This window comes from Convolutriloba macropyga, chromosome 9, assembly GCF_964194025.1.
Source record: "Convolutriloba macropyga chromosome 9, txConMacr16.3, whole genome shotgun sequence".
Classification (NCBI taxonomy): Eukaryota; Metazoa; Xenacoelomorpha; order Acoela; family Convolutidae; genus Convolutriloba; species Convolutriloba macropyga.
In genome coordinates this window covers 29,874,260-30,018,438 of record NC_134476.1, presented here as the reverse complement: position 1 = coordinate 30,018,438, position 144,179 = coordinate 29,874,260, and the positions used below count along the sequence as shown (strand labels likewise).

Genomic DNA, 144,179 nt, shown 5'->3' with positions numbered 1-144,179 from the left:
TATACGGCCTCCTGGAACATCTACAGCAAGACGAAAGTTGTTGAGTCTTTCAAAAGTTGTTTTTAACATAAAATTATCTGACAAATTGAGGGGGAACAACCTGAATATTTTTCAGAACTAAGCTTAACTTACCTCAAAAGCACCTTAAATTTTTATTTTTATTTTTAAGCTAAACTTACCTTAACTACAATTTATTAACTTAAAAATTTAGGTTAAAATGAAGATGTTTTTACGGGATACTTCAGGTATTTTTCAGGTATTTTTACCTTCGTTTTATCAGTTTTTAATGGTAAGTTCCGGTAATTTTACCCTAAATGTTCAGGTGTGTCTTCAGGTAACTTTAGGGTATGCCCATGTAACAGTTCAGGTGGTGCCCCCTTAATTTTCAGGTAATTTTCAGGTAAGTTTAAGGTAAGATAAGGTAAGTTTAGGTAAGGGAAAATTAACTGAACGATTCAGGTAAGTTAAGGTGTTTTTTCAGGTAAATTTACCTGAACTTTATTTGTTATGCACCAATCCCCCGTGTAGTCATTTGCAACAATGTCATAGTTGGGCAAAATTGGTTACTGTTCAAAAACTCTTCTGTACTTCTGTCTTCCATTTGTCCTGTACGGTCTCTGCATGGCCAGTTTACAAAACTTGATTATATTTTTTTAATCAGCCTGTTGCTCCGCAGTAACAATTGTGCAATTAGTTTGTCTCTTTTTTATAAAAGCGTTTCTTAATTTCTAACTCATTTTTCACACATTATCGTAGCTTTGAATGTTAATAACAAAACACAACTTGTCATTTCCTTACTGTTATGTTGGAGTAAGCAAATTTTGTGAATTATGCTTAACATGAGTTGAACTTCCACTAATATCCTGTCTCAAAAACTTCAGTGTTTTTTCTACTTGTTCATTAAAAAATTTGTCTGTTTTTCTGACTTCCCCTTTTCCACAACTCATTTTAGTCAGAAACTCTCAACGACTAACATTAGTCAGTGTTCATTTCTAGTCCATTTGATATCATATCACTATAATCAACCATTACTGCCACCTGCCAAGAGTTGTAGTTGAAAATTTTGTAAGGGGCATTAGCATTATAAAAAAATGTTACCTTTCCGCAAAATTGACATCTTATACTTATTTTTTATTTTTTTTCGTATTTTTGTTTCATTTGAACAAAAAAGTTGAATCCATTTGTTGAATGAATAATTTGTAGGAATAAATAACTTTTTCAGACGTTTCACTGTTTTTGTCATGTTTTGTTCTTTGTAGAGAAGAATCCTGGCGTCTCTATTTAACAAAATCATCAATTAAATATTTCCTCTGCAATTTTTCCTTCTAAACAAAAATTAAATTGCTGTTTTCGAAATATATGTTTAAATCTCATTAAAATTTGATGGGAGTTAAAAATAGTTGCACCTGGCTAAATAAATTCGCAGCCAGTAGTGATAGTGTGGTTGTCATTACAACCATCTTCATAAAATTAAAATTTGCGGCGACAGTTCAATTTATAAACAAACTAAATTTTAAAAACTTTTTAACAGGAACTAACTTTTTAAAAAGATTTTTGTTATCAAAATTTTGTTTCGTTATTTCTTCAACATGCTTTATTTCTTTATCTCTCTAAGCTAATGGCATAATGTATTCCAAGGATTAAAATTTATTCTCATAAACGATCGAGTATTCTGGCCCATCCAATTTTTTTTTCATAAAATTTTTTAGCCCATCCAATCTTGCTTCTGATCAAACTAAATCAAAAACATGTAGGTCTCATGATAAGATTTTCTTTCTCGTCATCAGAGAATATATCTAAGTGATTTTTTTTTTGCATGAAGCAAGTTTTGACTCCAAAGTTTCTTTGCTTGTTGTTCCGACCCCCACTTTAATGGAGAGGGAGGAACTATATAATCAAATGGGTTTTTTTGTTCAGAGAATTTTGGCCGATCAATTTATTCTTTGCAAAGAAATGTGAGTAGTATCAATAAAAAGCACTTGTATCCTAGATTACGGAATTTAAAAAAATTTTTTGATTTCATTTTTCACAGGGAGTTATCGAGGTTTAAGTTTTGTGAATATTTAACAGTTTTTTTCACATTTTCAATAATTTTTGCTAAAATTTGGCACAATTTTTGCTAATTTTATTTGAAATAAGCTAAAATTTTAAATGGTACGGTGTTATTCTTACCGTTAGAAACAGACGAACGTTGCTGAATTGTTTCATTTGAGTTTCTTTGGCTAGAAACTTCGATGAAATTTTCAAAATTTAGACTTTTATCATCAAAAATTTCACAAAATGTGCTTTTTGGTCAAATTTGTTCACATTTGTTTTATTTGAAGACCTAGAAACTTCTAACACAATCTCTCTAAATTCCGAAAGAGCTAGATGAAACTCGGCGTCTTTTAAAAGTCTTTCTGAATTGAAACATTTAAAGCATTTCACTCAATGATTAGTCTATTTCGCAAATATTTGGATTACTTGCCCGGTTTTTTGGGCACTCGGCAAATTCAGGGATAGGTTTGTTATTATCATGGAGTTTTACAATCAGAAGTATTTTAAACTTAATTTTGGTGCTGCTTTTCTGTCAAAATATTTTGTTTTTGTTTTTGTATGTTAATTAGTGACAATTGATTATTCACGGCTCCAATAATGACAGCTGCCATTTACATAAAAATGAAGTTGAATTCAGATATAGTTTGTTTTCGGAGAACCTAAAAGATGCTATGGCTTTGAAGAAGAGTTTTAGTAAACTTTAACTAAAATCTTTCGTTTTGCATTCAACTGTTTCTCTTTTGCACTTTTTGCACTCTGATTACTAAGTCTAACCATTCAAAGATCCAAATGGCTTCCTCAGGAGGTGTAAAAGAACCTCTACCATACTTTCGGTTATTACCTATTGTCTCCTATGTCGTTGATTCTATTTATTTTAATGAAATTTCAATAACTTTTTTTAACTTGAAAACTTTTCTATTTTATTTTTGTCAACTTTCCGCTTATTCTCAGCAAATACAGGTAAATTTTTTTTTCATATAAACACAAACTAATTTTAAAACCGATTGTTTTAAAAGAACGGTTTCTTGGCTGTGGTACTACGAGTTTTCATACAAGTTTTGTGATTTTTGAGCATAATTGCCCAGTTTCGACGTTGCTTTTGTTTCTTTGGTGAGCTGTCACATTACTTAAGAATCTTACAGGAAAAGTTTACAAAAAATTTGTAACTGAACAGATTTATTGTTTTCATAATTTATGGTTTTAAGGGCTACGACACCGTTCTCTTGGTGAATTTGGTAAATTTATTAATTTTTGCAATTGACTTTAAGTAAATTTTTGTGTATGCCAATTATTGTGTATTTAAACGCCTCAGTGGCCAACTATTGATACAGAAATTAACTTAATAACTGATATCGATATATAACTAATGGTTTCATTGAATTTCAATTTAAATTGTTTCAAAAAACTGCAAAAGTATTCTTCAACTTATTCTTTTTTGTTCAGGTTTGCTTTTTTTTCGTATTTTTACAATGCTGTATCTTTCTCGTAACTTAGCCATATTCATGAAAGGACAGACAAAGATTGTTTGTTGGTTAAAAATTTTGACTGACGTCTTCAGGGCTTAGTCAATTTGTTTCAAAGTTTTGTAAGTTTTGGACGCTTTTCAAATTTTGTGTTTTTTGCCTTCTTGTTAAAAGGGCCGTTTTACAAAAAGATTCTTTGATGATCAAGGGAGGATATAACTTTCTCACGGTTGATATTTAATGGCTTAGACACTATGGCTTCGTAAAGTTATTTGTGAAATTGTTTAGTTCATCGTGTATTTAATGTTATTTTAAAGTCTTATGACTTAGTCTCACAAATAGTTTTCAAATAAGTTGAAAGACAAAAAGCCTGCTTTTTTAGTCGAAAACTTATAGTGGCCATGAATTTTGATTTTTTTTAGAATAAAAGTCAATTGATTTCTGAGATTTGCCAATATTAATTCTGTGAACTAGTAGTTCTGCATCTCTCCAGACAAGTCACATCTCCTATCTAATAGAAATCAATATACGCTTTATTTTCCTCAAATGGTTTTTGTTCTTTTTGCAACCAGTTTTCGCAAAATATTCCTGAGTTTTTCATGTCTTTGCCCAATTCTGTAATTTTTTATATTCTTTTCACAGTATCCCAATAATGGGCGGTCCTCTTGTCTCATTTGAAAAAAAAACGCAAAAAAAATTTCCGTACAATTTCTATATTTTTGCCTGTATTTGTCGTTCATTTTTAGTCGTATAACATATCTTGGATAATGAAAAGTCTCAATTGCTCTCTATTGAGATTGAAAAGAATCTCTCAATGATTTCATTTGACGCATAATGTTTCTAATCAGTTTGACATTAATTCTTTCCGCAAAAAAAACGTTTTTAGTAAACTTTGCCATTTGACTCATTTCTTGTTGACTTGTTACCTAGTCGCATTGAGGAAAAATCCAATATTTTTCTCTTGGGTAGTAGAGGTTAATGTTTTTTTGTATAAGTTTTATCTGATGCCATTTCATCTTGATTATTAGTGGTTTTCAAAAAATTGACAACGAGTTTTGGTGGTAATTAATATTTTGAATTATCTGATTTTTATTGCCGTCTATTCTGGTAGTCATATTGTGGTGGTCACAGGTCTCATAGGCCCTATAAGGTAAATTAATTTTTTCATTTTGTAGTTTTTTGAACGTTATCTTGGTATGTTATTTTTTAATCTGTTCCTCATTTGTTAGACAATTAAGTGAAAAATGTAGATGAGCGGGTCGGAAATTTATGTGCGAACGCAAATTACCGAGCCTAATATGGGCCTTATTCTCCTGTTCAATTAAAGCAGCCGGCAAATTGTAACAGTGATTTTTGTGAACAGGACCGGCGATTAAGAGAATATTTCTCGTCCTCTTAGCGGGATTCAGTTTCTTGATAAAGAGTTAATAAAAGTATTGAATGCTTTGAGCCACTTTTTTGAGAAATTACAATGCACATTTTTGTAAGTATAGGCCTACAGATAATTGATATTTTGGATCTTTTCCGTTTGTGCCCACCGGTAAGTTATGCACCCCTAGTTATTTAGTACGTGTCCTTACATTAAAAAAACTTTGTGTGAAAATATTGCACGTCCGTCTGGGTTGTGCAAATAACATGAACCATTAAACGCGGTGGAGGAGCACAAACGAAATGATCCAAACGTTTATAGAACTTTGATTATTTCAGCCCCTCTTTGGAAATCTGTGTTTTGTTTGTTTCTTTTGCGAAGTTTATTAACTCAAGTGTTGTTAGCGTTAAGCTTGCTAAGGCAATTCTGGAATTTTCTCGCACAAAGTGTTTCTGACTAATTTGCAGTTTTTCCTCAGAGTTTTTGATTTGTTATTGTTTGTTGAAAGCTCGACTATATTCTGCAAACAAAACTTTGCATCACTACATCATTGATCTATAAAAAATTATTAGAGGTCAGGCATGGCTTTTTGGGGTACAGAACGGTTTACTGGTTCTCAGTCTGAAATCCTTTTATATTTCTAAACTGCCTGCTTCCTAATTCCTAGCTATTTTTTGAGCACTTCATGTGATATGGAAATTAAAAATTTTGCTAATTTGATATTGCATTGCTGGCGGACAAGTTAAATTTAATCAATGTATGATGAGGATTGTATTTCCTAAATCCGTAAAGGAATTCGTGTTGTACTGCGGAACTGTATCTTTGGTCAATTTAACCACGTTTGAATATTTTTAGTCAGCTTAGGCAATTGAGGTGCGATTGCTACCTCTAAAAGATTGATTTAGAAATTTACTTCTGAAACTGGGTATTCGCAACGGGAATGACTGTTTTGCTTTCTGAGCTTACTTTTGAAAAGCAGTTTTCCAATTTTGAATTGCAACTGTATATGAGGAACACAAATAACAAAATGAAAAGAAATTATACAAATTTAGTTAAATTAATCTAAAAGAAATCATAAGGTGATCGCGCAGAAGAATGGAAGTTAGATTTGCTTATAAACGTGAATGAACAGTTTCCTGTCTAGAGCATGAATAAACTGGAGACTGAAAAAATGATGATTGAATGAAATGAAGATCAAGGAAATTGAACTCATTAATTAGGTTTAAAACTAAAGACGGTAATGGTTATTTTTAGAATAAATATGACATTTCCAGTCTGTATGACATTTCCCCCTGTTGAGAGAAGTAATGAAGATTATAATTTAAAAAATCAGAAATTAATAAATATTCACCCGTTAAATATTAATAAAATGTTAATGTTTTAAATGAGTTTTGAAATCATTTTATTCTGAGTTATCTGATTATTGCTCGGTTTCCAGAGCAGTCATTTCTCTTCCGGTTGGAATTTTTGCGATTTGGATCAACCGTCCAACGTTTGTTTGGGTTTCTAGGAGATCTTGTCCCGTTGAACTTCCAGTCAGAGATATGCAGCTCAGTCGAATAACCGTGTGTTTCTTGATTGTCCTGGATTGTCTGAGTTTGTTGGTGGGACTCGTCGTTTACTCCGTCTGACTGATGATGTTTCCGAATCAAACGTGTCACTGTTTCGCAGTGTGCTTTCTTTTTTCCGAGAATAGGGGTTAATAGCGGCGCGGATGGTCCTGACGAAGATGTTTGAGTCGGTGGGGCTGCGATTGTTTGAATTGGGCTAAATTGAATAATTTGTGTGAGGTACGGTCTCTTTTAAAAGGCTTCATCTTTTTGTGGTTTCTTTTATAGATACGCTTTTTGAGGGCGCTTGCCACGCTACTTGTTCTTGAAATGCAATATAAACCCGAACAAAATCACACTGACATCATCAGACTGTTTAGTGCTGCCAAGATCCTTTCTGAGCAGATCCTTTTTCTTATTTCGAATCTTTTGTTCAAGCGTTTTCTCATTTCTTTTTGGTGGCCTTCTATCAGCGTATTGAGCAAGATCAGTATATTTTTCATGTTTAGTCCCAAATTTTGCAATATCTGAGTTAAGTACCCTCACTTTTGGTTTGTTAGGCTCTTTGATGACGCTTGTTGATGGATTAATTTTGAGGACGGTACTTCTTGGTGTCAAAATCTCGTACAGTACATCCAAATTTTTCTTCTGTCTGTTGGCAGCAGGAATCTTGCAAGCTATTTTGACTTGGACGCTTCTTTCGCAAAAGTGGAACGTGCCGCGAAATTCCCTCTGAGCATATTAATCTAGTTTACTCATCTTTCATTGCTGTTCGTGGGCTCCAGAATTCGCAGCGCAAATGACTCTTTCAATCTGCACATTGGAGCACATCCGAGTGTCGGCCTGGAGGTCCCTTGACTATATTCGGCCTGGGATTATATCTTCGTCTAAAGAATATTTATCTGTTTTTTTAATTAATATTTTTAATATTTAATTTAGTTGTTATACTAAATGCTGGTGTATTGCACCCTCTGCCAAAATGTGCCTCAAATGGTATTATTCAACTTGTTTACTGTTTAGTTATTCTTAATTTGTGAATAATTGCATGTATTGCATGTTGTAAAATATTTTTTTTTAATGTGCTTTCATACATGATAATTGTCGTTCTAAATTTTGAATGAGGCGTTCGACAAGACCTATTGTTCTATAATTGTGTGCAGGAGAATATATTGGTTCAATATTATTTTCTGATAAGAGTTCTACAAATTGTTTGCCTGTAAAGCATCTAGCTTGGTACCGCGTGATTATATGTGTATGTATTTAGAAACTTAATTACGTTTGGCTGGAAGCATTATTTACTATTTCAATTGCAGGATATTTGACGTATCTATCAATGCCTGTTAAGAAATATTGTTCTGTTCTTCTTTCATTAGTAAAAGGACCGCAAAAATCTGTTTGTAATTCGTCATTCGGTTCAACGCAATTAGGTAATGGTGACCATTTGTTAGGCGGAATCACTAGTTTTATGTTATTACCATTATCCTTGCAACCATTGCACTCAATAGTTTTTGGTGGTCTGTCGCGATGAATATATGGCCACCATATATTCTGGGCGAGCGACAGCACAGCGAAGCTCCCTGGGTGGGTTGAATGGATATCTTCTAACTCAGCATCCTTTTTTGCTTTTGGGACTGCTATTCAGTCGTCTTTACAGAGGCACCCTTGCTTTACTCTTATGTCATGCCAGTATGAATGTTTATAAGAACTGATATTCTTCAGCCTCCCCTCTTCGTTTCTGAGAACACAATCTCTCACTTCTTTTAGGATAGCATCCTTCCCCTTGGGTGGCCAAGAGTTTTTTTGCTTAAAAATATATCAATCGTCTCTGAGAGTCTGAGGTCGTCAGCTGCGTCCAGTGCTCTTGGAGATGGACCCGTTTCCGTTCTAGAGGATTTGTTGGTGTCTGATGTCGTACTCTTAGGTGAATTATCTGAGAAGATTAACCGGGCTTTTGTTGGTGTGATTTTTGAAGATTTTCCTCGAGGCATTTTTGAGGTAGAGACAATTGCCTTAATATCAGTGAACTTGTTTTTGAAGAAATTTAGGGCACAAAGCGAAGTATTTTTGGGTGCTCGATATTTTTTGGAGCTCGATATAGATGGATTTTTTGACTTTCGCGCCTAATTTAGATAATTTATAGTGATTATTTGATTTGGTATCAAATATGGGATTTATTGAAATATATTGTTCAGATTGTTCACAATTTTACTGCCTGACTTTTGCAAAGTATTTTTTTAATGGAATTTGAATCTTTTAAGGGCAGGCTCTTTGGTGTAAACTGTGATTTACAATGTGCGGAGGGTATATGTGACGCGATAGGCGTTTTTGAGTCAGTATTAATGAGTTTATGTGATAGTGTAAATTGCGATGCAATTGACAGTGAAATATTAGAATGTGGCAAATGTGATGGAATTAAGTTGCTATTCAATTATAGTTTTCTGTTTTTTGATATGGATGTTTGACGTGCAAATGGCTTGATCGGTTTTGAATTCGGTGAATTTGTCTGTAAAATGCTATGTAGTTTGTGTAACGTTAATGATTTATTTTTGTGGGCGCCACTTCAAAACAGCTACAAAAACCATCAGATAGCAAGAAATAACGTTTGACACTGAAAAAATTTAGAATTTGTCAAAACTCAAAAACGGTCAAAACTGAAAACTTTTACAAGTTGGGACTGAAAATCTGTACACCCCTCGATTTTTGGAAGGCAAAACCCGAGCAACCGAGGTTATGGCACACTGTTAGGGTTACCTCTAAGCTACTCATGGACCCAACGAACGTTATTGCATCAGACCCACATGTGTGACTATTAGCACTTATATGGTGCAAAATTGGCATTCATAGGCGATAGGCATTCACAGCCACGTAATAACCATCCGTGCTTATGTCAACAAAAAAATATTGCAAAAATTTGACATTTACTATGTAGACAATGACCTAATTCATTTTCTTGATCAACCTCGATGATGTTATAAATTATAAATATTTGATTATTTACTTTATCCCTATTGTTTGATTAGTGAAACTGTATTGTATTTATAGCCATTAGAAACTGTTATACAGAGCAGTTGGCTCTCAGATTAACTAAAATTTGATTCTTTAACAACTTTACTTTTTCTAAGTTTTGATAGATCTTAAGATCTTGCGAGTTTTAAGTTAGTTGAGCTTACTTAACGAGAAGTTAGCAACAATACTAGCTACTGGCTGAAGCCTTTCAAACTTCAGCACGAGATTGAACATAGATTATCACTTAGGATTTTCTTAACTTCAATCAACAAAATTAAAGTTACAGTCCTTTAATACGTCCAAGCGACTAATTATTTCTGCGAGATTGTTAGTCAATCGAACTCTGTGAAGAACCAGGCCGGCGTAAAACTCGAGAACCAGGCTGTGATATATCGGTTCCGCTGAGAATCTTGAGCAGCCGCAACATTTTATCCGCCGACCCAGACATCAACAACAACACGAACAGCAACGAATCTTCGATTCAATTTGGTGGACCAGAACGAAATCTCCGCGATGGCCAGCAAAAGTCCCAGTAGACACTGGAAAACAGTTGATTGGAAGACGAGTGGTCAACTGAAAACACTAGAGAAAGAGCAAGCTGACCTACTCAAATTGTTCTCCAGATGCGTGACCGAGCTAGAAGGTTACCTGACACAAAACAAAACAATGACTGCCGAAAGTGCATATCGTGGCTTCTTCGAGACGTACGACTACTTAGAAGCCAACAGAAAGCAGCAAAGTTTACTATTGAAGCCAAAGTACTTAGAAGCTTTCGACAGCGACACCAAGCGTATGCTAGAAGAAAAGAGCAAAGTTTTGAGATCGGTAGTTGAGAAAGTGCCATTTCTCCGAGACATAGAAATGTTCCGCACAGATTTCAGTGGTTATTGTGAAGACACATTTCGAGCATACAAAACAGTGAAAGCTGCTCACCCAATTTTCAGTGAACTAACAAATTTGGAGAATAGGTGGAAAACAGAAATTTCAAGCGACTCCGAAAAACAGACATTGTGTAATCAGGTGGAACGGTTAGTAGAAAAGCTAGATGAAATTTACGCAGAATCGATTCAAAAGATAAAGCAAGAATATCTCTCTCGAGAGCTTGTGGACTTCAGCAATATAAGAAGTCACTATCGAGACCTGATCAAGCAGTACAGGCTTAGCAAGGATTGCGGAAATCAAACCTCATTAGTGCCATTCACATCGGCTGTTGACAAAGACACAAATGAAACTGTAATTGATACAAGAAATAGAGCGATAGAAAACACCGAAGGAAACGTGGAGGTCATTTCCAGGCATTCTGCTACACATGGAAGCAGAATACAACCCAGTATCGCCAACTCGCGATCATCGAGAAGGCGACAGATAGATGAAATGGAGCTCGAAAACCTAAAAGCTAAGACAGAAACAGAGCAACGACTGCGAGAGCGGCAGTTGGAGTTAGAGCAGGAGCGTGAAGAAATAGAACTTCGTCGCCAGCAAGAAGAATTACGATTACAACAGTAAGAACAACAACAACAAGAACAGGAGTTACGTCTAAAGATGCAACAACAAGAAGACGAACTGCGTCTTCGACAGCATGCGCGAGTCCTTGAAAACGAAAGAAGGAAAGCAGAGGCCGAATAACAACAAAGACGCCTGCAACTTGAGCTGACCAAAGGGAGCTCAATGGCATCTGGATCAGTGGCAAATGAGATAGAAAGTGTTGGATCAAGACCCAATCATGAAAGAACAGCCAGGAGGGCAGAATCAGTGGCTCAACAGTCTTTCCCTAGACGGCCACTATCTCCAAACGTTGTTATTGACCCTCCAACGAATGTCACACCGGACAGAGTTGACAAAAGTTTCAGCATCTACCCGAAAACAACCCCGCTGTTCCAACCGGGTGAATGACTTTCTCAACGCAACTGCCAGAACCAAGCGTTCTCAAGAAACCAGAAATCCGTGAACTAATTAGAGTAACGGACCAGCACCGCCGTTGACAAGGACGCCGTTTCAGCAGAAGGGAACGTCAACCAGAAACAGGAGTCGGAGTCCCATTAAGAACCCTCGAAACAGGTCTGCCGAGAGTAGAAACAGGAGCACAATGAATCACACCACTCCCCATGTTGTTGTTGTTCATCAGAAGCAAATCCGCGATACGGAAAAGATGCAATACCTGAAGACAAATCTAACGGGTCAAGCAAAAGCAGCAATATTGGGAACGGGATTCAGCTCACAATCATACTATCTTGCTTGGGATATACTCTGTGAGAAGAATGGCAGATCAGATCTTATAGTCAACGCTCAATTCAAGAAGATACATACTCTTCCTCCGATTCGACACGACGGTTCTACGAGCATCGTCAAATTTGCAAATTTGGTTACAAATGTGGTGAACACCTTGACTCAACTTGGATACACATTCTACCTAGAATCAGAAGGAGGGCTAAGTTCAACAACGAGAAAACTTTCTCCGCAACTGAGAGAACAGTGGTTGCAGTATATGCAAGATCTTCGACTACTGAAAGGCAACCTGATTGTTTTCAAAGAATGGCTTGCCTCCAAAGCAGTAATGCATGAGAACTTGTTAGGACAGACAAACTCGTCGTTTGACCGAAACAAATTTCAAAGCCGTGATAAACCGGAGACGAGTACCTTTGCTTCAAACGCTGAAGAGTCAAGCAAACCCAAGAATTTCAAATGTACCTTCAAAGACGGACAACATCCCAATTGGACGTGCTAAAAATTCAAATCAATGACAGTAAATGAACGACGAGAGCATATCCAGAGGTTCTGACTGTGTTTCAATTGTTTGAGACCAGGTCACATGTCAAGGGACTGCAAAATCAGGACATTTAGTGTACCCCGCTGTGGAAGGCGACACAACAGAGTGTTGCACACTGACTTAGCGAAGCAGGATAATACAAAGAACGTCTCAGATGCTACAACGGCAGTAGCAACTAACATCACCCAAGGAGGAATCCCAGTGGTGCTAATCAAGCTGAAAAAGAGAGACTTAAGCCTAAATGTACTAGCAATGTGTGATTCAGGATCCTCGATTTCAGTTGTAGACAAGTCAGTGGTGTTCAAATTTCAACTTCAAGGCAAAAAAGCGTCTTTATCAGTAGCAGGGATCCATGGCTCACAAGATGTCAAGACTGAAATAGTGCCGATAGCTGTTTCAGCGTATGAGAAGTCTCTGCCGTTGACAACAGTGAAGTTCTGTGTGCACACAAAATTGAAGTTGGGTGACCAGATTGTGGAGCTGCAAGAACTGAAAGACAGTTACCCACATCTGAGGAACTTGCCAAATCAGAGCTACAATCTAAACGACGTTCAACTGATTCCTGGACAAAATTGTTACGACATTCATCACCCTTTTGAACTCAAGAAGTCAGAAAACAGAGCTGCACCATGGGCAGTGAAATCAAAGATCGGCTGGGCCTTAGGTGGTCCGCTACTAGCGAAGCAGGAAGTAACTCTTGCCACAACAGCAACATCAATTGCAGATGACAAACTAGCAAACCTGTTGAATAAGTGTTGAGATATCGAGTTCTATGCTTCAAACTGCGGTCACCGGTCATTCGAAAGAAGAACAAAAAGCAATCAAGACGTTGGAGCAAACAACGCTGTTCAACGGTGAAAGATATGAAGTAGGACTTCTGTGGCGAGAGGACGAAGTGAAGTTACCGTACAACATCTACTCTGCAATGGGGCAACTCAAGTCCCTAGAACGGCGCCTGCAGAAAGACGAAACGCTAAAAAAAAGCGGTACCAAGAAACCATTGAAACCGATGTCAATGCTGTTACGTTCGGAAAGTTGATCAAGATGAACTGAATGAAACAAAAGACAAACTGCAGTGGTATTTACCGCATCATCCCGTCTGAACCCGCACAAACCCGTAAAAGTCAGAAGAGTGTGCAACGCAGCAACAAAGTACCAAGATGTAGCCCTGAACGACAAACTTCTATCTGGACCAGACCTGCTGCAGAGTCTGGTCAAGACCTGCTGCAGAGTCTGTTGCAATCGGAATCATTTTTCGCTTCCGAGAACACCAAATAGCTTTATCAGCCGACATAGAAGCAATGTTTCTTCAAGTTGCTGTCTCAACCGACGACAGCCGATGTTTACGATTTCTCTGAAGAGAAGATCCAGAGCGGAGAATAGAAGTCTATGAGTATACAAGCCTCGTTTTTGGGGCGCAAAACTCGCCGAATTGTGCAAATTACGCTTTGCACCAAGTGGCGAAAGATAATGCATTCAACGACGAAAGTCTCGTCAGAACGGTTCAGTGAAAATTCTACATGGACGACTTCCTAAAGTCAGTCAGAACCCTTCAAGAAGCAATCGAAATCTACCAGAAAGTCAGAGACATCCTCATCACAGCTCGAATCAATTTATTTGACGAAATGGATAAAAAGTGACGATGAAGTCAAGTCACAGATCCCAGAGACAGACAGGTCAACGAAAGTTGTGAAAACACTCGAAGCAGAACCACAATCATCTTCAATCCTAGGACTCAACTGGAATGTGGACACAGACACTCTCATTGGAACTGAGCAAGAAGTTCCAGCAAAATTAACTCAGATAATTGTCCTATCCTTTGTCCCAGCATATGTTCACCCTTCACAATAAGAATGCGGTTCCCACTCAAAAGCATTTGGGCAGCAATGGGATAACCATGGGACAAGAAGTTGTCAGTAGAACACTCAAAACTATTCAGTGACTAGTGCTCTGAGTTGAGAGAAATAAAGACAATGTCAATAAATCGACTTTATTTCGAAAATGGTTGTTCAAACCTCAGACTTCACATTTTCACAGACGCGTCACAAGAAGCAATGTGCATCGTGGCATATCTTCAAGACGAAGCAAAGTTAAGACTCACCTACGTGATAGGGAAATGCCGTGTGGCACCCATCAGACATATGACAATACCGAAGTTAGAACTTCAAGCTGCAGTCTACGGAGTTCGTCTCAGAAAGCAGATACTCAATAAACAAGATGTCAAAATTGACAAAATCTATCATTGGACAAGCAGTGCACAAGAAACAACAAGTGTTCGTTGCGAACAGAGCAGCGGAAATACTGGAAAACTCATCGATGGATCAATGGAGACACGTCAAAGGTGTCGAAAACCCTGCCGACGTCGGAACCCGAGGATTGTCCATCGAAGGCCTCAAGGAGCCCGTATGGTTAAACGGGCCGGCATGGCTCCAGTCAGATGAAGAAAAGTGGCCAAAGCCTTGGTGCCAATTGAACGAACTCGAACCAGAGCAAGTTATGAGTACTGTAGCAACAGAAACAAAACTAGACCAACTATTTGACTGGAGACGATACAGTATCTTCAACCGAATCAGAAATTTCATTACCTACTGCATGAGTTTCAAAACGAAGCAGAAAAGATTCCTCAACGCAGACGAAATTCATCAAGCAGAGCAAATACTGTTTCGATTTGATCAAACTGAAAGCTTCCCGAATGTTTCAAAGTCGATAGCAAACAGCAAAGAAGTCTCCAAAACATTAAACATTGCCAAATTGTCACCCTTCATAGAGGATGATGGAACAATTAGAGTGAAAGAACGACTGAAGCATTCAAACCTTGATTACAATGCAAAACACCCAATATTGTTAACAGCAAAACATCCAGTTGTAGAACTTCTGTTGGAGAATGCACATCGAGACAACCTACATGAGGGCACAGAATATGTGAGAAACATGCTTCAACAATAGTACTGGATCATTAGATTAAGAAACGCTTTAAGGAAAATCAAGTCGAGTTGTATCATATGCAGACACAGAAATGCCAACCCAATTCACCCACCGATGGCAGATCTACCCAGAGAACGGCTTGATGAACATGTCTTCCCCTTCACCCATACCGAGTCGACTACCTCGGACCCTTTGATTTGAAATTCCTACGACGTACCTTGAAGAGATGGTGCTGCCTCTTCACTTGCCTGACAACGAGAGCAGTACATATCGATGTCACACAGTCATTGGACACCGAGTCATGTCTAGCTGCTGTGACAAGATTTATTGAAAGACGTGGCTACCCAAAAACCATAATCAGCGACCACGGAAAAAATTTCGTTGGAGCAGCCAACGAGCTGAAAGCATTCATGAACGAGTGGGACAAAGATAAGATTGAGAGTGATTTAGCACAGGAAAAGATTTTTTGAAAATTCAATCCTCCCGGAGCTCCTCACTTTGGTGGAATCTGGGAAAGACAGGTTCAAAGTTGCAAGAAAGTCATGATTGTAACCTTGGACAACCGAAGCCTCACTAACGAGGTACTCAGAACCACATTGTGTCCTGTGGAACAAACTCTCAACGCAAGACCCCTGACAGCAGTAAGTGACGACCCTGAAGATTTGACAGCGCTCACAACAAATCATTTCTTGCTAGGACGAGAGAACGCGAGTGCACCATTCATGCCATCCGGTGAACGCTACCTCAACCTGTGAAAATCATTCAAAACGGCTCAAGCTTATGCCGACATGATGCGGAAAAGATGGACTCGCGAATATCCTCCACAATGGAACCGGAGATCGAAGTGGTCAAAAGAACATGTGCGAAACCATAAAGAAGGTGAGTAAATGTGGCTAGTAGATGACTCTGTGAAACGCTGTGAATACAAATTGGGACGAATCGTTGAGATCTTCACTGGCAACGACGGAGTTGTGAGATCAGCGAGAGTCAAAATGGCACATGGAGAGCTAAACCGGCCAGTCGTGAAGTTAGCGCGATTATTTTACTATGGTGTTTCCGAGATCAAAAGCAGGGCCGGCGATGTTGGCGCCACTTCAAATCAGCTAAAAAAAGCCATCAGATAGCAAAAAATAACGTTTGAAACTGAAAAAATAGGAATTTGTCAAAACTCAAAAATGGTCAAAACTGAAAATTTTTACAAGTTGGGACCGAAAATCTGTACACCCCCCGATTTTTGGAAGGCAAAACCTGAGCAGCCCGAGGTTATGGCAAACGGTTAGGGTTACCTCTAAACTACTCATGGACTCAACGAATGTTATTGCATCAGACCCAAAAGTGTGGCTATTAGCACTTATATGGTGCAAAATTGGCATTTTTCGATATTTTGTTATTTCTTGTTAAATTTCTTAAGTTGTTTTTTTTATGATACTCTAGGTGACCATTTAAGGTCAGATACCGTACATTCGAGTCATTCACAGCCACGTAATAACCAACCGTGCTTATGTCAACAAAAGTAAATATTGCAGTAATTTGACATTTACTATGTAAACAATGACATAAATCATTTTCTTGATTAACCAATCAGAAACAAGTAGCGATGATGTTATAAATGATAAACATTTAATTATTTACTTTAACCCAATTGTTTGACTAGTGAAACTGTATTGTATTTAGAACCATTAGAAACTGTTATACAGAGCAGTTGGCTCTCAGATTGACTAAAATTTGATTCTTTTACAACTTTAGTCTTTTTTGCTAAGTTTTGCTAGATCTTACGATCTTGCGAGTTTTAAGTTAGTTGAGCTGACTTGACGAGAAGTTAGCAACAAAACTAGCTACTGGCTGAAGCCTTACAAACTTCAGCCCGAGATTGAACATAGATTATCACTTAGGATTTTCTTAATTTCAATCAACAAAATTAAAGTTACAGGCCTTTAATACGTCCAAGCGACTAATTATATTTGCAAGATTGTTAGTCAATCGAACCCCGCGAAAAACCAGGCCGGCGTACAACTCGAGAACCAGGCTGTGATATATCGGTTCCGCTGAGATTCCAGAGCAGCCGCAACAATTTTCAATAACGTGTTTGAAAGAATCGCGGATTTTGGATATAGTTGCCACAACAAAATGTTCGTCGTATGATGAAACTTTATTTGCTTTTGCAAAAAGATTTCGAGATATGTAGTCTGCATGACCCATTTTTGCTCCTGACATGTGTTTTATGGCCAAATTGTAAGGAAGTAGTTTGTCAATCCATTGGGAATGTCGACTATTGTAGGATTAATTACAACGATGTTCTTTGAGTACTGATATTGATGCTCTGTGACCTGTAATTACAGTAAAATTTTTACCGTAGAGTTAATACTTAAAATATTCAATTGATCAGACAACTACCAATAGTTCCAATTCTTTAAAGCTGTATCTTTCTGCTGTGAGATTGAGAAAACGTGACGCAAAGGCGATAGGTTTCCATTTGTCTGGAGTGTTTTGTTCGAGTGCTGCACCAATTCCGGAACGTGAAGCGTTGCATTTCACTAGGCCAGCTTGTATGGGATTATAGTGCCAATTTTCAGTACTTTGTGCTACTTTATCTTTAATTATATTGAAATGTTTAGTATAAATTTTTATATAAACATATTAATGTAGTGTACTGATCCAGGGAATGATCTTAGACGTTTAAGTGTAGTTGGTGGTGGTATTGTTAGTATAGCTGCAGCTTTGCTTTCAAGTGGCGAGATACCTGTTTGCGTAAGTTCATAGCCAAGCCATTCGATTTCCGTTTTAGCAATATGGCATTTTTGGAGATTGACGCGCAATTTATCATTCAATTTTTTGAGGCATATTAACGTAATTAGTGTGGTCGGATTCTAATCCGGCAGTAACCATTATGATGTCGTCTAAGAAACAAAAAGTGTTTTGAAGACCTACAAGTGTTTAGTCCATTGCTTTTTGAATTTCAGCTGGCATGCCATTGAGGCCGTAAATTCCGGTTTTCAATCTAAGTGTACCTGAAGATTCACAAGAAATGACATTAAAATTACAATAACTTGCAGTGCCTTTATGTAATTGTAATTGACTTTATGAACATTTAGGGTCTGTAGTTGAAAAGTATGCTTATTGACCGTTTTCTGCGCTTGTGAGGTGTGGTCAAATTCAATCTATTAACATTTCTTGGTTGGACATTTGATGTTTAACTTTATCAACTGATTTCCTGAGGACTTTGGAAACTAATGCTACTTTTATAGATTGATCTTTCTTTAATGTAATAAATATGGGTGAAATGAATTTTTTGACTGAACAACTAGATAGATTTTCAATATTTCCGTCATTTTGTAGTCGTTCTAATTCAGCAGAAACTTTAGGTTGTAGATTAATGAGAACGCAACGACCTCTTTGGCGCGTTGCTGTAAAATTTCATGAAATTTTGATTTAACGATATGTGTATTTGATAAACCAATTTGTGAAACAAGACCTGGAAATTGCGACGCGATAGGTTGTCTTACTTTGCATGTAGAGTTATCAATATTAAAATGCGTTTACCCTTTTTGCTCGTCGTTGTTCCACTGCCAAGCCAAGACTTTTGTCAAAATCTCTTCAGATGATGATTTTGTGGCCATCCTCTACTACTGTAAGGCTAGAATTCTCACAGATCCAGTCGTTGTAGACATCTGTGATTGCAATCTTGCCGAAGATCTTGATCGGTTCGTTTGAAAATGTGAGGTCTTTCGCACCTGCAGTTTGAAAATGTGTTTGTTGAGGTCTTTCGCACCTGCAGAAACAGTTCAAAGAGCTATTGTGGTAGTCTATAGGAAGCTGCCAGAATCAATCATTGAATTTGAGGTGATTTTTCCAAACTGAACATTTGCATTGATGGGTTCAAGTTGGTTTGCCATATCACTGGAGATAGCTGCGACATAGCTGTCAGAATCGCTGTCGTAGTTTGCATCATATACTTGCGGATTCTGCGTCATCACTTTTGGTAATTGTTTTGTCAATCTGATTGACGTTTTTTGATGAGGCTGTGACTTATGAGCTTGCGTTTTTTTAGGTTGGGTTTCCGACACTTCGTAGCAAAGTGGTTTAAAATTTCGCAGTTGTTGCATAACTTCCTTTTGTGGACATATTTGGCGATGGTTGTGGGTCCAACGTTGACCACAAATTTCAGAGGTGCTAGTGTATTGATAATTTGGCGGAACAAATGGATAGCAGATGAAATTTGGTCTTTGTTGTTCGTAGTTTGTGTTGCGGATACGACCTTGGAACTTCAATACTATGTTCACTGATTGAGCATACGTGTTGAAATTCCAAAGTGTGTTTACCGATTGTTCTATGAGTCTTCCATAGATTTTCTCCGCACATTCTGCTTTTTGCTGTTTCCATGAAAAAAAAACAAAGCGGTCTTAGGTTATGTTTCGGGGTTTTTTGAAGGATTCATCCATTATGCGCCAAAGTTCTTTCATCGGCTCTTTTCCAAAGAAGAAATGCGGGTGTTTGCTTTTGAAGATCCTGCAGCTTTCCACTCCGATGCAGAGATATAGAAAAGAAGTCGCCTTTTGGTAGCAAATGTCCCAAGGTTTATCGCCACACAAATTGTCAACCTTTCTGCATCTGTTTTGCCACGTCACATTTAGTTGCTGATTGCAAATGTTTTTTATCGCGTTTGGTTGCTTTAGTGTGGTTTTCCACTGGTTCCACATAAACACGATCGTGTGGGTACGTGGCTCCTGTGGGTGGTCCATTGAGAAAAAATTCTAATTGTATCCACTCTTGTGCCAACAATGCTAGATTCCATCGCTGTGCCCATTTCTCCCACAAGAGGGGTCGCATGATGGTTTTGTTCTCCCAGAAAGCATTGATATGCAGGGGAGTTTTTCTTGATTCAGTTGCCGCCATTTGCTCGGCCAATTTGTACTGCTGAACTGTACCTTTGGTCAATTGAGCCACGATTGATTACTTTTAGTCATATTACGCAATTGCGGTGCGATTGCTAACCTTTCAAGATTGATTTAGAATTTTACTTCTGAAATTGGGCATTCGCTACGCGAATGACTACTTTGCTCTCTGAGCTTACTTTTGAAAAGCAGTTTGCTAATTTTAAATTGCGACTGATTATGAGGAACACAAATGACAGGATGAAATGAAATGATACAAATTAAGCTAAAAGGATTTTAAAAGAAACCATAAGTTCATCACGCAGAAGAAAGGAAGTTTGATTTGTTTATAAATGTGTATAGACATTTTGCTGTCTAGAATCTGAATAAATTGGAGATTGCAACAATGATGATCAAAAGAAATGAAGATCAAGGAAATTGAACTAATTAACTGCCCTTGAAGATAAAGTAATTAGGTTTAAAACTAAATACGGTAATGGATATTTTCAAAACAAATATCTAGACCGTATGACAGTTCGTTTTAAAAATGTTCACAAAGGAAATTTTTCCATTTGGTCTCGCATTGACACGTTACAGGAATAGGCAAAATTCTAATAATGGTGTCACCTAAGGTTTTAAAGGTTTTTTGGAAACAATTTCTGTTTGATACTTTCATAAATTACGAAGAGCTTGCAGATGATCACCAATTGAAAGTTTGACTATCTGGAGTGACCAAAATGGGATTTGTAGTGGTCCATCTGGTTTGTTTGTTTTTTCTAAAATATCAATAGATTAAAGTATTTGTACTTATTGATTGCATGGGACGAAATATCTTTTTCAGTGAGGACCAGTTCCTGAATAAGGCTTGCTAATCCGGAATCAGGAACAATTTCTTCAAACTTGTATTCAATATTTTTGATGTGGCTTTGTTGTTCAATGCAAAGGAATTATCATCTCTGTATACATAGCCAATAAAAAACTTATTTACATTTTAATTTCTTTCATGAACCTCCATTCATTTTTAGCCGTTGAAATTTCCTCATTTAACCATTTTTTTCCAAATTATAGCACTCTGAACGTAGATTCCTCATTTGTTTCATTTCTATTTGGTATAACTTGTCTCTCGACTGATCCATTGTTTTTGTCTGGATAATTAGAATTTGGAGTTCAATTATTTGACCATTGAAATACGAAACAAACAAAAAACGATTAAAAATTTTCAAATTTTGAAAAATCTTGTAATTTGGTTTCAGAAACTTTGTTTGCATACGACTTCTATGAACTCGGACTGACGTCAAGTGAATAGAAGTTTGTCAAAAATTGGAATAGAAAACTAGAAACAAGACCGAACAAATGTAGGATCCAAAACTCAAGCTAATTGTTAAACTTCCCAGCAAATTTAGCAAAGCTTTAACAAGAAAAGCCAGCTTCAATCTATTGAAACTTAAAGGCCTCTGGATTTCATTTTTTGAGCTTGCGAAAACACAACAGCATGGAAAATAGGACTTTGCATTACGTTTGCACAAAAAAACTTAAGGACAAGTTATAATATACAATCCAGAAAACTCAACAACGTTTTTGAAAAATGGTTGCCAAATGATTATTCCAATTGATACGTCTAACTTCCAAACAAAAAATTAAACTAAACTGTAATTAGAAAGAAGACCGACAAAACCAAAAAAGAGATTGATCGTAGAATTCTGACATTCATATATTCTATGTGGTGAAAATCAAGGACGACAAGATGAAATTGGACAAAAAGATGACAGTTTTTTTCCTGAACTTCCTGCGGCCACAGAAGACACAAATGATACAGAACAAATAAATGGTTAGAACTTAAGCCTAAAATACAAAATAACGCCTAATACAACAGAAAATCTCGTTGAATTCTTGAAAGCAATCTTTTTGTCTGGCACAAAAAACTAAATGAAGAAACTTTAACAAATTTTTTTGACTAACTGCAATCAAAGAAAGGTAAGGAAAGAGGGAGGGAGAAAGAAAAAAAACAATTTTTCACAAGTGATTAAAAATACTATACAAATGAAAAAAAAACCATGATGCTCTTGTGCTCCAGAAAGAGGAAAAACTCAAAATAATTCAAAACTGCTATGTCAACTATAAATTTGTAAAGGTGTGATGTCTTCAGAAATTTCCTGATAGACGCAACAAACTCCCAAAACTGTAGACCGACAGAAATATTTTTTGTTAGAATTTTTGCGAACCTTGAGTAAACGCATTTTTTAAAATCGTCCGTGTTGTTTCATATGATACATGCGTGTGCAAGTTTGGAGCCGGAGGGGTTGTTGCGTAGAAACGTCTTTGGTATTGGCTCGAGAAGAAGTACGGCTTTTAACTCCATTATATGAAAAGTTGAAACAATTTTGTTTATATAAATAGTATATAACCGTAAATTTTTTAAGAAAAAACTTTTGATAGCATGGAAAACAAATATAGCACAACCATACCAAAGTTTTAAAAAAAAGAATTGTACCGGGCTGAGCGTGGCACAAGAAAAGTCTAAAAAAATTATGCAAAAAAATTCTTTTAAGCATAAAAACCGCTCTAAAAATTTTTCACAGTTCGATTCTGTTTCGATTCGATTTCTAGAAAAATTGATTTATTTCATAAAATCGGCAGACTTCAATATCGTAAAACATTGCAATTTGACACTAATATTATTCAAAAATTTCAGTAGGTGTAATTTAAGCAGTTTTTGAATAGTTTCCTGCAATCCATTATTGGTTATCCCCTGAGTAGCCGGGATTCAAACGCTCAAGCTTCTTTATATGAATTTGTGTAAAAAACTAATTGAAATTTTTGCATCTGCATTTATTTTTCACCAGCTAAATTGATATGGGTACACTTATTTGTCTCCTTGCGGACAAAAACGAAGTTCCTTATTCAAAATTACTTCTGTAAAAAGTTTCCGGGATAATTGAGTTGAAAGTGAGTAAAAAACAAAGTGAGATTTGCAAAACATGACTTTCTGATATACGACGGCTACTGGTTGCGTCTTGTTATAACTAAGGTCCAAATACAGCTGGCCAGAAGGCGCAAAAGTTTTGATTGAGGAGATACTCTCGCTTTTGAAACCAGGTAGTTTGCATTAGAAAACAATAGAACCATTGATCAAATATTTTGGGTAAGGTCTTTAATGTCATGACGACTAAAAAAGTCACAACTGCAGATGTTTCGAAATTTTGACAAACAAATATGATACATGAATAAAACAAATATGACAAACATTTTATAATTTTTGAACCAACTCAATTCTTTTCTATAATTAATTGCATAATTTATTGAAAAAGAAATTCAAAAGCTTTGAGTTAAAACAGGATTTCAGGTCAGGTAGAGAAAACTTAAATATTTTGACTAATGTCAGACAAATTCGAAAAGGACATTCAGCAATTTTAAAAAGGAGAACAACTAAGTTATAAAATTCCATTTTAATGGACGATAAACAAAAACATAGCCCAAACACACGAATTGACACTAACCAGAGGAAACTGCGATCTAACACAGACACAAATATGAATCCCACCTTCGAACAAAGAAAGATAATTATAAAAAAAAACTCAACAGAATAAGGCAAAACTGACAAATTTTAAGATTTTGACAAGCACTTGCTCCTTATAAAATATTAATTTAAAACTCGTCATAACGGTCAAAAACGATTAATAAGTACACGCAAAAATTTTTGCGGTTACTAAAATAAATTAAAGGTAAACAGAAACATTTAAAAACAAATCTTGATTAATAGAAAAATAGTAAACTAGTAACCGTTGATGTTGCTCTCTTGAAAGCTTAAAATTGTTATCAAAAGACGATTGAATTGTAAAATATACAACTGGCAAAAAATTGCGTAAAACTCGTCATACCCTAAGATACATTGCTTCTCAATTAATTATTTTACAGTTGTATTGCCCTTAAAACCCTAAATTTTGCGTTTCAATCAATACCTAATAATCTCTTGTAGCAAAAAAAAACTTTGTTGGCCACTATAAGAGAGATCTAGAGGCCAGAATAATAGCAATTTTATCTACAGGCAGAATTTATAAAATTTACTAGTTTTCATTGTAAATGACTTCAAAATATTCACTATTTAACTTATTACCTAAACCCACTCAACATCTGCAAGAAGTATTTCAGGAACGTGTTTTTACGGTTAAAAAATGCAAGAAATTTAAAGCAGTGAAACAAATCCAACGGCTAATAAAATTTTTGTGTTCAACTGTTCTTAAGTACTCCCCACAATTGACAATTATTTTTTGCAAGGAATCAATAATAATGGCAAACGTCAAGTACAGTTAAATTTATCAAAAATCATCAGCAAAAAGAGCAAAATTGAAAAGAACAACGAAAAAATTGTTGATTAAAAAAAGAACAACAAAAAGAAACAAAAATTGTTGATCCTCTTTCTCCATCAATTCAGGCCTTTACAATTGTTTTCGACACCGTCTACTCTAAGCTTAACCATATCACTCACGTAGAAACAACTTTGCTATAAAAGCATTATCTATTTAACTGCTTCAAATGTGCAAAGAACTACAAAATTCAGTCAAGACACTTACCAAAAGTTAGACCGGAACAATAGTGAACTTTTTACAAGGATATATTTTTAAAAAGAGCCTGCTCTGGTCTAGTTTTTTACATCGACAACGGTCGCCAGTATTAAATCAAAACAAAAATGTGTAGAACAAAAAACAACGATGGTCAGAGATGGAAAGTGTTTTTATTGGATTTTTTTGTTGTTATCTTTAGAAGCATCCAGCCACAGTTACTAACACAAGGCGGCGTAGTAACAAAAAGCCAAATCATCGACTAAAAGTTTTATAATTGAAATTGACACGTTCATAAAATTTATATACTATTTTTATTGTTCCACTGCACATACCATCTTGTTTGGAGAACGAAAAAGCTGATAATTTAGTTCCCTACATTTCTTTCAAAAGGTAAAAAAAAATACAAACAATTGCTTACATATGACACAAAGACGGATACTTTGAAGCCCACTTTCTCTAAAAGTTCATTTCAGTTTCTTCAAAAGTTCATATGTGTTCATCTGAGTTTATTACCCAGTCCTGATAACTACTTTGCGTAAATTGAATGTAAAAATGACATTTCTTGCCAGATCCAACAAAGTGCTTCTACTCAGCCTAACTATAAACTTATGCACCCGAGTATTTGAAATAAGGGGCAAACATTTCTCAGCAATATGATTAAAATAATTGTTTTTATAGACCTGTAAAACGGAATGGATCAGAATATCCATTACCGTATTAGTTCCTATTAAAATTTCATCATTTCTAAGGACAGTTGATTTGGTTCAGTTTGTCATTTATCATTTGATGGTCATTTTAGGTTGTTCAGTTAGTACACAAGAAACTGTTTGCTCATACTCATAAACAAATTCTGATTTCCTCTTTCATGTGTGAATAAACCAATAATTTTGTTAACTTCCCCTTGATTTAATTTTATTTCATTTCTAGTATCACTCTTCTCATTTGCATCTCTAGAAATCAGTTGCAATTTAATTTAGTCAACTGCTTTTCAAAAGTAAGCTCCAAGTAGAACAAGGTATTCTCATTGCGAATACCCAATTAGCAAATTGGAAATAAATCAATACATTCTAAACTCGGCAATCGCATCGCAATTGCCAATTCAGTTGGTAAAACCACAATTGTGGCTCAATTGGCTAATAATATAGTCAGTGAGCATAACCTGGCGCAGTCAGCAGCTGATTCTCGCAAAACCCTCTCCATATCGGCGCTTTGTGGGAGAAGCCCACCATCACAAAACCCATTTCGTGGGACAAATGGACGCAACAGTGGAAGCTGGCTTTGTTGGCGAAAGAGGCGATACAATTGGAAACATTGTCAACGGTCCACCTGCAGCAGTCACGTACCCATCTGAAACATTATATGAAGAACCTGTGGAGAATCATACTCAAGCAAATGAACGTGATAGAAAGAAACCACAATCAACAGCTAAAGGTGACGTGGCAAAAAAACATGCAAGAAAATTGAGGAAATTGGTATTTTGTGCAGTGATAAACCTTAGGAACATTATGAACAAAAAGCTCAAAAAGCGCATCTCTCCTTTATCATTTTATCTATGCATTGGAACAGAAGGCCGCCAAATTTTCAAAAGCGAACATCCTCACTTCATAATCGAAAAAGAGTCGTTGAAAGAACTTTGGCGTGTGATGGAGATTCATTCACAAAAACTAAAAACATAACCTACGATTCCTTCGTGTTCTTCTTATCTAAACAACATAAAGGAGAAACGGTAGAGAGTTTCTATGGACGACTCATAGAACAAGCAGAAAATTGTAGCCTGGAAGATGAAGAAACCACATTAATTCTGGACACTTTCATTTTCAAATTTTTAGAACATGAGACCCAAAAAGAACTTCCTAAAGAGACAGTGTCACCAACAAAAGCTCTTGAAATTGCAATCCACATGGATATGGTGGCTCAAAACCAACAAAAAAATGTTAACCAAAACCTGAACACCAACGAACAATCAGTAAATATTGTCAACAATTTTCAAGGACGCAATCGCAACACGAATTACCAATAGCAACGAAAAGACTTCACTCGATACCCAAATTTTCTTCAAAACTACCAATACGCAAGCATTTGTGCTAACTGTGGACAGCGTTTGGGCCATAATCATCGTCCAATTTGTCCCGCAAATAGAAAAAATGCAATAGCTGTGGAATTTTGGGACATTTGGCTAAAAAATGTCGAAAACCTAAGAAATCACAGGCACAAACGTAAAAACCTCAGCAAACAATTGTTAATCAAATCGACCCACTCACCACTAAAAGTGATCATGAGGAATCTGTTAACTATATAAATAGTTATCAGCAACTCTATAATCAAGTCTACCACTCCAACTACGATAGCGACTCTGACGACTATGGGGCAGCTATTTCCAGTGATGCTGAAAATCAACTTAAACGGCTCAAAGCAAACATTCAGTACGGAAAAATTCTGGCAAATTCAATGATTGAGGCCGGCAGTGTATGCAGAATCATCACAAGGACTCTGCATAAAAAAATTCTCAAAAATGCCCCAGCTGCACGATGGATTACCACAAAACAGGACAAAGATCTCAAAACATTTTCTAACAAACCGATAAAAGTTCTGGGAAAAACTACAACCACAATCATCTATAATGATTGGTTTTGCGAGTATGCTTGCCTAACAGTCGTGGAAGACGGACAAAAACTCCTCATTGAGAGACATCTTTTCAACAGTCTCGGACTGGCAGTGGTGCAACAAGCAAAAACGGGTAAATGCGATAAAAATATTGATATTGCCACATGTAAGAAACAACAGACAATGACGTCGAAATTTCCTCATGTGGTCTCAAGAATTGGAATATCAGAGAAACATGTAGTGAAATCAGAAAAAGTTTCATTAAAAGTTTACAAAAAAGCATCAAAAAGGTCGTCGCGCTCCCATTAACCTCCAACCTCGAGTTACAGTTAAGCTAGATCATCTGCAAAAAAGGAAACACTGAAACGTTATCTAGCTGTCCTGCGATCACATTAAATTGCCGACAGTAATCACAGTATAGAATGATCAATCTATAAAATTAGCATTGGATTCTAAAGTTCTAAACAAATCAATTCATAAAAATTAATACCAAACGCCCATCATTGATATGTTAATAGACTCAATATCACAACACCTTACAAACGCACAAAACGGCCAACAAGCATAGATCTTAAACAATCCTACACCGAGATACAGCAAAACACTGTAATTTTAACATCATTTGTGGAGAATCCACAGTCAACTATAGATTTAAAACCGGATTTTACGGTCTCACAGATATGCCAGCTGATTTTCAAAAAGCAATGGAATAAACACTTGTAGGTCTCCAAAACACCTGTTTACCTTGTTTCCTTGATGCTAATATTATTGTTAGCACGGGATCAGAATCTGATTACATTAGTTTTGTCACCAAATGTCTTGATAAAACTAGATGATGATAATTTGAGAAGTAATCTTCAAAAAGGCCAGTTCGCTAAAACGGAAGTCGAATGATTCGGTTATAATTTTACCCAAACTTGTACATCACCACTTGAAAATAAAACCGCAGCGATAGCAATATCACCAACATCAACATTAAAACGCTTGAGATCCTTTCTCGTATCAGTACACAACATTAGTAAAATCATACTGAATCTAGCTAAACTTTGCCACCCTATTCGACCACTTCTTAAAAAATCTAACAAATTTCTCTTGACTGAAACACAAAACAAACATTTTAATAAAATAAAAGAAAAAGTTGCTGCAAACACTGAAAATCGTAATTTTAATCCCAAATTAAAAGTTCGAGTAAAGTGCGATGCATCCTATTTGGGACTGGTTGCAGCACTTGAACAGAGCACGTGTGACGGATGGAAACCGATAGCATTTGCATCACGATTTCTCAACTCTACAGAAGAACGATATATTGTCATCGAACTAGAACTACTGGGAATTGATTGGTCAATTGGCTACTTCAAATACTATCTCTGCGGAAAGGACTTCACTGCAATAGCAGACCACCGAGCTGGACCATCAATCCTCAAAGATCATCGATCAAATAAATCAAATAGTAGCCAAATTTCTTGATGGATTGACCGTCTACTCCCGTATAACTTCACAATTGAACACATACCTGGAGCAAAAAGTGGTCCTTTTAGATTATATTTCTAGAAATTCATTCGACAAAGCTTACAAAAATTCATCTTATGATAAACATTTTGTAGTAGCAACAATATCTGAAATTCGGAGTTCTTTAAAAAACCTCATTAAACATAAACCACGGACATTGCAAAATTTGGATAGCATTCAAAAGTTAAATTCACCCTTACAGCAGTCAAGTAGGTCATTTGCACCAAAAACACCTAATTTAGTTAATTTAGTTCCTGACAATACACAAATTCAGATTAAAGCAATTGCACCATTGTCACCACCACTAAATACTTTGTTACCAATTGTATCTCCATTGACACAACCAAATAGACCTTTTAATCCCCAATTAAAAACGCCAATCGCGTCGCAATTACCACTTATAAATCCTAAACCACAATTTGCAATAGATTAGCTACCCTTGCATAAATCACAATTCAGCCCAATGAAGCCCATATTTGATACCAACTCAATCACCACAAATTTTTTAAACTAGGCGCGAAAATATAAATTTCCAACTATAAATACAACCAACTCAATATTACCTCGCTTTTTGCCCAAAGCCACTATAGTATTCAATTCTCAAAAAATAGTTCAATCAACGCCATTTCAACCATTCCACAAGGTAAATCCAACAAGTCGAAATCCACTAAGGCCCGAGTCACCTTTTCGGATAACTCAACCTCTAATACAACACTCGAAACGAACACCTCCTCTAATACAACACCATCTACTAGAGCAGTGGATACCGCGGATGACCTCAGAATGACAGATATACTCAATCGAATTTTCAATGAAAAAACTACTGGCAATCCCATCTCAAAAAGAGGCCATCCTAAAGGAGGTACGAGATTGCGTCATTCGCAATGATGAGGAACAATTAAAGGATATGAGCCCATATATCCACTCTTATTGGCGGGACATGATCAAGCGAATATAGCAATCCCAGAGGTAATCAAAGATGCTGTACTGGAGGATATTCACTCCACACATCCCCGGAGTTTCGCCATGCTTTCGCTGGCCTAAAATATCTGGTGGCCATATATCCACCGAGATATACTGGCGAAGGCCGGTGAGTGCAAAGCCTGCACCGAAATCGGTACGAACTTAAAATCAGTTATACCGCATAGCAAATGGTCACCCTTATCTAATTGCATTGAACCGAATGACCAAATCCAAATAGACTTTGGTGGACGTATCGTTAATGAAAAAGGAATAGAACAATATTCCTTAACAAGTATTGATCGCTACTCAAAATACCCCACTGTAGAATTATTGAATAACGCCTCTAGTACAAATGTAATTAGGTTCCTAAGTATATGTAATACGTATATATATATATATATATATATATATATATATAAATATATATATATATATATATATATATATATATATATATATGTATATATATATATATATATATATATATATATGAATATATATACATATATATATATATATATATATATATATATATAAATATATATATATTTATATATAATCATGGAACGCCAAGAAAAACTAGATTGATCAAACTAGATGTTTAAAAGGCAAAAAGTTTAAGACATTTTGTATTCAAAATAACATTGAACCTATATATGCAACTGCAAACGATCATAGAGCAATAGGCCTAGTTGAACGTCTTATCCTAACCGAAGAACGACAACTATGCAGCATGAAAGCACATCTAAATGCTGTTATAAAATTTATTTGATCGATGTTCTTTAAGTATTGATAATAGGGTTCGATGATCCGTGAGTACTGTGAAATCTGTACCAAAAAGGTAGTATTTGAAGTAATCAAAAGACAACACAATTCCCTACAACTCTAACTCATTTACACTGTAGCGTTCTTCTTCTTTGTTGAAGAAACGAGGAGCGAACACAATGGCTTGCTATCATTCTGGAAATTTTCGTTTGAGTGCAGCACCAGGTCCCGAGCGTGAAGCATCGCACTTTACTCTAACATCTAATTTAAAATTGTAGTGACCATTTTCGGTACTTTGGGTATTTTTTCTTGAACTATGTTAAAGTTTGTTGTGTGTTTCAGTCAATATGATTTTATTGGATTTTTTCAGTACTGCTCTTAATGGGAGACAAAGTTGTGCCAAATTTGGTTTGAATTTGCTAACAAAAAATACTGAACCGAGAATGATCTTAATCGTTTAAAAGTGTTTGGGGGCAGAATTTTTAAAGAACAGCTGCTGTTTTGCTTTTGAGTGGTGAAATACCTGTCTTAGTAAATTTGTATCTAAGCCATTCAATTTCTGACCGACCGAAAAGACATCTTTCTAAGTTGATGCGCAAATTCTCCTCGTTTAACTTTTTAAACACCTGATAACGTAATTAACTTGATGGGACTCTGATCCGGTACTAACCATTATAATATTGTTTAAGAAGCAGTATGTATTTTAAAGGTCTAAAAGTGTGTAGTCCATTGCTTTTTGAAAATATTCTGCCATGTCAGTGAGGCTGTAGAAACCAGTTTTATATCTGTATGTATCTGTTGATTCACCACAAACAAACTCGAAATTAAAATGTTTTTGCTGTATCTTTCAGTAGTTGTAATTGACTGTATGCATAATTGAGATCGCTAGTTGAAATATTTGCATGTTGGCCGTTCTGTTTATCTGTTAAATGCTGTGAAATGGAATCAATTAACCATTCTATGTTAGTCATTTAATATTTATTTTTATGAATTGATTTGTTTAGGACTTTAGAATCTAGTGCTAGCTTCATTGATTTTTCTTTCTTTACTGTAATCACGATAAGTGAAATGAAATGTCCGTCAGAACAACTTATCATTTTATTTTAATATGGATCTCCTTTCATAATCTGTCAAAATCAGCAGTAACGCTAGATTATAAATTAATCGGAATGCGACAACCTTTTAGGTGCTTTAATTTGAACTTTTGATGAAATTTTGATTTAACAATAAGTGTATTTGATAATGCAATTCTTGAAACTAATTCATAAATTATGACGTGATAGCCTGTTTTTGTTTGGATGTAGAATTATCTATATTATTCCGAGGCTATTGAAGGGGTCTCATCCTGTGATATTCCTATAACCATAGACATGCATCATCACAAGACCAATCTTTGTATGCGACACATGTAGAAAGTTTTCTTAGAAACTTGATTGGTTTGTTTGAGAAGGTTTTCCAGTCCTTGTCAACTGTTAAAATGATCCATTTAGCTGTTGGGGTAGTCTTTACAGATATTACTGGCTGATCTTTTGGTTAGGATGCTACAGACACTGTCGGAGTCGATCTTTGAGATTGAAAAAATGTTACCAAACTGTATTTTGAAATTAAGTGGTTCAAATTTGTTTGCCGTCTCGATCGAGATAGCTGCAACATAGTTGTCCCAGTCACTATCATAGATTGAGTCGTACACTTGTTCGTATAGCTATCCGTAGCTGGTTATGTAGTTCACTGATTCTTTGTCATCAATTTTATCAGGCGTTGATTCAATTTGGTTGACATTATTTTCTGGTGGTGGTGACGTTTCGGACTGTGATTTTTTGGGTTTTCTGCACATCTTTGCAAAATGGTTTGAAATTCCACAGTTATTGCAATTTTCACCTTTTGCATAGAAATTTTGTCAATGGTTGTTGGTCCAACGTTGTCCGCAACTGCGGCAGCTACTACTGATTTGCGTTTGATTTAAGGAACTTGCAGTTGTAAAGGCAATTGCTATTGTAGTTCTGCATTTGTTGTTGAAAGTTTGTGGTGCGATTACGGTATTGATAGTTGTGTACTATATTTAATGACTGACTGTTGCTATTGCTCAGTTTTTAGTTGATTTTTTTCTGCTGATTTGAGCTCGCATCTCCATATGAAATGCTATTTCCTATGCTTTGGTTGGTGTTACTGTTTCCTTAAGTAGTTGCTTTTGCGTCTAATATCCTAGCATGTTCAGTGTGAACGTGTCGCGTTTGACTGTAGCCACCTCCACCGCCCAGACGCCAAATTTCAGCTTGATCAATGAGTCTTCCGTAGAAACTCTCGATAGATTCCCCTTTCTAATGTTTTCAGGAAAAAAGGCGAATCTATCGTATGTAATGTTACAGGTTTTTAAAAATACATGGCATGACTTTCCAGAATTCTTTCACTGGTTTCTTTTCAATAAGAACATATGTTGCTTACTTTTGAAAATTCTACAACGTTCTGTCGCAATGCAGAGGTAGAGGAGAGAGGTAGTCTTTTGGTCACAGACACCCCTTGGTTTTTCCCCTCAATGGATGCGGATTTCATCCATTTTCTCGCATCCGTTCTGCCAAGTCACTTTAATTTGTTGATTTCGGTCCCTTTCCGTTGCTTGAGTTCGGTTTTCAACTAGCGCCTCATATACGGCTTCTGGTGGGCAGAGAACTCCTGAAGGTGATCCTCCGGAACACCAGAAGAATTTCGAGTTCTATTCCCTCTTTCGCTAGAAGGGCGAGTTTCCTATGCTGAGTCCAGTTCTCCCAAGAAAGAGGAGTTGTTATCGTTGCCTTTTCCCAGACAGCATCTATGTGAAGAAGGGTTTTTCTTTCATCAACTGCTGACTACGCCATGTTGAACTGCCTAGTTTTACACATGATCCAATTGCACTGCATCTGACCTTTATTCTTTAGAGGTAGATTGCAACGCGTTTGCTAGTTTACTTATGTGAGACTTCGAGTTTTACTTTTAGTATCGGGAGTTCGCACCGCGATTGACTATTTGAGTTTCTTTGCTCACTTTTGAAGAGCAATTTGCAAATTGAATTACAACTGAAAGTTTGCAGTACAATTGAGGGAGTGAAAGAAATTTTGCAGTTTTAATCACAACAGGAAAATACGGTGATCACCTAATCACGCAAAGCGACAGAACAACATAAAATTTTTTATACTGCTAACAGAGTTTCCGGTCTAATACTTGAACAAAGTTAAGATCAAATCAAATTTTTCATGTAAATTAATTTAAAGGTAAAATTAACTAAATACTGCAATAATTAAATGGAATTGAACTAAAGACGGTTATTATTTTTGATAACAATATTCTGTCCGTTTGATAACCATATTCCACATTTTCTGTTATGTGGAAAAAGAGAATTTAACACTGAGGAATATGATAAAATTTGTCACCACGTTTCTGGATTAAACATGTGATCTTAATTTTGGTTAATTAAATTTATCAATTAAGCGTTTATTTAGCTGGAGCGGCACTATTCAGAGCTAGTTGTAATTGCCAGATTCAAAGCTAGTTGTAATTGACGCCCAATTACGATTTTTGAATTTCGGATAATTAAGTATTTTTTTTTCTATTAGCCGTGGGAAATTTCTGAAATTAATTGAAGAAGCCAAGCACCATCTCTCAATGGCATATTCTATTGCCTCGACTGGGTTCTCAAATTGGGAGTACAGTTGTCTCTTTACCAACCCGCCTGTTTATTTTTTAGGGAAATGTAGCCAAAAGGTAAATTCCCTAAACTAAAACTAAATTAAAAAACGATACCGCTCTGGGTGCTAACTAACATTTTTCTATGATATGTATGAAACGGCATTAACTAAGTCGTAATTTCGAGGAGTTTTTAAGAAAAAAATCAGTTATACATGAAAACTTTTGATTATGACTTATCTAGAGAAACTAATTGCTACAAACAAAGAAAGTTTTCTAAATAAGTCTTGTCTCAAGTGATTAGTTGCTTTTCATTGCAGGTCCTCCTTTAATCGACGTTTTGAAGACTTATTCATGTTTCCATTTTGTGGCCTCAAAACGGTTTCTTGACTGGCTGAAAAGTTTGGACCCAATGCTTGATGTGCCGGGTGAGCTGGCTAAAATTGCTGGTAGAATTGCTGGGATGCCAGATCCAGCTCTTCATTGATTTCCTGACACGTAAAAATCTCAGACTCCTCTCTTTGTTTGTCTGTTGATAGCCTGTTGCTGAAACACCATGAATTTCCGGCAACAGGACTAGAACAACAGACTAGAAAATATTCTGGTTTAAACAACGTTAATAGTTGAAGATCACTTTTATTACATAATAACAATAATAAAAATAAATTGTTCTCAGATACTGTAAATACAATTTTTTTATCTAAATGTATCTGAAAGGACACCAAAAAGGCATTAAGCCTGTCAAGTGCTGCCTAAGAGAAAATTGTTTCTTTATGGGTTGTACGATTTTCTTTACCTGTACGATTCTTTACTGTACGATTCTTTGAATTCCTCGTTGTCACAAATATAATTATCTTTCAGATCATGAAGTAAATGCAGCAATTGTTTGGATTTACAGTGTACAATATTTAAGACAAGGCTGACATCCCATTTCACTAAAACATTAAACAGTTGGCGTAAGCGCCACTTAAGAATTTTGCATTCTTGCGTAGTGCCTTTTGACGTATTTTTGATTGTTTTGATTCTTTTTGAATGATTAGTAATAACACCTATTTCATCTTTGGATATGACATCATTTAACTCTGTGTTATGTTGTTCATTTCTTATAGTTTTACTCAGACATTTCATCAGTTCATAAACATGCAATTCACGTATTGATAGTAAACGATGCTTTTGTCTTATGTTGTTGATTGAGTTAAACTTTTTAACACCAAGAGTATTCTCCACACCAGTATTTGTATTTTTTTATGTGCCAAGAGATCTGTTTTATTAGCAGAGCCGTAAACCAGAACTCCATATTGAAAAACAGGTTGTATGTAGAAAGGGTATAAATGCAGCATTTATTTACGTAAGTCATAAATAAATGCAGCATTTAATTATGACTTACGAACAGTCTGAAAATCGTAGCGGTTGAATGTTGCCGAAATTTATTTTTTGAACAAACTTAACATGTTCTTTAAAAGTTAGGTTCATATTAATATGCAATCCCAAATACTTGACTTATTGTACATAGGCAATAGTCACACCGTTAAAAGAAAAGTTGGCCCTATTAGTTAACAATGGAGAGCTTGGGGTTAACAAGTACGTTTTTTGTTGATTTGCCGTTAGTTTATTTTCACCAAGCCACTTCTCAATTTTGGTTAGTTTTTGTTGTACACAAAAAATGTTTTTGTTATCGTAACTACAATGCAAACAGGTTTCGTCAGGAAAAAGAGTGACCTTAAGAGTATGCCAGACTTTCGGCATGTCATTTATTTACAAAAGGAACAAAAAGGGTCCTAAAACTGAGCCTTGTGGAATCCCAGTTTATTGCTAAAACTCTAGACCTTAGGCTGTTATGTAGCACAAAATGTTTTCGGTCAGTAAGGTAGGAAGTAATTAATTCCAGAACATGACCCCTAAGACCATAAATTCACACTTTTTTAACAACAGGTTGTGATCTACGGTATCAAAGGCCTTTTTTAGATCCAAAAACGCCCAACAGGTTTTTGTACTAGTGATTTTGTCTGACCTCAAGCTATCAATCACAATTGCTATAGCGTCCACTGTATTTCTTTTATTACGAAAGCCAAACTGTTTATCTGTAAAGACGCTGTTTTTGTCCAGAAAGTCTACTATTCTCGACATAAGAATTTTTTCAAAAATTTTGCCTACAGTAGGTAGTAAGGAAATAGGTCTAAATATAGAACAAACGCTCTTGTCTCCGGACTTGTGTATAGGAACAACTTTGGCTGTTTTCAAACAGTTTTGGTAAATGAAGTCTGCAATTGATCGGTTTATTAAGTCAGTCAAAAGGGGTGCTATGGTGCATTTTACTGCTTTAAGGAATTTGTTGCTGATTCAGTACTGATCTTCAGTGATTTTGTTTGATAATTTTTGAATAATAGACTCTATTTACTTTTCATTAGTGCCGAGAAGTAACATAGTTGCTTGTACTTTGTCAATAAGGAGAAATTTGGACTAGAGTTAAACTTACTGTTTAAGTCAGATGCTATCGCGCTGAGGAAAGTATTGAGCACTTCACAATTTGGGCTAAGGTCATTCTCATTGAGTCTTGCAGCTGAGGGTTTCAAACTTTTCATTGTTTTGTAAAAGTTTTTACTCCCTTGTTCTTCCTTGCAGGAGAGATATACATCAAAATATTCCTTTTAGACTGTCTTATAACTGCTTTGGCCTTGTTTCGCTGCTGCTTGAACTTTAACCAATTTTATTGTGTTTTACAGTGAATGTATTCCTGATAGAGCTTTTTCTTGCGCTGACATTCTTCTTTAACCTTATTATCCACCCAACATTTTTTCGGTCTCTTAGTTGACTTTTTTGTTTCTTTCGGAACATATTATTTCAAAACTTGAATCTCAAAAAGCAAGAATCTCAAAAAACTTTGTGAAAGCTACCTCAATGGTTCCATACGTAAGAATTTTAGCAATCTTTACTAATTCATGTTGTAAAACAAATTTCATATTTAACAGTTTGTTCATTTTTTAGTTTTTTCCAACACCTATAGCGGCATCTTTCGTTATCGTCGATGTTGCACATCTCAATCTGTGTATCACAAAGTACAGTGAAATGATCTTTTATAGCCGTTTCTACAATGGAAACTGTCACGTCATGATTAGCAAAGCAAAGGTCTATTGATGTGCCTCCACCTCTACATGTTCTGGTTATTGATTCCGAGTTCAAACTTTCTAACTCAAAGAGTCTCAACGTGCCTTTAAGCTTTTCGGATGCACTACTCCTACGAAGCAAGTCTATATTGAAGTCTCCACAAACCAAGTGTTTCTGACCCAAGGGTATGTTTAATTTGAGTATGTTTTCTGTCAGCTGGTTCGACAGAAAATCACATTTTGTAGGAGGCGGTTTGTACACAACTGTTAAAAATGTGACCTGATGCAATAAAATTGTAAGAATCTGCAATTCATTCAGCTCAAGCCTTGCAACCACTTTACAGGCAAGATTTTCCCTAACGTAAAAAGCAACACCCCTGCCTCTTTTCTCCCTGTTAGCGACTACCAAATTTTGATAGTTTTTGAAAGAAAAAAAATCATGAGTGGGACTTTTTGAAAGCCAAGTTTTAGTAAGTGCTATTACTTCGGGTTCTGATGTCTCGGCTAGGAAAGCTTCAAGTTCAGAAAAGTTCTTAGTAATCGATCGAATATTCTGCAGAAGTAATTGCATTAGTATACTGATTGCATTGCAACCTCATTCATCTGGTCTTAAGAACACACGCAATGAGAAAAGCAGCTCATAAAATTTTGCAAGTTCTTGAATTTTTGTTTTCACCACGTTTTCCTTTTCCCGCTTTTTTGGATTTATCACGCGGTTTTCACGATGTGCTAATAAGGAAGGTCATCGTAAATGTTATAATTATGTACAGAATCTAAAAATGTCCGCGGAAATCACAGACACTTAGTTTCTTACACTTATGGTTAAGCAGTAGCGAGAATCACAACTACTTTTAATTTTAATCCTAGTAAGAGTCCGCCAAAATCACAGACACTAGGTTACTGAAACTTATGACTAAGCAGTCGCGGAAATCACAACTACTTAAATATAAAATCTACTAAGAATCCGCGGAAATCACAGATTCTTTGTTGTTTTCATACATAATTTCGTAGTCGCGAATATCACAACTAATCTTTTTATATGTAAAAATCTTATAGGAGCGTCCGCGGAAATCACAGACACCTGACTGCCAACGAAACGAGTGGCGACTTTTTTTTTAATTACAAAAAAATTTCTCCGCAATCCGAATTTATTAAAAAAGGCAAAAAGAAGAAAAGAAAAAATGTTCGTAATCCGCAAATGCTGACTAAAAAAACTTTTTAAAGAAAGTACTACAAGACGAATAAAATGAACACCCTCCAACCCCCTTGAATACCTGAAGCTTAACACGACAAAAAAGTCTAAAAAACACCAACGTGTAATTTGCTCTTAGTTTTACGTAATACACATAACAAAATTCAAACAATCTTGTCCGTTTGATTGAGTTTCTTTCTATAGACTTTTACTTTGTCTTTTTCTGGTCCGGCGTTAGATCCGACTTCTCAGTATCGCGATCTCTCTTTTGCCCAACATTAGATCCGGTAGCAAATTGCTTGCGCACAACTGGGTTCCTCAGAATGTCAAGACATTGTTTTGATTTTACGGGAACAAATACGTCTTTGCCATCTCTGTGACAAAGTACAGATATCATGCAGTTTCTGGTAGACATCACATAATTTTGCTTATCAGCTTAGAGATTTTTCAAAAATTAATAATTACTGATCACTTTGAATTCAGAGCGATTTATCAGAAATCAAAATTTCTTAAATTATGTATCAAAAGATTAAGTGGTGCATCGAAAGTCGCTTCCTTTCAACTTCATCTTGCTTAAAAAAAACTTTCTTAAAAAAATTGAACAGAACCTTTAAATATTATCGGACCACCTTGCTAAGATAACCTTGCTAGAAATAATTCAATGTATCATTTATGTTAACAGGCAGATAATGGTTGATTTAGAAATTAGATCGTTCTGAAACAATTGAATTCAAACTAAAGTTATGAGCTATTAATAAAGCAGAGGGCCAATACGTCCTCGGATAACCAACAACTAAAATAAACGCGCCAATGAGAAAAATTAGCGGCCCCTCTCAGAGATCAAACAATCCATGACACTGAAATGCTGAACGCCCTGCTCATTTTCCAAGTTTTGACAGACAAATGTGCAAGAGCTGCTAAGAGCACCTAAACAGCTAACACCCCACAAACTGCCCCCAATGCGTCTGATAAGAAAGCAAATTGCACGCACGTTAGAGACCAAACACTACATAGTTTGAATATTTCGGCGATGTAGGCTACTTTTGTTGATTTCAAAGCCTTTCTGAAACCTTAGTAGCTACTTAAATGAACAGTTAAAACTTGCGTAATTGAGGAATATAAAGGACGTCGTGAGTAGAAAATAAAAGCCGCACGCTTTGGAATAACGTAGTTTTTAAAAGCGGAACCTGGGGGACAAATTTAACACCAGATTACAAAAAGGCCGAATTGGCGATTTTGTAGAAGCTGTTGACAAAAAATATGCAATTTTCAAACAATGCTTTTGGCTTAGAAGGTGAAAAATTGCTTCACTTTTACGTGTTTTAAGATACATTTTGTGGAAAACGGCGTGTGGAATAGACCGAATGGTCCGTTTTAAATTGGTAGGGGCGTTATTATGTAATGATGCTCGTAACTTTAGATGAAAGGAAATAGAAACAATAGCGCCATATTAATCAAAAAAGTTGGTCGTTGATATTACTAACAGAACTTCTGCGTAGTTTAGACAACCTAGGTAAAAATTGGGTGACAGTACAGACAGTATAGAGTGTTGCCAATGTTATTGCAACTTTCAAGATGATTCAAAAACCGCCAAAATTGCAACAAAAACTTGACTCTTTTGTCCAACAACGTGAAACTTAGACGTGCTCTTTTAACAAATTAACAAATGATTAGACTAGAGATATGTTTTAAAACATAATTTTGGCGACCATCCGCCTTGATAATAAGGACATAACACCTTCTGAATTAAATTTAATTTTTTTTGAAACAAAGAGGGGGCATGAGCACACCCCAAGACTAATATCCAAGACTACGACAGAGTTTCTTATTGCAGACGAGCCAACCAAAGACGAAGAGTTTTTTTTCAAGGGTTTTCAGACGTCACCCGACCAAGAAGGCCTGACATTTTTTTTGGTTACAAACGTCACCAAGAGATGATCGCCCGAGGTTCCAGACGTCACCTTAGAAGTCCTTTCCCCGGTTAGACGTATCCAAAAAAACGTGATTTTTTTTGCGACAAAAAATCTCAAACACACAAAAATTGTCCCCCAACGAGCTTTTGGTAGATGGTTTATGAAAGAAATAGCCGTGAGCAACTGCAAGTCAGCAATTAACGAAAAAAAACACAAATTGCCCGAAAAAACGATATAGCGTTTTTTGCATCGGAAAAACTCAAAAACAATTTTCTCAATTTGTCGCAAAAAATCTACATGAAAGTAAAATTTTTACTTGAATGGAACACTTCAGTTGGACTTAAAATCAACTTTATTTTGGTTGAACACCGTATGTAAAAGTTTTGCTCAAAAATGAGAAAGTCGCAAAAGTGCTTTTTTGAGCGTCAAAAATCAAAAAACGTTTTTCTAACGTCTTAATGAAAACTTTTTATTAAATCCAAAAAACCCATTGATTAGCCCCCCTAGGTTTGTTGGAAAATAAGCTTCAAAATCAATTTATCGATTTTGCATTTTTGTAAAGAAGCAAATCAATTTTGACAAAATTTGCTTCCTTTACTACAAAAAATCAAAAAACGTTTTTCTAACGTTTTAGGGAAAACCTTTTAATAAATCCAAAAAACCCCTTGATTAGCCCCCTGGGTTTGTTGCAAAATAAACTTCAAAATCAGTTTATCGATTTCGCAATTTTGTAAAGAAGCAACTCAATTTTGACAAAAATTGCTTCTTTGAATCAAAAAATTCAAAAAAACGTTTTCCTAACGTTTTGAATAAAACATTTAATAGTTCCACTGAAACCCATTGATTAGCCCCCCTGGGTTTATTGGAAAATAAGCTTCAAAATCAGTTTATCGATTTCGCAATTTTGTAAAGAAGCAACTCATTTTTGACAAAAATTGCTTCTTTGAATCAAAAAATTCAAAAAACATTTTCCTAACGTTTTGAATAAAACATTTAATAGTTCCACTGAAACCCATTGTTTAGCTCCCCTGGTTTTTTTGGAAAACAGGTCTCAAAATCAGTTGATTGAATATACAAACTTATAAAGAGGCAACTTGAAATTTGCAAATTTGCTTCTTTTACTTAAAAAACTCAAAAAAAAACATTTTTCTAATGTTTATTGGAAATTTTCAGTAGATAACTAGAAAGCGTTCGAAATCGCTCCTTCCGTTTGTTTGAAAATAATCGGAAAATTCATTTCATTTATTTCAAAACTGCAAAGAGGCAACAGAAAAGTGGCAAAATTGTTTCTGTTATATAAAAATCAAAAAACGTTTTTCTAACGTTTTTTTTTCTTATTAAAGAAAAAATCAATCAATTTTCAAAAAAGAGCTATTTTATATACCTCCGCAGTTCATTAAAAAACAAGCTGAAAAACTATATAACCATTCTGCAAAACCAAAAACAACAGACAGAAAATTACTGAAAAGCTTCTGACAAAAAAAACCTGCAAAGAGGTTTGTGTTTTCTTTGATCTTAATTGCATACTACTAGCCGCGAGCCTAGTTAATGGGGTAGTATGCTTTCCTAAAAAAACCCGACATTTACACTTATTTTGTTTTCATTTTGCATACTACTAGCCGCGCATCTAGTTAATTGAGTCGTATACACTGAAAATACCTTCTCAAGAGAAATAAAAGAGAAGATAAGATCTCAAAAAGAAGTAAATCAAAAGCTCTCGAATAATTCCCCACTCAAATTCATTCACGCATATAGTCCCTTTAAGTTGGAAAATTCAAACGTCTCTTCTTTTTTGTCCGCGGTCTCAGAAGTTGCCGAAAGAAGTCCCTTTTCCCCCTTTGGTCTCAGTAGTCACCAACTGAAGAGGAGTGTGTTTCCGTTGGGTCGCAGTAGTCACCAAAGTAAAGATGAGCAATTCATAGGTGGCAGATAAAATCCAGAAAGAAATATAAGCAGTTTAATGGTAGCAGTTGTCCTTAACTTCATAAGAATCGCAAAACAGAATTTCTTGGAAAAGAGCTTCAAAGTAGACCCAGCTTTTAAGCAACCAGTTTTCTCTGCTTGTCTGTAGCTCACGTTGCCTGGTCGGACCGCATTTTAAATTCTAAAAAAAAGTTAACTTATTTTGAAGAAGTATCAATATAGATTTAGTTTGTTTGGTTTTAGGTTTTATTTGTTCCTAAACCTCCACAAAAAAAAAGAAAACACTTCAATAAAATTTTTTCTGGTACTTTGATTGTGATTAAAGGAGAACTAAAATTTACAGGAGAATCGTTGCGAAGTCATATATGTAAAAAAAATTGAAAGCAATTATTTGGTCCTGTTCAACAAATCAACAGTACACACGCGCGAACGCTTAGTTTTTCCTTTTTTTAAGCAAATTTTTAGCTAGATTTAGAACCAAAAAAACACCTTTAGGAGTCCTGTTTTTGTGAAAATTTGCGTTGCTACTTTTGAACGAAAAGAGCTAGGCTGATTAGCCTACAAAAACTTAAGAGGTTTTTAATTTACCAAAAAGTCGTCGCTCCGTAAATTTCGAGCCGTTCTTTACCTTTACTTTAAATACAACAGAACCATTACGAGTTGACTACAGCCGGTTCACAAGATGATAAAAGAAAACAGCCAGAAGTTACAAAACGCTTTGAACAAGTTCAAAATGGCTGAGCTCAACATGAAAGATCAGCTTGATCTCTTACAGACATCCGTTCAGCAGAGAAAAAGCTTCCGCACTCTTTCTTTGTTGTTCAACAAAAACAAGGAGAGCGTTGAAGAGCTGAAGACAAACCTTGACAGCATCATGATGGAAAAAGTAAGCTCCAACAGCATAAATTCAGTCATGAAACGTCAATCGAACTTGATCTCTCGTCTAGAAAAGTTGGAACTAGAAGTCAACAGTCTCGACGATGATGGTCAATTGAGTCAATCATCAACTCGAGTGCGCGATGACATCAGCTGCATCTCACAGTCCTCAAGAAGACAACTCGAGTTGCATCGATTGACACCGGTTTCCCAAAACTCAGAGCAAAACAACATGACAGTAAAGAACCCTGCCAGCGATGTCTCCCCTCCAGTGCCCCCAAGACCGGCGAAACCATCGTTTTTCCTTCCGCAAGGAGAAAATAAACCCAACCTTCTCTCCAAATTCCTTCAGAGCAACAGCCAATTTGCGCAGGATACTAGAGAATTGACTGAAGAACCAGTAAAAAATTTTACGACGGCTGAACACATAAATCAATCAATGTCGTTGTTAGCAGTACCAACACCAGCATCAACCCTATTATCCAGAGCAAACATTCAGGACAGATTTGTCTTGAGTAATCCTCAATCCCCAGTACACAAAGTTGTTCTCAGAGAGCAAGAGAACACTTTCAACCAGTTTGCTTCAATTCAACAACCCTCCATTCCAATGAATCAAACTGCAGTCTTATTTCCTGTTGAATCTATTGATAACCAGCCGGAATTAATTCACTCATCAATTGGAGAATTGAACCAGTTCTCTAGTTCAAAGCTGATCACATTGCCCGAAATGCCAATAAATCAACCAGCAAATGCCACAGTTAGACCAAAAGAAAAGCCTGCTGTTCCCTTAAATAACAAAAGAGAAGATCAAAGCATACAATGTCTTGCAATAGATTTACAAAACTCAATTCAACATAACTGCCCAGTTAACAAAACCAATACATACCAAACATCAAGTTCATGCAATTTGAATGAGCAAATGCTTCAGCGTCAATTTCATTCAGGAAAAGGAACAAATAGAGTGACAAATGAGACCACGCCAAATCCATATTGTTACGAAGACAGTCGACACAATCCCCTACATTTTGACAACAATCAAAGTGCAACTGCTCAAACTGTTTCAAATACTCAATTTTTAGCTGTTCCAATAAGTGAAAACCAGAACAGCGTTAAATTGGCGTCAGCAATGTCGTTACCAACAGTAGCGCAAACAAACGTTTCCCAACAATTTCAGAACCCACTTTACCCAACTGGAGTTCATTTTAGCAATGGAAATCGAACGGAAGAACCAAACAATGGAATTGTTTTCCCCTCCAATACAACACTCAACAACCAAGGTACCAACCTTGTTTGCTGTACATCATCTCAGCCACTTAATTGTCCGCTTACTCCGGAAAATCCCTTTACAAACTACCAAACAGCCATTCTTCCCCCCTTTACTCAATATAATAGCCAACCAAACATTTCGGGAAATTCGAAACAAATTCCAAATTGGTCTTTTTCTGGAAAGCAACTGTTTCAGCCACGAACTGAAATACAAACAGAAACAATCTCGTTTGAAAATAATTTTAATTTACAAACCACAAACAAAAATTCCATTAAACTTCCATCAATAATATCAAATTTCAATGGTAACCCACTGAAATACCATGAGTGGATAAACAATTTTTTCAACCTAGTTCACAATAATACTAGCCTTACGGATACACACCGTATAACATACTTACAGAACTCGGTCGTAGGAAAAGCCAAAGAAAAAATTCAAGCCTACTCGTGTGACCCAGCTTACTACGCGATTGTTTTGAAAGAGCTCATGGATCACTTTGGAGATCCCAGCATTGTTGTGAATGCTTTCATCAATCAACTGGAAGCCTGGCGTCCGAACAATGACTACAACAAACAGAGTTTCGTATCTTTTGCTTCTTTTCTCAAACGATTAGTGCAAGCTTTTGAATATTTAGGCTTCAAAGCCGACTTGCAAAGTTCAACATTGATGAAAAAGGCAAAAGAAAAAATTCCACATAATATTCTGATAAAATGGACGGAGTATACAATAACATCAATTGGAAATCAACCAACCATCTCTGATTTTCAGAAGTGGCTTGAAGTACAGGCCCAAGTATACGACAAAATCAACAGAGAAAATGTTCATAAGCCGTTTAATAATTGGAACACTTTCGGTCACAACAGTAATAGCATTAGCAGAATCAACAACAACAATGATAATAGGAACAGCAATGCTATGAATCAATTTTCTAATACTTCACAAAAAAATTGGAAACCGAATTCATTGCACTCAAGTCGCCCTGCAAACCAGCATGGTCAACCACCCTTTCCTCCGCGTAAAGATGCTGATCAGTCAAACAGGTCTTGCGAGAAATGCAAAGGAGGTCACATACTCGCAACATGCCCTGAATACCAGAAATGTGCGCCAGACCAAAGGTATGACATTGTGAGCAAGAACAATCTTTGCTCGAACTGTTTAAGCAACAAACATTTTAAGCAGTCATGTCCGTCCACAAAACGATGCCAAACATGTAAAGGATTTCACCACACAACTTTGCATGATCCTTCGAAACAAGTTAAGCGGCCCACCGCTGCCTTCTCAACAAGCAATCCCAATCAGCCGACACAAAATCTAGCAAGCCCCCAAACACAGCCATCCTTTCAACAACAAAATCAAAACAAAAGTACTGACACTGTCAGCAGTACAAAGAGCCAGCAGACAAGATACGGTCAATCGTTTTCTGGTAAAAGACAATCACAGCAAAAAAATATTCAACGCGCCCACTTGAGTGCTTCGAATCCGACACAAAACTTCAGTATCAACCGAAATACAATTCCTCCTCCTGAATGGTATGAACAACTACAAATAATACCAGTTTCATTTGTAAACGGAAGTAAAGTGTTTGATACCTACGCCTTGATTGACCCCGGAAGCCAGTTCACCTTCCTGCTGGATAAAGTTACTAGCTTTCTTGAGCTTCCCTGCGAAGCACAAGCATCAACAACTCTGCAGTACCTAAACACTGAACATGAAATGCCACTGTCCAAAATTAGTGAAACAGTGACAGTAACGCCTTATGACAAAATCAGTCAACACTTCAGCATTGCAACAGCCTATAGCACGCCATGTCTCAATGTATCACCCGCTAACGTTCTTGAACTCAATCAATTATGCGACACCCTCAAGGAACTTAGTCACATTTATTTCCCTGACATAGCCAACGGTGCAATAGGCGCCCTTCTTGGTGTCCATACGTTTCCCTTCACATATTCAGTCGAGGTAATCCAAGGTAGCAAAAAGCGTCCATTCGGCGTAAAAACAAAGCTTGGTTGGACTCTCGCTGGAGAGTACGAGCTATCTCCTAAAACAATGAACTCAAACAAGCCCCCTCGCCAACCATTCATTTACCATGTCTGCCGGAAAGACACTGAAGAGGAACCATTGGACGAATAAGTTCAAAGATTCTGGAAAATAGAAGCTGAAGGTACATTACCCGAACAGAATGAAGACAGCTCACTAGACCAATTAGCAGTCCAAACAATGGAAAACTCAATCTGTCACAACGGTAAAAGATATCAGATTGGCCTTCCTTGGAAACCTGTAAAGAAACTCCAGAATAACTATTTCTCAGCAGTCAATCAACTAAAAAGTCTACAAAAACGACTACAAAAAGATCCCGGTCTCAATCAGAAGTACAACCAGACTCTCCAAACAGACTTGGAAAAAAATTTTGTCAAGCCAGTCGAAATGCAAGCACCACCCCCAGAGTCAATATGGTACTTACCTCATCATCCAGTCACTAATCCAAACAAACCCGGAAAAGTGAGAAGAGTTGCCAACGCAGCATCAAAATTCCGCGGTGAATCACTGAACTCAAATCTTCTAACTGGTCCTGATTTGCTAAATAACTTAGTTGGAGTGCTGTTGAGATTCAGAGAACACCCGGTTGCTGTTTTGTCAGACATCGAAGGAATGTTTATGCAGATTGCCGTCAGACAAGAAGACCAGTCTGCTCTTCGTTTCCTTTGGATGATAGACAACTCCATTCGACGATTTCAAATCACTAGATTAATCTTTGGCGCAACATGTTCACCATTTTGCGCAATTTATGTGCTCAATAAATGTGCAGAAGACAACAAAAGTGAATTTCCAGCCGCCTTGAACGCTATTAAACACCACTTTTATATGGATGACTACATTCAGTCCTGCCAACAATTTCAGAAGCCAAAGAAGTCATATCACAGACAACAAGATGCCTGAAAAATGGTGGCTTCAGGTTGACAAAATTTGTTTCGAACCAACCAGATGTACTTGCTGAAATCTCTTCCGACGACAAAGACGAAACAAAAGAGATCATAAGAGTCTTTGGTCAAAAATGGAACATAACAACTGACGATTTTGTCATGTTTCCCCTACAACAATTTCCTAAAGATGCAACAGTGTACACACAAAGGAAAATTTTCATTTTGGTATCTTCAATCTTCGATCCCTTCGGCCTGTTGTCTCCCCTGACAATTAGAATCAAAATGGTTTTGCAGCAGATTTGGAAACTTGGAAGAAAATGGGATGATTTGATACCACATGAACTACACCATATCCTCCAGAAAGTTCTAAACAGCTACTTTGCCATGCCCGAAATCCGAATACCACGAACTGTTCACAATTTCAGTAAAATCACAAGCAGCCAACTTCATATATTTGTGGATGCCTCAATGGCAGCCGTTGCTTACCTCCGTACAACCAATAGTCAAACCACTCCGCCACAAGCATGCTTTCTCATGGGAAAATGCAAAGTTGCTCCCATTAAACAAATAAGTGTGCCAAAAATGGAACTAGAAGCCGCTGTTATAGGAGTGCGCCTTCTACAACTGATCCACAGAGAAATGACAGTGACATTCGACCAAATTTTTCTCTGGTCCGACAGTCAAGTAGTTTTGGACTGGATAGCCTCAAATAAGAAGCAAAACGTTTTTGTTTCAAACAGATTGCGCGAAATTCATAAAAGTTCTTCACTCCAGCAATGGCATCACATCTCAACTTATCTCAATCCCGCCGATCACGGATCTCGCGGTCTTGAGACAAACGAAATTGAGCAGAAATGGTTAGATCCACCCCAATTTCTTTGCCAAAGCGACTCGGCAGTCACGAGAAGTCCAAAGACAATTAAACCTATAGTCGATCCGAGTAAATTCTCAACATGGAACAAACTTCTTCTGACAGTTGCAACAGTTTTCAACCTAATTAATCGTGCAAAGAAAATGCGAACGAACAATCACCAATACACAACTGAAGACATTCAATTATCAAGAAATTATCTCCTGAAATTATCTCAGGACAGTTTTTTCCATTCGACCGTTAATTCCTTACAACGTGGAATCAAACTAGATTCTAAGTGCAAAATACGATGCTTAAATCCGCTGTTGGATGAGGACGGATTACTCAGATCTTGTGGTCGATTGCAGTATGCACCAACACAACTGGATTTGGAAAAACGTCCAATAATTTTGCACGCCAAGGACAAAATTGTTCGTTTGTACTTGGAACATGCCCATCAAATATGTATTCACCAGTCCACAGAACCAACAAAAGCATTCATTCAACAACGTTACCATGTGATTGGCCTTCGGAAAGCGTTAGCAAGCGTACGGTTTCATTGTTTCTTATGTCGACGCTTTGACACGAAAAACATTCAACCAATTATGGCACCATTACCTAGTTTTCATTTTCCAACAACAAAAACACAGTTCCCCTTTGCTAATTCTGGCGTAGATTTCTTTGGACCCTTCTAGATCGAAGATTCCAAAGGCATTTTAGAAAAACATTATGGTCTAATATTTACATGCATGGTGACGCAAGCAGTTCACTTAGAAACGTGTCCAGACCTCAATACAGATACGTTTCTCAATGCCTTCAGAAGATTTTGCAGTCGTCGATGCCAGCCCCAACTTCTCTACAGCGACAACGGGAAAACTTTCGTTGGCGCTTCTGAAGAACTGAAGAAAACTGTTAAAGCCTTGGACAATGACAGAATCTACAAAGCTTTAGCAGTAGCCAATACAACGTGGAAATTCAATCCCCCATACGGCCCTCATTTTGGCGGTGTCTGGGAGCGTTTGATCCAGAGCGCCAAAAGAACGCTCCTCCTCATTCTAGGATCCAGAAGACTCTCTTTTGACACTTTCCTAACAATTATGTTGGAAACAGAATCAATCCTCAACTCCAGACCACTGACTAACGTTGCTGAGCAGCCTGACAAGGAGGAACCTTTGACTCCAAACCACTTTCTTATCCAGCGTCCCTTCAATAGCTTGCCACCCGGACAAATTGGAGACCAGCAACCTGCAAGCTTGAAGACATGGAAAAACACGCAGAAGCTGATGAACCATATATGGCGACGCTTGGTGAAAGAGTATCTGACAACGCTTAGCCGACGGTCGAAATGGTCAAACAGCAACGATCGACCTCTCAAAGTGGACGACATTGTTTGGGTGTTGAAAGACCAAACACCAAGAGGCATTTGGCCACTGAGAAGAGTCACGGAGACAACGCCAGGACGAGATGGAGAAACACGAGTCGTAAAGGTAAAAACGGCTTACGGCACGTTCGTTCGCCCCGTTTCCGGTCTCGCACGCGTTTTTTCTCCGTAGTTTTTTTTTATTTTTCTCGCTCCGGTTTTAGGCAACGTGAGTTACCCCTTTCCCACAAATTGATGTACTGACCATATTGACAACATTTCAGCCTACAGTTTCAGAGCCAATTTCAAAGAAGATGAGAAAAGACTTCAATCAATTGATGCCTCCGAAAACCCTTGATGCCCCCTTTGTGCCCTTGCAGCATGTTGCCAATGTTATTGCAACTTTCAAGATGATTCAAAAACCGCCAAAATTGCAACAAAAACTTGACTCTTTTGTCCAACAACGTGAAACTTAGACGTGCTCTTTTAACAAATTAACAAATGATTAGACTAGAGATATGTTATAAAACATAGAGGAATTTGGACTTAATTTTTGCGCTGTTTTATAGTTGAATTTTTAATTTATTCTTGTTCATTCGATTGCTGACAAAAAATCTTCGAAACGCTGCAATGCATTAAAGTCCAGTATATGTGTTCAAATTGAGTTTTAAAATTTTTGGAGTAGTTAGACGGAAAACGCCTTTCTTTAAAGCTTTTGCATTTAAAGCCACATTAACAACACTAGAAACCACCTCGCAGCATTTGTTTTAATTCCTCAGAACAACCTCAGCACAAAATGAATTATCTCCGGAGACCTAATAAAGCCATCACTATAGTTTAGACCAGTTGATTTACAGATATCTATAATTTTGTTTCCGTTAATATAGAATTACTACGAGCAAAATTGTTTATTAACACTGAATATTACGCCAAATCCAGAAGCAGTGCTGCCTGTTACGTCGACTTTCCAACAAAACTGGCTATAACGTCAACTGTCCAGTAATAGTTTTTTTGAACAGTTGACTTAACGGTCAGTATCTATGAAAATTTTGTTCGTAGAGCAGCTGTATTAACGCATTCATAAATCAAGCAGCTTGTAAATTAAGCCTTTTAGACAACTGACTTTTTAATGGTTTCACTCGGCCTTCAGCGACATTTCCATTCATTAATTACTCAATAAGTCGAAAAGTAGTAGTTTAATGCACATTTAGGTTTCCTAAACTCAAAAGCGAAGAAATTTTTTACAACAACTTTAAGTAGTGATTTGGCACCAAGAGGCACAAATAACTGAGTTGCTTAAAAGTTTAAATAAGGGCAAATTAGTCCAAAAGGAATATGAGAAAAATGTTATAGAAATTGCTGACAGGACCTCACATCGCATTAAACTCACATCGGTTTCTATAAAAAAACGCTTTAAGATTTTTAATTGTTTTGTTTTGCTGACAAAAAACATACTTTGGTACTAGTTTTCGATAAGTTGGTAATATTGTCCACCCTGTAACAAACGTTCATAGAGCTAGTCATTTTGCGGTTTGAAGTACAACTGTAGTTAAAGTATTTTGCGTTTTGAAGGGTTTTTTTGCTAAACTGGGGCTTCGAGTAAACAATGCAAATGAAGCCTTCAAAGAGCTCGCGTTTCATCTAGTTACAAAAACGCTTGCAATGAAAATAATTGAATTGACAAAAATCTATAAAAAATAAACAAACTCTAATTCAGAATTAAATAATTCTAGGATTGAACTGGGAATAGCCAATAAATAAAAGAACTAATTACAAGTTGAATTTTAAAACTACTTGAGGGAAAAGTACATAGAGATAGATTACAGTATATTGCATCTGAAAGAACTGCTTAAAATATACAGAACATGACAGAGGTACTTTTAGCTTGATTGGATACCATCTGGAGGTTGTGGGTTTTGATTTCACTACACCGTAAATCTTAAACCGGAATTTTCAACCAAAGATTGAGCAATATTTTCGAATTAGAATGCGGAATTCATTATTTAGTACAGAGTGATTGCAGTAAATGGTCATTAGTACAAGGCGATTTTATTTAAGAGAAAATCCTGCATTTAATAATCATGCATTTCGTGTGACTTTCTCTGAAGTTTATTTTAACCCTGCATTAAATTTAGTTCATGGCCAGGAATAAAAAACCCATTACCAAAATGGTGCACCTCATATTGAAAGATATTTTCAGATTAGACAGAAAAAAACATTTAAAAAATCTTAGTTCATGGGACAACGCATTACATTGTGATGCTCTCTTTCCTTCATTTTAAGTGTTTTTTATGTCAAATTAGTTTTGTACTCGCTTAAGACAGACAATCATAGTTACTAAAATAAACATCGTGGTTTTGGCGTCCATTTTAAGGGGAGAATCTTTGAAGGGAAATCCCGGTCTCTTGATCATCAAATCTATTTCATCTTAAAATAGAGCGAAGTTGGTCAGCTTCAAATTCGATTTAGGATTTATGGCGTAATATGTAACAAAAAAAACTACGCATAAAAGTGAACGAAATGATTACACCATTAAATACTCCGATATGAACAAATTCAAAATAAAGAACTCAATAATACTGAGTTTAAACAAAAATAGGTTTTAAAAAGCCTACAAATTGTGTAGCTTCAACTTCATTTTGCACCTTTAAAAGCAGTAGCAGTTTTTGACACAAATGACCTGAAAAATTATCACCTTTAAACTTTCATCACAAATCTAATCTAAACAAATTATGCGAGATTGCAATATCCACGATTCAAGGTTACCATCATAGCGTTACAAGGCAGTGATATACTCGGGCAAATAGTTGTAGGCCGGGTTCACGTGTTGTTCAGTGTTTTCCTTCATGGCTTTGTTCCTCTTAGCCCTCTGGAGCAAAATCTCCTTGTTCTCTAAACACTTCTTGTCATTCAGAGGGTACAAAGCAACACATAGTGCATACAACAATACCAAAGCTGCAGGTCCAGGTGCACATAGCCAACGTAACGTCGTATCCACATTTTCATTTTGCTCACCGCATTCGTTTTTATATCCAGCGATTTCCAGGAATATTACAGAGACGCCCAGGCCAATTCCAGCAGCGAATTTATTAAAAAATACAAAGAAGCCGTAAAATATGCTTTCACTGCTCTCGTTGTACTTAACAATGTAGTCGTCAACGACGTCCGGAAGCATGGACCAGGGCATGAAGTATCCAGAACCAAGTCCGAATCCAGCCACGAAGCAGAGACCATAAATTACGAATTGGTTGACGTCTTCTTGGACAAAAAACAGGCTGCCCAGTGCAGGAACAAGAACCACCACTCCTTAACATACAGAGCCTGTCTCAATTGCGGTTTGCGATTTCTTTGATCACCTCTGAGAGTTATTGTAATTTAATCCTACTGCATGTACTTTTACTCAATTCTCGGATTCAATGGTTATTTGGAAGTCTTTTAATGAAATTTTAACAACCTCCATAACACTTAGGCGCACAAGATTCGAATGGATTTGTTTAAATAAAGAAAAATATGTTTTTACAGCACGGTAAAAGTTGGCACGCCAATTCAGTGAACCAGTGAACCATACACAAGCCTTCTAGGATATTTATACTCGCTTTTTTGAAATAACAGCTCCGATTACTGGGATAAAAGTTATTGTGTTGTGATAATGAAACTGACCTAGGAATACGGCGGCCTTTTTGCCCCATTTGAGTAGAACTAACTGCCACAGAGGCACTCCGAGTCCCCCAGTAGCCATGAGAATGATCACTGCATACGTGAACTCCTTTTCCTTTTTCAGGCTATGTTTGAAGTAGATCTATAAACACAAGTAGAACGTGAGTTTAGAAAAACTATCATAACCGACTAACGTCGGAAGAAATGCTCTCGAAAGAATAGTGGGCGCTATAATCTATTGCAGCCTGCTTCAGTCCGAGGGGGGGGGAGGGATTAATTAAATTCACTTCTGTGGGCATCAAATGGCACATTTCAGAGTTTCTATTTTTATTTCGCCTCAAAAGCTGTTATCTTTTTAATGTATTTTAAAAACAAGGAGGCTCGTTAATGTGCGTCGGAACATGATATTCCGACCCCAGCTCATCTACATTTTTGACTTAATTGTCAACCAAATGAAGAGTTAAAAAATAGATATTTGAGTTTAAAAAATGTTACAAAACCTAACTACTAATTGAATTGCATAATGGCATGCCTCATAACAGCGCCCAAAAGAGCTGCCAATAAAAAAGACTACGAAAAAAACAAACAAAAAAATAAGCAAAAACAAAACTTCACGGCAAAAACTCAATATCTAAATTTAAAAGCACCTAGTAACAACGTCAAAATGCAATCAGATAAAACTTTAACTACACAAATTTACTTCTTCCTAACTATGCAGCAGATGGAAATTTTCCTTAATGAGACTAGGTAACAAGTCGACAAAAATAAAAAAAATGAGGCGATCATTGCGATCTGTTATTACCCGCATGTGCCAAAAATAGAGAAAACAAAAAAACACCACTGACAAAACTCTTATGAAAACGCATATTGTCCAACAAACAACACATCAGGTACGTCATAAAATCAATAGACATGTTAATTTTTGAAATTCAAGGAATTGGATGGGACCTCTCAATGATGAGACAAGTTACAATTTATAGAAGTAAATAAAAGAACAACGAAACTGAAAAGTCTTTGAAAATTCTTTGAACAGATCTTTGAAAATGTATTATCATAAACTTTAAGGATAAATATAAACTCACTGCTTGGGGTAACATCATTTAATCAATCTTCAATTAAAAGCTCATGAGACCGGTCAGGATTATACGGCTACCTAAAGAGTAAAAAATGGAAACTGCAAATTAAAAATTGAGCGAAGAAAGAGTCGAAGCCATTAGGAACTGAAGTTTTCAAAAAAACAATTCTATTTTCAATTGATTTTTTAACAGCAGTAGGATTTTTCCTTTTCAACAATATGACATCAAAAAATCAACAAATATAAAAAAATACATTAAAACCACGTAGCATAAACGACATTAAATTCAATAGCTTTCAACGGAAGGCAAAATTAACGCTAAATTATGCCTCCAAGAGACGGCAAGTATATTTGTCATTCATAAGACGACAAATCATCAGTAACACATTACAACAAGTTATTGACTATGAAAACAACAACAAATACAGGCAAAATAAAAAAACTCAGTAGAAAAGTGCGAAGCAATTGTGGATGTCATTCAAACCATGAGCTTTTCTCTGAAAACTTTATCTATGATACATTGAACGTCCACTCTCAGCAAATTGGAACTATCAAAATTAAAATAAGGTAATAAAATTTCTAAAATGAACCAAATTACGAAAAAAGACATCCAAAAATTATGAAAACTCGTGCTTCGAAGTCATAAAACCAATCATCAGAAGAAACAACCGTAATTGGATAAAGTTTCTCTTAAGGAGAAAGGGAATATAACCTGTCTTCACTGAGACTGACTTACAGATCACGAAAGAACAGTTTAATATTGATTAATGTTCAAAAAAGTTTTTCAAAAAATATTTTCAAAGTCTTAGCCAACATTAAATTCAATAGCTTTCAATAGAACTCAAGAAATACGCTCAATTATGCATTGCTGGCAAGACACGGATGTTCCTCATGCATAGGTAATCAACAAGACATCACAACAAGTCTTATGACTATGAAAACAACAACAAATACAGGCCAAAACAATTAAATCCGTAGAAAAGTGCGAAAAGAAAGTGGCACAGCCATTTAAACCATAAGTTTCTCTCCAAAAAATTCATTAATGATCCATTTAACGTCTTTTACAAGCCAACGGCAGCTATCACTATTAGGATAACGCAATAAGATTTCAAAAGGAACCAAAAATACGAAAAAATACAAAAATTTGAAATTTTTTTGAAATCATGTGGCATTGAAGTCAAATAACAAATAGTTAGCATATAAACCCGCTAAACACATTAAAATTGGTTGCATTAAGAAGGAAGTTGGTTCTGTTAGAATTGAGACTGACTTAAAATTCGCGAAATTAGCTAAAGATTGCAAAGAAAAAATATTTTAAAGGTTGTAACAGCCATTATATTCAGTAGCTTTAAACGGAAGTCAATAAATACGCCTAGTTACGCCTCGATGGAAAAAAAGGTGTTTGTCATGTATAGGTAATCAACAAGACATCACAACAAGTCTTATGACGATGAAAACAACAACAATGACAGGCAAAACCAAAAATTAAGTAGAAAAGTGCGAGAAGAAAGTATTGAGACTTTTAAATCACAAAATTTTCTCTGAAAACTTTATATATGATCCATTGCACGTCTTCTCTACGCCAATGGGAGCCATCAATATAAAGATAACGTGCTAAGATTTCAAAAAAACCAATAATACGAAAATATCCAACAATTGAGAATTTTTTTCTTAAACCTTGTGGCATTGAAGTCATATAACCAATAGTTAGAATATAAAACCACTAACCAGATTAATTTTCGTTGCAGTAGGAAGTAAGGGGGTCCTGTCATTACCGAGACTGACTTACAGTTCACGAAAATAGGTAGATGATTAACTAAGGTTAAAAAAAATTTCGGAAATTTATTTTCAAAGACTTAACAGCCATTAGATGTCCACTCAAAGCACTAGATAGGTTCACTTAATACTCATTACGAAACCTATTGCACTTTTGGTCAACGAGTCAACGAATGCCATAGGACTCCGAATACTAAGTAAAACTTCAAAAAGAAAATCAAAATTTCATTTAAAATTACGACAACTGAGAGTCGAATCCAAAAAAACATGAGCGATTCATTGAAAACAAAAATTTTCTTCATTGGGCTTCATTTGACTGTAAATGAGGTTTGTCATTAACGGAACCTCGATATGAAAAGTGACTAGTCTCTAGTTGACATGAAAAAAAACTATGAAAAATTTTCTAAGAAGCTCAAAAAAATTCCGAATTTTCTTGATATAAACTTCCCTATTAGACCAGATCTATTCTTTTTATCGCCTTTCGTCTACTTTGAACACAAAATTGATTTGTTTTGTGGCGTGAAATGTAATTTTGAATAACTATTTTTGTAGGAAAAATCTTATTTTTAAGAAAAATTACACTAAAAGTGAACAAAATCGTGCAAATATCCCGTGTTCAGACAAAATTTCAATCGTCTTTAACACCTCGAAAACAAACGGAATTCAAAAAAATACTTTTTAATTTTGAATTTCACGCTGGATGAGCTTTAATGATACCACTCATATTTCTCTACGATGAATATATCGATCGGCCAAAATTGTCTGAACAAAAAAAAAACATTTGAGTATATAGTTCCTCCCCCAAGTGAGGTCGGAACAAAAATAACGACAGTGATATTGGTTTTTACTTATAAAGATAAAAAGATTAATGCTAAATTGTCTGTGACTTCGTCGCATTTGCAACCTGTTTTATGGATAATAATTCTTCTGAAGTTACGCAAAATCATAAGACCATTTTGAACAATTGTCAGGGGTCATCATTTTTAGCTTGCTATTTCATTATCATCTTTAAAAAGCAAGTTCCGTGTTAGACAAAATGTATTATTGCAGAACTCGTTGCAATAATTTGTTAAATTATAAATGCATCTCATTCGAGCCTAAGAAAAAGGTTGCGCGTTAAACCTTACTTGAAAACAAAGATCTCACTTTTTCTTAGTGACTAGTGCCAAATCGAAAAACTGCTAAAATTCGTGTTACTAAAATAATGATACCCATTCCATTACCTCAAGGAACTATGCAGGATCTTATTACTAAACCCTGGAGGAGGTTACTGGGACCCTGGTGCAGGGAAAGAATAAATTTTTTTTAAAAACCTGCTAAAATTATTGATTTTAAAAAACCATTTCATTGGCACAAGAAACTATGCAGTAACATTCATGCAAACCCTATATGCGGTTCCCTGGCCAGTGAGGAAAAAACACTAAATTTTAAGAATATTTCAAATAAAAAATTGCAACTCTTTAAAAAAATCGCTAAAATTCGTAATATTAAAATCTTGAAACACATTCCCCACAACCACTAAAAACTATGCAGTAACCTTTTAATCATAACCTAGAGGCTGATCGAGCGTAGAGAAACCTGAAAATTGACACAAAATTTTCAAAAATTTGAAAATTGCAAGTTTTATTAAAAAAATGCTAAAAATTGTGATATTAAATTGTTAAAAACCATTTTATGGCCGAATTTTTCCGTGACGTATTGTAAGACCCTAGATGAGGTTTCTTGGCCCCCGGGGCTGGAAAAACTTAAATAATTACAGTAAATGTCAAAAAATTTGAAAATTGCAAGAATTCGTAATAATGAAAAGTTGAACACCATGACGAAATTTTTCCGTAAAGTATTGTCAAGCCCTAGATGAGGTTTCTTGGCCCCTGGTTCTGGAAAAACTGAAATAATGACATTAAATGTCAGAAAATTTGAGAATTGCAACTTTTATCAAAACATTGCTAAAAATTGTGATGTTGAAAATTTGAACACCATTCAATTACCACTAGAAACTATGAAATAATCTATTATTAAACCCAAGAGGAGATTTCTGGACATCAGACGCTGAAAAACTTAAAAAAAATACAAAATTTTTCAAAACTCGAAAAAAAAATGTATAAAATAGTGTAAATTTGCGTGTCCATGTTTGGAGTACCAAAACATATAGCTCTTAAAATGGCCATAAAAAGTAATAATGTCTTCCAAAATACCTTTATCAACTTTTTCACTTCAATTTTAGACTGGTCCAACAAAAAATTCGGAAAATGACGAAAAAAACAGGAAAAATTGCAACCTTGGGGACCTTTTAACCTTAAACTATGGCCTTCCCGGCAGCTTCATCACACTAAGCACTTGAAGGACTACTAAACTCGTCTAACTCTACTGAAACTTGATGCTCGCTGAGCTTTACCTGTCTATCCCGTTTTGAAAGCTCAAAATCATGAAAAAAGTGTGAAAACATCTTACAAAAACTAAAAAAAAAAACATAGCAGGACAAGTCCTGACGTACAATTCCAAGAAATTTCATTGACTAAACAGAAAATTGGGAAAACCAATTAGAAAAAAATCCGATCCAAAAAATCGAAAAAACAGTAAAAATCAAAGTGAAATTGCCGCATGTGAACAAAAAACCACCAGCGAGAAAGCTAATTTTTTGTTCAAACACCGTTTTCTCACTCTACTTTAAATTTAGAGCGAAAAAATTTCACGCCGCAAAACCATTCGCTTTTTCGCTCCACTTCCTGTTTCGGCGTGACCAAAATCACTACTCCAATTTGACTTCAAAAATCATGAAAATGTGTGAACAGATCTTTAAAAAAGACAGCGCCCCAATACAATTCAAATTCTTTGAATTGTAAAAATTCTTTGAATTGTAAAAAGACAGAGCACCAATACAGTCCAATTCTTGGATTGTAAAAAACGAAGATGTCCCCAATAATAGCCGCTATCGCTTCGCGACTATTAATAAGATATTGGAGGATCTAAAATCCAAAAAATCTTATCCAACCATAGACAGTCGCTAATATTTTTGCAATAATCGCAGCTCGTGATCGTACCAAGTGTTCTTGCAAAATTCCGCATTCTTAGTAAGAAAACTTATTAGTGAAAGCCCGCATTGATGCAGTCTCTAGATATTCGACTTACAAGTTCCTGCAAGATAAATAAACATTCCTTGTAGTAACCTCTGATTAAGATTTACGAAACACACCTGGAGATTGCCTTGAACAATTGCGACTGCTAAGTACATGCAGAAGTAGCTGAGCATGAGGAATACGTATGGCTTGTGAGTCATCACTCTCTTAGTTGCTGTCCACACTGGAGTCCCACTTGATGCAAGTCGGATGTCTTTGCGCTCTCTGGTTCCGAAGAATGTCACCACCCCAGACACAAGGACCACTCCTGAACAACCAACAAAATGAACATTTCACCACACTTACACCTTATGACATGAGTCCCAACTCATTGTTTATACATTCAATTTCATGCTTGCTGGATATTTGATGCTCGAAATACGCAGTCAAACCATACACGTGCATCCCTTCAGTTCCTTCCGACTATCCACTTAAATTCGTCTTAGAGATCGAAACCGCGCGTTACCCCATAAGCATTTGACCCTCACTATTTACAAACATTGATGTAAATCATGTGACCGTTTTGATGTTCGCATATTTTAGGAGTTTTTAAGTCAGAAGGTAACTAAGACAGAGCAACACTACTCAGATGGCAACTTTTAGAACGTAATTAAGATACGCTAAACATATCTTAAGATAAAGGGAAATAAGACTGTTCAAGCGCGTTACCAAGGGTATCTATTAGATGATAGAAATCTACTCTATAGTATGGTTGGATGGAATCGACCCTATTCGAGCACCTCACCTACGATAACGAGTGCTGATATGATGTATCGTAACGCTAATTCGTCCTTTGAATCCGCGCAGCTCTCACTGTCCAGAGATCCCCCAGTGATGCCCCCCATTATGCCCACAGCCAGTACCCCAAACATGATCTCGGCCGTCATCCGGAATGCAGTGATGACGTCACGCTCCCTTCGGTTGTTCGTCTGGTACATAATCAGGGCTGAGTATGGCACACTGTAAACTGTGAAGGCCACCTAAAACAAAGTAACATTCCCTCATCCATTCTGTTTTGCCGATATCCCCTGTCCATTACCTAATAACCTGCTGTGCATAATAAACAGGTGCGCCAGGTCACAAATGGCACCAGGCTCACAAATTTCTCAGAAGGCCACTACGCGTTCAATAACTGCTAGGGGTCAAAGCAGGTGCAACTACAGTAAAAACGGACCAGTACTGGATTCGAACCCGCATCTCTTACTTGCAATCCTAGTGTGCTACCCATTTATAACAACTGGTCTTAAGCTCTCGAACTTGGGCAGCTATTATAACCCTTTCTCATGTTCTTTCTTATTCCTCAGGGCCTCTGTTCTCAAGCCAAGTATGAGTTGAACAAGTAGAGCGTCTCGTCAAGCTATGTCAAGCTTATCTTAGGGATAATTTACATTAAGTTGTTCTCTCTCAACCTTCTAGCAATAACTTTAACAATGCTATGTTTCCCCATATCACAATGTTTCTCAAGAAAAAATCTTGATTAAATTTGGATTAAGTTAAGTTAAACATAACCGACTAACGTCGGGCGAATTGCTCTCAAACGACCGGCGAGCGGTTGGCTTTTCAGTAGATAGCCACGGTTTAGTGAGGCTAGTTTTAGCTTAATTGAAGGGGCGTGAGGTGAGGGTAATAGATGATAACATCTTGCCATATAAAAGCATAAGTCCGTCATCAACAAAAGAGTTAAGGAAAGAGAGAGAGAGAGATAGAGTGTGCGAGAGATGAGTGAACGAGAAAGAAGTAACGAAAATCGAACCTACAGAGGAGAAAAATTCCAGATTTCGCAGTGAAAACAATGTTCAAAACCATTTTTTGTCTTTGGAGTACTGTCAGGTAACCCATCTGCAAAACTTAAAAAGTTTCGTTGGTCAGTAATGATCGTTAAACTCAGAAAAGAACAAAAACATTCAAAAATTTTCAAAACAGCAAATTTAAAAAATCTTGCTAAAATTTGTAAAATTAATATCTTCAGAACCATTTGATTGTCTCGAGAGACTATCCAGAATCCCTATTTCAAGCGTTACATAGTTTCTCTGGTTCAAAAAGATCCATAGACTTAGAACACGATAAAAACTTTCCAAAAAAATTGAAAATTAAATTCTAACAAAAAATTACTAAAATTCGGGTCACAATAATATTGATAACCGTTCCATCAACTCAAAAAATTGTGAAGCAGCTTATAATCAAACTTAGGAGGAGGTCCCTGGGGCCCTGGTACCGGAAAAATTCAAGATATTCAAAACCTTGAAAAATTTGTACATATTTTTTTTTAAATGCTTGAATTCGTGATATTAAAATCTTGAAAAACATTGAATTACTTCTAGAAACTATGCAGTAAATTATTATTAAAATCTAGAGGAGGTTCCTTGGCTTTTGAGGCAGGAGGAACCTAAAAAATGAGAAGCATTTTAGAAAAAACTTGAAAAAAATGCAAGTTTTATTTTAAAAAATTGCAAACATTTGTGATGTTAAAATCCTGAAAAAAATTTCATTACATCCTGGGTCTGGAGAAACCTAAAAAAAAATGACACAACTTCAAAAAAACTTGAAAAATATGCAAATGTTTAAAAAATGCTTAAATTCGCGATACAAAAATCTTGAAAAACAATTCATTACATCAAGAAACTATGAAGTGACCTATTATCAAACCCTAGAGGAGGTTCCTTGGCTTCTGAGGCTGGAGGAACCTAAAAAACGAAAATCATTTTCAAAAAACTTCAAAATGCAAATTTTATCAAAAAATTGCAAACATTTGTAATGTTAAAATCCTGAAAAACATTCCATTACATCCTGGGTCTCGAAAAACCTGAATATTGACGAATGTCAAAAAGTTTTTAAAAAATGCTAAAATTCGTGATGTTCAAATGTCGAAAGCCATTCCATTACCAATTGAAACTGTGTAGTAATCTATTAGAAGAGGTTCATTGACAACTAGGGCTGAAAAAAACTCGAAATCTCAAAAAAACTCAATCTCAAAAAACATTTTCAAAAAAATTGAAAAAACTGAAAATTGTATAAATTTGAATACCAAAATTTCTGTTTGGAGTATCAAAACATATAGCTGTTAAATTGGTCATAAAAAGTACTTTAGTCCTGCAAAGGACGTTTTCTCAACTTTAACCAGCCTCAATTTTAGACTGGTGCAACAAAAAATTCGAAAAATGGCGGAAAAAGCACGATAAATTGCAACATTTTGGGCTCAAAAAATGACCTTTTAACATTCAATTATGGCCTTCCCGGTAGCTTCAACACACTAAGTAATTGAAGAACTATTAAACGCGGCTAAGGGCCTATAATGAAACTTAATGCCCGCTGGGCGCTACCTGTTTATCCCGTTCTTAAGGATGAAAAGTCAAATGGTTCAGACGAAAAATCGGTCAAGCGAAAAATCACATAAAAAAAGACCAATAGGACTAATATAATTGCTACAAACTTCATTTGAGAGCAATTAATTATTTTTAAGTTACTTATAGATCAAGTTAATTATCATTTTGGTTTGTTCAATTGCAAAATTTTTTTTTCAGAACCGCAAGCATATTTCGATTCTCGATTGTGTGAAATACTTGAATATGTCAGTTCTAATTTTAATTTTAGTTAATTTCGCGCCGCTCTTCACATAGTGACTTAAGAACAGTCAATGCATGACACAAAAATCCTTTTGAGAACTAAAAAGTCGTGCGAAAGCATTAGACCGAATGATGGAAAATCAAATTGGAAACAACATAGCTAAAAATAGAGTAAAACTAGAGAAAGCAATTTTATCTCTCCAAAATTATTACGATTAGGGATGAACCAATCAGATTCTAGATTTTTTATAGTTCCATCTATGGCATTGGCGACATAATCTGAAACACATTTCGATTGTTGGGCTTTTAATTTATTAACTAGTTTCCCAAAATGCATGCATGCATGTACAGTACCAGCCTGAAGTGCAAATAAAAAATGAACTGAATTAACCAGAATTCCGCCTAGTTATGGTCTGATGGTTACCACTCTCTTCGTATAATCTGAAAGCTTTAAATGTTCAAGAAAGCTATTATGCTCATAATTCGACTCAAGGTAGCTAGCTGCATTCAATTTATCAAAGACATATTGGGTTCTCAAGCCTGCACGAAGTTATGCTGTACCATAAATCATTATAGCAAGACAACAGAGCGCTCAGCGAAATTCACAGTAACCTAAATTTTTCTTATCGATTTCAATTATTTACATTCATATATTTTGTATCCATCAATAAAATAATGTGAAATATTAGTCAGCTTTGAGAGAAAATTTCCCCGTGAAATATAATAACGTAATACAAAATCATGCTTTCTTGAATTTAGAAAATTCAATTACGTTCATGCATAGACTGGTGCAAAAACTTATACTTTTGCACACAAAAATCAGGAACTCGAATAGGAACTGCAGTTCACTCACAATACAAAGCTAACAGTGAGAAACATATAATAGCTGCTTATACTGCCAGATAGCAGAAAAATTCATTTCTGTATTCAATTATACATATTAAGCTAAATTTTGAACTTCTGACAGCACGGAGGAGGCTACGCGCGGGACTAAACATTTTTTTTCAAAAAAATCACGGACGAGTCAATTCAGAAGAAAAAGTACCCAAAAAGATCACATCAAATTTTCCTAAGGTGCTGTATGCTGCTATCAGTTTCCGAACTACTCAAAAACTATACAAACTGAAACAAATCAAAATATCGGATGTTTTTCCCGTACAAAATGTAAGAAAACACGAAATCAAGACGAAATCTAGGGCAATGTACGTTGTGACATTATGGAGTAAAATACTATAAATTGCAGCTGGATGGATATACGGAACTGAGCTATTCCCGATTCGAAATCTCGAAAATTCGAACTAAATGACTTCAAAAGGGACTATCAGATCACTTTCTCATGATCGCATCAGAAAAGGCGGGCTTAAAAAATTACAAAATACGGAAAAAATCCAGACACATTTTAACAAGGCAAGCAGGGTTATTATATGGGTGTTCGGAAGTTTATGCCAGACTAGCTTTTTTGTTGCGTCCATTTCGTAGATCGACATGTTCGCCCCATGAAAAACAAAAAAGTATTCACCAAAAACTCTAAAAACTGAAGTAAAGCGTTTATGAAAATTTTTAGCGAAGAAAAATTAAGGCTTGAAATTTAAAAAAATTTTATGTTTATTTTTATGTATATTTTCTATCTTTTGAGCAACTCTACGCGTCATCTACTTAATATAAACAATAAATAAATAAAATATCTGATCGCTATCTTAGCATTGCTAGAAAGAAATTCTACCAATTTGAAGCAGCCAATTATGGGCTGAATCATAATATACAAAACTCCGCAAAAACATTTTGTCATCAAATATCTCATTGAGGAAACAAGGTGCCTATCATCGACGAATAATAAATCTACGGTTGAAAATGATTCCAAAGACCTGAAGGCACGCTCAATTTCCATGAAAAAAATCTACGAACATTTTCAAATTTTAGTTATTAAATGGGAAAATGTGCCTAAACCAGATTTTACAAAAAATCCAAAAAAAATTCAAAGAACGAAAACTAACATTTTTCTAAACAAAAATTAAAATCAATGATATCAATCAGTTCAACTGTTAAAATTTTGATTATGAAAGGAATTTTGGAACCAGGCAGCTGACAAACAATCACGAAAAAATGATGCGTTGATCGGGCAACCAGGATAATCCCGAACGCTAATCCCGAACAGGATTAGCGTATATCTTGAAACCAGAATAATCCCTAACAATTGCAAAAAACAGTTGGTCAAGACACAGAGATAATCCCAGATGATACGCCACAACGCAGACAAACATGACACCGATGCGTTTAAACGCTTTTATGACCAGCAAAATTGAAAAACATTTACCAAAAGACCAACATGAAAGGCATGGAACAGCGGAGGATGACAGAAGTTCACTCGGTAGGCGTCCATAACAAAAACGAAACCACAAAGGAACAGTTTTTATAAAAGATCGCTTCTATCCCGGGTAAAAACAATCGTTTACAGTTACTTCAATGTCGTCAGATACATGGCACCTTCGATTACCAGTAGCTCAAAGAAAATGATGATACGGAATTTCAACCACAAGGAAGCTGTAAATTGCGGGGCAACAAAAGTGAAAACAATTTAAATAAATGATGCAAAAATTACAACAATTCAATAATAAGTAGACTCACATTCGAATACTTACAGCAACAAAAAACAATAACACGAAGACAGCATCACTGCACTCATTACTTAGTATATAGTATATACAAATCTTCGAAAAAACATTTTTTTTCATCCAAATATCATATTAAGGAAACAAAGCGCCAATTATCAAGAAAAAAGTTATTTTGGCTTAAAATGATTCTAAATGACGACCTGAGGCTAGGCTCATTCTTCATGAAAAAGAATTAAGCACATTTTCCATTTTTTTTTGTTTAATAGCGAGGAAAAAATGCCTCAAACGGGCTTTTAACTCAATTTCCTGAGTTCAAAAAGAAACAACCTTTATAACGTAAATTCAAAAATCTAAAACATTTTACTAAAGAAACAGTTCAAGTTAATTGTATCAATCATGGTATCAACCGGCAGAAAACAAGCATGAAATGAATGAAACAGCGAACGAAATGAAATCCACTCCTTTGGAGCGATTAACGAAACGAGACAGGAACAGCTATAAAACACTTTGAAAAAGACCGCTTCTATCCCCGGTAAATACATCAACGTTTACAGTTATCTCAATAGAGTCAGATACCTGGCACCTTCGAGTTCCCAAAAAATGAAGCGGAATTAAAACCACTGCAAAATATGAACTGCAAGCAACAAAAGACATAACAATTTGACTAAATGATGCAAAAATTACGACAAGGCAGTAGTAAGTTGACTTACATTCGAATACGTCATCAACAAAAGAAAAATCGCAAAAAGTATCACTGCACTCATTACTTTGTATATAGTATATACAAAACTCCGGAAAAATATTTTTTCATGAACCCCTAGAAGCCAAACAAGACAAGGTCAAGTAAAAACACGTTTTTAACAAAATGGCTCATCTTTGTCATAGGCGGCAATATTTGCCATTATACCGATTACATTGCAAAGATTAGACGTGCGCTGTCCTGATTCACCAAGTTTTTTTGACGATTTGAGCAAAATCAAACTAATACATAAATTCGAGTCTTTTTAAGTCGAACGTGGGAAAACTTTTGCTTAAGTAAATTTGACTGTTAAAACTGCTGAATGTTAGAAAGGTACTGACCTGTAGAATGATGTAGATGATAGTATAGTAGACTACTCTGATCCATTGATCAACTTCCGTCATTGTCAACCAGAGAGCGAAGTAGGATCCTACTAAGAACGGCAGAGCAGCCATCATCCAACGTCTAAGAGTCGGACCTACAGACGTTTCAGAAATCAGATCATTTTAAATTCGATTTAAATTTTAAAAGAAACCATCAGAGCAAATTTTTGGCTAGTACTTAACTAAGGCGCTTGAAGTGAGAATTTCAAATCAACCTGTCAGAACTGCACAAAATAGATTATCCTTTGAGACAATATTCCCTGCAATGCTCTAAGTTTAAGTTCCTAAAATAGAAAATTTGATCGCTTACGTTTTTGTTGAGTCTTGTTCACCAAAACGCCAACAATAGGATCTGATATTGCATCAAAAGCTCTGGCCACAAACAGAACAACGCTCACATTTCTTGCAGTTAACATGGCCGTCTCCAGCAAAAACAAATTGATAAAAACTGTCGAAGTAACTATCGGGAAAACCAAAGGAGCTGCACCCACTGCCAACGCTAGTTTCCTCTGTATAGGTAGCCGGTCTTTTGGATCTGAAGGTTCCGGTTGTTCTCGAACTCTTTGAGTTTGAGTCTGATTCGCTGCCTGGACTGACTTAGGGGAATTAGGAGTGTCCGTTGGCTGGATATCATTAGAGCGAGAACCTGGGTTACCGTTTGTGATTCGATAATTAGGGTTGACATCGTCTGGATTTGCGATACCTCGCCGATTTGGCAGGGTCCCATTGTGGTGGTACCCATTATTTGTGGGTACTCGAACGTCTGTGTTGTACCTGCCGTACCCATTTCGTGGAACCCTGTCATCCTGATCATCAACGATTATGTCTCTGGGGTCTGTCAAATACCCACTGTTGTAATAATTTGGAGGGAATTGACTATTAGGCGGCACCACCATCCTCTGGGGAACCGGTGGCGGGGATGCAGGCGCTTCCTCTGGATCATAAGGAGGCGGTGCACTGGACCAAGAGTTCATATCTGGTCTGTCTAGGCCTGCTCCTCCCCCTGCTCCCTCTGGGTAAACTGACGGTGAAAATCGTGAAGCATAATCGGCTGGAATGCTGTACTGAGTTTGAGATCTGAATGGCGGGGGTAAAGGCGGTCGGTCGGGGGCGCTCGAGTTGTCCTCGAAGTCAGAAACGTGGTTTGAATCAGCTGAAACAATTGAGAGCTTAAGAAAAAGACGCCAAACGTTCCCAAGACATTCAACTCTGTTACAAATTACTTTTTCACAAACATAGAAATTAATAATATAGAACCGAGCGGTTAAAGTTTACATGCCTTCAGAATATTCAAAATTACTTAATAAAATTACTTATTAAATTATAAAAACTATCCATTATTCTATTAATGAACCTCTGGTTACTGATTGATAGCACCCATTAAGCTGTTCGTTCCTATGTATGAAAATACGAACCCAATGAACCTAATTGCCAGTCTAATGGTATATTTTCATGCTGACATTGCAAAAAACTATTTAAAGTTCTTTCGAAAATAACTTTTTCCATTCGCTCCCACGTTAAAGAGTAATTTATTCCACTTTTATATGCTCTGCAAAACCAAGATCTTTTACTCTGCATAGTATGCCCTTGCATTCTTAATATCATTTGTTCTGCTTCAATTGTAGGCGGTTTGCACATTTTTCAAAACTTTCTTGATGTACATCACTGCCTCAAGTCTGTGCGAAGTTTTATCAGACTAGACTTTGAAATAATTAATTCAACTGGTGAGGGATGTGATTTGATAAGAATAACTGCAATGACCATATTTACGAGACATATAACACAATACTACGATCCAGTTAATCGGTCGATTTATAAGTTGTATATTCTTTGCCGACAAAATTTGTAAGAACACTCCACTGAATGACAGACGAGACAGAACTAATGATTTGAAAACGTACAACCTTTTTTCTAGGGGTATATGATTTTTTACCAATTATAGTGATCAAATAGCAGCCGCCATTTTTCGCAGAACAACATTTATTCAGATGTAGTTCAAATGATCGTTTTCGGTCATTCCTAAATAACTACCACTTTCTGATAACTTCAAAGACAGCCATCTAAAATCAATGTAAGATACATAAAAGTTCAAAATTACTGTACGTAGACGAAGGATGCCACATGTCTTTATTTTAATATGATATACTGTTACGTTTCTATTGATTACAAAAATCTCAGTTCATACCATTCAATGCAAAAAAACTTTTACCTTTAATACCAAAAGATTATGTAAACGAAACTCTCAGTGACACAGACCACTCGATGTAAACCGATTCATTCAAAATCCCCTTTCTTAACTTAAAGATTCCCGAAAAAGTCATTTCTAAGACTTTTGTACTCTACGACCAAAGTAGCGCATAATTTGCCTCCAGGTGGAGAACAAAGTTGTACTATTCTCATGGGGAAAAGTCGGAAAAATTGATTTGAGAACTTCTCATGCTTCAAACAATGATGGTTTAAATAAATGAGTGATTTCAAGATGGCGAACTTATTTAGCCAGCATGGGGTTTCAAACCTGAGCAAGCAAAGGAACAGATCAGGATTGAAAACAAAATATTTCAACATTTTTTTTCGCAGTTGTACAGACTAAAGAAACATGAAAGCTTTGACAGTAGATGATTCTGGGATTTAACTGTGCCCAATATGTGTACAAAAGTTCAGTTTTATTACAATTATTTTACATTACGTAATTCATCAATTTTCCCACATTACATTTTCTTAAGTACCTGAAAATCAAGAAGCCGAAGGCCTCTGTCAACAATAACATGAGAAAGTAACGGCAACAGTTTATTAGAGGTATAGCTGTTACAAAACCGAAGTGCCTTTTGAATTGATCAAGTGTGCAAATTGACAAAACTAACAAGGAAAATAAAACAATAGTCGACAAATATAATATTCGAACCGCGAAACCACATGGAATAGTGTCTGATTTTGAAGCGCATTTTTGATATCCATTTCCGCGCACTTTATATGAACCAACTGTAAAATTGAAAGATTTATAATTGCTCGAAGTCCTATCAAAATGATAATAGTACTTATGGAGAAAAATTCAGACAATATTGGTAAATTTTTACTGTAATCAGTACTAATTTGAGCATGACGTGAAATCTGTTCAAGTTGATATCTAAAATCTCCTGAATTTGCAATGCAAATTTGTACTTAGATTGATAGAAGTACGATTTAGTTGAACAGTTTTCAAGTGTAACTCAACTTACTGTTGTTTACAGAAAACTTGAACACTACTCTGGAATTTCTCCGTTAGTACTCTTGCTATTTTTTTCTAAAAGTTGAGATAATAAAAAGTCTATACATTTTCACTCGATTCTTATAAATTTAGGAGATACGGGCATCAGAATGGTAGTTAAACGCTTCTAATCTGTTCAACTTGATTATATAACTCATGAATTTATATTGCAAACAATTATTTAGATTGGAGAATGGTCAAGTTGAATGGATTTCACGCAAAATCAAAACCTATTGTTTCTTTCAAAAAAGCTTCTTACCCATTTTTGAGCTTAATGAAAACTCACTGCACCGCCGACTGCTATTATAATCAAAGTTGAAGGGCTAAGAGGGCGCGAGTCTGCTATCAACCTAGCTTCGGCCTACCGTGCTAACTGTAACTACAACACACACAGACTCTTCTCCTGCAATTTTGCTGGGCATATATAGAAGCTGTGGTTGATATCAAGCAATTGACTCGGAAAGAAAGCCTAACGCAAACCTTATTTACATGATTGACCAAAACAACTATTGCAACATCGGATTGTTTTTAGAACTACATGTCAACATAGATTACGTGTTTTTGTTCATTATAATACAACCAATGCATTACCTATAGCCTCGCCAAATCTTCACAGCCAACTTACCCATTTTCGTCAAAATATTGTCAACAGTCAAAACGATACCACCATAACAATAAACTTAAACAGCAAATACGATAACTGGTAAAGGAACTGATTTTTCTTCAAATGGAACAATTTGAAGCAACAAAATAAAATATCAGTCGATTGCTGTTCCCTGGAGAGCGTTCAAAATGGGTACTTTGGGCTCAGATGTTATTGTTTTCGTGTATCCTCTATAGAAGATTTAAAATTGTGAAGACATTTGAGAATAAATCTTGAGTAATTGCATAAAAGCAAAAAAAAAGAGCAAAATGCGCATAAACGCGGCAAAATTTGGAGAGAAGAACAAGAAAGGGGATAAAAATAAGGAAATGGTTTGTTTCTCAAAGTGTACAAAAATAGAGTGCAAATATGTCTGTTCACACAGTTTGTTCACTTTCCGTTGAAGAAGAATGAAGTTCAACACTTTGTTTGTTTTCTCTCTTTCATGCTATTTAGCTCGGCTTCCCCAGTACCAAATAATGGTTAAGTGTATACTTCAGTCTCAATAGCAGCAATCCCAACGATAACAACAGCCACTATGGAAAAATAATTGAAACTATTTCACATTGTGTGAAATGTCAAAAAAGAAAGAAAGGTAACTGATAATCAGCACTGGGCAAAAATAGTAATAAAAATGTAAGCTCGAGTAGAAAAATAAAAAATTAGTAACTCCGCAAGAGATTTGGAGAACAGGTTTTTTGTAGTAACAATTATAGCTTTACTAATTAAAAATTACCAATGAAATTGGTTTTACTTGAAGCTAACAACAATGCACCAATCGCATCAAAAAAGTATCGATAACGTGAAATAAATTTGTTTAACCTATTAAACCATTCTTCCTTTCCTTCAAGTAAAAATTTGGTAAAAAAGAATGTAAACTAAGAGCAATTTGTCACTTTGTTCACGCCGAAAGTGTAATAATTAGCATGAAATATAACCACATACCTAATTTGTTTAACCTCTTTAAAAACGCTCATTTTCGTCAGACGCCAACACACTTTTTACAACATAAAACATCGATATCATACCAATAATAACAAGCAAAATATTGGGTAATTTAAACTAGTGCTCTTATATGTAAAGAGACGGTAAGAAATAAACAGCGCACAAAAAGGAGATTATTTATTCCCGATATAACACGAACTGAAATTTTTTGTTTTGTTAAAGACTAAAATGCAATGACGCTGTTGTTAACAATTTTTATCTATAAAACGTCTCAAGCAAACACGAAACATAATGCGGAATACAAGCGCATATTGAATATTTTCCTACAATTTGTGGCGTTTTTCTGAATGGCAGTGAAACGTTAAAAAATAATTCAACGTACGTAACGGGGAAACCCAAAAAGCAGCGCACGTTTTTGTTCACCAATTTTCCTATATCGGTACAGAAAACGTTCCGTTTTTGCTGCTTTTCTTGATCTCCGCGCTATAAAGAACAGAGGGGGGGGGGGGGTAATTTTCTGTTCAGCTTGGGAATTTTCCTAGCGAGTTTATGTGAAGGGGGAAAGCGGTGGTTTTTGTTTGAAGCTTTCTCAAGCATCAATATTATATGAGTTCAATCGCTCAATTTTTACACACCGTGTAATGGTAAAGAATAAACCTCAAAAACTTAGTGCTTAAAATTGGCTCACCATAAAAATTTCAAATTGACACGGTCTCAACTATTCGAATACAGTGCATGGAAAATAATCTACGAGTGCATAGAAATAATTTTACCTGAGCTCAAGAGACGTTGAAAAATTTAATGAAGGCATCGCTTTTGATTAAAAGAAAAGCAATGCAGAATTTTATGCTTGGCTTAGCACCATTCAACAGAATGTCTTGAAGGCTTTCCGACTTTATTAAATACCTTTCTGCTTACCCGAACTGGTAAAGAGAAGTTGATATAACTATTATGACATTCAGGCAGGCGCACCACAATAACAAGGCGGTTTATAACTTGTAATAACTGAGTACTACACCATTGATTGGTTATATGCACAAGGGTTAACTAAGGTAAACCCATAGCGAACAAGAAAGCGGTATAACTGCTGGTTATAAACTGGTTAGTTATCTGGATATAAGTAATACAGCAGGGGTACAGAGCTGCAAATTGAACACAAAATAGAGTAAGCAACGAATGTTTTCTTACGAGTAAACAATCGGGTGCTCCTTTCGGGTTAATAATTCCTTAGATTTAATCAAAACCAAAACGAAGTACAAAACAAGACACGCGTCTAACAAGGAATACGGTATCCGTACTCTCGAAATAGAAGATATTCCCAAAATCTTGGGATAAAAATAGTAGCATAAAGGCCTAAATGTCACACGCTGGAAAATATAATTGACAAAACATAGTCTTCAAATTTCAATAACAAAAATCTAATAAAAACTTCATTTCCTCTTTAATTTTGCAGTCTGTAAAATTGGATATTTTATTGGCAATGTACACTCAGTGTGAGTTTAATGCAGATTTTTTTTACATAAAATATAAGCAGTGAGCAGAAGAACAATTAAAAATACCCACATTTTAACTTTTGCAATAATTTCAAATTGATCAAAAAAGCAAAAACATTTTCATGCTTCTTCAACGATTCTATAGCGTGTCCCATAAAGTTGAAATAAGCAAACGTTTCAAAAGCCACTGGACGGATTTCAAGGTTCAAAGTTCAATTTTGAAACATGAAGAAAAAATTGACGATTGAAAGCTTGATGAAAAAAAAACGTTGACATTCAAATGACCACATTGATGCTCAGTTGCCTGTTTTTGGCGTTTTCGAACGTTCGTTTATTTCAATTTTATGGGACAGACTATATATAGTCTGTCCCATAAAGTTGAAATAAGCGAACGTTCGAAAAACGCCAAAAACGTGCAATTGAGCATCAATGTGGTCATTTGAATGTCAACGTTTTTTCCATTCAGCCTTCATTCATCACTTTTTTCTACATGTTTTTAAATTTGAACTTTGACCTTTGAACTCTAACCTGTGGCTTTTGAAACGTTCGCTTATTTCAACTTTATGGGACGCGCTATATATAGTCAGTCCCATAAAGTTGCAACGCTATCGAATGTTGAAAGGTCAAAGTTCAAATTTAAAACATGCAGATATCTAGCAAAACACTGCCCATTTGCATGCCCCGAGCATTTCGAACGTTCGCTTGCGTTGCAACTTTATGGGACTTACTACTATAACGCGTCCAATAAAGTTGCGACGAAAGAGTACGTTTCAAAAGGTCAGAGTTCAATTTGAAAACATGCAAATACTGGCATAGATGATCATATGCATGCTCAGATTTTTTCGAACGCTCGCTTGCGTTTCAACTTTATGAAACTCGCTATGACATATTTTGGGGTAGGTGCAGTAAGGCACCAAGTACGTCATTTGCACCTGCGGGAGGTTGAAATGTGAAGCAAAATGAAAATAACTCAATTTAACTTTTTTTGTATTCATATCCCTATATAATACCTTCCAACAAAAGGCGAAAAGTAATTCACTCTTAATTCATAAATTGAAGCCAGAAGGCAGTGCCGTCTATTGCACAGAGGTCAGAAGAACGTATCAGCTAAAGCTCAATTGCGTTTGAAGGGTAATAAATTTGTGAAAACAGAAGCAGTTAAAATCAACAACAGCCTTTGAAGCAGACAGAATTTGGACTAACAGACTAATGAGCTTACTAAAGGTTTAGAATAACTAAAATAGGGTTGGTTTGCATTTGATGCCAAGTAGACCGTTGTGAGCACTAGCGCATGCTATTACAGTCGACAAGGAACTTAACTTGAGCCATTAATGAGAAAAAGAAAAGCCTTTAAGCAATGATTGTCTGAGAAAATCCACATTATTGGTGGCTCATGAAAACAATGATAAGCCACAACAATCAACGAAAAAAAATCCCGATCGACAAGACTCATTTTTCGTTCACAACCATTTTTCAAAAAGCTTAAAAAACATTAAAACTAATTTATAAATTTACGAGCTAAAACCCCCATGACCATCTGGAATTCTGACCTATTGTAATCAGAAACTTGGATCTATTGGATCAACTTAAATAACCAGACATATATTTATCAAGAACACAACAAGGACGCTTGTAAGGTGCGTTCGCATATAAGGTTCCGTTCCCGATCATCCACATTGTTTGACTTCATTGTCTTTCAAATGAGGACGCAAAATAAAACTCAAAAAATTACATTTTTTTCAAAGATTATTGGTGTAAAAAATAAAAAAATGCCTTCAACTCAAACCATGAAGTATTTAATACCGTTTTAGAGGGCCGATCAGATATGCCATTAAAAAGAGCACGACACAAGGCAAACAAAAATATCAAAAAACAAACAAACATTAATTACGAACAAAACTCAATGTTTATTCAAACAATTAGTAAAGCCAAAAAGTAAAACCAAAAAATCTAAATTAAACAAATCAACGTATACGTCGCAAAAACAAATATCGAATTTTTCCTTAATAAGACTGCACAGCAGGTAAAAAGCAAAAGAAAAAAAAAGATAAAAAAAATGCCGAAAGATATTTTTATACATTTGAAATAATTGATTTCAAAAACACGAAAACCATTAGCTATCAACCAGAATGACTAAATAGTTTCATTTATAACTTTAAAGGAAGTCACTTTGACTTTTGATTATACAGAATATTTCTTAACAATAAAAGAACTACAAATACTGTCAATCAAAACAAACAAAATTCCTAAAAAATCATTGTCCAAGCCGTTGAAATCTTAAGCTATTACCTAATCAAAAGTTACATATGCATAAATGGGTCTGCGCTCAACGCAATAAGGACTTGTCATCATTGTGCTATTGTGAAAAGACACCAAAAATTGAACTCAAATATGGGCAACTATTCCAAAATCACATTTTTTTTAAAGCTATTAGACTCAAAGTCAGAGAAACATTAGTTTAAGCATAAAACCGCTACTTAGACAAAATTTTGTTGTTCATCAGTAAAGATGTGATCTGTCATTAAATAAACTGAGCTGTAAGTGGAAAGAAACAAGATTAAAAATGGCCAGGTTCAAACCAGGTTCAAGGCCAGTTTCAAAGCCATTGATATCTTTTAAAACAAATATATTCAAAGTCCAGAAAATCATTAGCTAGGAACTGAAATTCTCGCACATGTTCATTGATACCTCCATTGAGACCAGGAAGCGATTGAAACCTTTAGTTGTCCAGATTATATTATGAAACTACAAAAAGTATGACAAACATAGGCAAACATTTAAAATAAATTAAATTTTGCAAGAGCACGGCGTCGAAGCTGCCAAAACCATAATATAATCACTAAGAACATTAGTTATGTTCAATTACGCCTCTTTCACTCTTTCAACGCCTCTATTGTTATCTGACAATAACATTAAAATAATATGGTAACAAAACCAAAAAGAACCTCAAAAATGGGAAGATGTCCAAAACTAAAAAAAAAATAAAATAAACTGTAGGCCATGAAACAAGTTCTTAAAACAAAAATAAGAAGTGATAACAAGCTTTTAGTTTAATAGAAAGAATACACGACCACTCAGCTGTGATTAAGCTACAAATGCACAGAAAAAAAATGCATCAAAAAGCAAGGCCTATTAGGGCAAAATAAAAAACGTCGCACCAACTTTAAAATCCACTTCTTATAAACAAATATTTTTAAAGAAAATCCCATAAGCTTTACATTGAAAACACTAAATATATTAAACTATTGAACTTTAAATATATTAAACTATTGAACTTTATTGACACCATTTAAACTTTTCATTAAGGAGATTAAGTCAAATAACTACAAAAAGCAGCCAATAAAGAGCTCAAAATTTCAAAATCAAATTAAGGCAAACAACATTGAAGCCAAACGCTCAGGTAACTAAGATAAAAGCAAAACATTTTTTTTTAAAATGCGCCGTAAGCAATTCAATTATAGAAGCTAATAATACAAAAACTAGCATTAAAATTTCTGCTCCCCCTGTAAAAGTTAATATTTCCAATTGTTAGCGGAACATATAATTTGACAAAAATGTGATTAAATCAAAAATAAATTACGAATTTGGCAAAATTATAGTAAAATAGTTAAATTAGAAAAACGGCAAATTATTAACTCCAGGACACTCTGATAATAAACAGAAGAAAGGCTGAACATACGTGAACTGTTAAAGGTTTCGTAAACATTTTTTAGGTTTTAACTTCAAAAATTTAAACAAAAGCTATAGAAGCGTAATTGATGCTTTTTTTCAAATGCTGCAGTTACAAAAATTAGCTAAAATTACAGCCAAACTTTGGATGAAGCCGATCAGCGACCCTCCTCTGTTTTAAAGTTAAAACCAACAACACTGTTGTTCATAATTTTATCACATTTTTAAACAAAATTGACAAAAATTGAGCGAAAGCAGAAAAATGTGAACAGAAATAAGTTAAATCAGTCACTTACTAACAAAAGTTTAGACCTCAATAAAGCCGTTGAAAAATCTAAATTCGAAAAAATCTTTTGAATTCTATAATCTACACTGGACGGGCTTTCTGATGATACCGCTCAAAACTCTCTGCGATGAATATATCGATAGGCCAAAATTGACTTCACAAAAAAGCCAATCGAGCATATAGTTCCTCCCCGCCAAGGTGGGTCGGAACAAATATTTTCAGGGAACTTTACAAAACCATTTTTTGGGTTTGACACCGTGGAGATTTCAACATACCAAATAAATTGAATATCAATAACATTCGGACACGTCTGGGTTTCAAATGCAAAAAAAATAACAATCTATTTAAACCGAGAAAAATTGAAAGGGCCGAAAAATAACCAAACTATAGCTCAGTTTAACGCAAAGTCGCAACACACGAAAAGTACGAACCACTACGACAATTTTCGTTCCGATGAGCAAACTGATTCAATAATTTTCAGAACAGGAGGAGAACGACATGCTACATTAGCCTTGATCTAAAATTCGAGTTAAAACAAGGCGGCTCGTTAATGTGCGTTCGCACATGATGTTCCGACCCGAGCTCATCTACATTTTTGACTAAAATGTCAACCAAATCAAGAGATAACAAAAATAGATGTTTGAGTTTAAAACAATCGTTACACATTCTATCTACTAATTGAATTACTAATGCCATGCTTCATTACAGCACCAACGTGACCTGACATTGAAGAGACTAGAAAAAAAATAGCACCAACAAAATTTTGGCGGCAAAAAATGAATATCTAAATTTAAAAGCACCTGGTAACAACGTCAAAATGCAGTCAGATAAAACCTTAACTACACAAGTTTACCTTTTACTAACTATACAGCAGATGAAAAGTTTTCTTAACGAGACTAGGTAACAAGCCGACAAAAAGAACGAACAGTGAGGCGAAACTTAAAAATTAATCAACATTTTTTGCACCAAGAAAATTCAAAAATCTTAAAAAACATTGGTTTTTAATAAAAAAATCCTTGATAAATTACTAAAAAGTCATTACAAAACCAAAAGCACCCGTCTGTGGTCAGACTATGCCATAGAAACAAACTAAAGAGAAACTCAAAAAATTACAAACGATTTGCGAAAACACAAACCTTTGCTACCATTAAAATCAATAGCTATCATCTGAATATGTATTTTTAATTCAGTTGTTATTTCTGCTATTTCAGTTGAAGGATTTATACTGAAAGATTAAATAAGTTTACTTGGGCCACATTTAAAAACCATTGGGATCTGTTATTACGCGATTGTTCTGAAGGAAGAGAAAAAGAAACGCAAAAAATGGCCATTCAATAAACGTTCAGAAAAACGAAACAACAGTGGCACATAATATCAATATATATGTTATTTCTTGAAATACACGAAATTCGATGGGACATCGGATTGATGAATAGAAGTTAAATTTGACGAAAGGAACCTATTCGCTATATACTGAATGTTTCGAGCAACATCATTCACTCAGTCCTCAATTACAAGCCTATGAGATCTGTGAGCATTTTACGGCTACCTAAAGAACAAAAACAGCGAATTCAGGAAAAAAAATTGAGCGACAAAAGGGTCGAAGGCATTAAAAAAATGAACTTTTCACTAAACACTCTTCAATTTTAAATTAATTTTTCAGGAGCAATGGGAAAACCTTTTTTATCAATATAATTTCAAAAAATCAACAAATATAAACAAATACATTAGACGCACGAAAATTGCGGGAAAACACGTATTATCAACGCCATTAAATTCATTAGCCTTCAACGGAAGCCAGTATATACAATAAATGATGCCTCGAGGGGACAATAAGTTTTTTTGCCAATCGTATTTCATCAATAAGACCTTACAACAAGTTAATGACTATGAAAACAACAACAGAGAGAGGCAAAAACCACAAATTCAGTAGAAAAGTGCCTGAAGAAAATGTCGAAGCAACTCAAATCATAAGCTCTTCCCTGAAAACTTTATTTATGATCCGTTGAACTTCTTCCCTAAACCAATAGGGACTCTCAGCAGTAAGATGATGTGATAAGATTTCAAAAGGATTTCGAAAAACAAAATAAAGTACCCAAAAAAAATATGAATTCTCGTGGCATTGATGTTTTAAAACTAATAGGTAGAAGATAAAACCGCTAACCAGATTAATTTTGGCTATAGTAGAACGGAAATGGATTCTGTTAGAACCAACAATGACCAAGAGTATTCACGAAAAAAAATTAGGAATGGTTGAATTTCAAAAAAGTTTCGAAAAATTATTTTTAAACCCTTAACAGCCAGTAAACTCAATCTTTCATCGGAGCTCAATGACGATGCTCAGATATAACCCATAGGGAGGAAAATGATGTCTGTCATGCATAGATAGTTAAAAAGACATCACAATAAGTCTTATGACAGAAAACAATAACAAAAACAGCAAAAACTAAAATTCAGTAGAAAAATGCGAGAAGAAAGTGTCGAAGACAATTAAACCATTAGCTATTCTCTGAAAACTTTCTCTGTGATCCACTGAACGTCCTCTCTAAGCCAATTGGATTACAATAATCTTTGGATAATGTGATAAAGAGTTCAAAAGTGACCAATAATTCAAAAAATCCAAAAAAAAATTTAAAAAAATTCTTTGTCATTGAAGTCATATAACCAATAGCTAGAAGATAAAACAGCTAAACAGAATATTTTTAGTCGCAGTAAAAAGCAAGTGGGTCCAGTCAATACTGAAACTCACTAACAGTTCAAGAAAAATTTAGGAATTGTTATTGTTCAAATAAAATTTTCGAAAAATGATTTTTATTTTAACAGACATTAAATTCAATAGCTTTCAACGGAAGTCAATAAAAACGCTCAAAGATGCCCCGGTGGCAGTACATTTATGTTTGTCATGCATAGGTATTCATTATGAGATCACAGTAAGTATAATGACTATTAAAACAACAAAAAAAACAGGAGAAAACCAAAAAATCAGTAGAAAAGTGCAAGAAGAACGTGTCGAAGCCATTTAAACGATAAATTTTTGTTTAAAATTTTTATTGGTCATCCACAGAACATCGTTTTTAAGCTAATGGGAACTGTCAATATTTGGATAATGTGATAAGATTTCAAAAGTAACCAATAATACGTAAAAATCCAAAAAAAATTTTAAAAAATTGAAATTTTTTGTCATTGAAGTCATATAACCAATAGATAGAAGATAAAACCGCTAACCAGTTTAATTTTGGTTGCAGTAGGAAGGAAGAGGGTGCTCTCACCCCTGGACTGACTTACAATTCACTATAATAAGATTATGATTCTTTAATATTCAAAAAAAAATTCGAAAAATTATTTTTTAAGTCTTAACAGCCATTAGCCGCCCCCTCAATGAAATAGACATGTTCACTTAATGCTCATTATGGAACATATTGCACTGTTAGTCAATGAATCCCTACCATAGGACTCCAAAAAAAATAGTAAAACTTCAAAAAGAAATTCAAAATTTCATTCAAAATTACGAAAACTCAGAATCGAAGCCAAAAAAAAACATGAGCAATTCCTTGAAAACGACGTTTTTTGTTCATTGCGCTTCATTCGACTATAAAGGAGTTTTGTCATTAATAGAACGTCGATATAAAATGTGACTTGTCTCTAGGTGACTTAAAAAAGCAAAAAAGAGAAAAGTTTTATTAAAAAAAGGGCTCTCAATTAGAGTTCGATTTTTTTTTGATAGTGAACTTCCCTATGAGACCAGAACTAGTCTTTCTATCGCCTTGCATTCAACTTTTACGAACTCAAAATTTATTCTTTTTATAGAAATTTGAATTAATGTTTTCGTAAAAAAGATCTTAGTTTGAAGAAAATTGTACTAAAAGTGAACAATCATGCTAAAGATCCCATTGTTCACACAAAACTTCAATCCTCGATAACTCCTCGAAAAAAACGAAATTCAAAAAAATCTTTTTACTTTTGAATTCTACGCTGGACCAGCTTTTTAATGATACCACTCACATTTCTCTACGACGAATATATCGATCGGCCAAAATTCACTGAACAAAAAAAAAACCCATTTGAGTATATAGTTCCTTCCCCCACAAGTGGGGTCGGAACAATAAGGTCATACCAAACTAATTTATTTAATAATACACACTTACATGTGACAAAATTCGACCCGCTTTGAACGCAACCATTGTTTAAATACCGACTTCTGTTGCAAACCTGTAGACACACATTCGCATTATGCCAGCAGCAAATAAGATCCTGGTAACAATTTGTTAGTCCAGCAATCATTACAATAACTAAGTATGTTTGAGTTTTGTTACGATAGGCAAACAAATGAACTGTTTTAGAACAACAGGGCTTGAAGATTGAGTCAAATCGACGCTTGCGTAATCTTTCTGGGATTTAAATATTAATTACTATTTGTGGGTTGGGTCCAAGTTATCTATCGACTCATTTCAGAACTGATATCAAGGTATGAACTTGAGTTATAAAATCAGATGCTTTTATGACCTCGAGTTAGACATCCGATTCGATTGACAACAAGAAGGTCATGAGAAACAAAGAACGTGTCAAACTTTCATTCCCTATAGGCGCGGCATGGTCAGCCATTCGAAAGAAAAAATCAGTTCAGAAATTCATGGAATTGTTTGTAAAATTTGAAAGCCAGAGCAATTATGGCAGAAACGCAAGTAAATTTCCTATGATGATAAAAAAGATTATCTGATACTTTCTATCTTCATTAAACATTGATTATTCTCAAGTACCATAAAACCTCATTATAATGATTTAATTGTTTCGACTCCATATAGGGGTGATACTATATTTATATGCTCAACTGTTTTTTCCCAGTGAACTGTGGCCGATTGATACATTTATCCTAGAAAGTTTTATGCAGATTTTTGAATGACACGTTTCTGATTAACTTATCGAGAAATTACCGAGAAATTAGTTTCGGCGCCAAACTCGGTCATTACGCCGCCAATTTTCTACAATTTGTCAATTTCATCTGTGACAGCTTTCGATCACCAGCTACTTGAAGTGCAATTGTTGACATTTGGTCAGTTGTTGACTTTGTTAATATATTCGGATGATGTGTTAATATACTTTTAAGATCGCGCCAATAAGAACAGGCGATAAAATCAATTGATCAATTGAATTCTCTTTGAAAACTTTATTTTCTTGCCATGCTGCACTTTATGGGAATCTAGACGACCCAGAAGTATATGGAAATAATGCAACATGTGCCAATAAAATGCAGAAGTTAATTTTTACTATACGATATCATATTTTTCTTTCAAATTGACCCAGATGTTTAACTATTTTAGGGCATAAAATTTCAGTCAGATAAATTAATAAAATTCCTTTCTCTTCGAGAATATTTTGTAAAACAATTGTCTTTATAGTGTTAAAAATTCTTTTTTTTCTGTTTTCATGCATTAAAATTGAACCCAAAAACTCATGTTGTGTCAGACGCGTGTTTTTTTTACTTCTAATAAGTTATCAACTTTGGCTAAATAACCGTCTATTAAGAAAAATCAGCTTTTCCTGGTCAACGTTAAGCTTAAATAGTATTTTACCAGAAAGTATACACACTTCCTAAAAAAGTGAAAGAATCCTGTGGGAGTGTTATTTGGTTTCCAGTTCCCGAACAGGTTTCTAGGTTAGAATTTTTGTAGCACTTTCGAATGGTAAAGATTTTTCGAACTACCAATTTTTAGATGTACTTTATTGATTAACTGTAGACAACAATTTTTATGTCATAAACGAACGAAAACTTTCCATTTGAGAATTTTTCCATTACAAATAATTTTTAAAAAATCTCAGGAAAAATTGGAACAAACAATGATAAATTGAAGCAAGTTGAGCAAGTCACAGTTTTCTTTAAACGAGAAAATATATATTGCGCTTAAACAATTTTTAGAGCTTTTGAAGAAAATACCTCCAAATCGTTAGACTACGAGGTATAGACTACAACAAGTTACAAATGATCCACTAGCTCCGGTTTTCTTGAAGTTTCTGTAAAATGTCTTGAAACAGCTTTCTTTAAATGATATATATATATATATATATATATATATATATATATATATATATATATATATATATATATATATATATATTGCGCTTAAACAATTTTCTGAGCTTTTGAAGAAAATAGCTCCAAATCGTTAGTCTATTAGGTTTGGACGTGTTTATTTTTCATAAGGACCAATACATCATTTTTTTAGTACAACAAGCAAAAAATGATCCAATTGCTCTGGTTTTCTTGAAGTTTCTGTAAAATTAGTATTGAAATAGCTTTCTTTAAACGAAAAAAATATATATTGCGCTTAAACAATTTTCTGAGCTTTTGAAGAAAATAGCTCGAAATCGTTAGACAACGAGGTTTGGACGTCTTTATTTTTTTTATAAGAACCAATACATCATGTTATTAGTAAAACAAGCAAAAAATGATCCAATCACTCTTGTTTTATTGAAGTTTCTGTAAAATTAGCATTGAAACAAATTCTTTGATAATCTTTAAGTTATGACGCTAAAATTAACTGATTATGTGTCCAGGAACTCAATCCAATTTCTACTAAAACATCTGAGCGTTTGTTTGCCCGGATTGAAAGCAAAAACGGAAGAAGATAGAGAAAATCCTAAAAACAAATTAAAAGAAGAGCTCTCATCTTTTGCGTTCCATTCCGTTTTTCTTGAAGCTTCATTGAAATCTTGCGTTCTCTATCTGAAGTTATTGAAAATCAAATCCGATACTCAAACTTTGTCGAAAAAACTCAAATTACAAAAAATAAATAAATTGAGAATTACGTCTGTATTGAAAAATTCAACATCATTATTAAAAATTAAAGCTTCTTTCCGTTCATTAGCACATCTTGTTCCCTTTTCCGGTTGCGACTCTAATCCGAACTCTAATGTTTCTACTCAGTGAGTTTGGTTGCAGAAACAAAGAAACCCTCTGGACAAAATAATTAAGAAAACTTATAAATTTTTTGTTTATTGCATTTTTTCCGGAAGCACAATTAACCTTGTGGTACCAATTTCATAACGAAAAAAAAGCTTTCTGCAGATCAGTTGAAAAAACAAAAATCAAAAAATTTTAAAATATAAAAAAAACAGAAAAGTTCTGATCCATTAAAAAATGGAAGTTTTACATTTAAAAATAATTTTCAAAAGCTCACGTTTGTTTCCGTACAAATGCACACTTATACAATTCTTTCAACTAAATTTCCTTATCTCTCTGTTCTATGAGAGCAACGTTTTAGAAGGTGTTTTTACCAAAGAACTTTACCTAAGAACTGCTTTATCTAGAATATTGGTTAATGACATCAAATCTGAGACTTTATCGTCTCAAGTCTGCCGTTCAAATCTAGAAGTCCTTGGAAGTATTAAAAACCATCCGAGCTTGAGGATCATATTCTTTTTTCTTCATTTCATCCCGTTAGTTTTTGTTTCTTGAAAAATTCGACAATTTCCAACTCAAAATTCTGACAAACACGTAAATTGTAAGAATATCACGACAGATATCCACAAAAATTGCGTATTTCCGATGCTAGGTCACTTTTGCATTTTTTTCGCGATTCGCTATATAGTAAGTAAACAAAACAAAAAGTCTAACGGATGAAAGTCACTTGACTTGCCGCATACAACCTGTCATTTTTGGATCTAAATATAAATTCGGTAAAAATTGGATGTTAAAACTTGAAATTGATTGTTATAAATTGCATGAGCGAAACTAAACTGTTTTCATTTGATCAATGTACAACTTTTCCATCGTATTGCGTTTTGTTTATTTGTTTTTGATAGCGTGACCTTTCATCTGTGGAAAAATGTCTCTGATCGAAAATCATTAAAATCTCGCCGAAGTCGATTATGCTACTCATATTCTATTCAATGCTTTTAGTTTCCTTAAAACACTTGCCACATTTGAGTAAATAAAACACCAGACAACTAAAATATTTCTAACTCCCAAACATGGAGAGCGGAACTAAGTAAATGAAGAATTGATCAGCACAAAATAACAGCTTAACGAAACCAGGTGCTCTTATTAATAAAACTCTTTGATCAGTAACTTAAACGTGAACAATTTTCCGCGCATTCAGCTGAATGTATAAATTTCAAATTCATTCCGTGTTTTCATAAACTCAATATGACAGTCAGACTTTATCATACAAGTTTGCAACAGTAAAATAGAAATCGAACTAAATCGCAACAATAAAAAGATCTTTATTAGATCACTATGTAATTTGGACAATTAAATGCGAGTTTTGCCGGGACAGTAAAGTTGAACCATAAAATTACATATCAAATGTTTCAAAACGAGTTTCAAAGAAAGATTGCTCCCAAAAAGGAACCGCTGTATAGTAACTTTGCGATCTAGGATTTGCAGAAGCAAACCACAACGCAAATTCAAATTTGAAGTGCTCCAGACAGTTTTGAACAAATAAAAGGCATTATAAATGGTCGCAGGCCACTTTGAAACATACTCTCAGATAAAAGCCACTCATGAAAGAGGTACGAAAACTGCTATATGCGAGTGAGCTTTTGGTGAACAGATAGATATTCGCAATAGCATGCATTTAAGTGAACGAATCCCTCCATTTTAATTTATTGGGATCTTTTCCGTTCGTGCCTCACCCCAGCTTGGTGGGTGTACATGTTAAAGATCCAATATTAATTGTTGAACAGCAATTACTATTTGGAGTAATTAAGGAAATTTATATTTTGGGACTCGTCCTATAAATCTTTTTTGTTTGGTTACCAAATGATAAATTTCGTTTCGGTATAATATTGTAATGTTCATGCACTGCCGCAAGCTGTTTGTTTCGATTAACATTTCGGGAAATTCAGTGCATGTTCTCATTTTTACTCCGACCACAACTTAGTAGAGGAGGAACTATATGTTCAACTGGGTTCTATTGTTCCATTTTACAAAAAGTGGCACCAACGATGCTTCTTTAGCCCAATTTGTCCAAACTTGCCGGATCTGTGGACAATTTGGTGATACAATCTTCTCATACTGAGTAAAGACCTAATTTTTCTTCCGCATCGTAAGACAGTGTTCCGCAATTACAATTTTCCAGCCCTTCGCTTATTCATATTAATATTCGTCCAAATGATTAATTTATTTTTTGATAAACTAAGATTTTGTATAGCCAAATTCTGTATGACGCATAGATATGACACTAATACTTGTTTTGAATACACGCACAGTGATAGCAAGACAAGTTTTGGCCTGTTCGTGCATTTTAACAATAAAAAAATTGGATTGTATTCCGGCGATGTCCTTTTTAAAAACATTTTTGCACTTTTCTGTATTTGATTCTGCCAATCAAAGTTAAGTCATTTTTCAAATAGGAATTCAAATACTTGGAGATAGCCTTTACGCTCAAATGAGGCACAATGAACAAATATTATGCTTTAAAGGAGATGCTCTCGGTTTCGATCGCTCAGAGTATATTTTAGTAAATTTCTGGTGAACTCTTGGGTTTGGCTAGCATTTGTTGTTCTCTTTGTAGCCTTATTGCCGCGTCTCACTAATCGAAAGTCCAATTAGTAGCCTACCTTGTGAGTAAAATTAGCAAATGCTTTTAAAAACAACAAGTGGATCCTACGAATGCGAATAATTCCTTTAAAAACATATCGGTGAAACTTTGAACCTTAAAATTTATCGATATTAACTAAATCAACTCGTATCTTCTCAATAACGAATGGCCCCGTAACGTTCAAGAGACACAAACGCTAATCTGTTTAGCGGTTTGATCCAATAATTTTTTTGACATTTGGTTTCCGGTCATGTTATCATATTTATGGCAGGCCGCAATGTCGTTGAAAGCAGGCTCAGTGCAACACTCAAAATTTTCAGTGGGTAGTCTCCGGTTTTAACGGCTTCTCGCAACCTTTATTTGAATTTTTCAGTTCTGCTTGTACTTAATGTTTTTTTGTAGTCGTCTGACATATTTGCGAACGGTTATTAATGACTTTGAATCTATTTGGTGTCAAAGCCATCAATATAATTTTCAACCTTGTCCAAATTTTTCTGTTTTTTTTCAACTTCTGCGATAGTCCCATCAGTTCAAATCCATAAGTTCACCGATAGTCCCATCAGGTTTTTGTTAATTAATTTAGCGGATTTCTTTCTTAACGGTTTTTTACTGGTACAACAAATTGTTTTCAAATAGTATATGAAGTTTTCCATATCTTCCTTATTTGGTAGACAATTAAGACAAAATGTGGATGAGCGGGGTCGGAACATTGTGTGCAAACGCACTTTACCAAGCTTCCTTGTCTTTAATACCTAGCGCATTCAAATCATTTTAGGATTAGGGTTTTAATTTCTGTTTAATTTTGACCAAAACGGGAGAAACTCGGGATTTTAAGATGTGGCAAGGTGAACGAAATTCCATTATTTCCTGCTAAGAAATCCGGGAATCATAATTTCCCAAACTGTAAATCCCGGGAAACAAAATTTCCCGAAAGTATGTATTCATAATGTTATTTACTCCGCGGTATAAGGACTAAATCATTAGTCGTTATACTGCAAAGTAAATAACCGTATGAATATGTACTTTCGGGAAAATTTGTTTCCCGGGATCTCCAGTTTGTAGTTGAATGCGTTTGTCACGATATTTTTAGCAATTAAGCAATTGATAATTTGGTAAGGCTTTTCTGGCGGTTTTAAAATATGTCAATCCGATTCTGAAATTTGGCCAAAAATTGTATAAGACTGTTCAGATTAAAAATTTTATCGTTAACCTAACCTGTTGTCATCTACTATTAACAATGTCAAAAAACTTCGTGGAAAGGAGCAAATTAGAGAATAGTTTTATCTCACAATAATCAGATGCAATAAAATGCAATCAAAATAAACAGATAAACAAAAGTAACCATTTTTTGCCGTTACACTTCACGCTTTATTACCATTCACAAAAAACTGATCGATCATCAATGCTCAATGCATATGTGTGAATCCTATAACGAAACACGAGTGCGATCTAATAATATAAGGTGCAGGGGAATGGATATGCTGAGGGAACTGCTTATGAACATAAATTAAGATTCCATTGGTTTCCCGTCCTTGTGAATTTACCATGTGCCAATTATCTTACTTATGGACAGTAGATAACGATAAAGATACACTGAAAAAATGAAACTGAAAATCCGCCTCTTCCTCATTGCTGTCGCATTTCTTTTAACATCCCTCATCAATCTCCTCATCCATACAGGTAACATAACCATAGTTTCTATTCCTTTTTGAACTATTTCCTTAGTCCCACCTAAGATCAAATATACTAACTAATATAAGGCTATTTTTTTATACTTTTATAGCAGCAGTACTTAATAATTACAATAAAAGCTAAAAATAAGATGGCTGCATAGAGAAGCAATTATTATCCACGAGCCATTAACTATGTATCATTTTGCTAGAAGTGCACTACAGGAACAAAAATATTATTGGCGCGACAGAAAAGCACCGTTACAGGATCCATTTGCGATATTGTTCATTTAAAAGCAATTTTAAAAATATTTTTTCAACTCAAATCGTTTACGCACAAATTTGTTAAGCTGATCTGTAGATTGCAAATTGACGATTTCATTTCATAAATTGATATCCAATTTGCAAAAAGACAAATAATCAACCACACGCAAAATAACAAAAAGTTAACTTGAAGAGTATTTGATCATTCTCTCAGAAGGAAAAATTTCATAATTCCCTACTACCTTTGCGAACAAGCAAAATGAGATTAATAAATAAAGTTTAAATTTGCGAAAAACTTGACTGCAACGAAAGTTCTGTAATCAAAACTGAGCAAAAACTCTGCAACTAAGACTATGCTATTAAAATTTTCCATTAAAAAACAAAAATTAAAGTTTTAATCACACATGTAAACAAAACCAGTGTCAGATCCTTTCAAATTGCGAAAAGCAATTTGAAATTGTTCTAATAATGGGTACAAGGTTCCAATAAAATTCAAAAATTTCTAGATGAATGATTAAAACTTAACAAGAAATTCAATTTATAGTATTCAACAAATAAGGTTCCGACAAACGCTTTCATGGGTACAATGTGCCAATTGGAATGTAAAATTCATGCTAGCAAAACCACAAACTTTGATACGATGCACTGATCTATGAAAACCAACCAAAATTATCAAAAAAAATCTCCGACATTTCAAAATGCACATAAAAACTATATTTCGTGTATATCAAACCGAAAATCCATTTTGAACACTTTTGGAAAACAAATTCCAGTCGGAAAAGTTTTATTCGAATGATACAGATTGGCAACAGTTTATGCTCAGTGTGACACAGATGAAAAGCAACAGTCAATGAAACAAAACAAATTCGACCCCAAAAATGGCTTATGTTCGAAACACACTTGAAAAACCACACAAACAATCCTTACAAACTGCAACAAATAAAAGTCAGGCGTAATAAATTCTGATATCCTAACAGTATTCAATTCACAAGTGATCATTTGAGAAACTTAACATAACTACATCAGGATTCTTATGGGTTTAGTGCCGCAGTAAACTTTTGTTAGGTATAAAGCAACTGACATAAAAAGGCTCCTACCAAACAGTTATTCTGTATATCAGAAAAAATGGGTACAATAAAACATCAAAAGACGAACAACGAAGGAAACGCTTTAATAAATGCATTTTCCTCCTGTTTTCAAAGTAAACTCAGAAAGAATTTCTGCAAAAAGGTTTTTTCTGATGTTGATAAAATTTAAGGAAATCAACGCTCCACAACAAGCCTCAATCGTAACAAGTTAACGTAAAGACCATCTCCTTCCGGTTAAAACCAGTTTAACGTCAAGCAGGGAATCTTTAGAGGACCTCAACTTACGGGCCTTAAAACAGAACGAATCGGTATCATCAATATAGTTCGAACTAACCGGTTGATAACCAACGCAAGGCCGGATGGCCAGGTATTGGTAGAGACCTGTGGGTCTATTGCTGAGAATTCTCTAATCCAAATCAACTGACACACAAAATAGTCACTTAGCCACAATTTAATGTTTCTAGAAAAAAACTAAATCTTCACTGACGGGCTGACTTGGTAGGTTGCAAATACTAAACAATTGAAAGAAAAACGGAAATCAACCACTAATAGAACAATTAAAATTAAGCGTAAACTTTGCTAATTAGCTAAAAAAAAACTTGTCACCAAATCAGAATGCATAAAAAAGGAGAAAACACAGGAGAGAAAAAACAAATGAATAAACTGGAGCAAAAAGGATATCGAATTGGAATAGGTTTTGAAAATCTTACAATATTATCTTCAATATTGATCAGTTGTCAGACTTGATATTAAACAACTACAATTGAAGTCCTGCCGCTTGACTACTTTTGTAAACTCTGACTTATAATCAAGCAATTGACTTTGAAAAAGTTCGGCTCAACCACTCAATCAGTTAATCAGTTTATAAGACCATGAAATGAAAATGGCTAGAATAGAACAACAGATGAAGAACAATGACTGAAAGCGTTCTCACAAATGCATTTCCTTCCTGTAATCAAAATAACCTCCGAAAACAATGTAAAAATTGTCATATGTTGATAAAACTTAAGGACCTCATCGCTGTACTTGACAAAATTTACCCTTAATCGTTAATAACAATTCCAGATTGGTAACACTGCAGTGCATTCGCTCCTTTCGATATGTAGCCTCCTCATTTTTCTTTGCTCTCTCCACTCTCTGAATGAAAAATTAGAGATTACAGGCGTCTAGTGGAACAAATTAACGTAAAGATTAACTATCTTCTGTTCAGACAATATTAACCTCAATTAGCGGACCCTGCTTTTCAGACCAAAAAGCAAAAAGAACGTCTTTCACAGAAATCACTGTTGTGTTGTGTATCGGCGCATGACGGATAATGAGATAGCTCGAACTAACCAATTAATAACCATCGCGAGGGCTGCAGCCCCCAAGTATTGGAAGATTGAACCATACTTCAAGGTCTAATGAACTATTACTGAGAATCATACAATTTAGCCACTTAAATGCAATTTATGTTTCTAGAAAAAAAGAAAATCCTTGACCGAGCCAACTTGGTCAGATACGATACTAACAAATTGCAATAAAAAGAAAAAAACTACTGCTGGAAGTACAAATTAACCGTCATAATAGTTTATTAGCGAATACATCCTGTCTCCACTTGAAAAATGCATAGAAACTGCGAAAAAACAAATTTGCAGTGGAACATGTTCTGATAATTTTGTAGATAATTCAACTCTATTCCGCATAGAAAAATGTTCCACCTAAATTAGAGAAAATCTATGAACTAGATTAGATGAATTAGATTTTCATTTCGTCCAACAAAACAAAAGAAAGTCTCTCGCAGTAAATACTAGTGTTTCCACGCATAATCAGTATGGAGATATCTCGAGCTAACCAATTAATAACCATCGTAGGTCTTGAAGACTAGGTATTGGTAGATAGAATCATCTTTTTCAAGTTCTGTCGATCTATTACTGAGAACCATCTATTACAACTCTACTGATATGCACAAAATAGCCACCTAGCCGCAGTTTACTGTTTCCAGAAACAACTATAATATCCTCGAACAAAGTCGCAGGCAGGGGAACACATTCTGATAATTCTACAGTATTAAATTCATTAGCGATCATTTGCCAAGAATAAAATAAATAACTACAATAGGATTACTGTGGATTGACAACTGTAATAAACACTAACTGATAAGAAAGCATTTGAAGAAAAAACGTTCAAAATTATTCGTTTAGCAACTGAAACAGTTATTCCGTTTAAACAAACCTTAAAATTCACACTGCCTAGCATTTACTCTTTTCGAGCCTGCGATAAAAAAAAACAGATTTAATTACTCTAGCATAACAAATTAACCTGGGGCCAATTAGGTTTGGTTCATAAAATTTTACCTCAGTTATAGGATCTTTCGAGGACCTTGATTTTCGCACCTCGAAACGAATGAATGTCTCTTAGCGTAACAATGTGGTATATCCACGGATAACAACTATCGAGATAATTTAATCAAACCGATTGGTAACCGTCGCAGGGCTGGAAGTCCCAGGATTTGGTAGAAAAAAAAATTCCTCCAAAGGTCTATCGGGCAATTACTAAATATCCACTAATCCAACTCTTCGGATACGCACAAAATAGCCATTTAGTCGTAATTTAAACTTTCACGAAAACAGACAAAACATCTTCGACTGGTCTAACTCGTTATGGCCTACAGACACGAGTAAATTAGCATTCAGCTAGTCTCATAGAAAACAGATTTGCGCCACAAATTCTAGAATTTAAGTAGACAAGTAATCCGACATTCTTTTGCCTTTGAATCGATTATGACCAGATATTATATCGCCACAGCTTTAAAAAAGTAGTCGCCATCATTAGCAAAAAATTGTTCCGATAGCCAGGACTTTTCCTGTCTTTTATCACATAACTGAGGGACTGAGTGATGATTGGAAGCTGCCCGAAAATCCCATGGCAAAAGGCTGCAGGTCAAAATCCTTCCTCCAATAATGGAAAATAATCAGCAGAATTTTTCACTGTCGCCTCGTCAAATTATTGAGTTCAATGAAAAAAAGTAACTTTTAAAAGTAACTTTTAGAAGATAGAACTTCTAAACAACAAAATAATATTTACTCAAAATTAGGAGGTTTGGATAATTACAGACAATCCTTACAAACTGCAACAAATAAAAGTCAGGCGTAATAAATTCTGATATCCTAACAGTATTCAATTCACAAGTGATCATTTGAGAAACTTAACATAACTACATCAGGATTCTTATGGGTTTAGTGCCGCAGTAAACTTTTGTTAGGTACAAAGCAACTGACATAAAAAAGGCTCCTACCAAACAGTTATTCTGTATATCAGAAAAAATGGGTACAATAAAACATCAAAAGACGAACAACGAAGGAAACGCTTTAATAAATGCATTTTCCTCCTGTTTTCAAAGTAAACTCAGAAAGAATTTCTGCAAAAAGGTTTTTTCTGATGTTGATAAAATTTAAGGAAATCAACGCTCCACAACAAGCCTCAATCGTAACAAGTTAACGTAAAGACCATCTCCTTCCGGTTAAAACCAGTTTAACGTCAAGCAGGGAATCTTTAGAGGACCTCAACTTACGGGCCTTAAAACAGAACGAATCGGTATCATCGATATAGTTCGAACTAACCGGTTGATAACCAACGCAAGGCCGGATGGCCAGGTATTGGTAGAGACCTGTGGGTCTATTGCTGAGAATTCTCTAATCCAAATCAACTGACACACAAAATAGTCACTTAGCCACAATTTAATGTTTCTAGAAAAAAACTAAATCTTCACTGACGGGCTGACTTGGTAGGTTGCAAATACTAAACAATTGAAAGAAAAACGGAAATCAACCACTAATAGAACAATTAAAATTAAGCGTAAACTTTGCTAATTAGCTAAAAAAAACTTGTCACCAAATCAGAATGCATAAAAAAGGAGAAAACACAGGAGAGAAAAAACAAATGAATAAACTGGAGCAAAAAAGATATCGAATTGGAATAGGTTTTGAAAATCTTACAATATTATCTTCAATATTGATCAGTTGTCAGACTTGATATTAAACAACTACAATTGAAGTCCTGCCGCTTGACTACTTTTGTAAACTCTGACTTATAATCAAGCAATTGACCGGCTCAACCACTCAATCAGTTAATCAGTTTATAAGACCATGAAATGAAAATGGCTAGAATAGAACAACAGATGAAGAACAATGACTGAAAGCGTTCTCACAAATGCATTTCCTTCCTGTCATCAAAATAACCTCCGAAAACAATGTAAAAATTGTCATATGTTGATAAAACTTAAGGACCTCATCGCTGTACTTGACAAAATTTACCCTTAATCGTTAATAACAATTCCAGATTGGTAACACTGCAGTGCATTCGCTCCTTTCGATATGTAGCCTCCTCATTTTTCTTCGCTCTCTCCACTCTCTGAATGAAAAATTAGAGATTACAGGCGTCTAGTGGAACAAATTAACGTAAAGATTAACTATCTTCTGTTCAGACAATATTAACCTCAATTAGCGGACCCTGCTTTTCAGACCAAAAAGCAAAAAGAACGTCTTTCACAGAAATCACTGTTGTGTTGTGTATCGGCGCATGACGGATAATGAGATAGCTCGAACTAACCAATTAATAACCATCGCGAGGGCTGCAGCCCCCAAGTATTGGAAGATTGAACCATACTTCAAGGTCTAATGAACTATTACTGAGAATCATACAATTTAGCCACTTAAATGCAATTTAATGTTTCTAGAAAAAAAAGAAAATCCTTGACCGAGCCAACTTGGTCAGATACGATACTAACAAATTGCAATAAAAAGAAAAAAACTACTGCTGGAAGTACAAATTAACCGTCCGTCATAATAGTTTATTAGCGAATACATCCTGTCTCCACTTGAAAAATGCATAGAAACTGCGAAAAAACAAATTTGCAGTGGAACATGTTCTGATAATTTTGTAGATAATTCAACTCTATTCCGCATAGAAAAATGTTCCACCTAAATTAGAGAAAATCTATGAACTAGATTAGATGAATTAGATTTTCATTTCGTCCAACAAAACAAAAGAAAGTCTCTCGCAGTAAATACTAGTGTTTCCACGCATAATCAGTATGGAGATATCTCGAGCTAACCAATTAATAACCATCGTAGGTCTTGAAGACTAGGTATTGGTAGATAGAATCATCTTTTTCAAGTTCTGTCGATCTATTACTGAGAACCATCTATTACAACTCTACTGATATGCACAAAATAGCCACCTAGCCGCAGTTTATTGTTTCCAGAAACAACTATAATATCCTCGAACAAAGTCGCAGGCAGGGGAACACATTCTGATAATTCTACAGTATTAAATTCATTAGCGATCATTTGCCAAGAATAAAATAAATAACTACAATAGGATTACTGTGGATTGACAACTGTAATAAACACTAACTGATAAGAAAGCATTTGAAGAAAAAAACGTTCAAAACTATTCGTTTAGCAACTGAAACAGTTATTCCGTTTAAACAAACCTTAAAATTCACACTGCCTAGCATTTACTCTTTTCGAGCCTGCGTTAAAAAAAACAGATTTAATTACTCTAGCATAACAAATTAACCTGGGGCCAATTAGGTTTGGTTCATAAAATTTTACCTCAGTTATAGGATCTTTCGAGGACCTTGATTTTCGCACCTCGAAACGAATGAATGTCTCTTAGCGTAACAATGTGGTATATCCACGGATAACAACTATCGAGATAATTTAATCAAACCGATTGGTAACCGTCGCAGGGCTGGAAGTCCCAGGATTTGGTAGAAAAAAAAATTCCTCCAAAGGTCTATCGGGCAATTACTAAATATCCACTAATCCAACTCTTCGGATACGCACAAAATAGCCATTTAGTCGTAATTTAAACTTTCACGAAAACAGACAAAACATCTTCGACTGGTCTAACTCGTTATGGCCTACAGACACGAGTAAATTAGCATTCAGCTAGTCTCATAGAAAACAGATTTGCGCCACAAATTCTAGAATTTAAGTAGACAAGTAATCCGACATTCTTTTGCCTTTGAATCGATTATGACCAGATATTATATCGCCACAGCTTTAAAAAAGTAGTCGCCATCATTAGCAAAAAATTGTTCCGATAGCCAGGACTTTTCCTGTCTTTTATCACATAACTGAGGGACTGAGTGATGATTGGAAGCTGCCCGAAAATCCCATGGCAAAAGGCTGCAGGTCAAAATCCTTCCTCCAATAATGGAAAATAATCAGCAGAATTTTTCACTGTCGCCTCGTCAAATTATTGAGTTCAATGAAAAAAAGTAACTTTTAAAAGTAACTTTTAGAAGATAGAACTTCTAAACAACAAAATAATAATATTTACTCAAAATTAGGAGGTTTGGATAATTTTATGAGTTATATTGAAAACTACTTCGACAACCAAATTGATTTATTTCGTTCAGTCGTCAGCCGTTCTCGAATTAAATATGTGATTTCAGAAAATGGTCGCACAAAGATAGTCACAAACGAAATTTTCGTATCAATTCTAGTCTATTCAGACTTCAGAACACCAAGCGACGGTGCAAAAGACATCCAATTTGAAGGCAATATTAGAGACGTTTGCAACTTGAGTTTCGATTGCTTCCTCCATCAACGACACAAAACCTCAAATATCGATAGCAAATTTTTCAACTCTCTAAGCGCTGTTATTATAGCAAACGAAGGAATATATCAACTTCAAAGGGATATTGATCAATTCAAGGAAAAATCGGAACGCAACTTTAAAAGGGATCCGAAACAGGTATGGATATCATGGTCAATGGAATCTTCAATCAACGAACGCAGCTGGATGTTCGTCGAGGAACACCCCCAATTTAAATCACACTTCAATTGGACCGTCTTCCCATCCAGGTACGCAACAATACACCGCCGAGTATTTTCAATCGATCATAAACCAGAGGGAAATAATGAAGAAGCGGTCAAACTAATAGATAAAGGACGGTTCCTAAACCGATCCAAAGATTTTTGCTGGATAGTTTCCAACTGCGACCACACGTGGAATTCGAGAAACAAATTAGGATCTCAATTAATCCAACATCTAAGCAGTCCAGTCCATTTTTGGGGTTCTGCTATCATAAAAAATTGCTTTAAAATCGCCCGACGAAACTTTATAGACCACGGCATATTTTCCGGGATTTACAGCCATTACTTTGACTTGGTGCAAGAAAGATTGCAAGATTGCAAATTTTACATTGCATTTGAGAACTCAAATTGTTCTGATTATGTCACTGAGAAATTTTTAAACGCAATCGAAGCAGGTGCTATTCCAATTGTCAATGGGTGGCCCAAAACATATGAACAACTTCTGCCCGGTTCTTTCATTCACGTGAACAAATTCGATAATATCCCATTACTTGCTAGATACCTAAGAGGGGTTCTCAATAACGAAACCGAATTTTTAAATTTCCATAAATGGCGAACCAATTATGATTACACTAGAATGTCATTCGAAAGTTCATGTCAGATTTGTCGAAAATTACGAGATTTAAAAGTACTACAAAAACTAGATGGTAAACGAGAAATGCTTGGAGATTTAATAGACGACATAACATTCCATGTAAAGAACCTACAGCAGTGTGGCTCATAACAGGTATCGTTAGTTACCACTATAAAGTAAATGTTACCATTATATATTTTTCAAGTCGAAACAATTATACTAAAAAATCCAAACTTCAACAATATTTACCTTAAAAAGCATGTTTTTAGGTGCTTTTCTTTATTTTTAGAAAGATCTTAGAAAAAGAACGTGTCATTTAGCAACAGAACGGAGCATTTGACTTAGAGAAATTAGGTCAAACTTTAGCTAACAATTCGGTTTTGACATTTTTAGCTTCGAACATAAAAAAAATGGAATTAATCGAAAGCATTATAACACTAATCAAAAAGCAGTGCTAGAGAACAACTTCAACTTTCAACTCTCAATTAAATACTTGAAGACGAAGTCTTCATATGGTAATATCTAGGCGCAGTTTCTGCCCAAAAAGCCTGAAGCGGAAAAACTAGCATAACCACTTACTTTTGTTCCGACCCATTTTAGTGGGGAGGAACTATATACTCAAATGGGTTTTTTTGTTCAGACAATTTTGGCCGATCGATATAATCATCGTAGAGAATTGTGAGTGGTATCATTAAAAACCCGTCCAACTTAGAATATGGAAATAAAAACATTTTTTTTCAATTTTCGCTTTTTATAGGGAGCTATCGAGGTTTAAAAATTTGTGAATGTTAGACGTATTTCAGCCGTTTTTATTCACTTCGGTATTTTTGAAACAATTTTCGTCAATTTTGCTAAAATTTGTTCAAAATGTTAATTTTAGTGTAATTAATTTTATATCTTAAGATAAAGGAGGTTTGCTGAATTGATCGATACGAGTTTTTTGGCTCAGATGTATGCTAAATTTTTCAAAATTCGACTTTTTTGGGACCAAATTTGTTTTTTTTCGCCGACTTCCTTTAAATTTGCTAGAAACAGATTCCTTAAAACTGCAAGGCCAAATTTTTTTAAGCTGAAAAATGAGCTAGCTCTACACCCACTGCCTCTGAGAGTCTTGTGGAGTTATAATTTTGCCAGTTTTTTCCAAATTTAAACTCAATAATATAAAATGCATTTTTATTTTTGACAAACTGAAAAATTTTGTTAGAGAATTGATACGTTTTGCAACCATTTGAACAAATGAGTATTTTGTTAGACCCGCAGCAACATCTGGGCTGATCTTGATATCGCCATGGATCCTTACCATGAAAATTTTTTTAGATTTTAATGGGGGCGACTTTTTTCAAAATATTTCCGCTATGTAAACGTTTTTTACGTTAACTTTTTTTACTTACAAAAATTTCAAATCAGGTCTTAATAAATGATAGATACTATTTACAAAAACGAGGCCCAGCGAGATTATATTACGGTTTCAGAGTTAAGGGCGTGGTTTTTATGGCTAACCAATTGTTTTCGTTAAAAAATTTTAAATACTTCTTCTCTTGCTTTCATTTGTTATCTTTTTGTAGCCCAATGACTTATTTCCCCATTAAAAAAACCAGTTGTTTTTCAACAGTTATAAATGACTCTTTCAGCTACTATCTAATGTCTGCCATGACTTTTAATACACTTGTTTTTAAGAAAACACCGTTTAATTTTTGAACTTTGCCACTATTTTATCTGATTTCTCTCAGCTTAGAGCACAGTATCAGTAAAAACAAACGGATTAAAATTGTCTGTGGGTTATTAACTAATCTCCATAACGGTTTTATGTTCAACTAATGGTCTTTTTGTTTTGATACTACGCCTTTTCAGTTTTTTTATTTTTGAGCATAACTGCATAATTTATGAGTTCATTTTGTTTCCTTGTCGAATTTTCCCATTATAGACCAGCGCAATTTAAAGCATAGCAGTTAAAATGCACAGCGTTGAAAAAAGGCGTATCTGACTATCTAATTGTTTTTTATATAGTTTATGCTTTTTAGACTGAGACACACTTATCTCGCAAAATTTTGTGGATTTCTTTTTGTTTTTGGCTTTGTTTGCTTTTTTGTTCTTATGCGCCATATACCTTATAACGATAGGTCTCAATTGCCTCCCCAGGACGTATAACTCAACCTAGTAGAAGAATTCAGTTCATAGCTGTTTGTTTTAATGACTTTAAAATAGAAATTTGAAAAAAAAAAATTTTCAACTGTACCTTTTTTGCTTTCATTTTCGTAACCACGTAACTCAATCTTACTAATTCGAAATCTCAATTATTTTTGCTGATTCAAACAATTTTTGCGCTTGGTTATACGTTGTGACTCATTGCTTCGATGATAAATTTCATTTAATGTTTTCGAGATTTCTATACTGTTCAATTTCTGAGTTTCTTTTTGTTCTCATGTCTACGTAATCCTGTTAGAACGAAGACTCTTTGATGTTAAAATGAGGAGAAAGTGACAATTTACAGTTCTTTCAGGTAACAGCTTATAATTGTAGTGCTTGAACATTGATATCGTGAAATTGTTTGAAGTTTTGGCTTCTTTATATATTTGTTATTTCGTGGTGTCGTGATTTAGTCTCATTATTAACAGGCGCAGTTGGCTTCCTGAGGTATTGCAACTTAATCCATCGCTGTTTGTTGAAATCTTAAGTTTGTTCTGACTTTTGAAAATATTTGTTTTAAAAAAATAATTGGGTTTTCGAGCTTCATTTTTTTAATCAATTTTTCGGTCGATTTGTAGCTCAGTCTCTGTAAACAGGTCACAGCCCGTTTCCAGTGCGCTATAATTTAGTTTCTATTACAGCTTTAACTTCAAACATTTGTTTTCGACTTTGTTACTGCTGTTACTACGAGATTTCATAAAATAATTGAGATTTTGTTGTATTTTGTTGTAGTTGTATTCTTCTTAATTTATAACAATAATCGTAGGTCCCATTGGCTTTGAAATTTTGCGCAATTGAACATTGGATAATGACATGCCTCAATTTCCACCTCTGGAGAACCAGCCGCATTGAGGACAGGACCCCTATTTTTCCTAATGATGTATAGGTTACACTGTTTTGTTTAGGTTTCATCTGATGCGAGTTGGATTTTGTTATGACTTTATTTATTATAGAAATCGAGTTTTGGTCGTAAATAATGTGTGTTGTTTGATATTTACTACTGTCCTTTCTAGTAATCATATTATCAACAACGTTCATCGGCTTTCTAGGGTGGCATTATTGTATTCCATTGGTTGTTTATGGAATAATATGTATGTTTTTGAAAGTTTTCTATCTCTTCATCGTTTGGAAGCCAATTAAGTCAAGAATGTGGATGAGCGGGGTCGGAACTTTATGTGCGTACGCACATTACCGAGCCTCCTTGTTGTAATACAGTCTCAAAATAGCCTGAAAGTCAAGTTAAATCCCATTGCTTTACACGACATTACCGCCCAACTACTGCAATTGGCGAGCAACAATTTTGGAGAGAAAATATTTTGACCAAAATAGATTTAGACTACGGGATCGCGACAAAAGCAGTACGTAAGAAGGTTGCCTTCCCCCACGAAATTATATCCCCGGATAATGATATGTGTTTACCATGATTGGGGAGATATATGTTATCTAACCACTAAGCTGGGGGTGCTACAATGGGAAAGACTCATAAGAAACAAACAAAAAGTAGAATCCCATTTTTATACGTTGAAATTAACCGTAACAAAGTTTATCTGAAACACATCTTCAAATTTTGCTTTCAATTAAAGGTTCCAACCCTCCATGACATCCAGGCCCTCAATGGCCTCAAGATATAAGAACTTGCTTTCCCCCTACCCTTAGGAAGACCGATCCCCGATTCCCTAAGAAGGGTTATTGTTCCTTTCCCTTCGCCCCATTCCCCGAATAAAACATTTGAATAAATGCTTCAAGTTTTGACATTACCAGCTCTATTGTAAACCATACGCAAGATTGCTGTCTCCAATCTGAAATAGGCGATGAATTCAGTTCAAACTCAGAAAAATTCTTCAAGAGAATTAATTTGAAAAGACAGCGATAATTCCAATGACCTCTGTGTCGGAGATTTTCATTGCTCCAAAATTATGGATCATTTGTAGGACAGACATTTTTCCTTCTTCAATGTTTCTATTTTTGTTTACATATAGTACAGAAAATCGAACATAAAGTGTTAAAATTATGTAGCTCTGAGAGGGTGCTTCTCATTTTTATTTTAAAATATAGTTTTGTCGCAGTTAGAGAACGTCATCCACTTAAAAAGTTAGAAGCAAAACTTAAAACCGATATCTATGATATGCCGGTTTGCGGTTAATTAGAAATCGCTAGCGTCATAACAAATATCTATTTAAATTGAATACATTTGAAACACAAAATTTTATAGCTGAAAACAAACATTTTTTAAAACAATATGAATTTCAAACGACACAAAAATTTATTTCCATTTTTAAGAGTTTGGCAAATTGCAAATTTTTCGCAAATTGTAAAAATCAAATAAATTAATTTGAGTCCTCAAAATCACCTTGAAGATTATAACATCTAAATGATTTTTGGATTTTCCTGACTAAATGAGAACCGCAATTAACCATATAATGATTGACATTTGGAAAAAAACTACATTTTAAAATAAAATATTTGAAACAAATACTAAAAAATTATTCATCTTTAATAACTAAAATAACATACGAGCTGTTAGATCTGAGTATTTACTTAAACAGTTGGCCGGGGAAATTTGAGTAAATGGGATTCCTTTGGACGAAAAATAAGCAGAAAAGACACAAATGAAAAGATACAGACAAAGAAAATCAAACTTTAACCCCATTTCTGCGTCCTTATTTTCATTGAACAATAAGCTCTTTGGATGAGAAAAATGATTGATCTGATATACTACAGAAATCACAATCAAAGGATACTCGCAATATGAATACGAGCAAAAGTGGCAAAAAATGTTCACTAGTTCTTCAACCAGCTTTTGGTTTATCAGAATCATAAAAACTCAATAAAATCACGTGCTTTATTTATCTAAATTCCAAAATTATAAAATTGAAAGCAACACAAAAATTCTTTCGAAAAATGCAGACATGTTGTTATTTCATTACTTGATATTGAGTTCTCAGTACTCTTGAACATTTTTCTTAGAGCCGATTTTGAGGTTCAATCGATTAATTCCATACAGACATATCGGAAACTACTGTACAAAAACAAAAATTAACTCTAACTGTTTCTTATTCAGATGTCCTAAGATTAAGGTTTAGATGATGTCGAGGTTGATTCAGTGTTTGACTTGATTGAAATTGAAAACTTCATTTGAACCTTTGAATTGAAATATAGATAGAATTTGCAAAATATAGAAAATGGGATATGTTTCTAAGTCATATTTGGCATTTTTTGACATCATTAATTAAACCTTGAAGTCAACCTTTTGCTGTTTTCTCAATCTTTAAGTAATTTTCAAAGTATACTCTCAATTTGATGAGAAATTTGGTTCAATGAAGAAACAAAATCAGTCAATATTAGTTTTAAAAAAGTATCAAAATTCATCAGAAAAACTATCAATTAAAAACTGTCCTTAAATCCATCTCACATTTTTTTGTTTGTCATAGTCTTACAACGCTAAAGTTTCCAAAAAATCTGGAGCATCTTTTTCCATGAAAATTTATTGCATTTAGATCTTTCGACAGATATCGCAGAACTTCTCAACTCGAAAGCTGCAATACATTCAAAAAAATTTTTTAGTGTCATCAAGTGATTTGCTCCAATTCTACTCCATTTGCTCATGAAAAATTTGCTCTATTTAGTTCTGCGCATATTTACTGCCAGCAACTCTAAATATCACCCACTTTTTAAAATTTGAATGAAGTTGTTCGCTCAAAAAAGTATAAAAACTTGAGTTAATCTTCGTGTAACCAGAGATCCAGCGTTTTCTCGTAGATCTTAAATTTTCATTGTTTAAAAATTTTCACTAATTCTTTTTTTTAAACAAAAAAAACTGATAACAGCATACTTTTATGAAACCTTGCCGTTTCTAGCCTTCAATTGTGGCACTGGAAACCATAAGTGACATCCAATATGAGCCTGATAAAAACTTGATATTCATTACTGAAGAAAAATAATAACGTCGGATTAAATGAGAATTAAAATTTTATTCGGTACTCCTTCCACAGAAGTCTTAAGGTTACATGTACAGATAAAAAGAAAAAATATGGAATAAATTTCCAGGCTATCTATTGCTGATTTCTCTGAAAAGCCTAAACAGATTGGTTTTGGACAACTGAGCAACACAAAATCTCGTTGTTCTGAGATTTAATACTAGTCAAAAGCAGTTTTGACAATAAGAGGAAAAGTTTTATTAAAGAAAAGGCATTAAACAATATTCCAATACAAACAAAATTTTTTCACATGACGTAAAATTTGATCACAAAAAGAGCGGAAACCAGCAAGATCAATATACCAACAAAAAACCGAAGATCAATTTAACAACAAAATCAAAGTAACAAAAAAAATAAATTATAAACTTCTGTAAAAATCACATCAATTGTTGCTAGCCTATTTTTTCTGGTAAGAGTAAAAAGAAATGACGCAGTTCATTAAAGTAAATCACAATTCGTAAGCGTTCCCATAGTCTGGTGTCTAAAACAATGACAATCCATTTGATATTTTTTTTATCTTAAGAGAAAAAACATAGCCGGCAAATTGCCGGAAAATAGCCGCCGTTGACCCTCTTGACGCACATTGGAATTGAAACAGAAAAAATTAAGAAAGAGAAATTGACAAAAAAGTGTCAAAGTACACTTATTGGTGAGCAAATTCTTCATATTCGGTTGGACTTAATGACTGCGCTTTATGTAAATCCCGTTTCCTTTGAATTTGTTCTTTTGACTTTGACTGTATTCTCTACTGTACGTAGCTCAATACGTGAAAAATTTAAAATCCAAGCAGTCGTAGCAGTGAGTGCATTGAGTCAGAAGTCAAGCGTGAAAATTTTGACTTATGCAGAACGAAAAACATGATCAAAATGTAAAGCGAATTTAAAAAAAAGATAGTCGGACAAGTTCTGACGCACAATTCAAAAAATCTTCATTGACTTAAAAAATTTTAGACATAGAACGACTGAGTTAATCGGGAGAACCATTTCCCAAATAGATCAGATCAAAACATTTAAAAATAGAATACCACAGTCAAAATGCCGCATGTGAACAAAAAAAACCACTAGCGAGAAAAAGAAATTCGATTCAAACAAAAGACTAGACCTAGAATGGATTGAGAACACCATAGAAAAAAATCCAATCCAAAAAATTGAAAAGACAGTAAAAATAAAAGTGGAACCGCATGTGAACATTAAAAAAAACCACTAGCGAGAACGCAAATTTTTGTACCAATTTCGATTTCTTACTCTACTTCAATCTTCGAGTACAAAATTCACGCCGCAAAACCACTCGGTTTGACGCTCTACTTCCTGTTTCGGCGTGACCAAAACCACTACTCCAATTTGACTTCAGAAATCATGAAAGTGTTAAGATTTTTAAAAAACAAAGCCAGAAAACTCTGGAATGGACTCAACGTTGAACTTATATTATGCCCTAGCCAACAACTAACTAAACTAGCAAACTTTTATCCAAGAAACAGGAAACGAAATAGAAAGGAAAAGAAATATTTGAGAACAATCTTGACACATTTTTACGAGTCCAATAACAATTTTCGCTGCATATTTAACAAAAACACAAACCTGGTAGGTTGCCAAAAAAGCTGTGCCATCGATTCCCATAAACCCGATTGAAATGGAATGGAAAATAAACAGCAACAATGATTTAAAAACAAACAAGGAAGAAAACTGAAATTGTGTTGATGTTATTCCATATTTTGAAATTTAGGTTTTTTATGAGTCGATACAGAGACTAGAATCAACACCAATACGAATGAAAGATATTAACTAAGATTTATAAGAACAAAGTTCAAGTAGCTGGAAAATAAAATTGAGTTTCATGGATTTAAATTGTTTCTGTTTTTGATTTTGTTTTTCGCTACTGACTGCTGAGTCTAGATTTTTGTTCAACGAAGTAGGAAAAAATTCGGGCAGCTCTAATAGCAAGCTGTAAAGAAGAGCGAGAAGATTGTAAACGACAGACATAACAAACTCTAAGAAACCTGTTAAAATTTTAAAAAGGTTTTCTGAAGATAGAAGGCAAAACTCAATAGAAATTATCAACACACATTTGAAAGCAGCTGCTCTTCATTTGTTGAGCAACCACACGGCACTCAACGCACTGGAAAAGACTTAAAACAAGAGAAAGAAGTAAAAACTAAAAACAACTGCAGAATTGATTATTTATATTACAAGAACATGTGCTAAAAAATATTAATTGTTTTCACGTAGTAACAAAAAACCTACAACCAATCCTAATTTACTATTTGAATCAAAAATATTCAAAAAGTAAGAAAAACAGCAATTTGTCCATAAAACTTTGAAAACCAAAAAGTTAAGCACAAAAATCGTTAAAAATTACACTGTTTTCTTCAACTAAAACAAAGTGTTTATAACAAAATTAAAACTCCATGCAGATAAAAATGAACCATAAATTCAACCAAAAAATTCCCCAAACCCTAAAAACGCCAAAAAAAATGCGACAAAAGTACAAAAACTGCTTAAAAAAGCGTCCAAAACAGCGAAATCACAAAAATGGCTCAAGATTACATAGAAAACTCTAGTATATGGTTGAGATAGACGAAAATACTCCTAAAGAAACAATCCTTTGCTAATATGGCTTAAAACAACCACACTACTGTTCTCGCTATCAAAAATGCAGAGATAAAATTATTCTCTCTTCTCTCTGCTTTTCAATTCGTTCAAGCGTTTGACCTTAACACTTAGTTTTCACAAGTGCGGCATTGACTTTTAAATCCTGTTTTAAATACACCCTAAAAATATAGGAAAAAAAAGACGCTCCACCAATACTCCTCGAGTCGCTAAAATACAGCGCCCCAATGTGAAAAATATTGGGGCGCTGTATTTTAGCGACTCGAGGAGTATTGGTGGAGCGTCTTTTTTTACCTATATTTTTGGGGTGTATTTAAAACAGAATTTAAAAGTCAATGCCGCACTTGTGAAAACTAAGTGTTAAGGTCAAACCGTTGAACGAATTGAAAAGCAGAGAGAAGAGAGAATAATTTTATCTCTGCATTTTTGATAGCGAGAACAGTAGGTGTGAAAAACTTTTTGCTAAGCGAGCGAAATATTTTGATTACGCGCGTCTTTTTCGAAGCAGTTTTTTAGACTTTACTTTAGTTTTTCGGGTAATGTGGTTGTTTTAAGCCATATTAGCAAATGATTGTTTCTTTAGGAGTATTTTCGTCTATCTCAACCATATACTAGAGTTTTCTATGTACTGTAGGTGTGAAAAACTTTTTGCTAAGCGAGCGAAATATTTTGATTACGCGCGTCTTTTTCGAAGCAGTTTTTTAGTCTTTACTTTAGTTTTTCGGGTAATGTGGTTGTTTTAAGCCATATTAGCAAATGATTGTTTCTTTAGGAGTATTTTCGTCTATCTCAACCATATATTAGAATATGAATAATATTCTTTGAATTGTAGAAAAAGAGTGCCTAAATAGTAGCCGCTGAGATGCTGGCGGCAGCTATTAACAAGCAGAAGCATTTGAAACAGAACCTATTTTTTACACTGTTTCCTAAGAATCTTAATTTCAACTCAATGAAATTGCAGTTCCATCATAATTTTTGCACTAAAATTCAACAATTTCAAGTATTTGTTCCTCTTAGCTCTGCGCTGCATTTGTGCCTGTAAATTTTAACTAAATTTGAAAGATCCTGGTAAACTAAATCCTGGTTTGGTAAAAAAAACTATAAGCAATAACACAACACAATTTTGAATCAGTATTGGCTCAATTTTAGTCCGGTCTAAAATTCACTAATCGTTTTCAGTATTCCTTAGCTTTTTTAAAACACTAAGAGCTTTAAAATTCACGCGTTTTCTATCACAAAATAATCAACAACAAGTATATGTAACAGTTCGATAAATTTATCAACTTGATGGTTTAAGTTACCAGCACATTTCTAAATCAAATTGATCATGAGTTACAAGATTTTTCGCAAAGCTGAGTCAAAACTGATTTTGTAATTTCCCGAAAAACACACAGATGAGAAACTGGTTCCATGCTAGAAAAGTGATAAAGACGCAAAAGTGATTGAACCAACATTCTGATAAAAATTTTGAGCGCGAAATAACCCAAATTGTGTGGACAAAACGCCACACCGCAAAAACTAAACTCAGCCATTGTTTTTACAATAAGTGAGCCCCGTGAAAATTCACGATTCCTGCGTTTTGCGACTCCAGTAGCCCAATTGAAATAAATTAAAGAACCAAATTCGAAATGGCGAGAGTAAAAGTTGAAAGACTTAGATAAATAACTTTCGCTCGTAAATACAAACTGAGATGTCAGATGTACTTAGGATATTATTAATTAACAAGCTAAATCCAGCTCTCACCTTTCTGGCAATTCGTCTCACTTTCAACAACTTACCGAATATGGTCACAGTACTTACCATGATTAACAGTAATTGGAGTTCCTGTTTGTCTTATGAGGGTGTCAAATTGCCGCAAAAATCTTACCTTTCTTTTTCATGTCTGGCGATTTGCGAAAACAGTTTTAAGGCAGAGTTGTAGTAACAGTATCCGATGCGGTCATTCGGTCACCACCAGCAGCAACAGACGTAATATTAAATCAGACCTTTTGTAACTAGAATTACTAACTAATGACAGACAACCGTCTTCTTCTAACCGTTTAACAGAGCATACACATTGAACCTTGAAATGGCCATTAATTAGATAGGCAGGAATAGGCAACAAAACTGCCGCTGGTGCTGTTAGTGACGGCGGAAGCAAAGAAACAGAGGATAAATCACTGTCCTGTGTCTAACAATTCCCTCGTGGTGCAGCTAAGTCACACTAGTGTGCACATCTAGTCCTTCTCTGTCAAACGCAGCCATGCAACACCACCCCCAACTAGACGTAAGCTTTTAGGCTCAAAATATGCAATTTATTAATGCATTGTCTGCTGGCTAATGGATTCTGAACAAGGTCACAAACAGGTCATTTACTTGAGGTGAATTAAAAATTTGTACTACTTGAAAAGAAACGCTTTCTTGACAAGTGTAAATTTCTGATATTGATCCCAACTGATGGGTCAATATTTTTGCAGCCCTGGTTTTCAGAAAAAAGTAAACTGATAATTTTCTGTGAACTTTCAACCGTTTAAAAAGCGACTGAAATTTGACTGAAATGAGAAGGGGAATATTTTACTTTCAATATTTTAATTTTTTTACACTTGTTTCTCCCGTTCATTTATGATTTTGCCAAAATGGTGGAAGAAATAAAAACCCAAGGATACGCAGACGGTTTCAAGGCAATGCCTCAACCAAGACGACATTGAAAAAGCTTTAAAAAAATGGCTGGAAAAGAATAAAATGAAAATAACAACTTTGAACAAACAACAGAAGCAACACGTGAGACTGAAAAGGGCAATATAAAATCACTAAAGCTAAGCTGGGGAAAACTAAGGCATATTTCTTTAGAAGAACCAAATTTCTCTTCAATTACATCTCTAGAGTATTAAATGACTATGTAAAATCCCTTTACAAAATTAGTCCACAAAAAATTAATGGAACTCATTTTACACATTCCGAAGCAAACAAATGAACTTGGCGAGCGATCTGCAGATGTGGAAACTAACATACTCGCCAACTTAAAATTGATCTGAACTAAAACGGTTGGAATACCCAGAGAACATCCTCCAATGCCTTCACAACTACTAGTAATTTCAACTTAAATGATTTTAAGTCAAAGGTATAATTTCAGAAACTTCGCAATAGGGCATGCTCCAAACATTGAGAAAACAATTTTTTTGTAAAAGGGGGATACATAAAAAATATTAAAGCTTAAGATTAGTTTTTGAGAAACTCTCTGCTGTTGAATACATTGAACAAATATTATACTGCTGGTCCGTACATTAGATACTTAAACGACGGGGTTAATCGCGGGACCACATGTATAACTTGAGAGTTCAACCCCTAGTTCTACTCTTGGTATATGGTTAAGTATTAAAGAAAGTTAAATGCAAATATGAATTAATAAGTTATGTTAAACAGCATCAAATATGAACCGAGCATGGAGGTATAAAATAGTTAAAGTTATTAAGATTGAGATAGCACTAGATAGCACAGGTTGAATTATTCTAAGTTAACTTGTAACTTAGATAGAGTTTAAGAGATGTTAAATTATAACTTAGAGAAGTTAAGCTGAACTTACCTGATTTCCAAATTTGTGCTAAGTTAATATTTTATGACTTCTTAGTTAAGAACAAGTCACAAAATATTCTCAGTTAGAAAAATATCTCAAGTAAGTTGAGATTGAGCAAGGGGGCAATACGGGAGTATGATTTAAATCAGAAGTTATCAGGGACCAAATTGTGCTGGTAGTTGAGCGTGCAAGCTCCTTTTATACTTGCGGACACGTGGTTATCTAGTATCCTATTGGATGGAGATAACAGTGTCGACAGAGTTACCAAGGTTAAGTTGGCGTTTTCTACGTGGCGTGACAATATCACGTCATGGTAATTTTTGTTTGAGTTAGTGATCTTAAAATACTAGTTTATTCAAAACTACTCAGTAATATGTTCACACGTTAAAGTGGACTTTGTCCAAATCAAGTTTGTGCTTCACGCACTATAACGTAAATTCTCAAAATAGCACTAAGATTATCAAATAGTGTTACTGAGTGTAGCACACTTCAGTACATCCCATCCCGGTCCATAGGTATTAAATCAAAACATCAAATTTTACATAGTCGAATAAAGTATTTAGCTTAATTTTATAATAATTAAGCATTTAAAGTTTGTGCGGTAGATTACTTGGTTAGAGTTCTAAAGTTCATCGTAGCTTCTTGTTTCTGAGTTCTCTCTTGAAGAAGGGTTGACGATGTCCTGGGATACAAGGCTGTACAAAATAATAGATCCTATTATTTTGGCTGGCCGTTATAATAGACCTTTTGAAGTTTTTCTATAAAATTGTGCTGTTAGTACATCTGACGTTGAATAATAGAATAAGTTGAAGAATATACTGGTTAAGTTAATGGTCTATAATGACAAGCGAGGTAAATGAATAGGGAAATTAAAATGACTGCGCACAACACCATAAGGGCTGTGTGTTGCTGAAATGACTCCCCAAATAAAGAATTCCGTTTCGTAATTCACCTTTATTTGAGTATTGTTGAAGAATAAATCAATTGAAGTAAGCTTTGTAGCTATAGTTTAAGGAATTAATATTTAGACTTGGTTGATCATTATGAATTAGCTTCATGAAATAATTATTCTGGCTTTTTGTTATTGATTCAAAATAAATAACAATTTCTTTTTGTTCAAAGTCTTCAAGAAATAAAATGACTTCGCATTGGAATTCAGAATAATATAATTCGGAGATTCTGAAAACTTTATCATTAAAAATAATCTGTTTAGAATATTTAACCCATGCGGATTCAACATGATCAGAGAGTTGACAATACTCTTTAAACCATTCAATATCAACACCTCCTTCAAAATATGTGTTCATTTTGAATAATGTAGTAATTCAATTTTTGTGTCAATGGGGAGAATGGAAGACCAATTAATCTTTGAAAGGAATTGACAGGAAGATCCAAATAGTACTTAAACTATAAATGGCGGATGGCGATGAATGAAAACCTGTTAAAGAAAGGTTGTAACATTTCTATATCCGTGATCACCAAAATATTGAAGACTAACATATTAATTGAAATAAGTGAGAGGTCGAAAGTTTAGATTATTGATGTTAAGAATTTCTTCTGTATGAATAAGCTTTAGAATTTCAAATAAATCGTACTCAGGAATTTGATGAAAATAAACTACAATTTCATTGGAATTGTTATCTTGCAAGAATAAGATAATCTCTTGTAACTCAAATGTCCAATGAACTGACAATGGGGTATAGAATTTACTTCCAACTAAGAATGTTTTCGAAGTTTTAATAACTTGCGATTGAATAAATTCAGCGAGATCACAATATGTTTTGAAATATTTAACGTCTACTGAAAGATTGTAAGACATTAAATAAATTATAGAATTCGATGGAACAATTGAATGATGTTATAAGCAAGATAAATCGGTAAAGATAAAGAATAGATTTTATTAGAGAAGCGAGAACAAATCAAATCTGCAATGAATGGACTCCTTGTTCACCATAAATTGCGCTGAGTGTAATCATTGCAGATAGTTTCAATGAAGATAGAAGAAATGCGGATTACTTGATGTAAGTAATGGAATCAAAGAGAGTAAGGTAATCAAAATGACTAATAATTAGGTGTTTAAACTAACGAATAATTTTCCTCACCGCCGGAGAAGGAAGAAGAAGAAGGAAGTACTGAACATCAACAACCACAAATTTATATATTCCATTCCGTGAGTGCTCAACGTGATGAGCGGAGGATGTGGAGTTGATGCTTCAGATTTGCGATCTCCAGTTGGAGCTCCGTAAACCGTTGTTCGAGCTGTTGAGAGCGTTGTCTTTCTGTCAGAAAGTTTTGCTGTACCTGAAAAGTGAAGGTATCAAGCTGAGGAGTGAGGTTTGCTGTAATATTATCAAACGGGACTTGTATTGTTTGTCCTTGTAGGTTGTGATTAGCTAGTAGATAAGAATTTTTGTTTGACAAATAACCAATGAGATTGAATCTATTGATGTTGGGTTGTAACTGGTAGATTAAATTCGTATCGTAGTTCGGGTGTCCACTAAAACCGGGGGTTTTAGCCTGTATCTCAGCTTGATGTTGTTTTTGTAGGCGGTCTTGCAGGGGGGTAGTTGTGTAATGATGAAGACTAAGAAGGTTTGGTGGTGACGATTGAGTAGTTGTTGTGTTTGCTAAGATGTTGGGTACCGTACGGTTTGTCTTGGGTATAATTACTTCTAGCGGTGTCACTGGGCTGAATGTCTCTAATGAATTGTTTACGTGGTTTTCTTTGCAATTGTATCTGCAGTTTTAGTTCTCTTTTAGGATGATGAAACCGTCGTTGATGAATTTGCACTAGTTGCTTGAGTTTGTACTGCTGAAATCTTGATAGCTGAGAGAAAAGTTGTAGATGGGTAACATGAGTTGTGGTTTGTACTAGTCTGTCAAGTTGTTTAACTCCAGATTGAGGTTTAGAAGTTGATTGTGTATTGTATTCGGGCCAACCACTTGAAGGTTCCTTCTGAAAGACTGGTATCAATTCGTTAGGAATTGAAGACAGTTCCTGAAATATCAAGTATTCTCTACTCTTATTCTATTCTAAGAGTATATATTTTGAAGTTATTTTGCAAGTATTCTCTTTTTCTCATTTTTTTGTATTCTCTTTTAAAGTAAATCAGTAGTAAATATGAAGTCAGTCTGTATTGTATGATCATCATATAGTTTGATGATATTAGAGTCATAGAGGATTTAATCCTATACTGGAGACGTAGGAACATTATGATCGTTTCTATTTTCGTCTTTATTATTCTCATCCTGTAGGTTTGGATAACCTTTTTTATTCTCATGAGTTAGTGTTTGCATTCTATATTATCATAAGGTGGGCTTTGAGTAACTCTGGTTGTATCTTCAGATTTTGGAAATTGCATCGTCCTTTCTCTATTTTTATCAGTGTTATCATTCTCTGAATTAGTTGCTAGATAGATAGAAGTCAGAATTGGAGCTGACATTAAATCAAATGTGGCAGCAAAGAGTGCTTTACCAAAATGAATAGAGGCATCTGTAATTTTGTTAATTTGCATCGCTCGAATTAAGCATAAAACTAGGTCGATGAGTAGCTTAATGAATAAGAAAGCGGCAAAGAATATTCCGCATCACTCGATTATATATTGTATTTTACCAAAGGTTTCAACAAATTGATTATTAAAGAAGTCCGGTGAAATGAATGAATCTGGATAAATAGTTCTAGAGTTATAATAATTCGTGCCTGAAATATTTGAAAATGATTCTCTGCTATCTAACAATGACTTAGTAAAGTGTTTGAGAACTCCTTTCACATTGGATTTGAAATTTATTGAATTCCAGAAAGCCATCATTTCTTTATATGTGTAGATAGAAGCCTGAATGCTTGCAGTAACTATATTTGCAATTTGCTGGATGACTATGTGTGGTTTAAAGAGTGCAGGTCCTCTTAACTTTGTTATTTGTGGGGTTAGTTCAACCCATGAATTGTCATCGTCAACATCTAGTTGAAATAAGTTCGAATGTTTATCAGAGCACAATCGTTCTTCGGCTTCAGTGAAAGTTTGTCTAGAAATCGGATCAACGAAATGTATTTCATCTTCATAGAGAAATGGTATTCGGTTATAGCACTTACTAAGAATATGTAAGGGTGAATGAAACTCAGGACAATTTTATAGCCAGGCGACATTGCCGTTGGTTTTGATAAACGTAGATCGGTTTCTTGTTAAGGTATATCCAGCTAAACGCGGATTTTCTTGAGAAATCATTAAAGTGTTGAGAATAGTTGAGCGCTCTAATTCACAGTCATTTCTTAATAGCTCCAGAGTAGAAGTTTGCAGTTGCCGAAGATTATTAAAGTGCAAATAGTCAATTTTTGTTCCAAGATGGGCTTCGAAATCAATATTCTCATAGATTTGAAAATGTTTTGTACCAACTGTTTTGTTGTCACTGGAATAATATTTGTTTTTAAGCGTGATAGCACCGGTATCAGAGTTATATTTGTGAATAGGTTCTCCAGTATTCATATCGAAACCGTCACGAAGACTAATATATAGAGAATCATATGGCGTAGGATATACTATTTGTGGATGACTACATAAAGACTGTGGTTTATTATAAACTTGGAACATAAAGCTTTGTAAGTCGAAATCTGACTGAGCTGAAGTAAGTTTAGGATCCTTTACTATGTAGTATTTGTCATTAGCTTTAATCATTTGAGCGTCAAAAGTGCGAATCATAGTGAAAATACCATTATTGGGTTCATCCCAAGTATATGCAAATGGATCAGTAGATGTAAAATCGCAGCCTCCGGCTGATAAAGGACAAGGTAGAGGTATATTTTGCCAGTTATTAACTGTGCCATCTCTAAGGTTTATATTCAGGCTAACATTTGGCATATGTTTCATAAGTGTAGTGTGTAATCCAACCTCGGGAGTTACATTCATTGTTTCCAGTTCCAACATCGCCTGAGTTAAAGTTTGACAACAAAGATTTGTCAAAATCGAATTCTACTGAATTAGAAGAAGGGGAAAGCTTTATCTTTTTTCTTTCCTTTGCAAGTTTGCAGTTCTGAGCATCAAGCTTAACTGAAGTAGTAATAGTATTATGTCTGGCATCTATGCCGCTAGAGTCAAAAGAATCGCAAAACCAACGTAATTGCTGTTGGGTTGCTTTACACATAGTTGCTTCTAGCTTAACTTTATAATTTCTTTGGTAGAGAGTGACTCGTATTGATTAGTGCTAATTTTATCAGGGCGAATTTCGCAGGGTGCTACTTTGTTGAGAGAATACATCTGGTTTGAGATCATTTTTGAGCAGTCAAAGTGGTTAACATGAAGGTTAGGAGCTGTGTTTTCATAGATACTCATCTTTTCAATTGGTCTGGCGTCAGTGAAAGACGTTAAGAGTAATAATGCAAGAAATATAATAAAGATCAAAAATTTTGCATTGCAAGAAGTTATAACACAGAGAAGTGTGAGAGGTATTATAGCAATAATCTTAAGAAACTGAACAGAACGAATTTGGTTTCCTATGTAGGTTAAAAAATGTTCTACTTCTGAAAAAAGCGCTTTCTTATCAGTAAGTTTTTCTTTAAAGAACTGGTCTTTATTCAGTGATAGTGGCATATGGACGTTGCGTTTTGACCAAATTAATAGCTTTTCAGGAGGGTCTAGTAATTTAAGGTGCGGAATTTCTTCAGGTAGACAATTATTTCTATTTACAACACATTTTATGAAGTGTGGGTGAGAATCGTTATATTCAAAGAGTATTTCTAAATTTGCAATAAGTTGAACAATTTCAGACTCAATATCAGTTGCTACAGGTAGGAACAGAGTTAAGCAAAGTAATATGAAAAGAAATATTTTGTAACTTACGTTTATTACTTCGTCTATTGCTGGTGACTTTTTGATTTCTTCGTCTTCCATTTAATAAACGAAGACAGTATAAGGTGAGTCTAACAAATTCAAAATAATATTATCCGTGAGAGTAATCTGATATTTTAGCTCGTGAACGTGAGCGGGATTATAAGGTACCCAAAATATGACAAAATTTGCGTTATTTTCTGATGTTACGAAGAATGCAACTGTTCTCTGTTGATTAGAAACAAAACACTTGTCAAGTGTTACAGTTTTATTTCCGAATTTCAATGTTTTCTGTAGGAGGAATATTCTAATATAAGATAGCGGGTCGAATGCAAGAGCAGTAAGAACTTGTGTCTCAAGGGAAAGTGGTAACATAGATTAAGGGTCTATAGTAAAGGGAGCTTCGATGATATCAAGGTCTATTTCGTTTCTATTGTTCAATTGGAAATGAAAGCGTTCAATATGTTCTGGTTTGTTAGGGGTCCAACAAACAATTATTTCTAAGTTTACAAACTGGTCTTTAACGAAGAAAATAACAATGTTTTCTTTATATGAAATATACGATCGATCAATTTTAGCTGACTTGTTATCATATTTCAGGATTTTATGCGGGATGTTATAAGGACTGTCAGAAGTTGAGAAGGTTGTTCTTGAAGCTATAATCCAATAATCGTTTAGCGGAATATTCATTGATCAGTTGGTGGTTCTAAAACCAAACAAGGGACATTTAAAATGTCTAAGTCAACTAGACTTGAAGAATGAATGTGAATTAATAAACTGTTAAGTTGTTGAGGGTTATACTTTCCCCAGAAGACAGCAATAGGGTCTTTGTTAGAGTTAGTAGCAAAGAATACTACAGTTCTTACTTCATTAGAAATTTGACAACTAGTTAAGGTGTTAAGTTCACTATTGAATTTCAGCTTTTGATTTGCCTTAATGGAAACTTTCACAAGTGTATCAGGGTTGATAGAAAGAGAAATAAGAAAACGGTTTCGGTCAAAGGAGACTTCGGTCATGAAATAGGATTGATCAGCCTTAATGGGGTTTAAATTGTGTTATGCAATGTGTTAACTGGTGATGAAGATGTTCAATATGAGTAGTGTTTATTAGAATTTAGAAACTTTCTGATTTGTCAATTTTTGTACTGCGTTTAAACTGAAGAGTTATACACTCTTTCTGTAGTTGGTATCTGAGAGTTGAAGATTTAGAATTATTAGTGAACTAGGATACCTGGTATGTGTATTGTGGAGATGTGTTGTGACAAGTATTAGCCGGTGGTCACAATTTGAAATGTTTGAAAACTTTTCTAAGTTTTCTAAGTTACTAGTTGAAAGGGGCAAAATGTGAAAGATAGAAATTGGGACAGAGAGCAAAAGAGAGAGATAGATAGAGAGCGCGCGCGAGAGAGAGAGAGAGAGAGAGAGAGAGAGAGAGAGAGAGAGAGAGAGATGGTTAAGTTAGAACTGAATTTGAGAGCGAAAGAAGTAATTGATTTCAGAAGGTAACTGAGAAAAGTGATTTTGAATTTTGGTAGGACTCTTAAATAGTGATTGTCGGGGTTATGTTACCAAAATATGTGTGCTCAATTCTGATTGGCTTTGACTAGTGCCATGTAGCATAGTAATAAACTGGTCATATGACTAAATGGTCATTTTAAGTTTTCTGTTTATATCATTATATCAGAAACTATATTAGAATATGGTCGAATATAATGTGTTTTTCGTTGTAGCCTTCTAAATTTTTGGGTAGCAGAATTATTTCTGACGGGATTGGAGACAATTTGTAAATAGTCAGACGGGAATAACTAGATTTTCTGAACAAAGCCAGCTAAATTTTTGGGAGCAACAATTAAAAATCTTATTTATCAGCTCAAAATTGGAAGGTTTTTAACAAAAACTATGAATTAAGTGAGAAATTCGAAAAAAAGTTGAATCAAAAGACTCTTGGTGTGGCTCTTGGCTACACGATGATGTTGGGTATAGAGGTGTCTATTTTGGCTTTGTAATTCAGTTTTTGACCAACGGAATTTAAATTGTATTTTCAACTCTGAGATGTTGTAGGGACCATAATAAACTATTGATTGGCAATATTAGAATTCTGTTTCCGCCATTTTAAACATTTGGTTTTTGTCTATCTTTGGACAAAATTTTTTGCAGTTGCGATAAGTTATTGAGAAGGGGGTTGAAAAAGTGATAATTTTTTGTCAGACGTGTTTTTCTCATGAATTTTGGTTAATTCTTTATGTGTGGATGAAATCTCGAATTTGCTTTTGTGGTATCTGGTTGTAAATATATACAATATTCAGAAACCATAATTTTTCTGGGATTATTTTTGTGTGGGGATTGCAAAAACGCTTAGAAACTGAATAAATTGTACTTTTTAGTGTGAAATTTGAATATAAACATATTCTTCAACCATGCATTTTAAATAGTTTTAGTATGGGTTGTTGAGTGGATAAACTCATCAAGTTAAGGTTTGCACTTAGGTGACATAATTATTACGTGGGGAATTTAGAATTGCGGTTAGTTATTTGTTCTTAAGTGCTCCAATGTTTATTTTAAACATTCCTTGGGTCCTTAAACAAGTAATGTTAGCTCTATTTGTTGACTGGATATATTGCTTAAATGTGCATTTCCTGACTAAATGCGATTTTACGTGGGTTAAATATTTTGCAAGGGACAAGTTTTTGTACTTAAGGTATTTAATTTAGATAAGGTGTTTGCTCATGGGGGACTTGTTTCCACTTATTTTTGCTTTGGGTAACATGTGTTTTCAGCGTTAGTTTGCAATAAGAGGTATGCATAAATGTTGAAAGTGTACAAATGTTGAACATGTATAGGAGTTATATGTGTGTAACAGCTTGCAACGGTGATTAATTGCGTGCTTTGTGTAAGATGTGTTGAGTGGGCTATTTGCTTTTTGCCTTAAACGTTCTTACTATAAAGTTGGTCTTTTACTCAAATCTTTAAACTTTCTCTGATTTCTTTAGCCTTCTGATTCTTCAATTCTAACTCTCTTTCTTTAATCTTTTTGATTTTTCTTTGATTCCATTTCTGTTTATATTTTTAATTTTCTAAATTTCCTTTTTCTTTCTACTTCATTCAATCTTATTACTTATCATGAATTGGTACACGGTGAATTATTTACGAGAGACTGAGGAAGTGCGAGATGAGTTAGATGCTGCTGAGTGGAGACTAAGTGTCAACGGCTTCAATCGGGAGTCAGTGACTGGTGCCTTAGAGATGAAGAGAAGGCAGCAGTATCTAGATTTTATATACCGAGATACTTCCGGATTAGGAGCGGAAGAGTTTTTATACTTTTTCTCTACTGGCTATAAGGCGGATTGTCTTGTGCTAACTGATGATGAGGTACAAAGGATTCTGGGGGCTCGGGGAAGTCATTCTCCATGGGAGCTAAGAAGAACCCAGTGTGTTTCTGATGAAACAAGTAACATCATCGAGTTCTTCTTGGGGAAGGATGTAAGTAAAGTTTGTTTCAGTGTTTTAACTTTTATCTAACTGCTTGTACAGGCCTCCATCGGGGCAAATTGGGAACAAAATATATGTGTTAATTAAGAGTGTTGTGCATAGTGCAAAAGGAGCAAGAAGGTTTAAGAAAATGAAGGGAGATGGTAGAGAAATAAAAATTGTATAATCCAAAAAAGAAAGCACTTTTGCTATTTTAGTTCTATCAAAGTCTGTATAAGAGGCCGCGTGGTGATCTGGATCAGTAATGGGAGGAACAAAACGAGTTGGAGAATCAACTCTTCGCGCTGGGTCTTGCATGGTCGTCCCCCAACACTGGACCGAAATTGCAAGAAAGCTATCTAAGTCTACTGAGTTGGAATTTCAAGGAGTGTGTGTGTTTTAAAACGCAGACCCTCATGGCAAAGGCAGTAAGGAGTCTAATCGCGGCACATATGCCAGAGCAAGAGTAGTGCGTGCTTAGACTTGTGAGAGTTATAATTTTTTGGTAACTTTGATTTTTATATACTATTTTTGTTTGTATTTTGTGCGTTAAACGGTACGCTTTTCTTCTAAATTTATTTAAATAAAGGAGATTTTATGTCTTTTATTTCTTTTTGAGTTTATGTATCAAGTCAGAAGAAATAAGTTCACCAAAGAATGTAGGTGCTTTTCTATTACGTTGAGGTCTGCTTAATACTTCATTTGCGTCGGGTAAATTAGATATATTAGGTGATGCTGTAGGTGTAGAATTATGAGGTGATGATGTGGGGCTATTATGCAAAGCTTGGGGGAATAATTTGCGTGTAGCCTTAAATTTACTAGTATTATCAGGTGGGGTAGAAAAATTTTCTTGCTGTGGGCTATTAGGTGAATACATATTTTGCATAGCGTAGGGGTTGAAATGCGTGGGGGTAGAAAATTAGAAGAGCTTGTGCCTTGAATGTGTGTAATGTTATCTACTCGTGTTTGTAGCGATTCTAAGCCTGAATCTTTTGTTGGGGTAACCTCAACGTTAAATGTTGGTTGTAGCGTAGTACTAGGATTAACAGTATATTGTGTTTCTACTAAGGGCCACTGCGAAATAGCAATATGTTGTGCGCCTCTATAAGCATTAGATTTGGATATATTATGCTTATTATATTGAGTATAATGATCATTCGTGTCGTCTGAGACTACATAGTTCTCAACTAACTCTTGTACTTTTTCTTCTTTCGGGTAACAATGTACTATATGATTTCTATGCACGGTTTTCTTTTCATTTGTTTTATCATGTTGTATTTCATATGTAGTATTAGTTAGCATTCGTTGCACAGTGTAAGGGCCTGAGCGTAGCTCTTGTAGCTTTTTAGACTTTAGTAGTCCTTTAGAGTGATTTTCTAATAGTACTTTTCTACCTTCAGGTATAGGGTTTCCGAGTTTAAATCTATTTCTATACTTGTGCGCTTTATTCGTAGTTTGTCTACATTTAGTGTAGGTATTCGAGTATATTGTTTTAAATGTATTCTCTCGCTTTAATATTTCGTTAGATAATCTGTTTTGTAACAATTTCTCTATCTTTTTGTTATTACAAGTTTCTTCACTATGTGAGTGTGGTGGTAGATTACTACAATACTCTGATGTGCATTTCTTTTGATTATCTCGTAGTAGTCCTAACTTTAGTGATAAGGGTATTTGCGGTTTCTTTCCGAATAGTATTTAATAAGGGGTATATCCCGTACTGTAGTTTACTGCAGTATTGTGTGAAAATGCAAATTTACTAGTGTACTCGGACCAATTAGATCCACTTTTACTAATAAAATGTCTTAGGTAATTGTACTTCTACTTTGCCGTTAGTCAACGGTGAATATGCAGTTCGGGGGCATCGTGTAATTCCCATTTCGTTTGTGTAGTGAACGAAATCATTACTAATAAAAACATTGCCGTTATCATGTACTATTTGTTGCGGTACACCAAATGTAGTTATAAATTTCTCTAGTTGATTTACTGTTTCAAGAGCTTCAGCATTCTTGCTAGGGTATACTTGTATAAATCTAGAGAAAGCGTCTACTATTACAAGACAAAATCTATTTCCTTTACTAAGTGGTCGTAGTGGACCTTTATGATCAATATGAAGTGTATGTAGGGGTATAGCTTCTAATTGTCCCCATGCTTCTAAGGGTGCTTCGTTCAAGTCTTTGCGTGCTGACTTATTAGTTTGGCAACTTAAGCAATCTAACATTAACATTTCAATCCATTTAAACATACCGGGCCAATAGAAATATCGCTTAACCCTATTGTAAGTTGTGCTTTCTGCTCTATGACCACTAAGTTCATGCGTATGTGCGACTTCGAATATTTTTATAAATAGTGAAAGTGGTGCACATATCCTAACTTCACAGGAGCCGTCTTCACAAGGTTCAGAATAACATAGTAAATCATATTGTCTCTCTAAAAACAACAAATTGAAATTATTTCTATAGGTTTGTAGTGCTTTAGATTGTTTAATAATGTAGTCCTTTTCTGGAGCTTTGCCTACTTTTAACCAATCTCTAACTTTATCTATCACTGAGTCGTTTACTTGTTCTTCAAGAATATTATCAGTGTCAAGATTAGCGTTTTTTGCAAAATCTGTAACCTTAGCTATTAAATCTAATGTATCTGTGTGGACATCCTTTTCTGAGATGTTTTGAAAAGCTTCTGGTTCAATAAGTTTCTTAAATTTTGTCCGTCTAATATAGTCGGCTTTAGCAGATTCTAATTGTTCAATAAGTGAGTTTTCAATATTACCTTCTACTAAATCTAACCAATCTTGATCGTCGTAACCTTCTCGATCATCGCTTATTTCAGCTATTTCTTCTATCTCGGAATAGTAGTTCTGAAGTTAGTTTCTTTATTTGATTTATTTGTGTGCCGTAGCGAAAACAATCAGAAAAACTGTGTATAGCATTACAATGCTCATTTATGTAGTCTGGTGCATCATCTACACTAAACTCACCTTCATCGTTTATATTGATTAGTTTTTTTCGCCTTTTACTTGAGCAATAATTGGATAACAGTCGTTAGCTGTTGTGTCCTTATTGTCTTGATGCAATACAGAATAGTTAACTTCTTTTCCGTTAATATGAAACTTTATATCTTTAGGTATTACTTTGTGTTCTAGTTGATAAAGTTTAGCATCTGCTAAAGAAACGTTTCGGCTAAGAATGTCAGGGAACGCTAAGTTTTTGCCTTCAGTGTATACAATTTGCAAGTTTTGGAACTTAGTTATTACAACTTGATACTTAAAGAAACGATGTGACATTTGCCCTCGTCGTGACCAAAGAAATAGAATTGGTCTGTAATCACAATATAGGTAAATTGGAAAAGGGGATCCAATCATATAAAATTCATATGTTTGTAATGCAGATATTATTCCGCATAGTTCTCTATGTTGAGGGGACATTTTTTGTTGTTTTATCAAATACTCTCGAGTTTGCTGAAATCATACGTTTTCAATCATGAAAATCTTGTATAAGAACACAACCTGTTCCTAAATTAGACGAATCAGCATGTATATGAAAGGGATAGCCATTAGGAAATGCGTTAGAAATGTCGTGACAGAATCTTTGTTTAACGTCTGTGAATACCTTTCCGTGTTCCGGTAACCACTTGAATAGTGTTGTATCTTTAGTTAAGTCATATAGAGGTTTTGCATCTATGTGAAAGTTCAAAATATAGGTGTGATAGAAACCCATCATTCCTAAAACTCTTAAAACTTCTGTTTTCGATTCTGGCGTTTTTAAGTTTCTAATATCATCTATGCGCGAAGCAATAGGCGATAAACCGTCTTTAGATATAACATGTCCGAGAAATCTCACTTTTCGAAAGAAAAACATTGTTTTATCGGGGGCTGCTTTAAGGTTTGCCTTTCGAAGCAAAGAGTGATACTCTCTTACTATTGTAAACATTTCTCGCTTATCTTTAGCTTGTAATAAAGTATCGTCTATGTATGTTATGGCTTGTTTACGGTTTATAAGAGGTCCAAATGCATAACGCATTAGTTTGCTAAAGAAACTGGGTAATGGCTTAAGACCATAAAATCCTACTTGATAGGTGTACTGTCTGCCTCCTACAATAAAACTTGTAACCTTCTGCGTATCTTCAGTTAGTGGTACTTAAATATAAGCTGATGATAAATCACTACTTGTAAATATAGTTCCGGTTATTCTTGTCATTAGAACGTTTAGTGGTTCGAGTGGCCAACTAGAATTACTTGTATCAGTTATAGAGTTTAGGTATCTAGCATCAATGACTAGTTTCACATAATCCTTCTTAGGTAATATGATAACGGGATTGACAAACCAACTATTCATATCATCGTTCTCATTGAGCTCTCTGATTATCCCTGCTTGAATTAATTCGTCCATTAGTTTTTCTAATTTATCTCTGAGATGAATGGGTATTTTGCTTGGTTGTTGCTTTTTAAAGGTTGCGTCTTTCTTTAGGGGTAAATGGAACTTATGCTTAGTTCTGCCAATATCATACTTATGATGTGAATACACATCATTATCCTGAAGTATTATTTCTATCAACTCAAACAATTCATCATCAGTCAAATTACTTTGCGTGAAATCAAAATTATCTAAGAACCTTTCTAGATACTCTATGTCTTGAACTGTATTTCTATTTTGCTTAATTACAAAATCACTAACTGCTTTATTTAGGATTCGGTTGCTTTGTAGTTTATCTCTAAACTTAGGAAACTGGTCGTTGACTTTAGGTCTACATAACTCTTTGGCTTCGGTAGAGAAGTCTGTGGCTAGTTCTCTCTCATCTTCTTTGCATTTTTCTATTAACTCACTCTCAATAATTTCGAGCACCTCTTCCTGTTCTAGTGTATTGGTTTCTACTTTTTGTAGTTTATCAATATCATCTTTGCTTGTATACACATAAATAGTTATTCCTGAATTCTTAAATGTTTGTTCAATTAGAGAAGATATCTCTCTTGTAGTGCTGTATCAGTTAGAAGTGAGCCCAATAGGGATTGTTGCCTTTTATCATAGCTAGTTTGTGCAGCGGGTGCTGTAGGCCTAGTTCCTAGTGAAAAGAGTATTTTGTTTTCTACAGAGTTCCAAAAAGAAGTGGCATCCTGATTAGGATCATTGCCTGAAAAAGATACAAGTGAAAGATTTGGATGTGTTATGGGAGTTTCAGGTGGGGGAGTAACGGCAGGTGGTGGAGTACTACCACCAGGACTGGTCATTGTTTAAAGGACTGAAGTTACTGTATTAGAGCTATTTAGAACAGAGGAATAGTTTAATTCTAATTCAAATAAGAATTCAAGTGAGATGCCCTTTGAATAGTTAAATTACACAAGGTAATTCAATGGCTTCTCTATAATAAGTGAACAAGTTAGATTTAGGCAGGCTTCTCTGATAGTTTAAATGAACAAGTTAAATTGAGATTGCCTTTTCTGTATTAAATGAACAAATTAAATTAAAGTAGTTTCACTGTATTAATTGAACAAGTTAAATTGAAGTAGCCTCCCTGGGACCACCATTTATACTGCTGGTCCGTACATTAGATACTTAAACGACGGGGTTAATCGCGGGACCACATGTATAACTTGAGAGTTCAACCCCTAGTTCTACTCTTGGTATATGGTTAAGTATTAAAGAAAGTTAAATGCAAATATGAATTAACAAGTTATGTTAAACAGCATCAAATATGAACCGAGCATGGAGGGATAAAATAGTTAAAGTTATTAAAATTGAGATAGCACTAGATAGCACAGGTTGAATTATTCTAAGTTAACTTTTAACTTAGATAGAGTTTAAGAGATGTTAAATTATAACTTAGAGAAGTTAAGCTGAACTTACCTGATTTCCAAATTTGTGCTAAGTTAATATTTTATGACTTAGAGAATTCTTAGTTAAGAACAAGTCACAAAATATTCTAAGTTAGAAAAAAATCTCAAGTAAGTTGAGATTGAGCAAGGGGGCAATACGGGAGTATGATTTAAATGAGAAGTTATCAGGGACCAAATTGTGCTGGTAGTTGAGCGTGCAAGCTCCTTTTATACTTGCGGACACGTGGTTATCTAGTATCCTATTGGATGGAGATAACAGTGTCGACAGAGTTACCAATCTTAAGTTGGTGTTTTCTACGTGGCGTGACAATATCACGTCATGGTAGTTTTAGTTTGAGTTAGTGATCTCAAAATAGTAGTTTATTCAAAACTACTTAGTAATTTGTTCACACGTTAAAGTGGACTTTGTCCAAATCAAGTTTGTGCTTCACGCACTATAACGTAAATTCTCAAAATGGCACTAAGATTATCAAATAGTGTTACTGAGTGTAGCACACTTCAGTACAATATTAGCTCGGCAAACGATTTTCGAAAGCAACTGAGGATTACAAACTCGAAATTCTTTCCTAAGCCAAAATCATAACCGACTAATGTCGGGTGAAATGCTCTCAAATGACCGGCGAGCGGTTGGCTATCTATTATCCCTGTTTCAAGCTTTAAAAAATTTCACTGGATCATAAAGACAAACAACACTTGGAACATGATAATTTTCCACAAATTTGAAAAAGAAAAATTAAGTTTTATCAAAACATTGCTAAAACTGGTGTCATTAAAATATTGATAACCATTGATAACTCTAGAAACTTTGCCACAGCTTTATATCAAACATTTGAGGAGGTCCCTCGGCCCCTGGTGGCAGAGAAAATCCAAAAAAAAATCAAAAAACCTCAATTGTAATTTTTTATTCAAAAAAACTGCTTAAATTCGTGATATTAGAACCTTGAAAAACATTCCATTCGATTCAGAAACTATGCAGTAACCTATTATCAAGCCCTAGAGGAGGTTCCGTGGCTCCTGAGGCTGGATAACCCAAAAAAGGCAAACAATTTCCAAAAAACGTTTGAGAGCAACTAACAATTATTTCCAAAAAGTGCCAGTTCAGTCATTTATGATTTAAAAAAGTTCTATTAAAAATCAGCGTTAATGAGGAGAGAGATGATGACATCACGCCACATAGCAGCACCTAAAGTGCGGCATCAACAAAGAGTTAAAGAGAGAGAGAGAGACAGTGTGAGCAATAAAATGTGAACGAGAAAGGGAAGGAAAGAAGCCCCAACCGACAGAGAGAGAGCTAGGAATATTTTCCATGATGGGGTTCAACTCTGCAATCTGTAAGTTTTCTAGCCTGGTTAGTAATTCAATCATATAGAAAAAAATGATAACAAAATTTAAAAGAAGTTCAGATTTTGCTGTGAAAAAAGTTCAAAACCATTTTTTTCTCTGGAGTTTGGTCAACTAACTCATGTGCAAGACTTAAAAGTTTCTTTGGCCAGTAATCATCGTTTAACTCAGAAAAGGACACAATTCAAGAATTTTCAAAAAAAAACGCAAATTTTAACAAAATCTTGCGAAAATTCAAGATAACAACTTCTTCGATACCACTTCATTGTCTGGAGAGACTATCTATTATCCCTGTTTCAAGCTTTAAAAAATTTCACTGGATCATAAAGACAAACAACACTTGGAACATGATAATTTTCCACAAATTTGAAAAAGAAAAATTAAGTTTTATCAAAACATTGCTAAAACTGGTGTCATTAAAATATTGATAACCATTGATAACTCTAGAAACTTTGCCACAGCTTTATATCAAACATTTGAGGAGGTCCCTCGGCCCCTGGTGGCAGAGAAAATCCAAAAAAAAATCAAAAAACCTCAATTGTAATTTTTTATTCAAAAAAACTGCTTAAATTCGTGATATTAGAACCTTGAAAAACATTCCATTCGATTCAGAAACTATGCAGTAACCTATTATCAAGCCCTAGAGGAGGTTCCGTGGCTCCTGAGGCTGGATAACCCAAAAAAGGCAAACAATTTCCAAAAACCTTAAAATTTCAAGTTTTATGAAAAAATTCTGAAATTTGTAATATTAAAAAGTTAAAAACTAATCAATGGTCAAAAAATTTTTCCATAAACTTATTATGAAACCCTTACGGACAGCTAAGGCCAAAAAACCTGAATGACAGCAGTAAATGTCAAAAAAGTTGCAAGTTCTGTCAAAAAATGCTAAAATTCTTGATATTAAAATCTTGAAAAACATTCCATTACATCCAGAAATTATGCAATAACCTATTGTCAAGCCGTAGAGGAGGTTTCTTGACATTAAGGCTGGCGAAACCTAAAAAACGACAAAAACTTTTGGAAAACCTTCAAAATTTTCAAAAAACCAAGAGAAAGCCAATAATCGCTTTGAGGCTATTAGTAACAAAAATAAATAGAGCTTTAGAGTAAACACCTCAAGGGTTTTCATCCCACATAACAGTCACTGAACTTTATGTACAGGGTTGCAATTACTATATATACAATAAATCATACAACTATTGGTGTTCTTTAGAATGAAATTGTCTACCTAACGTTGGTAACGTAGAGGATGCTATCCAAATAGATTCTAGCGAGATTAATCTAGTTTTAGAAAGATAGCTCATTGCAAAAAAATTAAGCACATTACAGGAAAACAAAGAGACGGATTTGACGTTTTGAAGAGAAGAGTTTAATCAATTCAACAATCACGAGTGGGCGAAGGATACAAAATTGTAAAAATTGCATCTAAACAAAATTCAGTAACAATATATCAGCTTTACAATTTAAAAATATAGAATTCTCATTTTCAATAGGTCAAATCATCAAACAGTTGAACAGTTATTCAAACACAAGTTTAACTCAAAATTTCTAGAAATACAATTTTTTCTGTCAGGCATTCTGATCACCGATCAAGTGAACCAATCCCATTTCCACGGTGCAAATATAACTTAAGTGATTTCCATTCATCAATTCTGGCCACAACATTTCAACGGCACGTAGGAATATTTAGATAAGGTACCACCAGAGCACTTAGAAGCGATGACTATCATTAGAACGTTTAGTGGTTCGAGTGGCCAACTAGAATTACTTGTATCAGTTATAGAGTTTAGGTATCTAGCATCAATGACTAGTTTCACATAATCCTTCTTAGGTAATATGATAACGGGATTGACAAACCAACTATTCATATCATCGTTCTCATTGAGCTCTCTGATTATCCCTGCTTGAATTAATTCGTCCATTAGTTTTTCTAATTTATCTCTGAGATGAATGGGTATTTTGCTTGGTTGTTGCTTTTTAAAGGTTGCGTCTTTCTTTAGGGGTAAATGGAACTTATGCTTAGTTCTGCCAATATCATACTTATGATGTGAATACACATCATTATCCTGAAGTATTATTTCTATCAACTCAAACAATTCATCATCAGTCAAATTACTTTGCGTGAAATCAAAATTATCTAAGAACCTTTCTAGATACTCTATGTCTTGAACTGTATTTCTATTTTGCTTAATTACAAAATCACTAACTGCTTTATTTAGGATTCGGTTGCTTTGTAGTTTATCTCTAAACTTAGGAAACTGGTCGTTGACTTTAGGTCTACATAACTCTTTGGCTTCGGTAGAGAAGTCTGTGGCTAGTTCTCTCTCATCTTCTTTGCATTTTTCTATTAACTCACTCTCAATAATTTCGAGCACCTCTTCCTGTTCTAGTGTATTGGTTTCTACTTTTTGTAGTTTATCAATATCATCTTTGCTTGTATACACATAAATAGTTATTCCTGAATTCTTAAATGTTTGTTCAATTAGAGAAGTGAGCCCAATAGGGATTGTTGCCTTTTATCATAGCTAGTTTGTGCAGCGGGTGCTGTAGGCCTAGTTCCTAGTGAAAAGAGTATTTTGTTTTCTACAGAGTTCCAAAAAGAAGTGGCATCCTGATTAGGATCATTGCCTGAAAAAGATACAAGTGAAAGATTTGGATGTGTTATGGGAGTTTCAGGTGGGGGAGTAACGGCAGGTGGTGGAGTACTACCACCAGGACTGGTCATTGTTTAAAGGACTGAAGTTACTGTATTAGAGCTATTTAGAACAGAGGAATAGTTTAATTCTAATTCAAATAAGAATTCAAGTGAGATGCCCTTTGAATAGTTAAATTACACAAGGTAATTCAATGGCTTCTCTATAATAAGTGAACAAGTTAGATTTAGGCAGGCTTCTCTGATAGTTTAAATGAACAAGTTAAATTGAGATTGCCTTTTCTGTATTAAATGAACAAATTAAATTAAAGTAGTTTCACTGTATTAATTGAACAAGTTAAATTGAAGTAGCCTCCCTGGGACCACCATTTATACTGCTGGTCCGTACATTAGATACTTAAACGACGGGGTTAATCGCGGGACCACATGTATAACTTGAGAGTTCAACCCCTAGTTCTACTCTTGGTATATGGTTAAGTATTAAAGAAAGTTAAATGCAAATATGAATTAACAAGTTATGTTAAACAGCATCAAATATGAACCGAGCATGGAGGGATAAAATAGTTAAAGTTATTAAAATTGAGATAGCACTAGATAGCACAGGTTGAATTATTCTAAGTTAACTTTTAACTTAGATAGAGTTTAAGAGATGTTAAATTATAACTTAGAGAAGTTAAGCTGAACTTACCTGATTTCCAAATTTGTGCTAAGTTAATATTTTATGACTTAGAGAATTCTTAGTTAAGAACAAGTCACAAAATATTTTAAGTTAGAAAAAATCTCAAGTAAGTTGAGATTGAGCAAGGGGGCAATACGGGAGTATGATTTAAATGAGAAGTTATCAGGGACCAAATTGTGCTGGTAGTTGAGCGTGCAAGCTCCTTTTATACTTGCGGACACGTGGTTATCTAGTATCCTATTGGATGGAGATAACAGTGTCGACAGAGTTACCAATCTTAAGTTGGTGTTTTCTACGTGGAGTGACAATATCACGTCATGGTAGTTTTAGTTTGAGTTAGTGATCTCAAAATAGTAGTTTATTCAAAACTACTTAGTAATTTGTTCACACGTTAAAGTGGACTTTGTCCAAATCAAGTTTGTGCTTCACGCACTATAACGTAAATTCTCAAAATGGCACTAAGATTATCAAATAGTGTTACTGAGTGTAGCACACTTCAGTACAATATTAGCTCGGCAAACGATTTTCGAAAGCAACTGAGGATTACAAACTCGAAATTCTTTCCTAAGCCAAAATCATAACCGACTAATGTCGGGTGAAATGCTCTCAAATGACCGGCGAGCGGTTGGCTTCGTCAGTAGTTAGCCAAGGTTGAGTCAGGCTAGCTATAGCTTAATTGAAGGGGCGTGCTGTGAGCGCAGCTGGGGTTGCACTGCAGAAGGGGGTGCAACAGTGGATCGGGGGACTGATGTGGGGGCGGTGGTGGGGGCTGTGGGATCAATTTCTAAGAATCGCCCTTCACAATATAAAATTAGTCTCCGAAACGGTTTCTGTGAATCGCATATTTAGAGACTTTTGAGCTGAAAGGCTCTGAGAGAACCTACAGCCCTCTCGGCGCTACCTCTTCATTCCGTTTCTGAGGACGAAAACTCGAATGGGTCAGACAAAAAATCGGTCAAGCGAAAAATTGCACAAAGACAAACACGATTAATATGTTTGCTGTTTGCTACAAACTGCGTTTGAGAGCAACTAACAATTATTTCCAAAAAGTGCCAGTTCAGTCATTTATGATTTAAAAAAGTTCTATTAAAAATCAGCGTTAATGAGGAGAGAGATGATGACATCACGCCACATAGCAGCACCTAAAGTGCGGCATCAACAAAGAGTTAAAGAGAGAGAGAGACAGTGTGAGCAATAAAATGTGAACGAGAAAGGGAAGGAAAGAAGCCCCAACCGACAGAGAGAGAGCTAGGAATATTTTCCATGATGGGGTTCAACTCTGCAATCTGTAAGTTTTCTAGCCTGGTTAGTAATTCAATCATATAGAAAAAAATGATAACAAAATTTAAAAGAAGTTCAGATTTTGCTGTGAAAAAAGTTCAAAACCATTTTTTTCTCTGGAGTTTGGTCAACTAACTCATGTGCAAGACTTAAAAGTTTCTTTGGCCAGTAATCATCGTTTAACTCAGAAAAGGACACAATTCAAGAATTTTCAAAAAAAAACGCAAATTTTAACAAAATCTTGCGAAAATTCAAGATAACAACTTCTTCGATACCACTTCATTGTCTGGAGAGACTATCTATTATCCCTGTTTCAAGCTTTAAAAAATTTCACTGGATCATAAAGACAAACAACACTTGGAACATGATAATTTTCCACAAATTTGAAAAAGAAAAATTAAGTTTTATCAAAACATTGCTAAAACTGGTGTCATTAAAATATTGATAACCATTGATAACTCTAGAAACTTTGCCACAGCTTTATATCAAACATTTGAGGAGGTCCCTCGGCCCCTGGTGGCAGAGAAAATCCAAAAAAAATCAAAAAACCTCAATTGTAATTTTTTATTCAAAAAAACTGCTTAAATTCGTGATATTAGAACCTTGAAAAACATTCCATTCGATTCAGAAACTATGCAGTAACCTATTATCAAGCCCTAGAGGAGGTTCCGTGGCTCCTGAGGCTGGATAACCCAAAAAAGGCAAACAATTTCCAAAAACCTTAAAATTTCAAGTTTTATGAAAAAATTCTGAAATTTGTAATATTAAAAAGTTAAAAACTAATCAATGGTCAAAAAATTTTTCCATAAACTTATTATGAAACCCTTACGGACAGCTAAGGCCAAAAAACCTGAATGACAGCAGTAAATGTCAAAAAAGTTGCAAGTTCTGTCAAAAAATGCTAAAATTCTTGATATTAAAATCTTGAAAAACATTCCATTACATCCAGAAATTATGCAATAACCTATTGTCAAGCCGTAGAGGAGGTTTCTTGACATTAAGGCTGGCGAAACCTAAAAAACGACAAAAACTTTTGGAAAACCTTCAAAATTTTCAAAAAACCAAGAGAAAGCCAATAATCGCTTTGAGGCTATTAGTAACAAAAATAAATAGAGCTTTAGAGTAAACACCTCAAGGGTTTTCATCCCACATAACAGTCACTGAACTTTATGTACAGGGTTGCAATTACTATATATACAATAAATCATACAACTATTGGTGTTCTTTAGAATGAAATTGTCTACCTAACGTTGGTAACGTAGAGGATGCTATCCAAATAGATTCTAGCGAGATTAATCTAGTTTTAGAAAGATAGCTCATTGCAAAAAAATTAAGCACATTACAGGAAAACAAAGAGACGGATTTGACGTTTTGAAGAGAAGAGTTTAATCAATTCAACAATCACGAGTGGGCGAAGGATACAAAATTGTAAAAATTGCATCTAAACAAAATTCAGTAACAATATATCAGCTTTACAATTTAAAAATATAGAATTCTCATTTTCAATAGGTCAAATCATCAAACAGTTGAACAGTTATTCAAACACAAGTTTAACTCAAAATTTCTAGAAATACAATTTTTTCTGTCAGGCATTCTGATCACCGATCAAGTGAACCAATCCCATTTCCACGGTGCAAATATAACTTAAGTGATTTCCATTCATCAATTCTGGCCACAACATTTCAACGGCACGTAGGAATATTTAGATAAGGTACCACCAGAGCACTTAGAAGCGATGACTATACCAATTAAAAGCGAAGACTGTAACACTACAAGCGAAGACTGTACCACCAGACTATGCCGATTAAAACCATTACCGTTTGTTTGGGGGTTTCAATATTTCTATTCAAACTAGAGGATAAGGGTCCTCAAAGAAAGCGTCAATATAACAGTATTTGATCTTGCGTTGAGCTCAATAGGGTTGATTTTTGATCACTGGCGATAACCTGTTGCAAAATATGGCGGACGATCCGAATTGGTCTTGATGATACTGAATCGGAACGATCAACAAATTCGATGCAAATTTTGTTGCTATCCTCATTCAGTTGAAAGCCAATGCTTGACTCCATACTCGCCTGAAACTCATTTTACCACCAGGTAATAAATTGGGGGCTTTGTTAGAACTTGTCAAATTTAACTTGTTCATATTGTATTTAGAAATTGTCAGCGCTTGCTGATAGGATTGCTCCCGACCCAAATTTTTTGGCACGTGATTCTCTTTTGAACACACCACAGTCATTACTATAGGTTTAAGAGCCATGAAAGAACAAAAAAATATTTGGAAACGAAATTACAAGCTTTCAAATCGTACTCATAGATGAGATGTTTTCTGAAGCTTCAAGATACCACAATTCTAGTCAGGTAAATTCAGACCGTTAGATTATTCAGCAACTTTTAGTTCAGTTTCTCTTCAGACATCAGTTAGGACGAAAGTCATGACAATGGCAGTGCTTGCAGGGCGTCGACTTATTTCTTCGTCGCCTATTTCTCGATTCGGCGTCGACTTATTTCTTGCTTTTGCATATAAACATTTTGCATAGAGTAATAATTGATATATTAGACTAGGGTACAATTCACATTAGACGGAGGGTACAATTTACATTAAAAACAACGGATGACAAAAACAGTTTCCCATTTCTGGACATATCAATTAACGTACAACAGGAGGGAACAATTATTGGCACATGGTATCAAAAACCATCAGATACTGGAACAATTCTGAACTATCGTGCAAACCTTCAACATAAGAAAAGCATAATACAGGGAACAATACACCGCCTGTTCAGAGGCATTAGCAATTGGGAAGCGTTCCGTAAAACATTGACAAAAATGAAAAATTTTGGGAACGTAATCAATATCCTAAGTATTGGGTAAGGAAAATTGTCAGGAATACAATAAACAAGTTGCGAATGAAAGAACAAAAAAGGATCTAACGCTGGCGTAGCCGTAAAACAATAAAAACTTAGAAACAACAGTTTGTATTACAGTAAAGAGGTAACATTCCTGATGAATTTCTAAAGAAGCTGAACAAAATTCATCCTGTACAGACAATTTTCACCACTCAAAACTTTAGAGCTGTTTACCTATCCTTAAGTCTAGCTTTGAAAAGATCTCAAATCCCACGTGGTTAATGAACTCACTTGTAATTAATTCAAATCCATCTATGTAGCGCAGACTTTCCGAAATATTTCCACAAGGGTTGCAGAGCATGCCCAGGCGGACTCACCGACGGGAAATCAAGCAATCGAGTGCAACGGTGATAATACAGCTTTCCAGTGGAAGATATTAGACCAATGCGGCAACCAAATCTAAGTTAATGATACAATAGGTTCTTTATTTAAGAACATTGATACCGGCCATCATCACGCGCGACGCATACCGAACACGCGAATTGACACCCAGGCCTAGGCCTCGACTTACGAAAAGTCTAGTAGCGGGGGGGGGCAGTATTGACTATAATTACACGGTTGAGCTTCCTAGTTAAAGTACAGCTAAGGTCTTTTCATGGGTCTATCATTAGTCATTTCATAACCAAAAAAGTCGAGTAAAGCTCTTTTCATGGGTCGACCATTAGTAATTTCATAAGTCTGTTTTTTTAATAATCCAAAATGTTTATTTTTTTTCTGCTGATACATACAGAAGCAGAGCCGTAGCAAGACTAAATAGCTGTGCACCAGAGCGGTCCAACAGAAGATACAGTTGGAAGACTGCCAAAAGTCTTAAGATCTTCGTCAAATCTTAAGATAAGGGGTTAAGGAAGCTCAAGTATATTACCACATCACTTGATTCAATGAAACCAGCTAGCTGAAGTGTATTTCTCCAAGTCCCATAAGCCATGGCAAAATTTTGGGGTTATTTTGCTTGTTTTGCCCTCCAAAAGTATGAACTATCTTTTTTTAAAAACTATGCACGTTCTTGAGGGATTTGTGTTTCTTCTGAATCGTAAAAAGGAAGGAGCATACACTCTGTTTACGTTATATGCAATATTTTACAAAAAATTTTAATGGCAAAAAAGCAGAATTATGAAAAGACCAATGATGGATACATGAAAAGACTTTAACTCGACTTTCTTTGCAAACCTTGTTCGGAGCTTAAGTTCAGCCCAAATAATGGTCCAGCTAAAGTCTTTTGTAAAATTTTGGGTCCACTATAATTATCTTGCCAAAAAATTTGAGTCAAGCTAAGATCCAGAATGTTTTAAACTTCAGCTAAAATCTTTTCATAGCTCAAATGAGTCGAGTATGGTCTTTTGATAGTACATTGGGGTCAAGCATTGTCTTTTCATAAGTCTGTACCTAGAACTGAGCACTGAAAGATCAGTTTGGAGATGAAAGCCAGGTTAAAACAAGAACTTCAAACTACAATTGAAAAAACGAAGATAGTTTAAGGCAATTTATGTATGGTTTTTTAAAATGAAAATCATATCGATATGCATCTTCTACATCAAATCGAATATATATATATATATATATATATATATATGTATATATATATATATACAATACAAATATATATATATATATATATATATATATAAACTCAGATGAAAAATTTTATAGATACGAATGTAGATATGTAAAAATTCGTTTTTAATTTCTTTGATTGAGTGGATTTTTTGGTTTGCATTTTAATTTCTGGTTTTTCATATTGGTTTTTGTATTATTTGTAACCTGCCAATTAACTCAGAGTCCAAAAACGTTCGTAGGAAGGTTTTCAATCGACGGTCCTTTTTTGAATCCAGAACATTAAGCTACAACAAAATTCAGGATTGGATGCCAAGTTGAAAAAACTGTCGTTAAGACAAAAAAGACCTTTAAAGAAATTAAATTTTGATTCTGTCAGAATACGTGAAGGCAATGGTTTACCAAATTTTGATAAAAGATCTGTCCTACAATCAAAAACATCCAATCTTCGATAAGTTCGATGAGGTGCACTTTTTGCAGAAATAGACAAACTGGACCGCACGCTCCGGGAAAGTGGAACTGATGGAAATAGAAGCCTCCACAAAATTGTACGCTAAAAATTTCAGAGAAATACCCCCTGAAAGAGGAGTTGTGAAGGTTGCAAAATCTTTGAAGGATACTGACATAGTGGCTTTACCTTTTGATAAAAGCACGGGATTTTGTGTGATGAAGAAGCAAACTTATCACAAAAGATTTGCCGAAGCTCTTGATTGCTCCTAGTTTCAAGAAACTGGTAGTGCGGAGGAGAGAATTGCTCTGAGAATTGAAAAAGACATCAGCAGCAAATTGCTTGATATGAAGAAGAGTTCTTTTTTAATCGAAAAAATTTATCAAAGTAACTTTCAAAGGAGCACAATCTGCGAGACTTTATGACCTTCCAAAAGTGCACAAGAAAGGATTTTCTTTAAGCCCAGTAATGTCTATACCGAGAAGTAGTTAGTACAACTTGAATAAATTCTCGTCGCCAACTTTATATCAAGTACCGTGTGCTAACAATGAGACGTCAACGCTCGATGCACGGAGAAAACTATAATCCATCAAGTTGCGGCCTGATGAGAGCATTTTTTCTTTAGACGAGAAGAGCCTATATATATATATATATATATGAACGTCGCTGTTAAAGACACAATTGATAAAACCGTGAGCAGCTTGTACGCTGGTGACCACGCACCAGAGATGTCAAGATGTCGACTTTGAAAATGCTCTCGGAGCTACTAGCCGTGACAAATGTCTGTTCTAAATGCAATGGCAGATGGTTTTGTCAGGTGGATGGTTTTAGCAATGGGAGCATCACTTGCAGTAACGCTGGCAAACATTCTGATGAAATCATTTGAACATCAGATCAAGTCAACGAAAGAGATTATCAATAAGATCTCAAAAAATGATCGAGAGGCCTGCCCTGAATACAACCGCAGGGTCACCTATAGAGAAAGAGGAGGCGAATGTGAAAATTTGTGAGAAATCGATCCTTGGAAAATATTTTTGGAAAAAGTTTTTGATGATCAACTATATGCTAAAACAAAGCACATGGTGTGATATTCCTCTAATTGCCAGAAAATTTACAAACTAGAAGGTGAACCAGAAACTTAAAGACAATTCCTCGGAAGATATGTAGAGAAAATAATTTGTACGGTATGTGGTGAAACGGACATCTTGCTCATAAATAGAATTCCTCAAAAGACATCGGAATTCACAAGGAAAAGGCCTGACGAAAATGGTAACTTAGCTTTTTAAGACTTGAACACCAATTTAAATAGCTGTAAAAAAATTAATAGCAAGTGGTACAAGAAACCAAACTATACGGGAGTTGTCGTAAGTTTCCGTAGCACTAACCAATCCAACATAAGAAATATTTGGTAAAAAGCGCGTTCTTAGAAGCAGTACCACATGACAAAAATTTGACAAATCTCTGAAGGAGAATTGAAGCTTTTGGCTAAGAAATTAACACCCTAAAGGTTTGACTTCTAAGATAATCAACAATGCTTTAAAAACTCAAAAGTAAGCCTTAACTGAAAAATGATTGCCGGAGTACAGCAGAGGGAATAAAAAGCACCACCGATATTATATCAATTTTCTCCTGCCATATCGGAGTTAACATCAGCCTGCAATTGCGCCGGAAATTGTGAAAAACGTGCAAAATGACAACCCTCTTCACCACGCATGCCTTCAGTACCGAAGTCTAGTTTTGATAGCAGTCTGAAGTCTCAGGAGGTCTTCGACATCAGTTGCTGTTGATGTGATTGCTGTGGGAGTCTAATAGCTTTTAATTATCAGACAAAAGATCAGTTGCAAGATACTGAAAAAATATAATCATAGAAGCTCTACACATTAGCACATTAGTATAACCAAGCCAAAACTGAATACGCGCAACGAGTACAAGGGCAGTGAATTAACACTGAAATATTAAGTGCAGAAAACATGTTCTGTCCAAAAATTTGTTCTGGTTGCCATGTGAGCAACTTTATATTGTTCATCAAAACGAAAATCTGTTCATAACTAATAAAGAGAAATACTCATATATACAGTTTTTTGAGTTCTTTTAACATTTTAAGAAGCTTTAAGATGGCTATTGCAATTTTAGAAACACTCTCAAAGGTAAATAGACAATCATGACACGTTACTGTATATATGCATATGTGTGAATTGTTAACTTAAAATGTCACGTAAAAATGCATAATGCGTAAGGTTACGATGCAAGTTACTGCGAAGGTGTTCGAGTAATTTAACAATTTTAGATCGGTTTTTAATTCTTTTTAGCTTTCCGAATGACTTCGAAGTGGTAAAATATGATAAACTCGGACTGTTAGCGACAATAAAAGCGATCACGGTCGATTTTGACGGACTTGTATTTTGCGGTTTTTGGCACTCACAACCCCTAAAAAAAGTTCAAAACGCAAGCGACTCACAACGGATAACGTTAGGACAAAAATTCTGGCATTGAACTAGTTAGCATCCTACATTTTCTAATCCATTTTACCCGATATGCTTCCCCTAAAACAAAACATATGACTTTTTAAAATTCGATTTCCTGCGGAACACAAAGGAGACATTTGCGCAGGGTGGTCATAACAGATTTATGCTCGTTAAACTGGGGGGAACACAAAAGATCTGTTAAAATTTTTTCACAGTTAAATTTCAAAACTGAGGTTTAACATTAAAAAATCACGTATTTTTTGATGTGTTCATTCTTGCTTAAAATTTGTGTGCAAAAAATTTTTACCATAAAGCATTTATATGCAACTCTTGAACAGAATATAATAGATCGTTTGAGATTAATGAAGAATTGACATGGCTTTATGATAATTAAGAAACAAGAGACTAGTTCCTCTAGTCCAACTTTATAATACTCATTTACATAAATATTTGTCATTTTTTTTCAAACTTTTTTAAGCTGGTTTTTTAAGTCCTTGTATTATTCTTTTTCTCATAAAGTACTTGGTTATCTTGAATATTTTTATCAACAAGCATCAATTTTGAAGGACGGAGTTTATTTAAAAACTAAGGTCAGAGCTCAGAAACGAAAAATAATACAAAGCAACATAAATTTTGGGTCTGAGTTGAAGGCTTTTGAAATTTAAAAATAAATTAAGTCTGTTTAAAAAATAAACAACTGTTTTAACCAAACGCAATGGAATTGACGTGTGAATTAATGCACTGGGTGATCGTAGGAAGAGCCCAGGAATTAAAATGCTTTGTCATGGTAATAATTTTATTTTCCGGGTGCAACCAAAAGTCGTTGCTTCGGGATGACACGAGTGACTAAAACCGGAAATTGGTTTTTTGGACCGCCGAATGACTTCGAATTGGTAATGATGTGAATTTTTTTTAGTTTTTTGTCTTTCGGCAATTACAACTCCTATAAAATTCAAAATGCAAACGACTCCTAACGTATAACCATTGGGCAATAAATTTTGGCAATCAACTATTTAGCACCTACTTTTTCTAAATTATTTTACCCGACAAAATTTTGACCCCTGGAACACGAGATACGACCTTTTGAGTTTTTATTCCCTGTGGAACAACGACAAGGCAAGTGCGCATGTACTGCTTGTGACCTATTACAATCAAGGCCATGAAATTGTTGGGAATATGCATCTATGGGTGGTTTTCCAGTAATAATAGTAATTTTTATCAACCCGCGTTTTGATAATTGACCACTGATTAACCCCTAAATGTAACATTTTGACCTTTTTGCAAAATTGGTCTTTTGGGCATGTTTAATTAAAAGGAACTGCATGAAAAGGTTTAAAATTTGAGAATTACCATTAATCGTAGTCTTAGGGTTAATTTAATCAATTATTTAACACATGGTCATTGACATTGATTTGAGCTTCTCAATGAAACGTTCAATATTTACTAAGCAAAACGTTTTTTTTTAAATTAAACATACATTTGATAAAATGGAGTGAACTTGTTTACATAAGAGTCCAAAAGTTGTTTACTTAAGATGAGGTGAAGTTTGAGCAATGTTTGGAAGCAGTTCCAGCACAGAGCATAGTTTTGCAATGATTTGCTCGCACAGTAAAAAGAGCCCTCCTAGAGAAAGCGACAGATTTAGCAAGGCGAGTAATTGTCTTACCTTTTCATCCATATAACCAGAATTAGTACTACGGGCTTCAATGCGAATTAACTTATCTCAAGATAATCTGTTTTGCAACGGCGTGCAAGAGTGGAAAAGGGGAAATAGCAGAGCAGCAGAGTAGCGCTTGCTTCACCAGTTAAAATAACTTGGTTTATTTTCATTGATTGGTGTTCTGGGTGACAGAATACCCCGAAAAGCCTCACTGTTGAGCCTAGCAAAAGTCAGGAGACAACATATCCAATTAACGTTTCAATTTATGGTTGAAGATAAGTTTAATAAGCAAAATCTCAATGTAGTCGTAAGTCAGAACTCGTTGTTAAAAACATCTCACAACTGAACTATAAAATTGAGGCTCAGCATTACAAAATAATATATTTGTTCGTGTTTTGTTTTTTTCTTGAATTTTGTGTAAAAGATTTTTTGGTATCAAGCATTCATAAGCAAATGTTGAACAAAATTTTTTAGTTCGTTTGAGAATGACGAAGAGTTGGCATTGCTTTCTTGTGTTTAGGAAATATGAAGTTTGCTCATCAACTCCAACTTTATAATATACATATACATAATCGTTTTGTCAATTTTTTTAGCCGTTTTTGCAAATCATAATTTATACGACAATTTGTTTATTAAAAGATGTTTCTATTTTTTTAAGTTCCTGTATTCTTCCTTCTCGCATAAAATTTTTTGTTACCTTGGAATTTTCATCCATCAGGCATCGATTTTAAAGACGGAGTTAATTTAAAAACTGAAGTCAAAGCACTAGAAACAAAAACTAAAATAACGCAAAATATATTTTGGGGCTGATTTGAAAAATTCTGATATTTAAAAGTAAAGTTTGTCTGTTTAAAAAGGAAATAACTGTATTAGTTAGTCATAATGGAGTTTGCCTATGAATTAATATACCGGGTGATCTTGTGAAGAACTAAGGAAACAAAAAAAACGATTTTGCATATAAAAAACTTTCATATAGTGAAAATTGACGTTATTTTAAAATCCTCATGGAGTCTTGGTACTAGCCTTATAATTATGAGAGCGATAGTGTATTTTTTCAGCTTTTCGATGATGCTTTTTTTAACTACCGGGTGGAACCAGGAGTTGGTATTTCGGGATGACAGGAGAGACAAAAAAAGACAATGTTCTTTTGGCCGGCCGAATGACCTCAAAATGATAATAATATGATAAACTGAGACAAATAGTAACAAAGAGCTATCACGGTCAATTTTGACGAGTTTGGACTTTTTGGTCTTTGGAAGCCACAACTCCTAAAAAAATTCAGAGTTGGTTGTGACAGCGGAAATAGAGCGATATAAGTTTTTCAATGAAACTTCCAACGTTTACCAAGCAAACAGAAAAAAATGACATGTGCATAATTATGATAAAGCGGAGTGGGTTTGCTTGCATAAGAGTCCAAAGGTCGTTTACGATGATGAACTAAAAGTTGAACAACGGCTCGTAACAGCTCATGGACAAAACATAGTTTTGCAATGATTTGTTTTCACAGTAAGCAGAACCCTCCTACAGAATGTGACATATTATGTCACAATTCTAATGTAAGTTGCAATGGTTAATTAAGAGATTAATGTTCGTTTGCTTAAGATAAGAGCGTGTTGGTTGAGTATAAATTGAAGTTGTACAAGTAAAGTTGGAGATTTTTTCAGACCAGAATCTTTCACATAAGCGTTAGAGAGCAGTTGGTTTATTGCGACTGAACTTTAAAAGCTAGTGTGAAAAGCACAGATGAGAACGAGAAACCTTGAGATTTTAGTGAGAATGAGCTTTGGTAGTTTTTAATTACAATACCAGTTGGGATACTGTGAGCGTTTTGGTTTAGTTCCTTTGGGAAGTGAAACACGGATATTGTTTTTGTTATTGTAATTACTATTATTATAAATTGTTTTGAGTTTGTCCTTTGCAATCGATGCGCAAGTAATTGTCTTGCCTTCGTTATTCACATAACCAGAATCGATATTACGGGCCTCATTGTCAATTAATCTATTTCCAGGCAATCTAAATTGCAACAGCGTACAAAAGAGGAAGAGGGGAAATAGCAGAGTAACAAAGTAGCGCTTGCTTCACAAGTTCAAATTTTTTGGCTCATTTTTTTTGGGCGACAGAATCCCCCCTGGGCGACAGAATCCCCTCACTGTTGAGTCTAGCGGAAATGCAGAAAAAGACATATCCAATTAACAATTCATTTTATGGTTGAAGATAAGTTTAATAAGAAAAAAACTCAGTTTTATCAGAAGTCACAATTCTTTGTTGAAAACCATCTTTCCTGTTTAAACCCCCCAGTGTTTTTTGTGACCCTCAGTTAAATTTTATGTTGCTATGTAACACGTTTCTATGTTAGAAGAAACCGCATGGGCCTGGGGGTCATAACAGAGTTATGCTCACTCAGCTGGGGGGGGGGCAAAATAGATCCGCTAAAATTTTTTCACAGTTAAATTAAAAGTTTGAGGTTCAGCATTACAAAATTATGTATTTTTTGGTGTTTTCTTTTTTTCTTGAACTTTGTGGGAAAGAAATTTTGCTATAAAGCATTTATATTCAACTCTTGAACAAAATAAAAAAGATCGTTTGAGATTCATAAAGAGTTGAAATGGCTTTATTGAAATTAAGAAATATGAGGTTAGCTCAGGCAGTTCAACTTTATGAAATACATATACATAAGTTTTTGTCAATTTTTGTAGTTATATTTTTGAGGATAGTTTTTTCAAACCCTGTTTTCTTCCTTTTCTCATAAAGTGTTTGGTTACTTTGGAGTATTTCATCTAACAACTATCGATTTCAAAGAAGGAGTTTATTTAAAAACTAAAGTCAGAGCTCTAGAAACGAAATATAAAAGAAATGAACATAAATTGACTGCAGAGAGTTTTAAAGTCGCAAATTTGTGATAATTGTTTTTGAAGAGCAACTGATTACCACGAATTTTTATATCTTTAAAGAAAACTGATACTCAATAGAAAACAACTGAAAAATTCCAAAGTTTCATCATTTCTAAAGGGAAAAGGTCATTGCAATTGAGCTCTCCAGTTCCATCATCAGTCAAATAATACGATTATATAGTCCGCTGCGATATATGGTTTATCTAAAGGCCCATGATAAGAGGATGCCTTGGCGATTAATTGTTCTAAGCTTGACTATAGATATGCTATTTCTTAACCCATAAGACTATTCTTGACCCAAAATGCCCATGAAAAGACCATAATTCACACAAAATTACCCTGCAAAAATCTTGCTCGACCCATGGAAAAGAATCTTATTGTAATTTGGGCTCTAAAACCTGGTTTGCCTTCAAAACCAACACGAGCCAAAGAATAAACAATAAAAAATAAGATCGAGAAAGATGAGCCAAAAATTCCGATTGAACACTTATTTTTTATTGCTAATATATTTCAAGAAGCAGAATCTCAAGGAGGTTATTTTTAGATCGTAATTATCAAATCCGGGCGACAAAACTAATTCTAGTCATGCAGAATAGATTTCGTTAATAGATTTTGCTTTTCTGCTCTGTCGGACTTCTGTATATTTATTGCATGCTATATTCTGTTCATTTTAATCGGTCACTCATATTCTGCAAAGCTGATGTCCTGTGCGATTCTCACCGTCTCATCATATGATGAGGTCACTTTACCGTCTATTGGATCCTTCCATCCGCTTTGTTTCTCCGATTCCTTGGTGTGGTCCGGAAGTTGGCAGAATCTGATGTAATTCTTCCCGGATGGTAGGGTGACTGTCGAGTACTCAGAGTTCAAGCAAGAAGCTTGCTCTGGAGTTGCACCCGCGGAGATCATCACTTTCTCGCCTATCTTCCAGTTAGCCGGCGTAGCCACGCCTCGATTCTCTGCAATCACTAGATTTTCACCAATTGCCCCCCTTTGATACCTAGAAGAGAATCACTCCACCCTGTGCTATGCTTTACCACAATATTTCTCGACCTACAATTTAGATAATATCAGTTTCAGCGAAATTGCGGACCGCTGTTCACGATAATGCCTCTCTCTCATGTGCTGTGGGATGTAATCCGGAAATCGCGGGTCGGTTATCGCGAAGCCGTGACGCGCGCCCACCGACTCGCCAATCCGAAATTCTTTCCGCTTTGAATCATAATTCGGTTAATTAACATAGCGGGGCGTAATTTTTTCTATTCGGTTTCCCGGGTTGCTCATCGTACAAAATTTTTAGCAGTCACACAACGCCATATTTGATTCCCAGTAATCATACTGGGTCATATATGATTTGTATGTTTTCTTAGTAGTGATACAAGGATCATACAAAAAATCAAACATAACACTAAATTACTTAAATCATTACGCCTCAAACTACTGATACCGAAAAAAATTGATCGGTACAGCCATAACTTAAAAAAAAACTTTTTTCTTTGTAATCATACTAGGTCATATATGATTTCTTAGAAGTCATACAAGGATCATAAATGATTTCATACAAGTCATTCAATAACTGCTGCCAAAATTATTTGCAGTATTAAGCCTTCTCATGTTTTTTGCACACGGCCACTTGAAATGATCATTTACGATTTTTTTGATTTCATACCAGGATCATGTATGATTTCTTTGAACTCAAACAAAGATTGTACTTGGAAATACGTTATCATTTGTATGACTTCATATGATTCTCTTATGATTACTAAGACAATTCATTCCAGGTTATCATAGCATGCGCATACGTGGAGAGTTGTTAGTAGTCTCTGATTGCTTAGTAAATTGATCGCTTAAACTCTATTCAAGAATAGCCCCCTGCACAAGGGTGAAATTGTTAAAAAGATCCAAAAAAACATTTGCAAAAATCAAAGACTATCAGACGAAGGGATAGCAAGACCAAATAATTTCTAAGTAATCTGATCTCTTAAATTATTATTTGACAAATACCATAAAAAAATAAACTGTGGAGTTTTTGAATGATAAAAGTTTGATATTTGATTCGAATCATTTCAGATTAGTTTGTTTTCAAATCATTTCTGCTAGCTCGAAAGCAAAGCTTTAAAAAACTGTTTTTAATTTGAACAAAGAAACGGTCGATGGTGCTGTAACATCACAAGAATAACAGTACTTTAAAGATAAAAAA

At 35.0% G+C, this 144,179-nt stretch overlaps 3 protein-coding genes across 10 annotated transcripts in view; 1 reads left to right on the top strand and 2 right to left on the bottom strand.

Annotated features, from left to right (window-relative positions):
- Positions 1–51,896: 51,896 nt before the first annotated feature.
- Positions 51,897–107,669, bottom strand: LOC142345720 (sodium-dependent lysophosphatidylcholine symporter 1-like). Of its 8 annotated transcripts, none has more exons than XM_075397998.1 (8): positions 72,117–72,847; positions 70,248–71,408; positions 66,689–67,531; positions 66,337–66,473; positions 59,827–60,061; positions 59,159–59,349; positions 53,118–53,256; positions 51,897–52,763 (listed from the first exon to the last, which is right to left on the bottom strand). In XM_075397998.1, the coding sequence occupies exons 2-8, from the start codon at positions 70,249–70,251 to the stop codon at positions 52,234–52,236; spliced, it is 2,079 nt and encodes a 692-aa protein (XP_075254113.1). In that variant the 5' UTR covers positions 70,252–71,408; positions 72,117–72,847; the 3' UTR covers positions 51,897–52,233. The 8 variants fall into 8 exon arrangements, with proteins under 8 accessions (XP_075254113.1, XP_075254110.1, XP_075254112.1 ...); XM_075397995.1 differs by having other exon boundaries at positions 70,248–71,553; positions 72,129–72,847; XM_075397997.1 differs by having other exon boundaries at positions 70,248–71,433; positions 72,129–72,847.
- On the top strand, positions 87,523–96,896 carry LOC142345722 (alpha-(1,3)-fucosyltransferase fut-6-like). Its single transcript, XM_075398002.1, has 2 exons — positions 87,523–87,877; positions 95,665–96,896. Exons 1-2 carry the CDS (start codon positions 87,799–87,801, stop codon positions 96,810–96,812), a joined length of 1,227 nt encoding a protein of 408 aa, XP_075254117.1. The 5' UTR covers positions 87,523–87,798; the 3' UTR covers positions 96,813–96,896.
- Positions 107,670–142,657: 34,988 nt separating the features above from the next.
- LOC142346176 (peroxiredoxin-6-like) overlaps positions 142,658–144,179 on the bottom strand; it is a 14,443-nt gene continuing 12,921 nt past the window's right edge. The window contains exon 4 of the mRNA XM_075398685.1: positions 142,658–142,938. Coding sequence (XP_075254800.1) covers positions 142,658–142,938 — 281 coding nt within the window. The remainder of the gene's footprint in view (positions 142,939–144,179) is intronic.

Coding starts and splice junctions, on each gene's coding strand:
- LOC142345720 (XM_075397994.1), bottom strand. Junction 59,350..59,826: donor ATCAGCACTCGTTATCGTAG/GTGAGGTGCTCG, acceptor TTGGTTGTTCAG/GAGTGGTCCTTGTGTCTGGG. Junction 53,257..59,158: donor TTGTTCAAGGCAATCTCCAG/GTGTGTTTCGTA, acceptor TTGTGTTTATAG/ATCTACTTCAAACATAGCCT.
- LOC142345722 (XM_075398002.1), top strand. CDS start 87,799: ATGAAACTGAAAATCCGCCTCTTCCTCATTGCTGTCGCATTTCTTTTA. Junction 87,878..95,664: donor CAATCTCCTCATCCATACAG/GTAACATAACCA, acceptor ATGTGATTTCAG/AAAATGGTCGCACAAAGATA.